General features: G+C 38.7%; 4 protein-coding genes and 4 long non-coding RNA genes across 13 annotated transcripts; 3 read left to right on the top strand and 5 right to left on the bottom strand.

Annotated features, from left to right (window-relative positions):
- Positions 1-7135: 7135 nt before the first annotated feature.
- Positions 7136-9759, bottom strand: LOC136268967 (uncharacterized). Its single transcript, XR_010707165.1, has 2 exons — positions 9561-9759; positions 7136-7324 (listed from the first exon to the last, which is right to left on the bottom strand). It is a non-coding gene; the product is annotated as an uncharacterized lncRNA (long non-coding RNA).
- A 30983-nt stretch (positions 9760-40742) lies between these two features.
- Positions 40743-44845, bottom strand: LOC136268563 (uncharacterized). 3 transcript variants are annotated; one of them, XR_010707027.1, is made up of 9 exons: positions 44469-44845; positions 44241-44381; positions 44150-44191; positions 42974-43006; positions 42561-42664; positions 42447-42508; positions 42313-42383; positions 40936-41008; positions 40743-40885 (listed from the first exon to the last, which is right to left on the bottom strand). It is a non-coding gene; the product is annotated as an uncharacterized lncRNA (long non-coding RNA). The 3 variants fall into 3 exon arrangements; XR_010707026.1 differs by having other exon boundaries at positions 44589-44844; XR_010707028.1 differs by lacking the exon at positions 44241-44381 and having other exon boundaries at positions 44589-44844.
- Positions 44846-46439: 1594 nt separating this feature from the next.
- Positions 46440-62537, bottom strand: LOC136268561 (uncharacterized). 3 transcript variants are annotated; one of them, XR_010707024.1, is made up of 5 exons: positions 56721-56816; positions 47722-47958; positions 47573-47670; positions 46690-47522; positions 46440-46638 (listed from the first exon to the last, which is right to left on the bottom strand). XR_010707024.1 is itself a non-coding variant. In XM_066063942.1 (4 exons), the coding sequence occupies exons 1-4, from the start codon at positions 62402-62404 to the stop codon at positions 47102-47104; spliced, it is 765 nt and encodes a 254-aa protein (XP_065920014.1). In that variant the 5' UTR covers positions 62405-62537; the 3' UTR covers positions 47084-47101. The 3 variants fall into 3 exon arrangements, 2 of the variants coding, with proteins under 2 accessions (XP_065920014.1, XP_065920013.1); XM_066063942.1 differs by lacking the exons at positions 46440-46638; positions 56721-56816 and adding an exon at positions 62396-62537 and having other exon boundaries at positions 47084-47522; XM_066063941.1 differs by lacking the exons at positions 46440-46638; positions 56721-56816 and adding an exon at positions 48215-49389 and having other exon boundaries at positions 47084-47522.
- Positions 48583-50546, top strand: LOC136268560 (uncharacterized). Its single transcript, XM_066063940.1, has 3 exons — positions 48583-49325; positions 49734-50047; positions 50108-50546. The coding sequence occupies exons 1-3, from the start codon at positions 48821-48823 to the stop codon at positions 50264-50266; spliced, it is 978 nt and encodes a 325-aa protein (XP_065920012.1). The 5' UTR covers positions 48583-48820; the 3' UTR covers positions 50267-50546.
- LOC136268557 (uncharacterized) lies at positions 51582-54102 on the top strand. 2 transcript variants are annotated; one of them, XM_066063936.1, is made up of 7 exons: positions 51582-52117; positions 52174-52253; positions 52299-52770; positions 52832-52903; positions 53549-53699; positions 53750-53888; positions 53936-54102. In XM_066063936.1, the coding sequence occupies exons 1-7, from the start codon at positions 51935-51937 to the stop codon at positions 53985-53987; spliced, it is 1149 nt and encodes a 382-aa protein (XP_065920008.1). In that variant the 5' UTR covers positions 51582-51934; the 3' UTR covers positions 53988-54102. The 2 variants fall into 2 exon arrangements, with proteins under 2 accessions (XP_065920008.1, XP_065920007.1); XM_066063935.1 differs by having other exon boundaries at positions 52299-52917.
- On the top strand, positions 60317-74026 carry LOC136268567 (uncharacterized). The gene is made up of 3 exons (XR_010707054.1): positions 60317-60613; positions 72648-72866; positions 73783-74026. It is a non-coding gene; the product is annotated as an uncharacterized lncRNA (long non-coding RNA).
- On the bottom strand, positions 73796-77542 carry LOC136268566 (uncharacterized). The gene is made up of 3 exons (XR_010707053.1): positions 77513-77542; positions 74720-74869; positions 73796-73948 (listed from the first exon to the last, which is right to left on the bottom strand). It is a non-coding gene; the product is annotated as an uncharacterized lncRNA (long non-coding RNA).
- Positions 77543-77629: 87 nt separating this feature from the next.
- Positions 77630-94617, bottom strand: LOC136268554 (uncharacterized). The gene is made up of 2 exons (XM_066063933.1): positions 93838-94617; positions 77630-81251 (listed from the first exon to the last, which is right to left on the bottom strand). Exons 1-2 carry the CDS (start codon positions 94210-94212, stop codon positions 77745-77747), a joined length of 3882 nt encoding a protein of 1293 aa, XP_065920005.1. The 5' UTR covers positions 94213-94617; the 3' UTR covers positions 77630-77744.
- Between the last annotated feature and the right edge of the window lie 13495 nt (positions 94618-108112).

The following is a 108112-nucleotide window of genomic DNA, read 5'->3' as shown; positions in this document are numbered from 1 at the left end:
CATATCCTAACAGAAGTACCCAGTTATTCAGTCTAACAATCTATTGAAAGCATTTAGGGTTGTACTTGGGCTTGGTTATACACCAATACTGTCAAGGTGCCAGGATGGTATTGTGAAGCTGGTGATATTTTTGGCCAGAAAAACCCAGACCTCCATGATCCCTAATATACAGTACATGATGAGCCTGTCTGATGCCTTCAGACAAGTGAGCTCGATAACGGCTAAGACTACAGGCTTGATCATTTCACTGTTCAACATCACTTCAGCCCAACAGGTGTCTTGGCATACTGCAGTATGTACAATACACACATCATGGACTTACCTTTGTCCTCCTTTGTGTCCCATTTCTTTTTGCTGACAGCACAAGGTGTTGATTTGTGGTAGCTTGATAGCTTCCCTGAGTTTGTAAACAGGAATCGTCCATATTTTCCATGGTGACTGGATCGATTGCAGAGGTGTTTCTCCTAGTGTTCTTTGTAACACTGTAAAATGGACTAAACATAACAGAAAGCGAAGTGTAATGGCCACTTCACTTTCGAGTCAGTGATTACACGTGTTCAATTGAAAGCTTTACCTCTGACACCATCCATACTTTCTGTTGTAACTTTAAACAGACTGTAGGACTTCAGCACTTTGTGTAGTAGTTTATATGTATTTGCATGGAAACACCAGATATTGAATCAGCATATGTGACCGGATTTGCAAAAAGGTACCTTTTCCACACATTTGACATACCAACGAACAAAATGATGTAACACTGGACTCCTTATACTGATTAACTTGCTCTTAGTATCAAAATGTAGCCAGATGCTTTAGCTACCTTCACTGAAAATTGCAAGCAATTATATGCCATGATCAAAAAGTTATGAAGCTTTTAAGTTCAAAAAATAGGTCAAACGTTGTGTGTGAAAAAGGTACCTTTTCGCAAATCCGGTCACATATATCTACTGAAGGGAGTGAGGAAGAAATAAAGTGAGACTACAAATCTTGAGATTGAAAGCTATACTAGCATTTTCTTAAAAATTGTTATTTAAAAATGAAGTAGGGATCTATGCAAGAAAAGTAGTGAAACGAGATGAATGATCGTATTACAGCATAGCTTAATGGGGAAGTCCCTACTTTGGCACATTAGCTTTTTGTTATAGCTAGACCAATAAGGGTTGAGGTCATCTTATTTACTGTTAAGCAAATAGTTAGATTGTTAAGAGGTGTGCATGGTCTCCATACTCTATCGCTATTAGTCCACCTAGATCTTTATTATTTGATGGGTGTGCTTGTGAACCTATCCCTAATCGCAAAGTTGGATATCTAGCTAGTATACCTCTTATAGTAGTGCCAGGACTGAAGCGCTTCTGAATGCAGTTCTGAAATAATTCTGTGGTGTCTGAAAGAACATGTTGATACAGAAATTAATGCCTTGATATGGTTTTGTTGGATGAAGAAGAAGACAAGCAGCTGATTGAAGATAAAAGAAAAGACAAGGTCCAGAGGGCCTAAATTCATCAGAACCTCAAAAGGCACATCCCACCAGTCAGTTTGTTATTGTGGTGCATAATGGTGGCCATGCGCTGCTTCGTTTGGCTTCTAGGCTTGCGAATGTGGTCAGGCAGGCAGGCAGTGAGGCAGACAAAATTTCGAGTTTTGGCGATTTAAAAAAAAATCTTTATTCGGTCACCGGTAAGTGTATTCTTGTTTTCAATGTTGTATTTCATGTTAAATGGATTAATATTGTTCCGCAAAGGTGATTTTGTCACATAATGTTTCTCTAGGATGATTTTTAAAGGCAGTAATATTGGCAGCATGCGTCACTTTGGGGTGATCCCTACTTAAACAGTAGTACCGTACTATTTGATAGTGTAATAGTTGAGAGTCGCATGCAGCTTCCTATTTTTCATGTGCATGTGTTATACAGCATGCTCAAGATACTGAAATAGAACAGTCAGCAACTCTAATTGTACATGCAGTCATTTCAATGTAATGTGTTCGAAATTGAGATTGTTACTACTTAGTAGGAGCCAATAACAGGTCTTCATCTAGGAAATGACTAAAGAGGGGAAAAATTCAGTTTTTTCAGAGTAAGAGGGCGGTAATGTAAGCATCTCTGTACTCATTTTATGTGCATGGCATTTGGCCATGCCCACTAGACTGTCGGATTATTCTCAGGTACCTGAAAATGTGTGACATGCTGTTCCAGAAATTTTTGCTCTTAGATAGCTTCTGGTTACTGGTACATTCTAAGAATAACATGCTGCTCAGCTGCATTTTGATTCTCTTAGATTGCTTTTGGTACATTCTCAGGTACCTGCCGCTCCAGAAATTTTTGCATTTTAGACTCTTGTAGATTGCTTCTGATGCCCACCCCACATCAATATCATTGTAAAATTTGAATCCTATGGACATGAATTCACTCCACTCCTGGCTGTTAGGAAGATCTTTGCCTTTGGCTGCAATAATTAGTCTGAGTGTGCCAGGGGTGGATCTAGAATTTCTCAAGAGTGGTGCTAAACTTGTAGTGCTGGCTAAGAAAAGTGGTACAACTAGTGGCTAGTGTGTGAAGCATACCCAGCATATGAATTATGGGGTCTGTAGAGTGTAGACATGTCCCAAGGAAAGTTTTGCAAATTTTGCCTTCTGAGATTGAATTTGGTACAGTGGAACTTCAGTTATCCGAACCCCTTGGGACCAGGGGTGGTCCATAAGTCTGAACAGTCCGTATTTTCTGAAACCATGTATAAATGACCTTTAAAAATTTTAAATTAAATATTAGTATTAGCAAATACCCTAATAGAACAGTCACTACTCTGATAGTGTAGTCATTTCCCTAGTTTGGTTAACTGAGAATCCAGACAAGTGGGGTCCAGATAACAAGTTCCACTGTAATAGCTTTGACTATATAAAAAAGAAGTTATATTATTCTCTACCAGTGGCAATATTAGTTGTCATAAATGTCACAGCATTATTAGTAAAGCAGAGTGCAAAATTAAATTTCAAGGGATTGATGGAGCTGTAAGATATTTAGCCTATAATACTAATAGCACTAAAAGTGAAACCATAACCAGCAATATTATGTTGCAACTGCTTCAAAGATTTTCAATTTACTTTCACTAGGAATTGAGAAGGACAATTCTTGATTCATACTGTAGTTATTGTAAAGTATCTCCTTTGGAAAGTTGGAATTTAAAGTGATGGTACATGCATGTACTTTTAATTTGTTGTTTAATAAAGGATATATACACCTGTATATACAGTGGTCATATTTTGTTTGTTCTAAAGTATTGTGGAGCATGATCAAGTAAGGAAGGACATAGCCCTTAAATGTTTATAAATTAATGTTTTGGTTGGATTTCAACCCAAGATACAACTGAAATTACCTACTATTCATTAAACCAATTATACCAAAAGAAGTTATTTGCCTTCAAAAACTTATGATTCAAAGTACATAAAAAGGTATAGATTTATAACTTTTGAACAATTGGTATGTCAGAATGTTTGGTAAAATGGTGAGATAGCAGTGTACATGCAGGTGGGGATTCAATTTTAGCTTGCATACTGGTCTTTGTTCCTTATAATTTTATCTAAACCAAAACAGCCAAGCTGTAAAAAAGAATGCGGCCCCCAAAAAGGCCATGGTGAAAAAAGATGTGAAATCCAAGGTGGCAGCCAAGAAATGGCTGTGATGGTAGGTTAATGGTAAAAAATTTAATTACAACAATTCAGGTGAATTTGTGTTGCCTTCTCCAAGTTTCGCTAGGATTCGGCACTAAATTCACCTGAATTGTCATAATTAAATTTTTAGCCATTAACTCACCATCACAGCTATTTTTTGGCTACCACCTTGGATTTCACATCTTTTTTCACCCTGGCCTTTTTGGGGGCCGTACTGTTTTCTTAACAGCTTTGATGCTCTGGTTTAGATATTACTTCTTTTTGTATTGTAAGCCACAAAGCCAGCCATAAACTGGCTTTGGTGCTTCCTTTTAACTTGGTGTTTTTCTTTTCTGCATGAATTGTGGAACAAAATAAGCAATTTGTGTATAGCTTTTTGTCTGATTAAAATATTGTATATTTAACAATGAATGATAATCACATACTGTAGGTAATAAAGCGACTTCTTATACATAACTGAACTGTAACCAGGGGCAGTGGAGCAGGCCAAAGAGTGAAGGGGCCAGGCCAGCTGTAAGTTGAAGACCCCCCCCCCCAAAAAAAGGTCACAGCCTGCTGACAATAGCTGTTCTCCACCAATTATATCTCCTTATTTATAACTACACATACGTAGCTAAGTAGTTTGCTACACTGCTTCTCTGAATATTGTGACTGCTCTATTAGAGTATCCAGATCCTGACTGTTCTGTTAGAGTATCTCAATCTTTTCTTGCAAACAGTGTCCCATAAAAGTGGGGGGGGCGTCTCCACTGCCTATGACTGTAATTGAAACCATAGATAGTATATTCTCCATACCGGTACGGAGAATATACTATCTATGCTGAAACTCTCATTGTTTGTAGCTGAACCCTTTTCAGGGTGACTTGTTTCTAGCTGAACTCTCTACATGGTGATTTGTTTCCAGCACATATTTCTACTGGGTGATTTGTTTGTAGCTGATCTCTATAGGGTAACTTATATCTAGCTGATATCTCTACAGGGTGATTTGTTTGTAGCTGATCTCTTTACAGGGTGACTTATTTCTAGCTGATCTCTCTACAGGGTGACTTGTTTCTAGCTGTACTCTCTACTGGGCGACTTATTCCTAACTGATCTCTCTACATTGTGATTTGTTCCAGCACATAAAGTACTGGGTGAAGCTGATCTCTATAGGGTAACTTGTATTTGACTGATATCTCTACAGGGTGATTTGTTTGTAGCTGATCTCAATACGGGTTACTTGTTTCTAGCTGATCTTTTTTCAAGGTGACTGTTCTATCAGGATGACTGCTCTATTAGAGTATCTCGCACTTGGTACACCAAGTTGGATTTCGTGTTGTAACTCTGTGGCTTTAAGTCTGATTCTTCTACACCATTGAAGACCCTTTCTAAGATGATTACTTCATCTGCACACCGATTTTCAAAGCATTACCCCCAAGCAGTTTTTCTGGTAGGTGTGGCAAGTAGTCGTTTTAATTATAGCCAATCTCGATTGCATAATTGTTACACACTGTTGGTTTTTTTGTTGTATCTTCCTGGTTTTTGCTCGATTTCTTTCAAACCACAAAAGGTTTAAGGTTCAATAGTTAACCTATTCACCCACCAATTTTCAGCTTCTTCTCATAAGCGGTTTACCCTGTAGGCTTGACAACTTGTTGGTGTTATTTTTTGTGAATAATTGCTAATAACTCCTTGACTGTTTATCGTATTCCAGCCAAACTTTGTACCAAGATGTGCCTTTATACTCCCTTCTGTGTGCCAAATTTCAAGGTAGCGATTCTGGAATTCCGTAAATTTTGCATAAAATTTTCTCCGTGAATCTTCCATTGGAGAGTTCAGGCGCTGATCCAGGATTATTTAGAGGGGAGTGGCTAGGAGCTTTGGCAATTCATAGCTTTGACATTCCACTAAATAATATTTGTGACTGAAGCTTTCAAAAGAAAACATCCAAGGAAAATGTGTGGTCCTTTTATTCTGTATGATTAGATTTGATTACCTTGGTTTAGTAAAAGGCTATATATACATGTGCATACAAGAATGAAAAATTACATAATGTATATGGCTATGTATGTACAAGCAAACAGTACAGAAAAGAAAAGATACAAAAAAGGATTAAAACAAAATAACAGGGTAATGGATACTAATCATTAGCCACCCTATCCGCCCCTCTGGATCAGCCCCTGGAGTTGGCACAATCAATTCGCTGCCATACAAGTGATTGATCAAACTATTGGATTGTTTCTAGGGTTTCTGGGGGCAAGGAATACGATGGTGCAGTTAGTTTTCTGTTACAAATATGTTTGTGTGGAGTTTTATGCCAATTATAAGATTATTTTGCAATATAGCCACCACAATTGTATGTTCTCTTTGCAAGAAACGACCCAGCACATGTTAGTTACACCATAGATACTAGACTTATAATAGGGATTGGCAACGGAGGCGTAAACGGAAATAATCCGCGTTTCGCTTTCCCGTAATACTGTTAGGAATTTCAAGTCACTACCAGCTAACCGCTATCATAGTGCCGCTATGCTACTGAGAATGTTTCATGTGTTTCCACGAAAATTTAGTCTTTAAAGGTACGTAGCTCCATTAGGGATTCTAGCTAGCATGCGTGATGGAATTTCAGTACGGAAGTGAAACCTGCCTTTATTATCAATTACTAGGCAGACAGCACAGCTGGTGTGCCTAGGATGTAAAATCAACAATAGTGAAGTGTGTGTTACAATCAATAAGTGTACGTATGCTACAATTAGTAGTTGTGAACAAAACGTTACAGTATGTATGTGTTAGCTACATAAAAACACTAGACGCCGGCGCAAGGCACTTTCACTGCACTGCCTTACGTCTTTATGCAGTGCAGCGAAGGTGCCTTCGTCTTTATCTCTCGCATTGCGACAGTGAGAAGACTAGACTAAGAGATGAGAGTTAAGCAGCTGAGATTAATAACTTTCTCTTGCCGTCTTTCTAATGGCGGAACAATTTTTCCTCACCCACATTGTATCTGGACAAAACTGTATGCCGAGAAGTTGTAGCTAATCTGCTAAAGCATGAATTTAACTATAGGACATCCTCACATATCTCTGGCTTACCTGTACAGAACCACAAATTATTCACACTTCAAGCACTGACTGTTCTATTAGAGTTATCGACTGCTTTATTAGAATGTACCTGAACCTTTGAAGTCAGCATTGATGATTACACTCCATCAGTTTAGACCACTCAAGTTCAAATGAGATACTGTAGCAGACTGGGTGTGCCCCTCCTTTTACAGCTCCTGAACTCTAGTAGGAGTAAGACCTATTATGTACACCAGACCATAAACTGAATTTGAAGTCAGTGAAGCATCATCCTTGATCTCAACAATGAGAGACATCCCATATCCATGAGGCAGTACTGTTACACAGGATCAAACATAGCACAGTTCATACACTCTATACAACTTTGATTCGTGTGCCATACAACTCAAGTTACACATAACAACACCTTGCCAGGCTATTATTTACATGTCATATGAAACTACATGATGTAAACATTGCAAATCCGACTAGGAGGTTGATTCTTGCTCTACTCTTGCATGGGCCTGTTGCAGCTTGTCTTGTGTTATACTTCTGACTCCATCTAGTCTGCCAGCAGGTCTGTTGGTTCTGCAACTGCTCACTCAGATGCTAACAGCTTACCTAGCATTACAATAAATCATAAATCAAAAATCAAATTAAGACTACTACATAAACACACCACAAATAATTCATTACACCAGAGTAATTTCTCCTGCCAGATATTTTATGTGGGCAGCAGGAAAGACTCCTGGTTTCTGTCGCACAAATTTTCCCAAAATACAATAAATTACGTCATCATATTTTTTGCACTAAAGATAAATTTACATATACATAGTGAACCAGATTCAACTGTATTGGGGAAGTCAAGAACCTAAGCCCACAGTACTTTCAAAGTTCAGCAAAAAAAAAAGGCTGTAATCCACATTCAACCATAATAATGTGAACTATACTGACAGTGGCGTAGCCAAACCCGGGCAAGCCAGGGCATTGCCCGGGCATCAGACTTCTTTGCCCCACCATCAGCTCCTAGAGTAATTATAAAGACGTGGGCTGGATAGCTCGAGATTTTGCTAAAGTTACTTAACTAGTCACTGTACAAGAATAAGTATAGCACAACTTATACAACCATAGATACAACACTCACCGTGCCATTTTCACCGATGGTTTCCTTCTTTTTGGCTAAACAGAGATGGGGTTATCCAAGGGATTTTCCCTACGTGTAACTTGATTGTGCACAAATAGAGGAGGCAATAAATAGAAGCAAGATCACGTGATTACAAAAAACCGCGCAGTATTATGGCAAGGAGTGAAGGACAAAGAATTGGTTTCACTATAGTGGGCTGGACGGTTTACATTTGGATTAAGTGATCACGGTAGCTATCGGTGTGGTCAAAACTCGGGAGGCAAAGTAGTCTAGAGGTATTTGTGAAATTAGCACCCATCTATCCGTGTGGATACTGCTCAGTTCAAACGGTATGGAGTACTTTGTTCAGTCAGCAATTCTTTTATACTTTTCTAGGCTAACAACTGTAGTGGCAGAGCATAGTCATCACGTGATAGAGCGCCTCGTGCTTTAATTCAAGAATCTTTGTAGTCTGGTATTAAGACACATGTAGCTAGATGTATGTAATATGTTAGAAGGCCAATAGCTAGCTAGGCGTTCGCTTGATATTAGTTATCTTGCATACAGTAGTGTAGGATGATACATAATGCATTTTAAAAATGTTATATTGATGTCCATATAAAGATGGGCATGTGTACGTGTGTTGCATGGAAATTGGCTTGCCCACCCATTGCCCGGGCATGGCGAAAAGTCTGGCTACGCCACTGACTATACAATGTGTAGAGTTAGCCCTGTCAACACTCCAGCTGTGATCATGGAATATGGAGAACAGTGACCAGGTAATTTGCTTGCAGTCCCCAAACAAAATGTCTGGCATGTAAGACTAATACCAAAGGAGATTAGATACCTTTGTGCAATATGCAATTTCATCAGATTGTTTACTGAGGTAGTTGGTAAACGTCATATTAAGTCAAGTCGTATTATTATGTGCATAATTATATTCATGAAGAGGGTAATTTATTTGAAACAAGTTCGAAAAACATTTCACCCATTGTTTTCTCATTACCACACCTATGTGTTGGTAATGCAGCACAACCACAAAAGGCAAACACAAAAACACACTTTTGTACTACAAAGTCACACACACACACACGCACACACTAAAGCAAAGCTTTTGGTAATAGTATAGCAGCCAGGCACACACACATTAAAGCAAAACTTTCAGCAATAGCATCAACGTAATTCCAAAAACCCAGTTTGAGACCATTGCTAAAGAGCACAAACTAGATCATTATCTGTAATATTCTTCCCTCTGGTTCTTAGGTGGTCTTCCAACCTTGAATTTCTTGTAATTTCTCTCCTTTCATCAAAGTTCTGATGCCAAGGCTATACATGTGAAATTTTCTGTTGCTCATTTTAAACTCTGCCTACACGAAAGTAACAGGAAGGATTCATAAACTAGATATGGAGTGACATTCTCCAAAGTTAACATTTGTACTGAACCTTGGAAACTCTTCAGAAAGTAGTTCACGAAGCTCAGTAAAACTACACAAACTTGTACAAATATCGCTCTGGAATGCCCTGTAAATAAGCATTCTCCCTCAAACAACGCCCCTATTGTTAGAAACTTTGATCCATTAACACTTCCAAGGTCAAAATAAAAGGGTGGGAAATGTTAACACCGTTTAGGAACGTTGTGTCACTTCAAGAAAACTACACAACGGTAAATAGCGTTGAACTCCACAGTAAACAACAAAATGACAGCGCGCTAAAACACACAAATAAGAAACTTACCCATCCAATGTACTTCATATAGCCATAGCTTCAGCTTTAACGCACGAAGAATACGTGCACTGCACGCCTGCTCGAGTACCTGTCACTCAAAGGCTCCACCATCTTTTACATCACCAGCGAAACAGCGAAACGCGCATTAATTTACGAAAATAATAATTTTGTAGTGCGTTGCCAATCCCTATTATAAGTCTAGTATCTATGGTTACACCAAGGTGAGCATTTTTGTCCATGTAGTTTTCAATTAGTCTCGCGCAGCCAGACTACTATTTCAGCGCTGGGGCTTATCGATGGAGATTATAAGCGCCCGCACTGAAAAGGCTATCGACACCTCAAGCTCCTACCGGGTGCTATCACAACTTGGAAGTGTACCAGACCCTTTTCAGCGCGGGCGCTTATAATCTCCAATCGATAAGCCCCAGCGCTGGAATAGTGGTCTGGCTGCGCGAGACTAGTTTTCAATATTACTATGCTAAAGCCTAAAAGTCAGCAAATTTGCACCACAAATAGCTCATCTCTTTGATACACCATTTTGGTAGCTGTCAAGGAGCTGTAGTCTCGCGTGGCCAGACCGCTTTTTTCTCTTTGTCATTGGGTAGGGAGAAAAAAGGTCTGGAACAGTTCGAATCCCACAATCGTCTTGGCACGTCACGAGGCTACGTCATAATATGCAACCCATGCGCTTAAACTCCATTGTAACAAGAATGCCATAGCACAACAATAAACAAAGACTTAACTTACCTAAACAACTAACAACAATTCCATCTATTATCGCCTCAAAGGCAACTTTAGATGCTGATCGGTTTACAAATACGCGCTTGTAATTGATTGACGCAAGCGGCTACTGTAATACTGTGATTACTATAATATTATGCACTACAGTAATGTTGTAACTAACAGATCTTTGTATAGGTATTAACAACTTGCATGCCACTAATAAACACTTGTAACTCTAGGACATCCTTTTGTACACAGAGTTAGTGTGTGACTGATTTTGTTGTTGTTGTGAGATATATCATTTACTGTACCTTCACTAGTTAGTGGACTCCGAGCGGCCTGTGCTACAACTGGCGTAGTCGACACTACTGGCTGACCAGATCAACCACTAAGCTTAAACGTTGTGGTACCGTGACAGATAGTTTGATAACGGTACCTGTTGAGGTCAGCCATTTCACCTGCTAAGTTCTACTGTTCTCGCCGTACTGTTTCTTGTAGAAAATCACTAATCAACTGTACTTGAACCACCGGAATGTCTACTGGATCTAATAGCGTCGTCACTGGCGATGGTGCCCAAGATCAAGAAGGTACTCGTAACCCTGTTAGTCGTCCACTTATAATGCCTGAAGCTTATAATGGGGATCAGAGTACCCGCTGGGACCAATGGATTGCCCACTTCGACAGCGTGGCGCAGATAAACGGGTGGAATGAAGGAACAAAGCTCCTCTGGTTACAAGTCCGGCTGACGGGAAAAGCCCAGACTGCGTGGGAACGTCTCAATCAAGACGCCAAGTCCACTTATGAAAACGCCAAAATAGCTCTCCGTGAGCGGTTTGAACCCAGCTGTAAGCAAGATCTCTATGCTGCCGAATTTCATGCCAGGAAACATCTGGACAAAGAATCGTGGGGTGACTTGGCGGACAACCTCCATAGCCTAGCAGACAGAGCTTTCCCTGATCTGGATGATAAGGCAAGGGAGCAACTGTCACTAAGCCGATTTCTCAGCCTTATTGACAAGCCAACGATCGCCTTATCAGTTCGCCAACGACGTCCAAAAAATTTGAATGAAGCCGTAACGTATACGCTGGAGGCGGAGACTCATCTCTCATTAACACCTGGCCTCAAAGTTGCAGCAGTGACGTCATCATCTGATAACGTGGACGCCAACATAGAAGACGGAAACCATGCTTCTATCGCAACGATCCAAGCAAGACAGGACGCTGTAGTGGAGTTGTTGAAATCCCTATCATTGAGGATGGAGCATCTTGAGAATACAATCGCCTCTCATGTGGAATACAAAAGTCGCGACAAAAGTTCTCTCCCGTACCTGCCACCGACCGCGAACACATCCAACAAGCAAGAAGCAACAGGTCCACGGCAGCCAATCATATGCAGGAAATGTGGAGTGGAAGGCCATTATGCTAGGGGGTGTGCTACCGGCCGTACGTCGGGAAACTAGCAGCCCTCAGTGCTAAGGGTCAGGCACACGAGGGCTCTGAATTGACCCATAAACCTGATATAGATAACTATAGCATAGATAGTAATGTAGAATTTTCACTTAGTACTGTGTGTAACAATGACGTCATTAATTTGTTGGCGGTGAACCCCGCCAAAGCGTACCATATTGTTGGTATTGTTTCGAAGGTACGTGTTAGTTTCATGTTAGATACGGGTGCTTCTGTGAGCTTGCTTAATAATGAAACGTGGAAGCAGCTATCGGTGAACAACAGTGGCGAAGCAACCGCGCTACAACCTTGGGGAGGAAGCCAGTTAGTATGCGTAGAAGGCAGCCCCATCGTAGTACAGGGAGTGGCAACCATAGACATCATACTTCCAGGCCAAGTAGTCAGCACCGACATTTTGGTGGCGCGAGGATTAAACATGCAAGCGATACTTGGGCTCGACTTTTTGGAAAAACACCAGTGCGTCATCAATACGGAGCAACGAATACTACACATGCACGGACGTGCCATACCACTGCAAAGTAAGATGAACGAGCAGCTACAACCGGACTCTGGTGTATCCACAATCACAGTTGCACTGCAAAGGACAGTAGAACTCCCGCCACTGAGCGAGCTAGAAGTGATGACAGTGACGTCCAGCCCTACTAACAGTGCGCCTACATGGCTAGTGGAAGCATTGCCAAGAGAAAGTCCTATAGTAGTAGCTTCCTCCGTAGTGACACCAGTCAGCGATGGACACCATACAACCATCCCAATGAGAATAGCAAATTTCTCAACAGAGGCTGTTACACTTTACAAGGGTAGCAAGATTGGTAAGGCTTCTCCCCTGGATGATAAAGTTAATATTTCGAGCGTGAAACCAGACTCAGATAGCCATGTCTCCTCCACAGATGAGGATGAGATCCCTCTTCACAAACAAGAGCTCCTGTGGGATTTGGTGACCAAGAGTGGAGATTCACTTACCACAGAGCAGCAGCATGAATTATATAACGCTCTTCTAGGGTATGCAGATGTCTTTACAGCTAATGAAGATGACTTGGGGAGGACTGACGTGCTAAAACATACAATCTCCGTGGGTGATGCTTCACCAATCCGCCAGCCACCAAGAAGGGCGCCACCTTACCATAAGGAAACGGTGCGAAATTTGCTGAGTAGTATGTTGTCAAAAGGTGTTATCCAACCTTCTAAAAGCCCGTGGGCGTCCCCAGTTGTATTAGTAAAGAAAAAGGATGGCACAGTGCGTTTCTGCGTGGATTATCGCAAGGTGAATGCAGTTACTACAAAGGACGCTTTTCCTCTACCCCGTATTGATGATACATTGGATACACTCAGCGGATCCCAATGGTTTAGTACCTTGGATATGTTAAGTGGCTACTGGCAAGTCGAGATGGATGAAAAGGACAGAGAAAAGACAGCTTTTACTACTCACGAAGGGCTTTTCGAATTTAAAGTAATGCCCTTCGGTCTTTGTAATGCACCTGCCACTTTCCAAAGGCTAATGAATGTGGTGTTAGCAGGAGTACAGTGGTCCAAATGCTTGGTGTATCTCGATGACATTATAATTGTGGGAAGAACATTCAACGAACATCTCAAAAACCTTGGAATAGTTCTGCAACGCTTACGAGAAGCCAACTTGCGGCTTAAGCCTAATAAATGCACCCTATGTAGAGATGAAGTTCTCTATTTAGGGCATGTGGTATCAAGACATGGAGTGGCAACTGATCCTACAAAAACAGACAAGGTATCAAAATGGCCAGCACCTAACTCAGTGAAAGAGGTGCAACAATTCTTAGGGTTGGCTTCATATTACCGCCGTTTTGTCCGCAACTTTGCAGTTATAGCAAAGCCACTCTATAGACTGACAGAAAGGGGACGTCAATTCCAATGGACTAAAGAATGCTCCGAAGCGTTTGCAGTGTTGAAACACCGATTAACTACATCACCAGTCCTGTCTTACCCAGACTTTGCCAAGCCGTTCATTCTGGACACGGACGCTAGCTATGATGGTATTGGTGCTGTGCTCTCCCAGCAGCATGAAGGGAAGGAGGTTGTAGTTGCCTATGCCAGCCGTACCTTAAGTAAGTCAGAGAGGAAGTATTGCGTCACGAGGAAAGAACTGCTGGCAGCAGTGAAATTCATCCAGCACTTCCGTCCCTACCTACTTGGTAATCCATTTGTGCTTCGAACTGACCATGGATCATTAACATGGTTGCAGAATTTCAAGGAACCAGAGGGCCAATTAGCACGCTGGATTGAGCAACTGCAAGAATATCACTTCGAAATTGTGCATCGCCCTGGAAAACGCCACTCAAATGCCGATTCTCTGTCACGTCGGCCGTGCAACCAATGCCACCGACTTGAGTCACACTGTGGCAATGAAGGAACACATCAGGTGGCAGCAACCAGTATAGCTGAGAGGGAGCGGTCAACTACAGACATCGATCTGCAAACAGCACAGTCACAAGATGACATCATTGGGCCAGTGCTACAGGCTAAAGAAGCAGGTTGTAAACCTATAGCTGACACTCTCAAGGGACATCGTAGAGAAGTAACCCAGCTCACACAACAGTGGGACCAGCTAGTGCTCCAACATGGTGTTCTATACAGAAAGTTTGAGAAGGCTGGCCAGGGTCAACTACACTTCCAATTAGTAGTCCCCAAGGACCACCAGGCCTCAGTTTTACAGGAAATACATGGAGGAAGGATGGGTGGGCACCTGGGCGAAGACAGGACATTTAAGAAACTGCAAGAACGGTTCTATTGGCCAGGTTACTTTCAAAGCTCCAAAGAATGGTGCCAGAACTGCCCACACTGCGCTGCAAAGAAAGGACCAACCCAGAAGCACAGAGGCCCACTACAAAACATCAGATGTGGATACCCCATGCAAATGGTGGCCGCAGATATTGTTGGTCCATTCCCTAGAAATAGCAATGGCAACCGGTACATCCTAGTAGTCTCCGACTATTTTACACGATGGGCTGAGGCCTATGCAATTCCCAACCAAGAGGCCAAAACAATAGCTAATAGGCTGGTTGATAACATGTTCTGTCGATTTGGGATCCCCGAACAGCTGCATACAGACAAAGGGGCACAATTTGAGTCCACCTTGGTAAAGGAAGTAAGCAAGCTGTTAAAAATCAACAAGACACACACCACCGCCTACCACCCACAGGGTGATGGCCTTGTGGAGAGGCTCAACAGAACTATTCTGGCTATGTTGGCTACAGTTACAGATGAACAGGGTGAGGACTGGGAAAGCCACTTAGCAAAGGTGTGTTTTGCATATAACACAAGCGAGCATGTTTCCACTGGGTATTCCCCTTTCTATATGATGTATGGAAGGAAAGCAAAGATACCACTTGACATCATTTATGGGAATCCCAACACTCCTCCAGTCACCCCATTAGAGTATGTGAGCACACTCCGCCAGTCATTAGAGCAAAGTTATCAACTTGCACGAAAGCACTCCCTAGGGGCTGCCTGCAGACAGAAAGAACACTATGACAAAAAGGTACACGGTGAACCATATGAAAAGGGAGATCTGGTTTGGTTATTTACCCCAGTGGTAGGAAAACATAAAGCAAAGAAACTACACTGCCCATGGACTGGCCCGTATAGAATCATAAAGAGGATCTCAGATCTGGTATACCGCATTCAGGACACGGGCAGTAGAAGACGCCAAGTAGTGAACTTTGAATGTTTGAAACCATGTCCTCAGCAAATGCGAGATAGAAGCCAGCCTGGCAGTGGAACCCAAGATAGTCAAGTGCAAAATACAATAGAAGAAGACAGCATCAACACACCTCCAGGAACTGTCCTACAACTGGTAGATGACTATGAGGAAGAGGAAGTTGAGGCACCAGAAGTACTGCTGTACCCACAAAGTGAGGACAGAAATAACTTGAGAAGATACCCGCAACGCAGAAATCGACGTAAGCCACTTCGCTATCAAGATGGGGTTCCTTGACATGGGACATGTACTTACAAGGAGGGGACATGTGTAATACTGTGATTACTATAATATTATGCACTACAGTAATGTTGTAACTAACAGATCTTTGTATAGGTATTAACAACTTGCATGCCACTAATAAACACTTGTAACTCTAGGACATCCTTTTGTACACAGAGTTAGTGTGTGACTGATTTTGTTGTTGTTGTGAGATATATCATTTACTGTACCTTCACGAGTTAGTGGACTCCGAGCGGCCTGTGCTACAGCTACTATTTGAAAACGAATCACGTTTCTTTGGTTAACATCCCAAGACGAGTGTGGGATTCGAACTGTTCCAGACCCTTTTTTCTCCCTACCCAAAGACAAAGAGAAAAAAGCGGTCTGGCCACGCGAGACTAAAGGAACTGTACATTAGGAGAAAATATAATCATATAAGTCAGCAATACAACTCCTTGTTTTGCATGCACCTTGTATTTTTGAGTGGAAGTGACTGGTACAGAGTGGTTGCACTTTACTATGTGTGTGCTGTTTTGCCATCCGCAAGATGTTAAATGCATGCAACTATTCATGGATTTCTATGGAGGTGACCTTTATTCAGAGGGTCTTACAAGTAAGGTTACACTGTGGTCCACGTATTAAGGTATTTATAACAGAAAACAGAAGTTCAAAATGTGATTGCAAAGCTCAGTTATAAGCATTTGTTCAATTGTGCCATTTTTCGGACCATTTTCAATGGAAAGATACGGAGAAAATTTTCAGGGACAACATTGCTTATAACTCCATCATATGACGGGTTTTTAAAAACTAAGTGTTTATAAGATCCTCAGGGAGTACTGCACAAGGCTATGCTAAATAAAAACAATTTCCATTAATTTTAAAATTCTCCCGGAATCACTATTCAAGGTAATCGGATATGGCGTTCTCATTTTATAGCAGTTTTTGTAAGTGTGTGAAAAGAGGAAGAAAAATAAGAAGAGAAGAAAAGCGAAGAAACTAAGCCAATTTTTGAAGTCGCATATCTCGGGAACGCTTGAAGCGATTTCACTCAGATTTGGTATGTGGAGTACTGAAGTTGGCAGGTGTGTCCACAGCAAAATTCGTCTTGTTTCGTAAAGGCAGCACAGAACTACAGAGGTGCGAAAATCGCATTTTTTTTTTCTTTCTGTCAATATACTCACGGGTGTTGCATGCTGGCTTCTTGTCCGCACGACACTACTCACTGGCAGTGATACTGTGTGTCTTGATTAGAGTGTAGTTGACTGTTCTATTAAAATAATTTTAGTAGTGCTTAAATAATTATAATTTTTACCCCTTCTTGTTGATTCCTAGAAGAGATAGCTCTACCCTTCTTGCTTTTTTCATTGCCCATGTGTGCTTAAGATGCAATTGCACCTGTACTGTAGCTTCTACTAGCTCTGTATAGTTAACACATTTTGGAGGGGGTGCTTCATGTACCCCCTTAAATTGTATACTCTCGTTTTCAGCTCCTGGATCTTTGTCCTCACTTTAATAACCATGCAACTATCAGAATGATTGCATTGATGGTGGTTGTCACCTCTGCTCTGTAAGAGCATTAAAGGGTAGAAAACTATGCACTATAATTATAATGTTTATATACTTTTTACAGAAGAAAAAATAGCTACTGTATTTCTTTTTGAATCTATCATAAAGTGCTGCAGAACTCAGGGGGTATTTAGGGGGGTTTCCAAGACCCCTTCTGAAAATTTAACTTGCAGGCTTGCAGTAGAAACATGCAGTAGCCTATCTTATAGTGTGACTGCACAGATATACCAAATAAGTGGGGACAGAGTAGGGTAGTATAGCTATATGGACAGTCTAATAGGAAACTTATGTTGAATCCTCAAAAGTGGATTAAGGGAGAGCAACTGGGTAGATGGCACATATGCCCATCTGACCCTCATCACCACTCTTATATTTGTTTAGTGTTGTAATATTTTAAAGAATATATAGTACCTGAAATGTTTATCTCAATTGGAGGATCACCATACCTGTGATTAACACTAAAATACTATCCATGAAATCATAAATTTTGAAACACTTCTCAAAATCTATCAGCATGCAGCTATATAGGGACCGTGCTCCAGACCCCTATGCCTATAGTTCACTACCAAATCTGGAATCCACCTTGGAAAGTTTTGGATGTGCCCCCTGCAGGTCATTCTTGCAGTGATAACAGAATGATTTTATTTGTGTCTATAATTTACCTTTATAAAAATAATTATAGCATATTACATGCATAGTACGTACATAGCTAATATGTTCAATTTATTAGGGCCTGATCATTAAAAATGTGAACTGATGTTCATTCATTGATTTTTGCTTGAATGATTCACATAAAGATAGTTGTTTGATTTCTATTATGTTTCTCTATACTGGGTGCCAATACAGTAGTGTATATGTGGCTTGAGCATGTTTTGATACTCCATGATCCCTAACATACCGTACAGGGACCTTGACCTGTAGTACAGTGCACTTGGAGTGATACCTAAGGCTAAAATGAGATTTGCTTATGAGTGAGTTCCCCTCTCAGTAAAAAATGTTTATCTGAAACACAATTTCCCACTATAATTATACTATTTTCAGTTATTCCTCTCCATTTTTAGGTATTAGAGCACTGTTTAATGCCTTCCTGAGAAGTTTTAAGTGAAAGTGATATATTAAATCATGCGAAAGTTTAATTTTCCAGGAATTGTTGATGCAACCATGTGCGAGATAACAATCCAATGTATGTGTCTCATGCATATGTATGTGTATAATGCATGAGAGTTGAGATGTCTGTACTGTACTGTATGATATAGTTATGTATACCATTCTGCATGAAGATGAAATAGGAACAGTCAAAATCAAGTGTCAATATTATATAGTTATCAGAACCTTCCCCTGCATCTTGGTCTGGATATGCCCCTCCCTACTATAGTAGTCACCTCTGATTTGCATTACTAATTAATTACATGAAAGAGAAATGATACAGGTAGAAAATTATCATGGTATAGCTACGTATCATAAAAGGTATACTGAAGCACTACAAAATAATGTCTAAAATCTATGTGTGTGTAATCTTATTGTTGTTGGTCCTGTAGTTGTAGTTAATGTTAAACTTCCAAGTCTTTTAAATGGAAACAAATGTTCTGTTCTTCCTCTTTCTTGTATGATAGATTCTTGTAGATCATACTTGCAACGATAGCATAATGATTTTATTTTGTCTAAGACTGATATACCTGGATTTCGTGTTATAAATTTATAGCATGTTACTTTGTTCAAGTGAAACCCCAGCTACCTTCACAATTTGATTCATTTATAATTGCTAGGCTATCAGCATTAAAATCAAACTGATGCTTTTCCATTGTATCATAACATGGTCCACATAAAGATTTTTTTTTATGTTTAGCTGATGTATTTGGTTTTCTTGTAATATAATTTGAACAACTTTCTATATACTGGGTGTAAAAACAGTGATGAACGTTGTTTAATAATACTTGTAGTAGGTCAGGTGTGTTATGTTCACAATGAATCAAGTTATGTCCATAATGATTATCAGTGTAGAACAAAGTTCCTGTTTTGTTATTTAATCCACCTGGATTATTTGATGCACAGAACACAAATCTACAACCTAACATCCTTTGCCAATTGGTTTGATGTTCTCTAGTTTTCAAATTAATATCATTATTTCCAATACCCTCTTTCCTGAATAAACGTGCAAGTGCATCAATGTAACTAGTGTTCATAGAAACTTTCATTTCATACATAGTGTATTCATAATCAGGAAAATCTGGTTGAGGAAAACATTTCATAGTACCTTCATCACGGTTAGTTCTATTAATGAATTTCTTAATGCCATAACATTGACTCCCTGTAACAGAGGATCTCAAGAAGTTATTCAAAGTTGCCATAGCAAGTTGAAAATCAAGCTGCCTGTACTGATATGCTTGACCTACACACAGTGCACTTTTAATTTCCCACTCTGGACTACTTCCATTCCACATGTTAGCGCAGCCATTCATGTCATCACAGTTATTAAACAACTCCTCCCAAGGAAGTTCTCCCTTATTAGGATATGGTCCATTGGGGGTAGGCAAGAGATTAGTTCTAATCACATATTTTGTACCACTGATATATCCCTCACTAGTTATGCAGTATATGTCATCACTAGACTCATACCACACTGATCCAGGAACAATAATATTATGACCAAAAAATTGTGTGCAAGCAATAATCTCAGTTTTGTAGTGATCTTCACCAGGTTTCACAAACCTCACAAAATTGTGTTTACAAAGTAGAGCATAGCACACACAACATAACTTGTATTTGTGTATATCTGCGTCATGTTTCAATTTTTCATCATCCATTTTATCACACTTATCCATGATTTCCATCAGGTGGAAAGTGGCCCATTCTCTGATGACAGTTAAAGTGTTCTTACCCCAGTGACCACGTAACATTGCAAGAAGAAATTGCAAATGGTCTACCTTCTTCCATGATGATGGATCACCAGTTTTGATAAGATCCAGTGACTCATTGTACAACTTTAACAACCTAAGCTCTAAGATTAATGGAACAAGCTCATGTATTCGATGTTCTCTAATCACTGTTATACAGTTTTTATCCAATTCTTCAACATTTTTTGCTTTTACAACTGATTTCATTGAAATGTTAATGGGGCACATATTAGAATTCACAACTATTTGGTGATACATTGCTAACTGCAAGGAAGACAAGGGAATTTTTCCATCTCTGTTTATTATAGCTTCATAAAAGATTTCAGTAAGGTTTTGCTCATTGCAGTCACTTATAAACACAGTTGGGTCATTTTTAAGACTGAGCTTTGCACATGCAAATGCTTGTATAGCTGCAAGTCTTTTTTTTTCATCAGTCTTTTTAGATGCTTCAGTTTCTCCTTTTACAGACTTGGTTAGTTCATACTGCAAGTACAGGTAGTTCCGCAGTCCAATTACTAAGCTGGTTTCACAAAGTTCTTCAATATATACTCTTCATTGATAAAACCCAACAAGACACTTTGATGTTAACAAGTGTGACATCTTGTAAATAGGACCATATCTTTTGTTTCCTCCACAACAACTTACAAAAGCAATGACAGTAGGGTCTAGTTTAGTAGTAAGAGCTACCAGTAGTTCTTCTGTTTCAAATGGGCCACAACTGAACACACCAGAGTGTCCAAGAATCACTATTACATCAGCAGAAGTTGTGGGACCAGTATCTGGTAGTTGTTCGACTTCTTGAACACTTGCAGGGTCACCTGAAGTTTCTGATTTAGTTAGAAGAGTAAGTTGAGATAGTTCGGCATGGAGTTTCTTCACAAAGTCTTCTGGCAGCTTTATAGCAAATTTTTTCTGATACTCTTCAGTAAGTTGTAACAGCTTGGTAGAAAATTCATTCTGACAAGCTTTATAAAGTTTATGTAGGTTGGCAATTAGTTCTATTTGACTTATTTCAGAAAGTTGATGTAGTTCAGCAGAAAGTTTCTTTTGATCCTCTTCAGAAAGTTGATGTGGCTTAGCAGCAGAAATTTTCTTTTGAGCAAGTTGAAGTTTTTTCTGATATTCTTCAGATAATTGATTTAGCTTATTGGAAAGTTCCTTCTGACACTTCCCAGAAAAATGATTTAGCTTGGCAGAAATGTCCTTCTGACACTCTTCAAGAGTAAGTTGATGTAGCTCAGTAGAGACTTCCATTTTATAATGTTGTTGTAACTTAGTGAGTTTCTTCTGGAATTCTTCAGAAAGTTGACATAGCATGGCAGAAACTTCCATCTGATATTCTCCTGAAAGTTGGGATAGCTTTACAGGTAGTTCATCTTCAAACTCTACAGCATCACTTAATTCAGGAAGTGATCGTGGCATTAATTTTACAAGGTCACTAAATGGTCTAATGCCAATGATGTCAGTAGTCATGTTAGAAACTCGACAAGGTACCTTGGAACACTGAGTATAGTGTTGATAAGCTGCTAAAACTGAGGTAGAATTATTCTGCAAAAAATATTGGTCTAGAGTGTGTGGACACATCTGTATTGTGTAGTCACTTTCCAAGAATTGTTTTATGTCTTCAGCTTCTTTTATCAGTGAATCATCCAACACATAAATTGTGACCATATCACCCTGAGGGTACTCTTTTGCAAGTTGTTCGAACTCTTCATAATTCTTACACAGGTTGAAGTACTGGTGGGTAACAATATGAGCTTTAACAGGATCTTCTCTGTAAATTCTGCGTACTGCTCGGCCCACAAAGTGAGAAAACAGTACTTGTGATGCTGGATTGATTTTACATATTACTCCCAATACACTAACAAACTTGTGATCAAAACCCTCTAAAAGCCTACGAACAACGACAAGAACTCGAATCTTTTTATGTATAAAGTCTTGATAGATTCTTTTAGGAGTGCCAGAAACAAATACTTTACACTTTTCATCTTTATGGTACTTATTATATATACCACAAAATCTATCTGCCTCTGTTTTGTTTGGTGCAAGGACCATTCCTTGATGCCTCACCTCCCCAGTCTGATACCTCACCTCCCCAGTCTGATACCTCACCTCCCCAGTCTGATGCCTCACCTCCCTAGTCTGATACCTCACCTCCCCAGTCTGATACCTCACCTCCCCAGTCTGATGCCTCACCTCCCCAGTCTGATGCCTTGCATGTCTCTCCTCATTATCATGTTCATCAAGGTATCTTTCCATTTTATCAGCAATGAGCTATGTATACAAACACAAAGTCTACATCAGTTATAATATCTACAAGATCTAGTTAGGGATCATAGCCATAAAACAAGGGAGGAGGTCACATACACTTGAAGATAATTATTACTGAAAAGCAAAGTGCCATTACGCTTCACTTTCAGCTATGTTCAGCCCGTTAAAAAATGTTACAAACAATGAAAATTACATGAAGGACCTCTGCAATCAATCCATACACAACAGAAAACTCGGGAAGCCATCACGCTGCACTACTGCGAATTGACACCTTTTGCTGTCAGTAAAGATAAATGGGATTCAAAGGAAGACAAAGGTAAGTCTATGAAGCATGTACTGTGGTCAAAAGGCACCAGTCAGGCTGAAGCGACATCTAATAGTGCAGGCCCGTAGCCTTAGTGGTTGTTGATTCAGTTATGCTTGTCTGGTGGCATCAGGCAGGCAAGCAGTTAGTTAGTCAGTCAGTAGAAAATTTTGCTAATCTAAACTCCATACCAACTTATTGGAAGAATTTTTGGCCGCTCTGTTGGGCTTGCTTATACCCAAACAATACTGCCAAGGTACCATGAAAAGGTATTGTGAGGCTAGTTTTGGGGTGATATTTTTGGCCAGAAAAGCCCAAACCTTCTAATATCAAGAGTTAATAATAGTGGAAGGGAGAGTGTCCAACACAGCATAGGGTCTCTAAAAAATGAGCCAGATTAATTCAAATGGATTCTCTCTGCAATACTCTGTAAAAACACTCGAGATTTGGGGTGAAATTAATAAATTGCAATTTGATGCATACAACTTCACCAGACTTGTCATGTACATTTTCTATAATGAAATAATGACCCTTCACTGCATTACGCTGAGATCGCTGTATTACCCTCTTCAAGATTTTGCATAATTCATTTTATTGGTGTTTTAAACTCTGGCTTTGTTACCAGCCAAATCAGCAGGGTGCACTGGGGTTCACCATGCCGTTATATTTAGAAATACATAAACTTTCAAATGCACTGTAGTTTTAATAAAATTGTGCTTTAAAATGAAGATTTTCCAATAAAAATGTACAGCTCACGTGAATGCGTCCAACCTCCTCTGGTATAATTTGTAGTATTCTCTATAGGTGAACATTGTTTCAATCGTCACATTTCTTTGATCTGTTGGTGCAGCATCATTATAATTTCCTTGTTATACCAGTGTGAACATTTCGCATGTCTGATAGAATCCCTTGAATTACTCAGGCTCATAATTAGAGACCCTATACTGTGTTGGACACTCTCCTCCACTCTTGCTAACATACAGTACTACATACAGTACTACTGTACTGTATGATAACATTAAAAAATTAATATGAATAATCATTTTTATGCTTACATGCATAACAAAAACATTATATCAGTGCAAATGACACAACACTACATGTGTATGGCAGTGTAGCATACAAGTACAATGGGTAACTCATGCATGTTTTATCAGCTGCCAGTGTTAAAGCATTGACGTGAGTACTATACGGATAATAAAACACAAGGGTCATTCCATACCAAATCAACAAAAAAAACTCCGCACCCCTTTTGATTTTCATGAAATTTGGCACAAACATGGACCCCACCAAGACACTTTCTCACACCAAAATTTGGCTCATTTTATTGGTCTCCCTTTACGTTATGACCACTCAAAGTTTCTGTTGAAAATTTCATTTTGCTTACGTGTCTTCAATAAAATGGCCATAACTTTGCGTGTGATTGACGTAGACACTTCTGGTTTAGAGTTTTGAAATGCTTATTAAATTCTCTTTTAGGTGATATATAATGGTTTATAATTGCTCAAAGGAAAAGGTCAAACCACAAAAATGTAGCTTTTTCCTTTGATCTTAATTTTCAAAAATATATATTCTTTAATTAAATTTATTTTTGGTATACATGTTGCTCTAATACCCATCATTCACCACTGTGAGTTTAAAGTTGGAACCAATAGTAGATCATGAGTTATAAGTGTTAATGTGTAGCCTTGTAATTACTACTGTTTGTATGGTTCAAGTATGCAAAGATGCAATACCAAATGCAAGTAACTTTATGTCACAATCATTTTATACATATATTGTTGGTTTGTAAGTAAGGTTAATTATTTTATGCTTCAGTAAAAGCTTATAAGTACATATACTCAAGTAATTTACCCCTTATCAAGTTTGTACATGTTGTTTCTGATTATGATGCCAAGTCTATTATATTATGTAGTAGTGGAATATTGAACTTGATGACATTCTCACTAGCTACAGTAACTGCTACTGCTACTGTTAGCATTCATGTTGATTTTTGATATGCAAGTACATAATTATTTTGATACATAAATGTAGCTATAGTGGAAACTGTCTAAGCCAGTCAGGGCCAAAGTTTTTTGGCCTTAATATGCAGGTGGCTATTTACATGTATATAGTTCAATGTGCATAAATATCTTACTAGAACAATTTAAATTGGCCCTTAATAGAAAGGTGGCCTTTCATTACAGGTGGCTGCTAAGACAAGTTCCACTGTAATTTGGAACACTTGTAAATAAAACATGATGCTATGTACAGTGTAGCTGCATTATTTGTTCTTTACACATGCAGGCATGAATACTACTTCAAATATTGTAATCTACTATAATATAGCTTTTTAAACGAGTAGTAATGAATGACTGATGCAGTAGAATGGCTTTAAAATCTTTCCAACTTACACCTTCAAATATTTAATTTGTGTACTGATATCAATGCATCAGATTTCGTTACATGTCAAAGTTATATGTGAATGATTGTAGAGACCATCATGCAATATGCACCACTTTCAGTCTCATCTTTTACTATATCTGTATTTCATGATTTAACTTTGAAGTTAATTTCCTTGACCCTTTCTTTAATCAATCATTGATGTATTTTACTTAAAGCTATATATAGATATGCATAAGTGTGCAATTGTTGTAGTGGAACTTTTGTACAGTGTAACACAAATTTCTATGGAACATTTCTATGATTGTACGATTCTCAATTATAGAATCAAAGTATGAGCTATATTGCCACATCTAAGTAGTTTCATCATGATACAGTTGATGTATGGAATTTAAGCCGGTTGCCTTAGGGCCAAAATTTCTGGGCTTTAATGTGCAGGTAGCTGCTTAATACATTTGCATAAGTGTATAGGCAATCATTGGCCCTTATGGAGTGGTGGCCTTTCTATACAGGTGGCCACTAAGACAGGTCATGGATTCCACTCTATTCTATCAAATGTTTGACAAGTAAGACAATGTATAGTGGTTTTAGAAGTGTACATTTTTCCAGCAAAGACATTGTTTTTAGGTACAAACATATAAAGATGGCCTTACAGTGGTCAGTATAGGTATGCCCTTTCAAGTATGATTCAAAAGGGAACATATATTAGCGGCCACTTTAAAGGCCACCTCTTTATAAGGGCCAACTTTAAATAGGACATTTCTGCTCTAATGCAACTATATGAAACAACCACCTAGGTATTAAGACCAAGAAGTTTCTGATACCACTAAGACATGGCATTTCGATTCAACAATTCCACATTATGTGTACATACGTATAACTGTGTTGTTTGCATCCTGCAGGTACTATAATGTATTATACACACACAAGATTGGAAACTATCATTGTAATCTGTTATTATTATCTACTTTACCACGTAGGCACTGGAGGATGTACACAGAAGACAGAGCCTGTTCGAGGTGTTTACCCATAGCCTAGGAGCCTAAGCGAAAATTTTTGTGCTAGATATCCTAAAGTGAAACGGGACAAATACCTAGAAGGACTGAAAAAAAGCCAACCCCATCATGACTTGGTCCACAGGCCACCCAGATTCTGGCCAAGCACCACACTTGGAGCCAACTTTTGGGAGGCCACCTAAGTACGTAGGTAAATGTTGTAGCAGCATTATTATTATTATTATTATTATTATTACTAGGACCGCGTCACATACAACCAAGTACATACACCAACATGACAGCCCCCCGCTATTAGGTGGTGAATGCATTATCCCCAAATCAACTCAATATGTCACAGTAGTGACAGATATAACACAATAGTGGCATCGTAACTAAAGGCCACCAGTAGCTAAGTGCCAGTACATCATTGGTGTGGTATAAATGGCACTGACAGTGATGTGTACAAAGTATATGTATACAAAACATACAGGAGAGAACTATATACATTATTGCAGTATTGTATGCAGCAATACATTATAGGCAACATCACCATGCAGATAAAAATTATTAGCCAATATACAGCAATGCATATCAACATCAACTAGAACTAAGTAAGGTTCATCAGTGATGTAGCAATGGCACAGTGATGGGTGACACACTATAGTTATGCATACACAACTTTCAGGAGATAGCTACACAATACTGTAGGCGTATGCAAGCCAGATGAACCAGATAAAGGAAGACAGCCAAGCCACTAGAGCCTAGTAGCTACGCCAGGTGAAGGCAAAAAAGATTAAGCACGTATTGAATTGCCTGACACCAACACAAAGAAAGTTCGCCATGCCAGCTGCACAAGACAAAATTGTTTACTTGTATTTTATATGTAACTGTAAGCTTATTGTAAAGAACGTGGCATATGTCAGTTTAATGTTTTCTTGTATTGTTTATTTACGTGAATGAATCCACTGGCAGCTGGCATGGAGACTTGAGATGTTACAAACATAAAAACTTACTTGTAATCTTCTTGTTTACACAAGTGGCTTCTGGCTCTCCTGCACGGGCATCACTAATCTTCTTCGCGTAATATGTAAGTAATTAAGCAAGGGTGTGGTACTGGGCGTTATATAGAATTACACGTATGGTCAAGTCATCAGCACAAACAGGAGCGACGATTATACGTTTGTGCCTTCATTCACAGGCGAATCTATCCCCGGTTAGTTCATGTCTCTAGGCCTCGTAGTTTTCTCAAACATTAATTATTAATTATTTAATTATTTATTTATGACGTAATTTTAACCACGTTTCGTATTATTCTTAGTACTTGGTTGTATAATTATATACAGTAAGATTGAAATATCATTAGTTGTACAATAAATCCCCTATAAATATAGATACCTCTATAATAAGGCCACCTTGTTATAGTGGCCACCTCTATTATATAGGACACTGAACTTACAGCAAAAGTATAATCAGTGATTCCTTCATTAGGCAGCCTTATTATTGCTCCAACTTTTAAAAGTGGCTCTGTTAGTATGGTTCCACTGTAGTGAACCCTTGTCAACAACAACCCTAACTATTTTAATGCATAAAATGATTTGTGACATACTAATATAAGGCTACTTGCAATTGGTATTGGAAATTACTATCTACACTTAATTATTTATACCATACAAACAGTAGTGATTACAAGGCTGCACATTAACACTTATAACTCATGATCTACTATTGGCTCCAACTTTAAACTCACAGTGATGAATTATGGGTATTAGCAAGAGTTCATAATATATAATATTTATTATGAACTCTTGGTATTAGAGGAACAAGTAAACAAAAAATAAATTTAATTATAGAATATATATTTTTGAAAATTAAGATCAAAGGAAAAAGTTACATTTTTGTGGTTTGACCTTCTCCTTTGAGTAATTATAAAGAATTATATATCATCTAAACAAGAATTTAATCAGCATTTCAGAAATCTAAACCAGAAGTATCTACGGGTCATTCCATGTCAAATCAACAAGGAATTTAGGGTCACCTCTCAGATTTTGACAAAATTTGGTGTGTTTGTAGTACCTGAGGTGCTTATCACTCATGCAAATTTTTAGCTCCATACTTTCCATAGTTTCTGATTTATGACCACAAATATTTTGAATATTTCATGAAAATTTGGTCCATCTCTGGTTACAAAATCAACTGCAACTTTGTACTGTGTAAATATTTTTAAACATAGTTTTCACTGATGGAAAACTGTTGATTGACCTTTCCAGTGATCCCTAAATTATGGGATATCTACTTAATTATGGTTCAAAAGTACTTCATTGAAAACTTTAATCCTTTATATTTTGAAAAATGCGGCTTGAAATTTTTCAAATTCTTTTGTGAATAATGATTGGGTCATAGTCTATGTTTGATAAAATTTTTGTGGTGGGACCACAATGGGCTCAAGAGATATAATGAATTATGTTGTGGTATGCGGTGGAATTTGCAGGCTATTATTGATGTATTGGAGTGTACAACTCCAATAACCATGCACTCACAACAAGGCTTTGCCAAGTTTGTCTTACAAAGTGAAGGTGTCTAGGTACATTGGAACCTGTATTAATGACCACCTGTATTGAAAGACCATCTATAAGCTGCAGCTAATTTATACTTTAATTGGATCTTAATGTATAGCACCAAAGCATCAATTTTTCTAGCAAATCCAAAAATGGCCCTTATTAGACAGGTTGACTATAAATGAGATCATCATGCGTCCATAAACACATTAATGTTGTACCATCCCTTCAGTTATACCTTATTTATTAAGTAAAATCTTGCCGTAGTGCACTTACATGCATATCCCCACTCTACACTATTCAAGTTACGTACATGGCTGCATAGGTACAACAGACCTCCTCAATAAGGATATCTGGGTACCTTGATAGCCTCATGATCTCACTTTATAATTGTACGTACATTTTGGATCCAAGACAAGTCTGTGGTTTCTCAAAAATGAACACTTTATCAATGGTCCAGGGAATAGAAGAGTTACACTGTATATAGTAGATGCATTACTTGTACCAAGAGTTTTTATATTATTAACACTTGCTTGCACCTCAATGTGTGATTTATAGTACTGTAATTACTAAAATTAATGGTTTATCAAAGTATTTTGTGTTCACGTTTTTGAAGATCAGTACAGGTAAATGGTAAATATGTGGTCAACATATTTACTTCCTATGTGAGTATGTGTATGAATTTATGATTTGATCTTCAAAGTGGTTGTGAATGTAATGTAGTAATTAATTTCACACATTGAGGTACAATCAATGCATGTACGTATATGGTAAAACCCCTCCATTCTTAGGACCATAATAAAGTGCTCATATTACAGAAGCCACAGAAGTATCTTGGTCCAAATGTATGTGCACCGCTAGAGTGGGAGTACAGTGTATAAACAGGTGTCCTGGTTATCAAGGTATCCAGGTATCCCTTCTGAGGAGTCCTGTTGTATGTATCTATGCAGCCACATACGGAACTTAAATATGGCTAAATCCACTACAGTGGGATTCAACTTAATAAAGAAGGTACTTGTGAAGAGATGGTACAACATTTACATGATGTTTAGGGACACATGGTGGTCAGATCTATAATTTATAGTCAACCTGTCTAATAAGGACCATTTTTGGATTTGCTAGAAAGGGTTGATGCTTTTGTGCTATACATTAAAGAAGTATAATTTAACTGCAGCATATAGGTGGCCTTTCAATACAGGTGGCCTTTCAATACAGGTGGTCACTAATAAAGGTTGCAATGTACCTAGACACCTTCACTCTGTAAGACAAACTTGGCATGGCCTTGTTGTGAGTGGTTATTGGAGGTGTACACTCCAATACAGCAATAATAGCCTGCAAATTCCATTGCATACCACAACATAATTCATTATATCTCTTGAGCCCATTGTGGTCCCACCACAAAAATTTTATCAAACATAGACTATGACCCAAGCATTATTCACAAAAGAATTTGAAAAATTTCAAGCAGCATTTTTCAAAATACAAAGGATTACAGTTTTCAATGAAGTACTTTTGAACCATAATTAAGTAGATATCCCATAATTTAGGGATCACTGGAAAGGTCAATCAACAGTTTTCCATCAGTGATTATTGTGTTTAAAAATATTTACACAGATTAAAGTTGCATTCAATTTTATAACTAGAGATGGACCAAATTTTCATGAAATATTCAAAATATTTGTGGTCATAAATCAGAAACTATGGAATGTATGGAGCTAAAAATTTGCATGAGTGATAAGCACCACAGGTACTACAAACACACCAAGTTTTGTCAAAATCCAAGAGGTGATCCTAAATTCCTTGTTGATTTGACATGGAATGACCCCTATGTCAATTACAAGCAAAGTTATGGCCATTTTATTGAAGACATGTAAGCAAACTAAAATTTTCAACAGAAACTTAGAGTGGTCATAACTTAAAGGGAGACCAATGAAATGAGCCAAAGTTTGGTGTGAGAAAGTTTCTTGAAAGGGTCCATGTCTGTGCCAAATTTCATGAAAATTGAAAGGGGTGCGGATTTTTTTTGTTGATTTGGGATGGAATGACCCACAAGGCAAAGCTGGGTGCTTTATATTTGCTTAGCATAAGCAAAGCAATGCTTATGTGTAACACTGTAACTACTGTATCTGTTGCATCAGGAGCTCATGCAAGTCACACCTCAAGGCCGGCTCTGGAGGGGGGGCCGAGTAGACCATGGCCCACCCAACATTTTCCCAACTATACAGTTATCTTGACTAGTATGTTGTAGATCAACACAGACTAACAGTACGAGAATCCATACAATTATGCGTGCAAGTCTGCTGCTTTTTTAAGTAAACCTTACACTCGAACTTACCAAAATTTCTTGTAAACTATACTAAGCACCAGTTGTAAACTATACTGCATGAAGTAGGTTAGAGGACTTAGATACTGTGCTACAAGTCTACCAGTCTCTCAAACACAGAGTATTATGGAAAAGTCTTGGCAGAGCATGCATCAAAATATCTCTGTGGGTGCCTTATTGTCTATGTGATGCAATTTAGGCCACACCACTATTACAGTAGCTAACAGTACTGTGGTTATTATTCATCTAACAACTGGCCAGTATGCATAGATTGAATGCTTATACATGCAGTGTAGTTATTGATTGTAATATTGGATAACTATATATGCCCAACTGACATTAGGCTAAATATGCTTCTAGATGGCATTTCCGAGGTGATAATTTTAAAAATTTTCCTGGGAGGCATGCCTTCAGACCCCCCTAGCAGGAGCGTGCTATGCATGCTGAGTGTGCTTCACACAACATAGATGGCCCACCCAACCCAATTTGGCCAGAGCTGGCCCTGCACCTTCAGTACTTATAAGCTCCTGGTTATATATAATATTTGCGCATGTGTGTGTGGGTTTGAGTGGTCATTAATCAGAGTAATTCCATAAGGTCACCTTTAACATTACATTGGAGGTCCAACAAGATAGCAACAAGGATCGAGGCTGAAGAATGGCCAGTGAAGGTTTCCCCAATGCTACCAGTGTGCAGTAGGCACCGGCCTATTATGCCCAAAAATTTACCTTTTATGCTTTTGAGCATTGCTCAAAAATTAAGCCTATTATGCTCTAAATTATGCTTTCAAAATCAAGATTATGCTCTAGAACTGAATGTTTTATTAGAGTATATCAGCCTTTCCTGACTGCTCTATTAGAGTATCTCGATCTTATTTCTGCAAAGTGTGAATAGCCAACAAAGAAACGATTTAATAAGTTATATTACGTGTTTTTAAATATTAAATGCACTAATAATACTATTGGGAGTGAATATTTGCTTTCTTTCAGGCGCGCGTACTGCGCATTTAATTAATTTTTCACAAACATCGTCCCTATTATGCTGGCATTATGCTTGATGCTTTTGGTCACCTACAATGCTTTAAATTATGCTGGCATAATCGGCCGGTGCCTAGTGTGCAGGGAAGGTCACCCCTTGACCAACATCGACTAAGAAGATGAGGACTTATGGATGAAAGGAATAGTTCACTTGCTTAATTCTAAGAAAATTGTCGTGGAGCAACTAAGAAGGCTAGTGAGAACACTTTTGAAATATCTTCAGATGGGTCTTCGGACACTTTGAGACAACTTATTGAAGTAAAACTAACATGACTAGATCGCAAGCCTTGAAACACACAGGTAGTTGTTCCTGTGAAGTTGAGAAGCTGTGTGGCTGTGGTATTATTTGTGAGCACATGAGTCAATTTAACACACATCGCTTATGAGACTTCACATGAGACATGCACACCCACACATGAATTGATTAATGAACCCACTGATGTTGAAGTGCCATGCACAGCATTACAGGGATATGCCTTGAAATCAAATGCTTATGAACAGAGCATGATGTGATGTTGACTGGATTGTGTGCCAACCTTGAGTATGTAGATTTTTCAACTTTAGACTTAGTAGCCGGATACCGGCAGGTACAGATGCACCCAGACTCCAGATAAAAGTCTGGGTAAGCAAGTACAGGTGAATTGATTAAAGTGTCCTTGAGATGTTGAAATGACTGTTGGCATTCTGATGACCAGTTAAAGTGTGCATCTTTTTGAGTGAGCCAATGGAGAGGCTGTGCTATTCTAGTTTAGCAAATCCATTTATGAAATGACGTCCACTTTCTGGATTAAGTCCCATGAGAACTTTATTCATCAAACGTTAGGGGCATTTTTGAGGCCAAAGGGCATTACGGTGAACTCATAAATCCCTGTTGAGTCACAAATGTAGTCTTCTATCTGGAGTCTGGGTACATCTGTACCTGACGGTATCCGGCTGCTAAGTCTAAAGTTCTCATGGGACTCAATCCAGAAAGTGGACGTCATTTCATAAATGGATTTGCTAAACCAGAATAGCACAGCTTCTCCATCAGCTTACTCAAAAAGATGCACACTTTAACTGGTCATCAGAAAGCCAACAGTCATTCCAACATCTCAAGGATACTTTAACCAATTCACCAGTACTTGCTTACCCAGACTTCTCAAAAAGTTTCACACTAGAAACTGATGTGTAGATTACGAGCCTTGGTGCAGTACTGTCTCAAGCACAAGAGGACAATCAGTTGCATCCAGTTGCATATGCTAGTAGGTCCTTGTCAGCACTTGAGAAGACATATGCCATCACAGAACTGGAAACCTTGGCAGTTGTTTTTGCCATTAGCCACTTTCATGTGTACCTGTATGGTCACAATGTTACAGTCTACACAGATCACTCTTCTGCTGTAAAAGCAGTTTTAGAAACACCTAGTCCAAGCGCAAAATATGCCCGTTGGTGGAGCAAAGTATATGCAAGTGGGGTCTGGTCCATGCAAATCATATACTGTCCTGGAAAAGAGAATTCCAGTGCAGATGCATTGTCATGCAATCCTCAAGGAGAACTACCCTCATCCTCCCTGCATTGTGATGTACAAGTGGCAATGGTGGACAACAACACCTCTCTTCGGTAGATTCGGAGATCTCTTATTTGCTTCAACAAGAAGGTTATGGGTGCCAAAAATTTGCAGACACAGATCTTGGCACAGCACAGCAAGAGGATCCAGAACTTCAGGAAATCATCCAATTTTTATGTAATGACATTTTATAGATGGCCACATTAGGGCAAAGAAAATCACTGAATTAACAAGCACAGTCGTTTGCCATAATTGATGGAGTGTTATATTTTATTGACCAGAAAAAAAACCACTGTTGTAGGTGTGTTGTTCCTACACAGTTACGAAGCCAACTGATAGAGGATAACCACAGTGGCCCCATGGCTGGGCACGTTTCTGGTGAGAAGCTCTATAAGTCCTTAGTGAGACATTGGTGGTGGTCAGGTATGTACAGCAATGTCACAAAGCACTGTGCTTCTTGTCCACAGTGTGCAATAGTCAATGGAAGCAAATGTATTAAAAGACCTCCTCTTTCCCCTATCCCAGTCCAATGTTCATTTCAAATTGTTGGGGGACCTACCTGTTACTGATTCAGGGAACCATCATGTGGCAGTCTTCCAAGACTGTTTGATTAATTATAAGTGGCCCTTAGTATTTCCTGTGCCAGACCAGAAAGCAGTTAGACTATATTATCAAGTTGCTGACAGAAGAGGTCATTCCACTTTTTGGTGTTCCAGAAGCCCTCCTCTCAGATAGAGGTACCAACTTGATGTCCACCTTAATGCTCAACGTTTGCAAGAAGCTGGGAACTTGTAAATTAAACACCACAACCTACCATCCAGAGTGTGATGAGATGGTAAAATGTTTCAACTGGACTTTAAAAACAGCTCTACGGAAACATGCTTCCACCTATAGATCTCAATGGGATAAATACTTGAGTGGCACACTGTTTGCTTACAGAAATGTTCCACATGACTCCACAGGTGAAAAGCCTTCATCATATCGCACAATCGCATACATTTTTTCGCAATCTGCCAACTAGTCGTGCGTTCTATTAGGGATAAAGTGAACAAAGGACAAATGACACGATACTAAGACTATACGATTCTAATAATTGTAGTTAAAAGTTTACTTCGCTTTTTAATGTGAAATTGTTTGTTAAAGGTGACTTTTTGGATAAGGCAGTAGTACGCATGCGTAAAAATGCACGATCACTGCTACTGGACACTAAGCGCATATAATCGACAACGAAGAATTACTTTTGTGAAGCGCATCTAGCTATACCTCGTCTGGTCTGAGCATAGAGCCATAGTCGGTTGAGCGAGTGCTGAGTAATGCAGGAGAATAAAACAGGAGGCAAACTACTGTTCATTGTGAGGCGGTGTTTGTGTGGTAAGCTTGTGAAGTTACTTTCCCTAGTGGTGCCATCTCTCGTGATCGCACTACAAAACATGTCTCAGTTTAGTCTCTACTCATAGTACGTTATGTTTCATCGTATTTGAATATGTTGGTGAGTGAATAAAATAGAGTCATATTATTAATACAGTATAATAACTAATGTTTGTGTGAGTAGTGTTTAACAGTTGGTATACCTGTTCAAGCGAGCTTATTTAATTCATTTTAATAGGAGGGGTAGAGTTCTCGTCACAGTCAGCTTTATGTAATTTAGGTTAGAACTTAGAGTACAATTTCTAAATGTGAAAAGTGGTAATGGGATTTCGTTACTCCCAAAACATTCGGTCTGGTGTATATCAGGCCGATACTTAATGATTTCCACAACCTTAGCAGCTACTTTAGAAAACCTTAGGACATTCTGTTAGAAATTCCAACCCTGTGTAGTGGTTTGAGCTCTTGAGATATGTTCGAGAGCTTAACTTTATTCTCCTTGAGGGTGGAAAGATGTAGCATGTATGTTTTTTTTTTTAAATTTATTAATGCTTTACAGCACAAGTGCTGAAGGTCTATAGGACACCTGGTCCTACAGCCTGCTCAAAGACTTTAGCTACTTATGTAGGCCTGTTATAGAGGGTTTGCACCTGAAAAGTATTGTGGCGCGAATTATAAAAATGCTTAACAACCGTTGCTAGTCTGACATTTGTGAGGTTTACTTTTCAATGGCACGCAATGGGGCGAATACACTTATTTCGTCACCATGTTTTACCAAATAAGAGAATCTCTGTGAAAAGCTAGGATAAGGTTAGAAACAAACATTAAATACTAGCACTAAGTTGGACAAGCGTAATATCAATTTTTTGTCGATTAGTCGTGAACCCTAACACTTTGTACAAGTTTGACGACGGCTATCCTAAGTGACTAACCTAGTGAACGTGTTCCATTCTACACTGAACCATTGAGACTGGCTGTAGCCTTCACTCGCGTACCTCACAAATGTCTGACAAGCAACGGCTGTTAAGCATTTTATGAAAATACGTCATAATGCATCACGCGTGCAATCCCACTATTTGTAGGTTTTATATAGGTTGATACTCTAATTTTTTGGTAGATAAAAAGTCAGGACCTTTGTATATTTAATGCTGTAGTGGCTGTACTCATAGGTAAATTTAATTGTGGGGTGGAACAAGTTTAGGTTTGAAATAAAATTCTTAAGCTCATTTTCCGTATGCTCCCAAAGGACTATCAGGTCATCAGTGTAATGCTTGTAGTACAACGGCTTAAAGGTGGCTTGGGTTAGAAATTCTCTTTCAAGCTTACACATAAAAATATTGGCATAAGCTGGCGATAACTTAGACCATTGCTCTTCCTTATAATTGTTGATAACAAGTGTTATTAAACTCGAACGTATTCATTGTCAGATTAATTTGGCTAACATTTCTGGATCTGGTAGAGATGGCACAACTTTTTGTTTTGTTAATGCTTCTAGACATGCTTTAATTCCATCTGAGTGTGGAATGCATGTGTAGAGCGATTTAACATCTATTGTTATTTATCGTTACTAAGATAGTGTTTGGTTTTACATTAAGTTCTTTAAGCTCATTGATTAATTGGCTGGAATTCTCAAGATATGAGGTTAGTGCCTTTGTTTATATTGGTTGTAACCAGTAGTCGACAAATGGTGATAAGTTTTACGTAGGACTGTCACAACAACTAACTCCTTTGTGGTCCCTACTATACAGTACTATTCTATTGTATGATTAATGAATCTGATAAATCTACCAATGTCGTGATTCAAAATAGATCTACTACTTACTTTAAAGAAAGAGGGTCTTGAGCATCTCAATGAAAGTGAAACATACCTTAAGCTTAATGGTAACCCTTGAAAACTCCAAATTGTTTCGTGTACTTGTTATAATATATATAGATCTGTGTTATTCTTAAGCTCTTTAAGGGCTTGTCGCTCCTTATAAGTGAGGTTACCCTTAATGTTATCAGTGAGAGATAATTCTGAAAGTAACTTCTTGTTTTATAGCCCAAAGAGTCCTTCCAAGTCTGCAAATGATGTATGCCTTATTAAAGTCAAACCTTGTCTTTCTAAGTTTACATCTAGGGAATTTCAATACCATAGTGTGTCGGTATGTTTGTTGTTTAGGCCATGACAGTGTCCGGATTTTAATCAAAGTCTCTTAGTAGTTCAAAGTGGATAGAATTTTTGCTGTTGGAACAAAACTAAACCCTTAGAAAAATTTGGGTGTCTGAAAGTGTATGACAAGTTGGTAACATACTGTTTTGCACAATTGGTGTCGATGCATGTATTAGAGTTATGTAATTTGTGATTGTATGATTTGTTACAATACATATGTTTAATCTTTTTTGTTGCTATGGTGTCAGTCTCCTTTCTCTTTAGAGTTTTGAAAATAACTTTTTTGGCTTTATTTTCTTTAAAGGCTTATTATGTACTGACATTGCTTTTTGAATTTTTTTGTTTCTTTTCAGGTTTCTCTGAAGCAGATCCATCCAAAGGTTCGCTTACATAGAAGTCTTTTGGTAGTAATCGCACTATCAAGTTTCACCTCCTTAATTATGCCGTACAGGATATCATTGATGTTCGTGAACTTAGTGATGAACCAAGGTATCAGTTCCATCGATGCATCATGGATGACCTGAGCTGCTGGTGTGCGTGTGTGTGTGTGTGTGTGTGTGTGTGTGTGTGTGTGTGTGTGTGTGTGTGTGTGTGTGTGTGTGTGTGTGTGTGTGTGTGTGTGTGTGTGTGTGTGTGCTTTGCTTTGTTTTTGCTTTGCTTGTGTGTGTTGTGTGGTGTGTGTGCATGTGTTATCTGTGTGTGTGTGTGTCTGTGTGTGATCTTCGCTGATAAACGTGTCTCTGCTTTGATGAGGTGGTCTTAATAAGGCCACGAGTATGCCTTAAGCTACCTACTTGACGAGCTACTGTAATGAGGTGGTCTTATCAATGAGGGTATGAATTATACCCTAGCTATGTTTGGGACCTACTATATATATTGTATATGGGTAAGGACATACATACATACATCATCCCAGGAAACCCCAGTGTCATTTATAGAGAGATTAAATGTAAAGTGTCCTTTGTAGTGAGGTTAAATGTATAGTGTCCTTTGTAGTGAGGTTAAATGTATAGTGTCCTTTGTAGTGAGGTTAAATGTATAGTGTCCTTTGTAGTGAGGTTAAATGTAAAGTGTCCTTTGTAGTGAGGTTAAATGTATAGTGTCCTTTGTAGTGAGGTTAAATGTATAGTGTCCTTTGTAGTGAGGTTAAATGTATAGTGTCCTTTATAGAGAAGTTAAATGTACGATGGCCTTTATAGAGGGTTAAATGACAGTATAACCGTGCTATGCAATCACATAGGCTATGGTATATTTTATACCCACATGTATACAATTAGTATGTTGCTTTCTTCTTTATTAAAAATACACATATTCTCTTAGGGTTGACTATTGCGAACATGTTATTTTGGAATTGTGGGAGGTACGTATGTTGTGTACCATTGACACGTTAAAAATTGTAAACACTGTAGTGTTTGTTGATAACTAGTGTTGTATCTTTCTGGCTAGATCAGGTGTGCAAGAGTTGAGTAAGATTGGTGAGGAAGATCTGATCTTGGAGTCTTGAAAGGTGAGGGAAGTTGGTGTGTACACACACACATGTATACAATACAGAGACACATACAATTTATATCTATTCTGTTTTTCTTTAGATTGGAGTTTCTACAACGCATCTATATGGGTAATCCACCTGATTTATGTCCACCATAATATTGGGTATGAGTGCATACATATTGTGTTTCATTTCATGCTGTTTTAATTAATAGAATTCCATTGGATTCCATGGATGGATTATCATGCAGCTGTTGGAGTTCTAATCGTCACGGGAACTGTGACAATATTCTGGATGTTTATAATTATGTAGTATATACAAATGATTTAATTGATTTTATCAAATAATAAATTAATAATATAGAAAAAAACAACACAGCGATGTAGTTGGGTGGTTTAGTTGCATGGCTTCATATAAGGCAGTAGACGTAAGCTTTAATAGTAAATGGTGTGAATGATTCATTAAATTATGCACATCTAACATTTGTTTGTGGTGTTTACCCATCACTTTTATAAAGTAAGAGAATAGCCTGTTGGTTCATGTGGCCTCCCGAAGTATCTGGACAGTTCGTGGCTAAGTGACACTTTAATAGAGCATCACTGCTTGGAAACACGCACAATTGGCATGGTTGAATAATATGACTGCATGCCCACACATGGTAAACATATATTTGGTAAGTGTGTGGCATACATTATTTCAAGTGTTATATAGGAGATTACTACCGTTGAAAATTAAAGCCACTAATAGAGTAGAAATATGTGACGACTATGTAATTATTGACATCCCATAAAGGAATTATTTGTTGACCACAATTCTTATTTGCGTGCATGGATAGCTACACAGTACCATTACTAGAGTTTCACCCTTCAAATTGACTCATCCAGAGAATAATGATTTGTAATTTGCTCCCTATTCCAAGTTTATAATATAACCACAGGATGCGCCCAAATATACTTGTTATGGATTAAAAAGTCTGTTTATGGGCTCAATGACACTTAAAACATCTTCAGGTGCCTATAGTTTGCAAATTTACAGTCTCGTTTTTAGTTTTAAGCTTAATAATCATAACTATAATAATATTTTAAGGAAACTCCCACTAGGGTTAAAATTTTTATAAAAGGTGTTAATTAAGAATTGCAATATTTTTTTGGAGAAAGGACCCTTGTACATCACAATCTGCTTGATATAGGGAGCTATTAGTGATAAAACCCTAATAGTACACTCAAAAAGTACACTCTTGCTACACTCTTGAAAGTCAAGGTATACCTACAGTACTTATACCTTGATTTTCAAGAGTGTACTTTTTGAGTGTACTATTAGGGTTTTATCACTAATAGCTCCCTATATCAAGCAGATTGTGATGTACAAGGGTCCTTTCTCCAAAAAAATATTGCAATTCTTAATTAACACCTTTTATAAAAATTTTAACCCTAGTGGGAGTTTCCTTAAAATATTATTATAGTTATGATTATTAAGCTTAAAATTAAAAACGAGACTGTAAATTTGCGAACTATAGGCACCTGAAGATGTTTTAAGTGTCATTGAGCCCATAAACAGACTTTTTAATCCATAACAAGTATATTTGGGTGTGTCCTGTGGTTATATTATAAACTTGGAATAGGGAGCAAATTACAAATCAGTATTCTCTGGATGAGTCAATTTGAAGGGTGAAACTCTAGTAATGGTACTGTGTAGCTACCCATGCACGCAAATAAGAATTGTGGTCAACAAATAATTCCTTTATGGGATGTCAATAATTACATAAAGTCGTCACATATTTCTACTCTACCTAGTGGCTTTAATTTTCAATGGTAGTACTCTCCTATATAACACTTGAAATAATGTATGCCGCACACTTACCAAATAGTTTACCATGTGTGGGCATGCAGTCATATTATTCAACCATGCCAATTGTGCGTGTTTCCAAGCAGTGATGCTCTATTAGAGTGTCACTTAGCCACGAACTGTCCAGATACTTTGGGAAGCCACATGAGCCAACAGGCTGTTCTCTTACTTTATAAAAGTGATGGGTAAACACCACAAACAAATGTTAGATGTGCATAATTTAATGAATCATTCACACCATTTATTATTAAAGCTGTACATAATTATGTGTACTGCCTTATATGAAGCCATGCAACTAAACCACCCAACTACATCGCTATGACGTTTTTTTATATTATTATTTGATAAAATTAAAATCAATTAAATCATTTGTATATACTACATATAAACATCCAGAATATTGTCACAGTTCCCGTGACGATTAGATCTCCAACAGCTGCATGATAATCCACCCATGGAATCCAATGGAATTCTATTAATTAAAAGAGCATGAAATGAAACACAATATGTATGCACTCATACCCAATATTATGGTGACATAAATCAAGTCGATTACCCAATTAGATGTGTTGTAGAAGCGAGTGAAGACTCCCATCTAAAGAAAAAAGGATATGTATGTGTATATGTATTGTATGTGTGTGTACGTGTGCATGGATGTGTGTGCATGTGCGTACAAACAACAGTACACAGCAATTAAATTTACTATTCACTAACAGCTACCCACAGCTACCATCACCTCTCAAGATTCCAATACTACAACTATGTGAAATAAATGTAGCTAACTTTTACAGCTAGCCCTAAATCAAGAGTTAATTGGGGGAGTGCAGTGGTATGTAGGATACAAACATATGTGACCATCTCAGCGAAAACCCGTATAGTTCACACAGCCCAGAATTTTTTATATTTTTATTTCTCAGCATTGGTTCACCAAAGTTTCAGCCTTCTGTGGTGAGTAGTTTTGGAATTACAGAAATAGAAAGTAGGGAGAGCAAGGAAATTGATTTATACAGTGACTATACTAAAAATAAACTACGGGCACTTGCATTCGCAGCAATAACTTCCGTTTGGATTAGTCTACAAAGTTGGAATTTGGCTTACAATGTTCACCATGGATTAGCAGATCAACCAAAGTATAGCTTTAGCCCTGCAGTCACTTGCGCATAGGCGTATGAAGGCAGTTTTGTTGAAGAAACGGCAACAAATTTAAACAAATGCACCTGTCACGCAAACCATTAGATCTGCAGAAATGAAACAAAGATTTTCGAACTCTCCATGAGTAGGCGAATAAGATGGTTTATAGTTTTAATCGATCTGAGTCTTCCTTCTTCAAGTACTTGCCTGATAAAAACTTGCTTATTTTTTCTTGTAGCATGAACAATTTTATGAATTATTTTTACATTTTGATTTTCTCAATACGCATGCTTGTGTGAATTAGATGGGTTTTCGCTGAGACGGTCACATATGTGACCACATCTGTGAAAGAGGTCTAATAGCTTTTCCAATGGTATGTACTTGGCAGTCCATAACTTAACTTGTGTGTGTAAGGTATCAGCCTGAAATTTGGTCACCTTACACTCCTAACATAGCAACTCCTAACATAGCACTATTGCTGGATGTAATTTTAAGACAATAGGTTAAACACACGATGGGTTATGACTTGTCAAACTTGGAAATTTGGAAAGGCTATAAGACCCTTTTCACAGATCTGGTCACACTTAGTATTAACAATCTACTTTGACCTCTATGATGATCCTGAATCTAAAAAAGGGCTACTCTGAATGTGTACTTACATATTGCCAATTAAGTTAGACTTTTATACCGTTCTGTGATGTACGACAACACACACAACACACACACGAACTACACATACTGTACAAACACAAATTAGTCAAATCTCACCTTACACTGTATGTGGTCCCAGTCAATTTATTTTCTAAGACCTAATTAACATCGTTGACATTGAAGGCATTCTAATGGAATAACCATGACAAGTGACAGTCATATATGTATGGGATTGAGGGGTATGTCCATACCTATAGTACATATTGTTGTCCACTGTATGGAAAGGTTTATGTACCTCTGGCAGAAAACCTGTCTGAAGAATGAGATATTTACCAAAGATTACATCATTACTCCCACCCACTCACCTATAAATATTTCATACATGATCACTCCAATTGACCAGTATCCAGTATGCCTGTACGAATGTGTTAGAATATAGTCATTCTGCCTTGCCCAGAGGAACATTTTACTACACGTAAACAAAACAAAACAAAATGAATAAAAATATAGTTAGCTACAACACAATTATGAAACAATGAATGAAGTCACAAGAGCATCCACATATTCACTATAACTAAGCCACATTTTTTTAACACAAGTGACCTCAAAGTTTGGTAATGCCAATTATGGGTACACTATGGTATGCATTGAAATATCAATCAAAAACATGTTTGCTAAAAAGTCACTGTCATATTTACACAGCACCTTCGAATTGCTGTGTCTGACAGGTTGTGCTGGGCCAAACACTCACCGTCTATCCTACACACAACCTACTCACTTTATGGTGTCCACTTGCACCAACTTCTTCACTCTGTAAGAAAAATGTTAATGTGATTGTGGTATTTGATTACTGATAATTAACAAGCTATATTCATTACCATGCCACAGTGATCAAATACTTAAAATGACATTTAATTGTAAGCCACACAGTGCATCCATTTGTATACCTTATGGCCTCATATATGCACAAATTGGGATTGTCCATACTTTATTTAAGTATGTAACGGACCAGGAGCCCATAAGTGCCAGCAGACTATGAACATCTAAGTAATCTGAATTTGTCCCTGGCATACTGCATGTGTGTGGTGTAGTATGTACATACGTGTGTGTGTGTGTGTGTGTGTGTGTGTGTGTGTGTGTGTGTGTGTGTGTGTGTGTGTGTGTGTGTGTGTGTATGCAAGTGTGCCAACCCCCTCTCTGCTATCTTTATGCCACCATTTTATGGCGGCTATAAAAAAAAAAAAAAAAAATTAAAACTAGACTTGGTCAGCAAGCAGTAAGTGATATTGTTGCTGCCAAACATTTGCCTGAACTAAGTGATCAGTGTTGCCTGAAACAGGGACCTTACCATTACTTTTAGAGCAAACCTTGTGATATGTGATTGTGGTATTTAATTACTCATAATTAATAAGCCTCTTAATTATATTCATTGCCATGACATTACTATTCATGCAATAGAGGTTTGCACATTCTCACAAAAATATTGATCAGAAACCAACCAGCTTCGCAATGCAGTGGAACCTTTCTCATACAGACATTTTGGGACCCAGAAGTTTTGGCTAATTTTTGCTGTAATATAGAGGTATTCCTCTTTCAGTGGTCAAAAATGTATTAACCAGACCTGTTGGGACCAAAATTGTTGTCCTTATTATGAGGTGTTTCCTATTGTGTTCTTAATTTGGGGAGTTTGTTAAGAGAAGTTTCACTGTACCTTCACAGTGCATACATCATATTCTAGCACCATAACACTGTTGGGTTAAGCCAGGCTTGACTGGTTTCCAAGCTGTACCGTAGCCCATGGCCAGGTTATAGTGTATGAAGTGATAGTCCTTACATGAGGACTGTATGACCATGAGAACTGTACATACTATGAAAAACATTTTCTACTCACAAAACATCCTCCAATAATAACAGTTTACACACTTTGGATGACACATAAAACAATTATACTCACTCAGGTACCAGGAGTTGTTGGTAGTTGTTGTCTACGATCAGCCTAAGGGAGAAAATCAACAACACCTCTGACTAATGACCTTAGTATATACCTTCTCGTCAAGGACTACATGCTATTGAGCATGCATGGCAACTGGTTGTTAGGTGACTAAGAAGGAGCTTGTTACATGACATAGTCCCCCCTTACAAATAAGACCACCTCTTTACCACAGTGATCCACACAGATCAGTCCACTAAGGAGGTAACACAGATGGTTGTTACGACATCAGAGTAACAGAATAAATATTGTCATAATCAGACAAGAGGTGTCAGTTATCTACCTTAGTATTTGACCAAACGGCCATAGGCCAAATAATAGCATTTTTGAAAAAGGCAATCTATCCACCATAGTACTCCAGTGATTATACCTGTAGGGGAAGTACCCTTAGCACTTGACTCACCTCAGTAGCTAGGTCATAGCCAGCAATACGAGCAGTTCCACTAATACACAATCACAGAGAATGATTTAACAAATAAAAGCTTAGTACTGACACCGATTGCAGATAGACTCATGCCATTGATTGCCAATAGATATAGAAGAACTTTGTTCACTGCCTAATGGTATTAAACGCCTCACTATAATAAAGTTTTAACTCTAAACTAATGCCCACCAGCGAACTTAAAAATAGGTCCACCCATCGCCAAACCTAATGCACACTACGCGCCGCGAGTATTGTGGTAAGAGGTTACTTATTGTTACCACTATTTTAGACTGACAATTAACAATATAAGATTATTAGAAAATCTAATAACTATTGCAATTCCAAAATAGTTAATTGTCTACAAATGATGGAGATGGAGATATATAGTCACATATACACAGTACAGTGACTATAACACAGTAGTTACATGTAACATATAATAGCCGGTGTAACTCATGTTTGACATGCTATCAAACTTAGCATACTAGCACCTCTTTATGGCTTTATATTTTAGTTGTGAAACCTACATAGTTCAAACTACTCTATGTATATGTAGCTATATATTGGAAATGCATCATTGTGTTTTTTTTTTCAGAACCAACTGCAAAGAGAAGCTGAAAATCCATTTTTGGGTATATATTAGACTGAGCCGCAGTGTGAAATAAATAATACATGGTTCATTGTTATATGGAAGTATAATAGCCGTGATGCCATTAATATACTACAGCATGCATGTTATTTGCTTTCATATTAATCTGTTACTTGAGTATCACAAGCCAAGCTACTACATGCATGAATGCTGTTCAGGGTGAAATAGCATTTTTGTGGTGGCTTTCACATGATCACATAAGGGTTTGGCAGGGTGTAGTATTTGTAAATCTGTTGATGATGGGTTAACTGGCTATAGTTTTAATGCAATTATTTGCACATGCTCAATGAATATAATTAATATTATTGATGCAAGTCCTGTGGAATTTACAATAAAGTATAGTGCATCAGGATCTCACTTGGTATAATTGCATATGTTACAGATGTTTGTGTAACTTCATAAATAAAGGAGACTTGGAACTGTCCAGTCTCAATTGTACCTATTTTTATTAAAACTGGATATCCTTAAATCCACATGCATGCAAGCACAACTTTTGAGTATCAGTGTGTCGATGAAGTAAACAGATTGCTCTGATGATCATCCTCATCTCTGTTTGATACATCCCAAGGCCATTTACACATGACTAATAATTAGTGGTTAATATGACGGGTCCATAGTAACTTAATTAAAGTGAAGGAATACAATAAAACTCTTAGCATCACAAGTGAATTCATGATCTTTATGATATTAGAGTGTGCAGGATGTGGAATATGATCACACAGTATTGGCTAGACCTTTGTTCCATTGTTATTTTCCTAAGTACTAAGGCATACTTGAGACCTTCCAGATGTTGCAGGTTCTTATTTTAGGTACTGCACATTAAGAGAAGTGCAGTTTTATGAATCTGTGAAAGCCTATAAGTACATACACATACACGTGAGAACTAATCATATCACCAAGGCCATCACCAAGGCCAACAACACACTGACAGGAATAATGTCATCATTGTCCACCAATGTGATAACTACTAATTTTTTTTTGGTAGTGGTTCATTATAATAGTTGTGTCCATGGTAAATAATTAAATAAAGTACTTCACATGCAATCACTTCATACAAAATATGGCTTGAACCACAAGAATGCCTGCCAACTGTCACATGCTGGTGAAGGATGAAGACCATTATTGACTTGTTACTTTACAGGAAGACTTGTGATGAACTGAAATCTCTACAGGATTACTTGTACAAGTACTTGCTATGCTGATGTTTTAAGTGTAGAATTCCATCATCAGCTCCCATTATGTTAATTCAGTAAACACCTTTGGACCAAGAATTTTATATATGTCAAAGGTATTTAGGGCTATCCAGATGATGCAGGTTCATATTAATGTTGATTTCATCTCATGAAGCTTGGCTCAGTCTCAATCTTAGCTTCATGTGAACTAGGTATGAGGTATATTATAAAGAGAGCTAGGGCATACACAGATTGTTACCTCATGCACTCCTGTTCGATACAGTCAATAAATGCCAAGCATGGCTATAGCAAAAACAACAAAAATATTGACAGGATATGTAGTTGCCGGAATAAGAGGTCATGATCAGGACAATGGTAGATATATATGCTAACTTTAATATTTATTAAAAGTGGCAAGTGACTAAAGTGTAGGCAGTACTGGAGCAGCACAATGTTGGTCACCGCAATTAAATTATGGTCAATTATTACAGGATAAAGCAATATACTACAGGTACACATCTGTATGTCAGACCACAGAATTGTCACATGTCAGACCACAGAGTGGTCACAAGCTGTCAAACTGTCACTTATGTAATTAAATTTAATATGTATTCACAGGCTTTAGCCTTTCACAAGTCCCTAGTGGGATAGCATTTAATAAATGGCATTGTTTATTTACAATCTTTCTTATTTACAAATATACGTAACATATCATTATAGGCTACAGATTTTTTACTATATGTACAAGTATGTACATCCCTACAAAAACGACCATCCTTACTACTAGTATGATAAAGGTACATTACAATAGGATATATAACCTTACTACCACTATAAATTGTTCTATTTCTACCTACTGCCCTATCAAAAGATTGGTCCCACCCTCTTTCAAAGTATGTACAATTAAAATCCCTAGCCCTAAGATGTGTCCTATTCCCGAATAATTTATAATAAACTGAATGCATGAATGGTATCCTAATGTATTTGTCACAGCTCTCCTTTGTACTATTTAGCTTCTTATTTACTTCTATAATTAACCTATTTACATGGTCCATCACTACTGCCTCAGGAATGTCCTCTATGTAAAATTGTCTGTAAGATAATACCATTAACAAAACTGGGGATGAAATAACATGCTATACCTTAACACTTCCTGTGTACAATCCTTTTCAGATACCCACCCAGCCTGGTCAGTGGGATAATTCCTCCACTTGACCAGGAATTGTCTCGGTTGGTTCTTCTGATGAATAAATCACAAATATAAGGGTATATAGCATAAACATATGCATACCTTCTTGTTAGTGGCTAAAACCCTTTCTACTTCATAGTAGACCGAGTGGGTATCTGAAAAATTAGTTACAGCAACAGTAGCAGTGGTGCGTGTACCAACAGTGGTGGTATCGGTTTCTGTAGCAACGGCAGCAGTGGTGGAGGTAGTGGTATCTGTAGCAACAGCTGTGGTAGTGGTATCTGTAGCAATAGCAGCAGTGGCGATGGTGGTGGTATCTCTTGACTCAGCTACATCATTCTGTACAACAATTACATACATGCATGATTTAAAATACAACATTGAATTAGCTATAGCTATTTGACCAATGACCATGCATAGTCCTGAGTATAGCTAATCTATATAGCCAGAGAGAGAACCATCATTATTATAAATGAGAAAACACAATAAGTAGAGTTAGCTTATAGTATGTGCGACCTCGGTCTCGTGCGACCACAATCAGATCGTAGTAAAAGATCTGTGTGGGCACGGCAAGGTAAATACAAGTAGAGCTTACCTTTGACCTTACATCCACCTTTCCTTGCAGCAAAGCTACTGCGTCCACTCTCTTTCTCCTTGTTTCCATTATAGTCAGTTAGTACGTATAATTATATCGCCTTCAAGTATATAGACCGGGTCGATATAGACAATTCTCTACCTTGTGCAGATGCATAGCCTTCAACTTTTAAAGTATTGCAGGGCGTGCACCTTTTGTAAAGCTATTGATCACCGCGATCTTACTAATGGTTGCTTGATATATTATAAAAATGAAACAAAGGACGCCCGGGTCTTGATTACCGTTTGGATAATGCTGCTTGATTTGATTTTCAATTTGACTTAGATAGTAGCTTATAGATAGCTAGTCTATGTATGTTGCACCAGCGCCTTAAGTTGGCCAGGACTGTATTCGATGGTAAGCACATGCTGCGTATACCTGGTACTAGGCATGTATAGCTGCAATGCATGGGTATGCACCAAATAAGGGGCAAACGATAGAGGGTACAACATTTACAGAGAATTGAGCTACAGAGAATAAAGCTAAATTTGGCGGGATTAGCTGACTGGCGGGATTTAAAACACTATAAAAGACCGGAATATAGGCTATTTAGGTTATATTTTGTGAATGCTTGTTATAGTGCTCAGCAGGTTAATTTGTAGTTATAATATGACTTCTCCGTTAGGAAGCCCGAGCTCCGAGTCGCCTCAGCAAGAACTTAAGAAAGGCATGGAATGTATTGACAACAAGATCAAGGGAAAAATTATTCCCACTGACCCGAGAGACCACCGTCAGTACAAGGCTTGCTTGCAAAATAACCCAATTGCAAAGATAGTGATACCTAATTCTTTGTACTACGACTGGGAGGCTAAAATTAAATTACAGAGAAAATTACACTGCCGTGTTTCAACTTACGCTGATCTCCTAAATTTTAGTCTTGCCAGGACAGGCATTTTCTCATCGGTGAACAGCAATATAGAGTGCAGGCTGAAGAGGGAATTCTGTAAAATCAGATCAAGATATACCGAGTTAATGGGGACAAAAAAAACTGTCTTCAAGGAATCTGGTTCTCGTAAATTTTTACTATTTGAAAAAGAGGTGTGCTTTCACAGTCAACACATAGAAATTCCAGGTAGGTTGGCACTGATAACTTAGCTTATAATCTACTGATGATTCATTGTAGCTGTGTACTAGCTATATATATTAGGCCACACAAACTTAATTATTAGTTCTCATCCCCGCCCACATCACCGTTTTTCTTACCTCATCAAGGATTTTTTGCACCACTGGTGGCTTAGTGCAGCCATCCAGCACCTTTTAAAGTTGGTGCCTTGCTAGAGCAGTCTAAGAAAAAGTGCATTCTGAGCCATTTTAACTAGCTAATTCATTCAATAATGATGGTTTATCTCAGCTATCCAGTTAGTAAAAAAATATATAAAAAAACATAATCCGCCCTCCAGCAATGCTATTTTTAGTGCAGGAGGATGAGAAACTAATAATGAAGTTTATGTGGCCTTATATACCTTGATTTTACTTGCAGGAATGCCATATACTGAAGTACGGCCAAGTACCCAACAACGAAAACTGGCCTTGATAAAAGCTAAGACAACCGAATACTTAAAAGGGTTAGGGGCAATAGGGCTAAAAGCAACAATGCTGACTGTGGAGACTGGAGGAGAAGACATAAACATTAAGTTGGGGAAATCAGGCCGCAGATCTAGAATCGTCAAGCAAAGAACTGCTACCAAAGACACACAGAAAGCTCTATTGCACACCCTCATGGTAAATAATGTATCATTCAAAGTTTATCATGAGATAGCCTCACTGTTTCCATCCCTGCCAAGAGCATATGAGGTAAAGTAATTATTTTATGCACCCATACAAATGTAATGGTTACGTGTCATCTGTATATAGATAAAGAAACTTAAAAAGGAAATAAAAACAACACCAATAACCAGCACAAAAAACAATGAGATAGAAGGGGCTGAATGCGACTTCGTTGCGCTTCTAACTGAAGCTGCTACAGACTTGGTTAGTCTACATAATGCCGATAGTTTAACATACGTGACATAGTATGATATATACCAAGTGCATATAATAGCATATACGCAGTGTGAGCAGCCTGCATGTCCTAACTGTAAACTCCCTACACATCATTGTAACTGTGTGATGATAAACATTCTCAACCTTCTAGTCTCATACACAAATACTCTGAGTGCCAACTGTGTTACTCCATTGCCTTGCAAATACAACATATTATGCAGGCTAGGAATCTACATAAATGACAATGTAATATCACAAGTGAAATTTGTGCAGGTCATCTACTGACTATACATAGTACAGAATCCAGAAAATATAGAAAATACAGAAAATATTATCATGCTATCAAGAAGTGATATCATTTACAAAAATTATGCTATTGCAACCATGCAAAAGACTACGTATTGTAAATATATTACTGACCTTATCATGCCTTAAAATTATTAACTTGTACATGTAGCAGAACAATAGCTATTATATAGCTTGTGTTGCTTACACAATTACAACCCCATGTATGAGTGTTTACAAGAATTTCAGGTGGTTGATCTGGATCAGAGTTTACTGCTTGCTGTTCTTACATCAAACAGATCAACAGAGATCCTACAAAGTTCGACAGTAACAAAATAAGAGTAAAGGTATCATTGGATGGAGCGAAATATAGCAGGACATCAAATTTTTGCATTCTCACATTTACGATACTTTGTGGGGAAGAGTTCATCCAATCAAGTATGCCTGTGTATAAAGTACAGATAAAAATTAATGTATATATATAGTATTAAACTAACAAACTCGTAAAGATACAAGCATGCATATGTGCTTTTAACACATACATATATACAAAGCAAAGCCTCCAGCAGCCGCATGCAAAACATAGCCATTGCCACCCAGTGAACCAGCACCGGGATGCATGTACACCACTCAGGTATTCAAGTCTTGTGCAGGGTAATACTCTTGGGGTAGTATTACCTACTTAGGACATACAAAGAGAGGTCGCAAAACCCAAAGTTTCTCAATGACCTCAATACTGCTAAATGACAGTGGCCATTTGCTTCTTTTGATAAATAGCAAACATATATACCAGGCACCCAGTGATATTATAGCTTTGTCAGCTGGTTTCTGGAGCAATTCTTCTTGCTCAAGAAAACAACAGCAACGGCAAAACTACAAATAGAACTTCATTATATTGCCAGACTGATGCTCTAGCCACTTGGCTATGCTTCCTCATACACACACACACTGACACACACACACACACACACACACACACACACACACACACACACACACACACACACACACACACACACACATGCATGTACGTATGTACATAATATCAATACGCATGCTGTATTTCCATTTCCTGGTATAAAAGCCCAGTCTTATAATCCATTTGTAAGCCAGCTGAAAAATCTTGTTTGCTCCTAGTAGCACACATATCATAAGTAAACTTGAGAATTATGCAAGTACAATCACTGGGAACAACCTTTCTAACCTCCAAGATCCTTGATTGTCAATATGACTTAAATGAGATTGATTAGGCACATTAGTTATAGGCACAAGTCATGCACACATCTCCAGAATTTGTGTGTTAAATATATTGAAATCCTACCAAAAAGTACTTTTGAAAGTATCTATGCATACTGTACATTGAAAATAATCTGCTATACAATTTGATTAGAATAATTACTGACATTACAATGGATGTATTTAATGTGTATAGATGTACATGTATTGTCAGTGATCAAGGCATCCGAAGAGTACGAAACTATTGCAGAAGGGATGAAAGGATCACTAGACAAAATCAATTCGCTACTGAAAGATCCACACATTACAATAAATGATGAAATTTATGACGTTGAATTGTTTCTCTGTAGTGACTATAAGGTATACACTTATTAGTAAACTTTGGTATTAGTAAATTACAAGTGTTCAAATTTCAGATGATTTTACTGTTGATGGGACTGAAAAAAGCATCATCACAGTATGCTTGTGTTTGGTGCAAGGTTGACCAAAAAGACAGGTATATACAAAAACACTGTATAAAACTTGAAAGATAATTCTGCAGATGGGATACAGGCATAGAAGACACCGAATATTTAGTCACAAATAGAAGAACGTTAGAATCTCTATATGAGGACTACAGAGAAAAACAATACAGCTGCAAACACTTACCACTTGTACACATTGAGACTGACCACATAATCCCTGACGAACTACACCTGCTACTAAGAATTACTGACATATTATTGAAGAACTTTATTGCTACAGCTGTTGCCCACGATAAAAGATTAATGAAAACTAGATGGAAACTGAAACAAGGGCCAATGGTGAGATCAGTTATTTTAAATATTAGACGCTGTGGAATCCCATTTGACATCTGGATGAAAAAAAATGATGATGAGAGCTCCGACAAAAGTAATTATTCATATACATCATTAGTAGGCTACAGGAAAAAAAACCTGCTCAAATTTTTTCCATCAAAGATCCCATTATGTCATCCTTCCACAGAAGTAAAAAGAGTAGCTCAGTTGTGGATTGTAAGTAGTAAAACTATTAAACTATGTGTTAAGGGATGCAATGTTTGCATTATTGTTGAAGGATTTCAAAGACCTTTACGATTTGATATCGCAAAGGAATCTGCTCACTCAGTACGACCTACTACACCAAAAGGTAACAGACTGCTTGTAAGTTTGTAGCTACAAAAGTTCACATGCATAACGATGTATGCATACTATGGATGCAGTTGTAAAGTACTATATAGGGCTATCGTGGTGTTAAAAATAAATACTCAGTTTTTAAAAATGTGATATTGACTGCTCTATTAGAGTGTCACCAGACTTGTTCTACCACCCCAGCATTGTACTGTACAGTGCTAGGAAGCAAAGCCCCTCTCCTCCAGTTTAATTAGACTCTGATATGCAAAAAAATGGTAAGAGGGGGAAGTGGTGGATGATTTTGGCAATAAAGTTACTATGAAGCTTACACAGTGAGGTTTAACAGTTATGAATGTAAATTGTTTTGGTGTCTGGATACAGTACATGTCTCAATATAATAATTTTAGAAGTTTGTGGTGGCATTAGAAGTTTTATATTATATCGCTAAAAATAAATACTCGGGGTTTTAAACATGACTGTTCTATTAGAGTGATTGACTATGCTATTAGAATATCTTTATGTTTTGGTACATAACGGTGTCCAATTAAAAAGGGGAGGGGCTTTGCTTCCTTTGTCTTTAATTAGTATATTATACTTTAGTATGCATATGAAACAATTCATATTATGTACAATGAATTTAAAGAACAAAACAAATTTGCAGGCAAAGGACTGGGTCGATGATTATACAGATTTACGAGATGTGCATTGCAGCTACCGCCCACAATATGTGACTCCGTACATACACATTTTGACCTACCATGTACCACACCTGATTCGCATGTATGGCAACATAAAGCAGTTTTCGTGCCAAGGTAAGGAATACTTAATGATCATAACGGAATATGTAAACTTAAATTCATAGCTGTGGAGAAGAAAAATGACATTTGCAAATCTATATATTTTAAATCTTCGAACAAGTGGGATGCCCCCAAAGACATCGTGGACCATGAGCAGAGGGTAAAGAAATTAAAGGCTTTTGCCCGAAGAAAAAGAGGCTACACGTATGTAATAGTATGAAGATATTACATGTCAATATTACTTTATGCAGCTGGCATAAGAAAACGGCATCCCCTGAGAGTAGACAATATCAAAATCTATGATCTATTGTAAATTTGTCAGTAACTTACACATGCATTCATACATACATACATAATTGTGAATGCACTATTGTACCTCCACTGCAATGTTTTAATACATCAACAATTAAATAAACAAGCTATGGGAATTAAGCTGAGGGCTGGATGAATGTATAAATATACTCGCTGAAACTTCTTGCAGAAGTGTTCCAGAATGCTATAGCTCTTACACAGTGCTATATGTTCAAATTATAAAAATACATAAATTGCAGCTGCTGAAAGGAGTAACAATACTTGGGTGATATGTTGGTATCCATGGTAACAAAGCACACTGATGTGGTAAAGTAGCAACAGTACTCTCAGTATAGAGTTACTGATCCATGAGAAGTGTAAGTGTGCAAATCGGTATACAAAACAGTACTTTACCTTAGACGATGCATTCTACATGTATTGAGCCTAACAATGGTAATCATCTTATGGCAATTGTCACTGATTATGAATTTATTTTTTGTGATTCTCATATAGCAGACACCCAACTAGAAAAATGTTATAAGTGTACTCCATGTATGGCGTAATGTATTTCATGGACCCATGGACTGAACTGGAAACAGCTTTTTACTAATAATCCAGGCATTATTTATCCCTTTTAATGCTGAAGACAAAATTACCAATCTACAACTGCTGGTACTGCTCTTCTAAACAAATCACACAGTTCATGCCCACACCAATTTATTAGAATATTTACAAAACACATGTACTTGTGTGTACTTGCAGCGATAGGTGCTACTACTCTAGCATAGATTCATTCCTTTGCTCCTCAAGTACTTAGCACAGGTATTTAGGTTTCAGTAATGAGCCAGTACGTATTCTTAGTTACATAGTCAAGTAGTCTCATGCCCACCCACCTCAGTACTCTCTTACTGATTGACTAGTAAGTTTGTACTAATATACATTCACTATAGCTTATTGTTAGCCTGTATAGGAATAGCCATGCCACCCTATAAAGCTATAAATTGAATACTGTCATGCATTGCAAAGTTTCTAAAAAAAATAGTGCATGCACGACCTTCATTAGTGACTTGTAAGGAAGAGCAGTGCCAGCAGATCACAGTGTAGATCGGTAGTGGTGTCTTTAACCCCACAAGAGAGATGGATTATTGTTAAAGAGCTGTTTTCAGCCCAATCCATGAGTCCAGTCCACAAGTCCAGTTGGCAAAATACATTACACCTGGCTATCATGTAAAAGGATACCTCCCATGCCCTATATATATATATATACCTTTTCTAATGAGATGCAAAAGCAAACTTCCCAGATGCTAAGAAATGATTCTCTATTGCTGCAGTTCATTACATCCTATTAGTGTTTTATTTGTTTTAATTCATAATTATTACCACCTTTAGTTGAATTGTTAGGCATACAAATGTGAATGATAATAAAATGCAACGGACAAAATAAAGCTTTTAGATCACGTAAAATCTCTAGTGCATTACAGCAGGTATTATCTTCGCTGAATTGCCAGACAAGTCTACCAAGTTAATAAGCAGTGTGTCTGACTGTCTGTGTGAACAAACAGCCTACAACCAGTAGTCCAGTCCAGTACTTGACTCATATCTAGCTAGTTGATGGTGGCAAAGAGGGGTGTGACACCTTCGCAAATCTGTACGTGATTTGAAGCTTCACGCGTGATTGCCGTAGTGTGATTTGTGATGTTATTACTGTGTTCTGAAGGACAGTAGTTTGTGATTAAAACTAGTATTGTATCAATGTGAACTTAGAAATGTGTTTTAGAGAGTAGTTTTCAAACAATTTTAATTATTTGCGTGGGCGAAACTGCTCGAGATTTGTTGTTTTGTGATTTGATAGTTGAAGACCATACGTGAGTTGGAGAGGTGTCATAGCTACTCCCGGGGCGGCAAACTCACTGTATAGCCAGAAAAAAAGCAGGATTAACTTTAGTAGCACAGGTTCGTAAACATTATGCACCTATCAATGGTAAGCCCCACTACCCCCCTCCCGGGCTTACTAGGGGATTAGTGGGGGATTTTGACCTGATTTGATCTGAAACTCTGCCCCACTAGTGGGGCATTTGACCGCTCGAAATTTTAGGCATTTATTTTAACTTGCAAGCTAAAGGAATTGACCTGTTTCCTAAAGTACCTAACAGCCATACTACATGGAGATTTGACCACTAGTCGTTCCCCCATGGGTGGAGAATTTGATTTTTCAAAAAGTCAAATCCCCACCATTCCCCCCACTACGCCCGGGAGGGGGTAGGTATGGGATAACATTGATAGGTGCATTACCAAACAGGCTCGTAAACATTTGTTACAACTTTCAGTTTCTTTATGGACGAACAATGCCTGTATGATTTTACGGTACTGGGCTTTGCAGTGTGAGGACTCTGATTTTCCTTTCCCCAAACCCCGGTTGTGTTTGTAGTTTAGTTGTAGAGTAATTTGTATTGTAACTGTATTATAAAAGAATTTACGGATTTTTCGTTTTCGTACTTTAGTAGCACTGTACTGATATATAAAAGTCAGACATCAAAGTGCACATTTGTCTCAAAACAAAGCGTTTTATACTGAGGGTTGGCCACACAGAATACTGAGAGCATAGATTTATAAACCCCAGGCACCTGGGATATTTAACAGGGTGCGATATGCTCAGAGGCTGGCCAGACTGGGGTCCGATACAACCATAGTTTATAAATAGATATAGCAAGACCAAAAAATCATACTAGTACAAAAAAAACTAACCTGCAGAGGTGTAAACGACTCGTGAAGATAGGAGGCTATTGACTGTGATGGTGAGCCCTAGGGTGCGCCTAGGCTTGCTGTGCCGTAACAATTATGACATAGGCGCTTCTGTATATACTTCGCTTCTGTTCGTAATCTATCGTAGTTTATGAAGGAGACACATGACAACATATTTTTTAAAATTATTTGTACTATGAAAACCGTTGGTTATGAAGTTAACTAGTGGTGAGGCGTTGAAACAAAGAACTGTTCTACCATATGACAACCGGTAAACTGAGAAAAAGTGACGTCTGGATTGTCAGTGTGAGCACATTGTGTTGTCTCCATTGGTTATGTGTATTAATTCTTATCGCGTGTTTTGTACTATGAAAACCGCCGTGTCTAGCTTTCACCTTTTAATGCAAGATAGATTTCATGTTGCTTAATGCTGCTAGAACCGGTAAAGTGACATAAGATTAAAGGACACTGCATGCCAAAGCGTTAAAGGCTTGCTCCTGATATAAGCGCGTAAATGTGTGAATCGCAAAAATAAAAATAATAAGTACGCTCAATTGTGCCATATGTACCTTCACATTCAGCATAGACTGTAGAACCCCCCACTGATGCTGCTTTATTAAAGTCTTCTTCTCTACAACCAGGAAACACTCAGGACTATAAAGAAGAGTTGTCTGTTCATCAAGGGAAATTTCAGCAAAGGCCATACAGAAAGCCCAGCAACATTATAAGACATCAAATGATTGGAAGCTGAAGCCTATCACTTATCATGTCAGTGACTGGGTTATGGTAAAATTTCCAGCAGAAGAAACAGGGTGACTCTGCAAACTATCCCGACCATGGCATGGTCCTTATCAAGTTACTGAAGTTAACAGGCCAGATGTTAGTGTATCAAAGGTATACTACCCACAAGACAGAGAAATTCAAGTGCAAGGCCAAGGCAAGGCCAATTCAAGTATAAAGCCATGCCCACCTAACATTTTTTTTGGTACGGTGGGAAGAGGAGAGGACCAAGCCGCCCCCCTAAATGAGTTGAACAATTTCTGACTGATAACCAGCCAGAGATGATCATAGCAGGATTCCAGTGCAGCAAGGAAGTAACACTGGTCAAGATGATGTATCTAATGAAACTGCAAGAACCGTTCAGGAGAAGAGGACAAGTAGCAAGTATGATCTGTATCAGAACTGTCATTGTCCTCTGAAGTGGTCTGATTGACAGGCTTGAGGTCAAGCCTTACCTGTAGAGGGAGTGATGTAACACTGTACTTAGCAGACTGTAATTGTATTTATGTAATTACTTGTGCACGTGTGTGTGAGCTATTAAACATGAAATAGAATTGTTACTAGTGCCATGCGGTGAGGTGTCATGATTACATATGGAAAATATAGCGTATAGTCAATAACAAGTACTTGTGACCCGATAACTACTACTGGTGGTCGATAATACCTACTTTCAGTTGTGTTAAAAGTGAATTGGTCTACAAAAGTGGGACAACTATACTTATAGCTAAAGGATACTGCTTACAAAATATGTGACAATTTCATTCCTTGAAAATTTCTGGTCATAGCTAGCTACATGCAGTAATCAATCAACCAAACAATTAATCATTCGATCATTCCATTAATCAACTCCCCTGAATTATTTTACACAATAGTAGCTTAAAGCTATGGCGGGCCTATATGGCTATATAAGTTGCATGTGCTTACCTTATAAATATCTAAAAAATGTTTCTCATCATATGTTTCGTCATATGTATGAAGAGGGATTTCATCAAATTCAACGTCTCTAATTATTCCATCTTTGACAGCTTTTTGGCGTTCAAGAGAATAACATGGCTTGACATGTGCAAAAATTGGTTCCGTTTTATTGTCATGTGGTGTGGATGTTAAGAAGAGACACCTGCTTTTTTGAAAATGATCAACAAATGTTCTCCAACTTTCCTTTGGGTAATGATGAGCTTCATCTACTATCACTAGATCATACTTGCTTGCATCAATTTCATCAACTGCAACATTAGCACACCCACCCACTTTATGAATATTGGTGATTACGACATGTGATTGTAAAGTTTCAGCGTCATGTAGTTGAGTTGATCTTGAAATCATTGTTATTGATGGTAGAAAATCATCTACTTCTTCCTTTGTTATGATTCCACGGTCCAGCAGGAAGGTTTTGTAATGATTGTGGACTTGTTGTGAGACAATGGGGTCGGGTGTTATTACTAGAACACGAGAAGCACACAGAACATAACTGGCCAGCACCGCCACACCAGTTTTACCACATCCAGAAGGCAATACTACTAGTGCTGTATTGGGGGAGTTGCTCGGGGAGTTGGGATCAAAATAATTTTGTAATGTTAACGCAGCTTTAACTTGGTGAAGCCAAACTGGTTCAGCGGATGGGGCATGCCCCACAGTTTGAAGAAAGTCGGCCAAAATTATCGCCGAGGAAATTATCCGGCTTTTGTTTTGGAATGGCGTTTTTCTAGACTCCTTTTTACTAGCCTGCATTGACATTGCCATGATCAATATGGTCCAGGTGGCACAAATGACAGTAGCTGGCTACCTCCGATTGTTGCGAGGGATATTGAATAGCTACGTAGCTAGCGGCTATCCTAGCTGACCCAGCTTCAAATACTAGAGAAGGTATTCATTCAGAGACCTTCGTGAAAACTGACTGACTACGTAGCTAGCAGCAACGTTTATATGTGCATTGCTCGGCATTGCACGCTGCACACTGACAGCTGCATGCATGTAGTCTGGCGTTGTCGCCCTTCAATTCTAATCGAAGGGGCGGCCGCGCCAGATTGCTAACATACATACGTGTCCGGCACTGATACAGATTTTGAACCTAAATTTTTAATAAACAAAAACAATTATTACTGACAAAAGACAAAAGATGAATATAAATGTCCACGGAGATGCCCTTGGCATGAACAGCCAGGTTGAGGGAAGAACAGAATCCACGTAATCAAAAAACAGCCTTAGGAAGGGCCAATATGGCATCGGAGCCAACAAAGCATGTGAGATGATGTGTGGCAATGGAACCTTTAGTAAAGACGACATCAGCAGTTGGACCAGAGCCACCTGCAGCTGAAGGCAAGAAGCATCCCATCTCCACATCACTACACACCCTCTGGTCATATTCCCTCCTCTTCTGCTGCTCATTATGACGATAATAAGTCGATACTGGTAAGGATTGATAAGATGGGGCATATAGGGATTGGAAACCAATACATTAGAGCATACGCATGTTGATGGAAAACATCCCAAAAGCTATATAATATTATGAGCAGCAATATATTAAAGTGAACATCATCTACAACACCACAATAAGAACAGTCAATGGCTGAAGACTAAGCTCAACACAAACATCATGACAGATCTCCTTTAACAAATGAGCACTTATTCCATTCTGGCAGACAAATAAGAATCCCCCAGGGACAACTTAAGGCATACTCAACAGAAAGGCAGACACCACACACAAGGGAAGCTGAGCAGGAAGTTGGCAGTAGAGCAGGCATCCAGCCATATTACAAAGCAGAGAGTGTCTTGAAAATCACCCTCATGCATGCAGATAAAACTCAGATGACCACCAAGCAGTATCAGTTGAGCAGCTCAAGGCTGAAGGAGCAGATTCAGTAAGATGGTCAAGCCGCTGTTGATGGTTATAAGCTTAGCCTTTGCAGAGTGTTATGAATCCATAACCTTGCAGGTACGTATAACGATTATTACTGAAAATCAGAGGATTAGTTACAATATCTGAAGTTCTGCACTGAACATCGTTGACTAACTGGGATTAACTATTCCTAACACTCCTAAATGTAATGGAAAGGCCAGAAGAAAGTGTCCTTGATTAATGACCAGTACCAACAGGCTCTCTTTAAAGGGATCAACAGGTCAGTCTCAGTGTCACAATTTGAATTGGATTGGGGGTACAGTATATACATTTGTAAAATATGGTGTGTCACAGTAGAGTTGCATGGCTACCCTGTTTGGCCCTCATGAAATTGTCTAGTAAAATAGTTCATTTCATGTACAGTTGCTATAAATTTTTTTTGGAAACTAACTGTATAAAGATCTGCACATACGGCTTCAAGGATTGGTAGATCACTTTTCATCTGAAATGCATGTTAGCTATGAACAATGCTGTAAATTTACTGACTATATATAGAGTCTACCAGCTGTAAATGTTGTGAACTCTTGGCAAGGCCACTTTCATAAATACAGGTCAAAGTTTTATATATTTAATATGCTTTATAATACACACACACAGAGGTAATCTATACAGTAATTCAAAGATGCAGACCATTGAACATGCCCAATTTATTGACACCTTCTGTAAAGGTCAACAGTAACCTGTTTTGCTGTAATTGTATGTTATGTATGTACCATCTTGTTAGCATGGGGCTTATTCAGGCCCGTTTCAAGTAGTATTGATTTGAGGTGTCAATATTGATCATTTGTGATCATAAGAGGAATGACCATGCACATGACCTATTACATCCAAATGTTTCCTAAAATGGTCATAATATCTACTGAACAACACCTAGTCACCACTGTTATGGTTGTGATAAACTGACCACTGTGGTGAGAAGCTAGACTTCACACCTTGGGTGTTGTGATGGTATACTCTGCATACATAGGAAACATGAAGTTATGAACCATATAGACCTTCAGTGCTGGTCACTGTAAAGCACTAATAATAATATATGGTCATGATTTGCATGATCACAATCAGTTAAGTGGTTGTATAAACAACCTCAATAATATCACACTGTTGAGAGGAAGTGTATGTAAGACAGGGAGCACACAGAAGTTAGCAGATCTATTAATGGTAGCTATATGGGAACTTTGTTCTGTCCACAGGCACATTACAAGACTCTTAAGACCCAGCGAAACATACAGCACTTCCTGTTCAGTCATACAGGCAATCATGTCAAATGGACTTCCCTGTTGTTAAACATGATCAACCAATAATTTGTGATACACCTTAATGAATTCAACTTGAATGAGAGCAGAGGCATAGCCAGACTTTTGGTGATGCCAGGGCCTAGCTGTAAGCTCAAGACCAAAAGTCAAGTAGAATGTTCTTGGGGGAAGTCCTGGGTGCTTCCCCTAGATCCGTCTAAACGAAAATGATGTATACACAAAATGTGCCCTTAGGCAGTAACATTAAAGGTGCTGTTTGTGCATCTACCTAGCTAAAACCTACACACTGTTGTTTATGCAGCTTATAGAAACTATCAATCTATTGTAGCTAATACTAACTTAATCTTCACTTCTAGACCGTGACAGCCAACTTCAAATTTTCTAGCACACGGGAACCCTCCACACTCCCGAGTCGCTTAGTTGGCAATACTTCCTTCCGAGTATACATTACTCTCGGTCGGCCCTCCTGTTGATGGTCAGTAACTTTAGACTTGGCTTGTACTCCAATGTATTCGAGACATCACGTGCCCGCAACATGTGACATAAATAAACCATTCATCAGATAAATACACAGCTTGCGCGACAACAAAAACAAGCGAAATCACGTGCATAGGATTTCGACCAATCAAATCGATTCATTTTTGAACTTCAAACTATAATTACCACACGTGACTTCCGCTTTAAATTTGTCGACTCGCAGGAACTATTAGAACCTGTGTATACATCAACTATTCACAGTTTGTGCTCACCTGACACATGTATAACACGACCACTCAAGTTTATCGCAGCTGCTGCCTTGTAATATGTCTGCATCAACCAATCAACACTCCTTTCGCCATTTCCACCACGCATCACATGCGCTACTGATCATGTGATGCAACAGATCTAGATGATTTGTTCAGCATTAATGCAATGCGACCCTCAAGAGTAGTACAGAGGAGCGCTAGTGTGCAAGTAGCTATCGGACAGTTCCAGGGCTGTAAGATTTGGTGTGATTTTTAATTGTAAAAGATTCTGCCAAAGGGGGGTGGCGACTAGTCTGGCGTAGCCGACCCGTACGCGTAGCGCGAGGGTCTGGTGACAGCCGCATTCAGTACCTGTGCAGATGGAATGCAATTAAATTTGAAAATATGCGCGAAACACTTGTACAATTTCCGGTAACAGAGCGCGACAGCTACTGTACTTGCACTTGAATGACGTCTATTTCCTCTACAAACCCTTACATTTGTGCTGGTTGTGGAAAAGACATAAGAAGCTCGCCATAGAGGACTTGCAGCGTGACGTAAATCGTCGTAATTGCTAAGCAACCGTAGCTGTCGGCCATGTTTCGGGACAGCGTTTTGGCTGAAAGGCGCTTTCTCAGGATTTGGTACAGGCTGTAATGAAGCGAATAAGTGTTGAGTTGTGTTGTAAATACCACCAAGCTCGTTAAAAAAGGCGAAGAAGTTAGAATCGGTGAGTAATGTATCGAAATTTAATTAGCCACCTATTTCACGAAGCTAATGATAAGATCTTCTATTTCGAAACCAGCCCCGCTTCCCAGTGCCACTATACCCAGGGTTTAGTGAATAAATCTCGTTACCTTCATTCTGACCCAATATGCGCCATACAAAGTTGTCCCGAAACATGTCCGCCTAGCAACCGTTGCTTCACGCTTGCAAGTCCTCTATAATCAGTGGCCAAATCGGAATAACGTCATAGAATGTTGTTAATTGGTCACTAAGCGATCTGATTGGAAGCACCAGTTTTTCGTAAGGCTGGCACAAGTACTGAATGCGGCTGTCACCAGACCCTCGCGTTACGCGCGCGGGTCGGCTACGCCAGACTAGGTGGCGACCTGACCCCCCCTTCCCCCTTCCTGGCTACGCCCTTGATCTTGTCCCCTAGCTCCACCAACCTCACTTCCTTATTTATAACTACATTCGTAGTTTGCTACACTGCGATTTATCTCGATCTGACTGCTCTATTAGAGTATCTCGAATTATTGATGCGCGTAGCCAGGCCCTTTTCTTTCTTTTGTGTGGGGGCGGGGAAAGAAAAGGGTCTGGTGAACATAGTATAGCTTCGTCGTTGGGCTATCCCGAGATTGTGGGGATTCTACTGCGCAGCTTCCGGATTGTTGTTTGGTACGAATGACGTGATTTGTTAATATATATATATATTTTTTATATTTAATCAGGCAAAATAGCATCAGCCAAAAAGGCTGTTTTTCAGCTATGCCCTGAGAACACAAATACAATATGAGTAACTTACAGTACATACATACATACACAAAACGAAGTTACAACATGCAATACAATTTCTTAAATTCTGACACAGTTTTAGCACCATAAAGTGCTGGTGGTAATCTGTTCCAGATGGCTGTGCCCCTGTATAGGCCAATGACCGTTTGCGTTTGCCAAAATTAGTTCGAACACTGGGAACATATAACCTGTGTACGTTTCTACTAGAGCGACCAGTGACATCTACAGCAAATGAAAAAACTCCATGTAAATAAGGAGGAGAAATCCTGTTAACAATCTTAAAAACTTGAAGAGCGGTATGAAAAGTACGTCTTTCAGTTAGAGACAATCGCAAATTAAAGTTACCAGAAAATGGTAGTGATGATGTAAATTTAGAATGAAGTCTCTCTAAACGACGAGTACCAGCAGAATGCGTCATTTGCATCCTGTTACCATAGCTACTACTGAAATATCTATGGTAACAGGACGCAAATGCAGCAGATCACGTGGGTTATTGCATAAAGCGGCCTTGTGGCCTATGGCTTTATGGCCTTGTGGCCTTTTTTTTTTTTTTTTTTTTTACAATAGGTGTAATAATTTTTTAAGATAAAACAGTACATAATAAACAAAAACAATTATCTTACATATGGGCCTCAGTGACCTGCACAGCAATCGGTGCCTCAGCAATGGGACAGTGCAAACTGGACCTGGCACCGCGAATGCACATAATTGCAGACCTCAACAAAGAGAAGCTCAATTTACATCTCAGCCATCCCATCACTATTCCATAGGAAAGACTGTGCTTTGCACTCAAAAGGTTGGCCAATCTCTTATAAAACTGAGTAGCAGCATCACCCATTCCACCAGTAGTAGTAAAAATTAAGGAAGTAAATGAGGCATTCTCTACTTCATGAACCCGGTTGTTGGTATTCACGTCTCTTTTCCTTGTCATGACGTCGGTATGCAGAGTGTAGGGGTTGATTTGAGGGTGCACTAGGGTTAAAAATTCTGACATCAAAGTATGACCTCTCAAATCGTCCTCCCCAAAAACCATTAGCTGCAATGTCAAGCCTTGCGTTATCATCACGATTAGCTGTTTTGTATTGAAGGGTCTCACCAGAAAGAGGCTGAAGGTGGGGTTCAGTGACAACATTGTTACAGACCTCGGAAAGTAAATTGGCAGTTAGATCACGCGCTTCATTATGTCTCAGAGAAGGAAACCCGCCCTTTGGGCAAGACAGAGCATGTTCTGTGGTAAAAGAGTGACCATGCACAAGCACAGGAAGTAGGGCAGGCAGATGGTAGCCAATGATAGCGAAGCGCAATTGCATCACGAAAAGCAGTTTTATGAAGCACAAAATTATGCAACTTCAATGGAAGACAAGAGAGCCAATTCGATGCACCCTTCTCCTGAGCCAACATGACTGAGGAACGCATGCTAGGAGGAAGTTCATCGAACAAATGATTGGCAGATTGAAGTTGCTCTTGATGGCTCCTAGAGCAAAACTTGGATCGCAACTGAACCTGTGCATCAAGACAGTCACCTAGTTGATGTACCTGAGAGATAATCAAGCCAACGAGACCAGCATTGATCATGAGAACATTAGTAGAGTGTGACACAGCTGCTATGCACTATTGTTGCCTCGCATAGGCTTGTGTTAGACTCCATGCCAGCATAGAACCATAAGGGAGATCGATACTCTCTAATACAACAGTCACCTACATGTTTTTATAATAAATACTCAATAGAGCATTCGCAAATTAAGTATGACATACAGACTATGTGATATTTCTAATGTAGAATCTCGCATAGAATCCTAGCTATATACTCATGCCGTAGAGTCAATTTTTTTCTTGTTCATATTGCAGCCTGCTTGTTTCATGGATCATCTGGTAGCTATATAGCTACAGAGCATGGTATGTAAATTGTAGAGCTTTTCTGAGGTTCAGTATAAGGTAGTCCACAGATTATATAATCTATGGGTAGTCACAGTAGCAGTATTCAACTGAGTAAACAAGCCAGGCTGTTATTTCTTGCCATATATTAATGCAGCCATACAACTTAACTTGTGAATGCTCTATTAGAGTATTTTATTTTTTATTAAAACCATGTAGGTCAGGGGCGGATCCAGGAGCTAGCAAGGGGAGGGGCACCGACAGGCTAAGTTGGTAGGTGGTTGGGGAGAGTAAATTCTCTTGTTAGTTGCTGCATTTTTGAATCAGCAAATAATTACCTCTTAGTAGTGTTTCATTGTTCATTTTTGCCATTTTGGCCTTTGCAGATGGTTGTGAAGTCTTAAAAAGGCTCTGAATGTCTTAAATAACAGCAACACGATAATTATTTTTAGAGGTGAATTTGTAATAAAATGCTAGTAAAATATGCATATTTTCATGAGTTTTATAAACTGATCTTGTCCTTAGTATTTAGTCTACTAGAAGTATGGCTGGCTCCTCCAAAAGGTCAGTGGGGGAGGGGGGGCATTTGCCCCAAATGCCCCATCCTGGATCCGCCATTGTAGGTGACTGTTGTATTAGAGAGTATCGATCTCTCTTATGGTTCTATGCTGGCATGGAGTCTAACACAAACCTACATGAGGCAACAATAATGCATAGTAGCTGTATCACACTCTGCTAATGTTCTCGTGATCACCAAGATCTAAGGCCACAAGGCCGTAAAGCCACTAGGCTGCTTTTTGCAATAACCCAGATCACGTCATTTGTACCAAACAACAATCCGGAAGCTGCGCAGTAGAATCCCCACAATCTCGGGATAGCCCAACGACGATGCTATACTATGTTCACCAGACCCTTTTCTTTCCCGCCCCCACAAAAGAAAGAAAAGGGTCTGGCTACGCGAGCCTGAGACTATGATGCCCGGGCCTGGGCCCGGGTTCTGGCTATGCCCCTGGATGAGAGTGTGGCTTGAGACAAATTCCCTCACCATCCAATTAAGCTGGTGATTTGTGTGTGTATATTGATGTATGACTGACTGGATGTTACAGTGACACACCAGCTCATCCTGTTAATTGCTAAAAGTATCTTGAAAGTGATGACGATGATATCAGAATCAAAGGCTGCTTTGATTTCCTTCTCCAGTGAAGAAAACTGATGGGACTGTGGAATGTGATGACAATTCACAATAGGCTAGCAATGTATTGAAGATTGAAGCCTTATGAATGGAGAATATAATTGGGCATCATGTGGATACATGTTTCTGCATACCATGTGTTAGTCATTGAGCAGACCATGCATGCTGGAACAAGATTGTCATATTGAGAAAAGGGTCAACATAACAAGATCCCTTGTTTCCTATCACCTAGCTTATTAAGAGCAATTAGGCGGTAAGCCTTCAAGATAACAATAAACCATCAACCAGCTAACTTTAGTTTCAAATAAGAGAACATGTAACAGGTGACAAAGAAACATTTCCGGCTCACATTTTAGATGAGCTTGAATCTATAAAAATGCCTCCCAGTTAATGAACAGTTTAATCTTAAACACAGAAATATGTTTGTATTTCTAAATAATTCATAGTTACCCAAGTGGTAGGGAAAAATGGTATGTTGGGAAACAAGTAATTAAAAATTGTTGGCCTCCGTACCTTATAGTTATTACAGTCTGTTCCAGTAGCAAAGTTAGTAGTGAGGTTTAATATGGTACAAAATTAAACTTAAAATTTGATCCCACAATCATATGTGTACTAACATCATGTGTCTGAATTTTTGTAACACAAATGGTACAACTAAACAAAACTAATAGCTAACTATAAATAAATTACTCTGCATACTAACTAATGGTGGGCGATGTAAGTAATAAAATATCGATATTAAAAACATGAACAGGACATGGCTACTATCAGTGAGAGAAATGAAATTAGCACAAATGTGCAGATACTAATGCTGGAATGCCTGATACTTTGGTATCAAGTACTTTTTATAAAGAATTTTGAAATTTTGATTCTTGCATGCAGTGCATGGTAATCTTACTGCTAAACTTGCAATGACCACTTGCAAAAAAAATGGTAATAAACTATTGCTAATGACAGGCAATCCACCACTCTTAATTTCTTAATGGGAGCCTCACTAATTGGACTAACAAGCATAATAATACCATGACAGAAGTACTTGAAATTGTAATATTTCTTGCCTCTAGATGAACATTGTGTATTGAAAAATATGTTAATGTATGAATAATGTTTTGAGGGCCATCAAGTGCAAGTGTACATAAAAAACAAGGTGAAGACTCTTTAGTTCTTTGAACTTCTTTCATCTATTAGGTGAACATGTCCAGAGGGGTATACATCACTGATACTACGACTGCTTGGAATTTGCTGATAGTGATGGATACAGGGAGTTGCAATGGTTTCTGACTATAGTGCGTGCACCCAAAACTAGTTATATAGCGGGCGGGCAGCTACTGTATACGTATGTTTGCCAAGTGTATAATGACATAGTTAACTTTTAATGTTGTAGTGTTTGTTTGGTAGGCAGACGTGGTGGCACTGTCATTATAATAGCTATATGACTGTATGTACACAATCATCAGAAGAAGGATGGCCAGCTAGCTGGACTACACCATCTCCACCTTTATTTAGAACAATTCACTTTACAAGATCAAGATATTCCTATAGACTAGCCAGTTACTCTAATACTGCAGTCACATACTCAGTCAGATGCACTTGAGAGTTTTAGAGTTATTTATAAACATAAGCAACTACTGTATTATGCACCATGTGGTCACTCATGGAAAACTTCAGACAATTAAATGCAAAAGTTGTACAGTTTCAAAGTTTTTGATAGTAAAATCTGGACATGTATGTAACAGTATGCTTATGTATTGTAAGCAAGAGTGAATAATAAAAGAGAGAGTGTCTAACTTCAGTATGGTCTATCAAAAATGAGGGCTTCATGTCTTTCTGGTTATTACAGTAAATCCACGCTTATGATTAAGTGTTGATGGAGCAAGTTAACAGTAGTGAAACTCAAAATACGTAACTACTTTGACACCCTATATCAATACATTATTCATTGTATGATAAGCACTAACATTGCGTGAACCTTGATAATAATTTCATCACTCACTCATACAAACTGAAGCGTACATAAAACTTTACAGGTTCTGTACATTTATTGAATGTTCAATCTATTGATATAGTCAAGGGTACACAATGAATTATGTCAATTACTTGTGATCAACCACACTTAAGCAGTTGTGATGTGGAGCTATTATAATAAATATGACATGATAAGTTATGACGCTACATCACCTACTATTACTGCTTCTTTGTTGATCATGTGGGTGTGGGTGTGGCTGGATGATCATTTAACTGCACACCTGTACATGAAAATAGCGTTAGGGCATAAGGCGGTTTTGTTGCCTTAGCTCTTAGTGATCACCATCATAAGAATGTTAGCAGAGTGTGATCCACCTACTAAGAATTTATGGCTTGGGTTTTGGTTTTGTAGGTGCAAGCATAGAAGCACAACTGAATAGATCATATCAATTGTCAGCTGCATGTTTGCATATCGTGAAGTACTCCAATAGAACATCCAATGGTAACAGTATGGTTTGTATTTAAGTTCACATTCAGGTTGAACTCTATGGTCTATATAATGAAACATTTGTAATACTTGCAACTAGATAGTGTGTTTCCTGGTATACTCACTTTAAAGACTTCTCACTTCTGCACAGTCATATAACCTCAACAAAGCCCTACGTGCACCTCATACCCATTAACGTATGACCCCAAGAGAAAACAGGCACACCATAATATCCAGCAAACTATCCAGCAGCAGTATAATGGACATAAAGCTTTGAGTGATCACGAGAATGCTAGCAGCAGCAACTGTAGTGGATTGTTAAGGCAAGTACACAAAAACACCAATAAACTGATACTCTCTAATACAACAGTCATTCTGTGTACTTGCACGCACATTGTAAACTACTTACTCTATAAAGCAACCAACAATAGTTTTTTATATTATGATATGGTTAACAAATATTCATGATCAGATATTATAGTTACGTAAATGCTAACGCAAAACAAAATCTTACTGGAAGACGTGTAGCTAAACAATGCTTACACTATAGTACTTTTAGTTACAGCAGCCCTTGAGTTGAGCAAGCCAAATGTCTAGTCAGTGTGGATACTGCAATACAATTGTTTCATAAATGTACTATCTATAGACCATACATTTGTGGAATTTTAACATGCAAAAAACCATGGGTGATCCTTCTTATGAACCACTATCGTCACAGTATTGTGGTTCAAATATAAACACCTCAGGTCATGTGAGACATATGAGAGACACACATAATGTATGAGATACACATGCATTTTGGTAGTTATCTCATGAGTAGTTTCCATCTTGTGCATGACAAAAAAAAGCTTCTCACTTGATTATAACCAATGTGAAAGACAACAGCACCTTGATAGCTCAAAACATGGAGAGAAATGACCATTTATCCTAAAACTGCATGTGCCAAATTTATAAAATATTGCAAAGTGTACAAGAAAATTTTGTACTCTTCTGTTATCAAATCTCACTTGTTTTAGCCTCAAATTTTCTTTAAGGTTGAGGTGTCTGAAAGTATGCACAAAATCTGAATCCAGAGCAGAGTTTAACAATGAAAAATAGTAACAATGAAGTAATTGGCACTACCTATAGAGCTTAAAGTGCTAAAAAACTAGTTCCTGCATGACATATATACACACTCAACTTTATAATTGGCTAGATTGTAGACAATTATTGGCCTCGCTGGAGTAATACTTGTTTTTTAGTTAATGTGAACCTTTTCAGGTAGGCATGCCAATAGCATTCTAGAATAATTGGTCTAGGAATAATTATAAGTTTTGGTTGCATAGTATTGCAAAAATTTTGGTGATGCATTACTGAAACGAAAGATTGAAGTACTCTAATAGAGCAGTCACCACCAACTCCCATAATTCTAATTAATTTATTTGTTTGGCACAAAGTTAGGTGGGATCATGAAGGTTCACTTACAAAAAAAATATTGACCAGAAACCAGCCTCACAATACTTTCATGCTGCCTGGCTAGGGAGACAAGCCCTTTGAAGTTGTTATGGTTTATAATTTCTTTTCAGAATTTTCTACTGACTGCATGACTAACTGCCTGCCTGGTATAACTTGATAATGGCTTAAGCAATTAGCTTGATTTTTTTTTCACTGTTAGACATTATTACAGGTGCCTTTTGGCATAATCACAGCACATAACTACACATTATGGACTTTGTCCTCCTTTGTGTTTCGTTCTTTTCACTGACAATGAAAGGTGTTAATTCATGGTAGCATGTGACGGCTTCCTTACATTTGTAGCGAAAATCATCATTCTGACTGATTGCAGAGGCACTTTGTAATGCTGTGTATTTAGCTGAAAATGAAACAGAATGGTCATTTCACTATTTCAGTAATTGCTAGTAGGGGCTCTCAAAAGATTAAGTCTGGTGTTGATGCGGTGTCCACGGGTTCACTTACTCATACTGAATTGTGTTATACAAATAGCAAACAAACAAGTACAAAGAAAAGTTTTTTAATTGTTTGGGCTGGATTTTACAAAAGTTTGCTAAGGTTTCGATTTTGCTGTTTAATAATTTCATCGCAGTTATTGTTATCAAAAGTTAGAAACTTTTGCATAATATTTTCTGTGATGTATGAGGTTAAGGTATATGCTGGTATTTTGGGTCAGGATCGCATAGCTTAAAATATGCTCAGAGGGTTAAATGTTACAGATTTAGAAAGAAATGGATGATACTACTTCAGATCAAGAATATTGTGACTCATAATACCCCCATATGAATAGTAGGAGCACTTATAGTGCTTTAGAGAAAAGATCATACAGCCCACCACATGGTAGGATAATTTTTGAAATTTTAGGATAGTGTAGTATACGGTTACACCTTTTCCTACAAGAATTGGGGTCACATTATTAGGTGATAAGAATGCTTTTAACTTAAGTGACTCATAATACCCACATATACCTTACTAAACCTGTGGTGGGGTTACTAAATAGTTAGTAACCTGTAGTGATTGTTTACTGCATTCATCAAATAACAAAAGGCAAAGCCAAAAACAAAATGTCCTTACTGTTAGCTGGACAAGACAAGCATCATTAGCATTCAGGTAGGTGTTCAATAGACCAATGTCTGGCACGGTGTGACGCTGACACAATAAACTCGAAGGATAAATCTTGATGCTAACACTTACAGTTTGCTTCTTAATAGCTTACTTTCTGGACAAGACAAGCGTCATTCTAGCCTTGCATAGTAACTACTTGATACTGGCACTATTGTCCCGTTATGTTATGAATGTCACGCCAGTGTAGTGGCACTGACATCAACTTGACAATCCCAATACTAGCATGTAGTTTGCCACTTTCACTCTTTCTTTACCTACTTTGTTCAGGGAAATTTCTAAATTCAGCCGACATCAGTTTCTATGCCATTTTAGAGCCCTTCAGATGATGTGGGTCTGCCTTGGTAATTAAGTTTGTGGGTAGACACATCGTCCTCGGGTCTCTAAACAACATAGAAACCTTGTCAGCCCATTATAATGCACGCAACATAGTTGAGCTCCTTGTAGATATGAGTAGTTGTGTGTGTGAAACAATTCACTGAGAATTTGGTGGTTAATGAATGAAGTAGGAAATACCAACAACACACTAATTACAATCATATTATTTTCTTGCTCCTGCATATTGTGTATGTGTATAATAACTATAATTATGTTTCATTAAATTAAATTTTATGTATGCATTGCAGTTGATTTCTGATGGAATAAAACAACATCTTGATCTACATGATGCAGAGGATACACACATCCAAGCAATGGTCCTTGCACAGACAACAGAAAAGTTTTCTAATGATAGCAGTCAATACAAGTGTGAGGTATACATTGGAAAAAGTCCTAAAGATATTCACAAACGTTTTGCTAGTGGAAAAGTCCATACACTGTACTAATTGTTATTGGTAGATTACAAGGTCAGTGTGGTGGGGATAATACATAAAATAGCTAATTCTGTTTTTTCAGTTTATTGGTAGAGCAGTACGCAAGGTTAATCCTGATGATTGTGTTAAGGCCCAGATTGTTACCCACTGATACTTCAGCCAGCAGGTTAACTATGGCATATTTGAACAGCTTGCTAAAGTTGATCCTTGTGACCCAGATGATCTAGTAGAGCCTATGGACGAGAAGAAACACCAACCACTGTAGCTATTTAACTCTCATAGATGTTATTTTTGTATAGTAGATCTTAACACTAGTTTATGTAAGGTTTTAAATTAACTCTGTTGTTTGTAAAAGGTGTATTGAAAAAATGTTCAATTCATAGGAGCATGTATATGTTTGCAGAATCAGTTGTAAACTTACAACAAAGTGCTATATAGTGGAACTAATAATTCAAAATGTAATCAGATTCAGCATCAGCACCTCAAAACTTGCCTTGTTTGAAAGAAGTAAAGTATCTTTTGAAATAATTTCTCAGTTGTAATGATACTGGCTAGTTACAAACTGTGAAGACAACAATAAGCTGCAAATCCTTTTTTCAAATTTTAATTTACATATCATTTTGACAGAAGGTGGTTTCACTTCTTACCCTACAATAGCTACTTGTGTTAACTATTTTCACGTAGCTAAGTGTATTCAATTCTCAACAAATTATTTATAGCTCTACAGCCAGATGTAGTGAGAGTGCCACTATCATAGGTGACTGCTCTATTAGAGTATTTGTCACCATCCAATAAAAGTAGTAGGGGGTACCCCATTCCTACTACCTATGTATAGAGCTGTTAACAACACACTGCAAAACTGATGATTGGTTTAAAAATTTAACAAATATACATATACATTAATCAGGTGAGATTTGTATATATCCATTTTGATAATGTTTTGTTCTAGACCAGATGCTCTTCAATCCATAAGCCAACACAATGAGGAACAGCACTACCAGTAGTGTTAATGTGAGCAATCCTATCACCATCATTGTGTCTGAGTAGGGACGATTCTTCAGTGGATTAGCAGCAATGTTACGTGACTTCTCCACTATCAAACCCATCGGCCATGGCTGGAGTGGAAAGAAAATGACAACTAATCCTTACAGCTTGACTGTTACTATACTTGCCACACATACAAGAAACAACAGAAACACTTAGCTGTTGTATTTATGTTACTGCTTACCCAGTCACATCTTTTTAAACAGTAGTGTCTTACAATGAGGATGGGGGACCATATTATTGATGGGTTGGTATAAACACTGAAGCCAGAGAATAAAGGCCCACAGGGACCCAACATATACTATAAAATTACTAACAAACTCTGCAGGTCATGATTGTTCACACCTTTTTGGCAGTGTTAGTCTTCGGCCAACTCACAGTCTAAATTTTGCTATCTCTGCTGCATACCACCTAGAACATTTACTTCACAGAAAGAGGCTTTTCCTCTAGAATCATTGCTTAAATGATGTAATGAACAACTTGCTTAGCAGGCAAACTTATGGACTAGTAAGCTCAACATGAGAATGATTGACTTGTGCTAGCCAACACACACCTTCTTTGGTAGAGGCACTTAAGCGTGATGGTAGAGAAAAGTACAATTGTGGCCTGTAAATTAGCTGGTACAAGGTAATGAATGTATAAATGTTATAAGTATATAAACATCAGAGAAATTAGGGTTGGTCTCCTGCTTATACCAAGGACAATGTGTAGGCAGCCACCAAAGTCCACCCATCTGGATATTAAACTATTTGTTTTTAACACCAAAATTAATCACCATTAATAAAGATGGATGGACTGGAGTAAAATTTAACAACAGCTACACATACACACTATATACCTACCACTTCACTCTGTTGAGAGTAGATACTCCATACTCCAGTTTGACTGGTTGGTACAAACCCACTAGCTTGTAGTAGCGTATACACTAATGTACCATCATAACATTGTCTGTATAGGATCCTCTCCTTCACACTGGGGTAGGTGCTGCGTATCTGATCAAGTGGACAAGTGTGATAACATGAACAACTCTTTACAACAGACACTACTTAACTACTTTAGAGTGGAACATGATAAACCAGAATACCTGACACAATTTGCTATGTTAATAAGTTATATCCCACACAACACCACTGATATTGTAAACTGGTTATTAGGCCAAACACACTTATAAATGACTGCTATGAACTTTTGATAGGAAAGCATTAAATTATGCCCACCGCAACAGTACTTTTCAGTCAAGGAAATGGCAATCCTGAGAAGTCATCACTATTGCAGATGTCAGTGCTTGCCAATAGACAACACCTGGTGGGGAATCAAGCGTATTAGTGTACTGAGACACTTAAAATAGATGCTCAAACGATTCTTTGCTTCCATTCTACATAGCAGCAGCAATCAGGACACACAATAGTGTGTCATGTGGCCAAGTACAGCTAGTGTGGACATGCAACAGACAAGTGTGTATTGTATGGTAACCAAGCGGAAAATGCTGTTTTCACGCATTTGTAGCTCAATAGTGCCTGAACGGAAATTAACCAGTTTTGCCGCAGAAGCTCCCTCGGGGTAGGGCACCTCCTAATCCAAATTTGAGTTGAATCCCCCCAGCCATTACTGAGATATGTACCTTCAAAGTTCGTCTTACTGTATTTTTCTTCTTAATCTTCTTACGTAAATTTACACTTTAGAAAAATTGCAATAACTTGTGCGCGCCTTAGTTGATTGACTTCAAATTTGGAGGGCAGTAATAGCATAATGCAACACATTTACAGCCAAATTTTCGTATAGATCGAATTAAGGGTGCTGTGTACAGTTCGTACAAGGCTTCCCAAGACATAGTCTGTTTTGCACTAAAATAAATATTATGGTCACTTAATTAGTCTGTGACATGTTGACGCATTTTAGTACCTGTAAATTAGGTATCCCATAGCAACAAGCATACGCATCTTGCTATTCTACACCCTCTCACTTAAATTAGAACTACTTCGACATTTTTAATCCAATAGACATGAAATTTTCACACAAGTTACTTTAGTAATTTTGTCAAAGAAGAGTGTTTGCCATTTTTAAATAGCAAGTCCAGATGATGAATAACGTGGAAGTAAAGAAAAGGATTTCTGGGAGTGTCAACCCGAAAGATAAATATGTGATGATTGAGAAGCTAAAAGACAAAAATAAAAACGCACAATGGTTTCTGCTGTTTAGCATGGTGTATCATAAAAGTATCAAGGCTCTTGTGCATAAACTGTAGGACTAGTTCTAGTATAAAGGGAAAAACTGTAACTCATGTTCTAAAGCAAATTTAGCAGTTGGGTTTGGACTAAACTGTGTACTAGTGTTAGCTTATACCCAGTAAAAAAGTACAGAACATTTGTTTAAACCATTTGTAAGTTATAGAACAATTAAATTTTATGGGAAGCCATATAAGCGGACTGTACAGAGCACCCTTAAGAACAACAGAACTTTGCATGATTTTGAAAATTGCTAAAGCAATTTGCTGTCATGCCTACAGGATAATCCGCTTGACAGAATAACTTGAAAATTTGTCTGTAGATAAATTAAGTTACTATTGTAGTGCATACCTTTAGTGGTTTGAAAGTGCTGAGAGTATTAGCTAAGGAGAAAGAACGTGATCAAGATACTCTAATAGAACAGTCACTGAGAAGTAAAAAGTATGCACAAAAATAAACGTCAGTAAATTTTTTCTCTATGTTTCAAACCAGGGACCTCCACACCTACTACCAACCCTTTACTACTCTGCCACTACTGTCAGTTGCTCAATTTCTACCTTAGAAATGAAAGTTCTGGTTTAGTACACTAGAATGATAACTCGTAGATCTCAGTGGAAATTCTAGAACATTCTATATGCGTTGTATTGAAGTGCTCATAAAATTTTATGTCATGTGGCCAAGTACAGCTGGTGCGGGTGGGTGACATAGTCATTTTATGGAATCAGAAAATGCCATTTTCATGTACCCATAGCTCCATAGTGCTTGAACCTTGGCTTGAATGGTATAATTAACCATTTCTGCTGTGAAAAAAGTTGTAAAATCGAAGGTGGCAGCCAACAAATGGCTGCAATGATGTTGATGTTAGCTGTTTTGGTGCAGATATAAACTACATGACCTTAATAAACAAGTGTCCATAGTATGAGTGTACCACGTGTGCTTAACAGGCAATATGTGTCATGTGACCTAACAACCTGAGTCTACAGTAATCCAATATCTGTACAACAGCTTGGTACCCATGAGTGTTGAGGGTCAGTGTACTATGCTGCATGTAAATTGTGTTCTGCAACTTAAATTTTGATGTGTACTATGTAATACAAATCTTGCTGAGGATAAGATTAACAGACAAGAGTGTAATAAATCAAAAATTTGTGTGTCAAAATTTTATACAAGCTAAAATCAAACATCACCAACTGTAGATACTAATTGTATCATGTTATTCTTCAAGAAGTCATGTTGTAGACCACTCACTACAGAGGTACACTTTGTTACAGATTATTACAACTTTTCCTGCTCAGAAATTATGTCACTACTTTTGCTGAGATGTTATGTTGTTACTATATAACCCATCAATATTACAGAAGACATTTTGCAGTCAGTAAAAAGTTAAGTCAGTTGTTGCTATTGGCTCACCTGATCCCAGGAAAGTTCACAATATGACATTATAGTTAGCTATACAGAACCTTCTCGTGCATCCTGGTCTGGGTATGCCCCTCCCTATAGTCAGTCACCTCTGATCTATAAGTGCATTACTAATTAATTACATGAAAGAGAAATGATACGGGTAGAAAATTATCATGGTATAGCTACGTATCATAAAAGATATACTGAAACACTACAAAATAATGTCTACAATCTATACTTTTTAAATTGTGAGTAATCTTATCGTTGTTGGTCCTCCAGTTGTGATTAATGTTAGACTTCCAAGTCTTTTAAATGGAAACAAATGTCCTGCTCTTTCTCTTATCATAAATTTTTGCAGATCATACTTGCAGTGATAGCATAATGATTTTATTTTGACTAAGACTGATATATCTTGATAGCATTTTATAAAATTATAGCATGTTACATATTGCAAACCGTTGCTGTTGTTACAATGAGATCCATTTATATCTGTTAGGGCTTGATGATCAAAAACAAAGTTCCGTTTCTTCATTTTGTCATGACATGGTATACATAAAGACCTTTTTTTTTGTTCAACTGATTTCTTTGGATTTCTTTCAATATAACGTGAACATCTTTCTTTATACTGGGTGTAAGAGCAGTCTTGAATGCGTTTTAATACTTGTAGTAGGTCATGTGTGTAATGCCCAAAATTAATCAAGTTATGTCCATAATGATTATCAGTGTAGAACAAAGTTCCTGTTTTGTTATTTAATCCACCTGGATTATTTAATGCACAGAACACAAATCTACAACCTAACATCCTTACCCAATTGGCTCTATGTTCTCTAGCTTTCGAATCAATATCATTACTTCCAATACCCTCATTCTTGAATAATCGTATAAGTGCATCATTAATGAAATCAGTATTCATAAAAACTCTCATTTCATACATGGTGTATTCATTGTCAGGAAAATGTTGTTGAGGAAAACATTTCATAGTACCTCTATACCGGTTAGTTCTATTAATGAATTCCATAATGCCATAACATTGTCTCACTGTAACAGAGGGTTTCAAAAATTCATTCAAAGTTGCCATAGCAAGTTGAAAATCAAGCTGTCTGTACTTATATGCTCGACCTACACGCAGTGCACTTATAATTTCCCACTGTGTACTACGTCCATTCCACATGTCAGCACAGTCATTCATATCTCTACAGTTATCAAACAACTCCTCCCAAAGAAGTTCTCCCTTATTAGGATATGGTCCATTGGGGGTAGGCAAGATATTAGTTCTAATTACACATTTTGTACCACTGATATATCCATCACTAGTTATCCTGTACATGTCATCACCGGACTCATACCACACTGATCCAGGAACAATAATATTAGGACCAAAGAACCGTGTATAAGCAATAATCCCACAACGATCTTTACCAGGTTCCACAAACCTCACAAAGTTGTGTTCACAAAGTAGAGCATAGCATGCACAACATAACTTATATTTGTGTATATCTGCACCATGTTTCAATTTGTCATCATCCATTTTATTACACTCACCCATCATTTCCATCAGGTGGAAAGTGGCCCATTCTCTGATGACAGTTAAAGTGTTCTTGCCCCAGTAACCACATAACATTGCAAGAAGAAATTGCAAGTGATCTACCTCCTTCCATGATGATGGATTACCGGTTTTGATAAGATCCAGTGGCTTATTGTACAACTTCAACAACCTAAGCTCTAAGATTAATGGAACAAGCTCATGTATTCGATGTTTTCTGATTTCTGATATACAGTTTTTATCCAATTCTTCAACATCAACTGATTTCATTGAAATGTTAATGGGACACATATTAGAATCCACAACTATTCGGTGATACATTGCCAATTGCAAGGTAGACAAGGGAATTTTTCCATCTATAGCTTCACAAAAGATTTCAGTAAGGTTTTGCTCATTGCAGTCACTTATAAACACAGTTGGGTCATTTTTAAGACTGAGCTTTGCACATGCAAAGGCTTGTATAGCTGCAAGTCTTCTCTTTTCATCAGTTTCTCCTTTTACAGACTTGGTTAGTTCACACTGCAAGTACAGGTAGTTCCGCAGTCCAATTACTAAGCTGGTTTCACAAAGTTCTTCAATATACACTCTTCGTTGATAAAACCCAACAAGACACTTTGATGTTAACAAGTGTGACATCTTGTAAATAGGACCATATCTTTTGTTTCCTCCACAACAACTTATAAACGCAATGACAGTAGGGTCTAGTTTAGTAGTAAGAGCTACCAGTAGTTCTTCTGTTTCAAATGGACCACAACTGAACACACCAGAGTGTCCGAGAATCACTATTACATCAGCAGAAGTTGTGGGACCAGTATCTGGTAGTTGTTCGACTTCTTGAACACTTGCAGGGTCACTTGAAGTTTCTGATTTAGTTAGAGTAGTAAGTTGAGATAGTTCAGCATGGAGTTCCTCCACAGAGTCTTCTGGCAGCTTTATAGTAAATTTTCTCTGATATTCTTCAGTAAGTTGTAACAACTTGGTAGAAAATTCATTCTGACAATCTTTAGAAAGTTTATGTAGGTTGGCAATAAGTTCTTTTTGACTTATTTCAGAAAGTTGTTGTAGTTCAGCAGAAATTTTCTTTTGATCCTCTTCAGAAAGTTGATGTGGCTTAGCAGCAGAAAATTTCTTTTGAGCAGGTTGAAGTTTTTCCTGATATTGTTCAGATAATTGATTTAGCTTATCGGAAAGTTCCTTCTGACACTTCCCAGAAAAATGATTTAGCTTGGCAGAAATGTCCTTCTGACACTCTTCAAGAGAAAGTTGATGTAGCTCAGTAGATACTTCCATTTTATAATGTTGTTGTAGCTTAGTGAGTTTCTTCTGGAATTCTTCAGAAAGTTGACATAGCATGGCAGAAACTTCCATCTGATATTCTCCTGAAAGTTGGGATAGCTTTACAGGTAGTTCATCTTCAAACTCTACAGCATCACTTAATTCAGGAAGTGATCGTGGCATTAATTTTACAAGGTCACTAAATGGTCTAATGCCAATGATGTCAGTAGTCATGTTAGAAACTCGACAAGGTACCTTGGAACACTGAGTATAGTGTTGATAAGCTGCTAAAACTGAGGTAGAATTATTCTGCAAAAAATATTGGTCTAGAGTATGTGGACACATCTGTATTGTGTAGTCACTTTCCAAGAATTGTTTTATGTCTTCAGCTTCTTTTATCAGTGAATCATCCAACACATAAATTGTGACCATATCACCCTGAGGGTCCTCTTTTGCAAGTTGTTCAAACTCTTCATAATTCTTACGCAGGTTGAAGTACTGGTGGGTAACAATATGAGCTTTAACAGGATCTTTTCTGTAAATTCTGCGTACTGCCCGGCCCACAAAGTGAGAAAACAGTACTTGTGATGCTGGATTGATTTTACATATTACTCCCAATACACTAACAAACTTGTGATCAAAACCCTCTAAAAGCCTACGAACAATGACAAGAACTCGAATCTTTTTATGTATAAAGTCTTGATAGATTCTTTTAGGAGTGCCAGAAACAAATACTTTACACTTTTCATCTTTATGGTACTTATTATATATACCACAAAATTTATCTGCCTCTGTTTTGTTTGGTGCAAGGACCATTCCTTGATGCCTCACCTCCTCAGTCTGATGCCTCACCTCCTCAGTCTGATGCCTTGCACGTCTCTCCTCATTATCATGTTCATCAAGGTATCTTTCCATTTTATCAGCAATGAGCTATGTATACAAACACAAAGTCTACATCAATTATAATATCTACAAGGTCTAATTAGGGTCATAGCCATAAAACAAAGGAAGAGGTCACATATACCTGAAGATAATTATTACTGAAAAGCAAAGTGCCATTACGCTTCACTTTCAGCTATGTTCAGCCCGTTAAAAAACGTTACAAACAATGAAAATTACATGAAGGACCTCTGCAATCAATCCATACACAACAGAAAACTCGGGAAGCCATCACGCTGCACTACTGCGAATTGACACCTTTTGCTGTCAGTAAAGATAAATGGGATTCAAAGGAAGACAAAGGTAAGTCTATGAAGCATGTACTGTGGTATGTCAAAAGGCACCAGTCAGGCTGAAGTGACATCTAATAGTGCAGGCCCGTAGCCTTAGTGGTTGTTGATTCAGTTATGCTTGTCTGGTGGCATCAGGCAGGCAAGCAGTTAGTTAGTCAGTCAGTAGAAAATTTTGCTAATTTAAACTCCATACCAACTTATTGGAAGAATTTTTGGCCGCTCTGTTGGGCTTGCTTATACCCAAACAATACTGCCAAGGTACCATGAAAAGGTATTGTGAGGCTAGTTTTGGGGTGATATTTTTGGCCAGAAAAGCCCAAACCTTCTAATATCAAGAGTTAATAATAGTGGAAGGGAGAGTGTCCAACACAGCATAGGGTCTCTAAAAAATGAGCCAGATTAATTCAAATGGATTCTCTCTGCAATACTCTGTAAAAGCACTCGAGATTTGGGGTGAAATTAATAAATTGCAATTTGATGCATACAACTTCACCAGACTTGTCATGTACATTTTCTATAATGAAATAATGACCCTTCACTGCATTACGCTGAGATCGCTGTATTACCCTCTTCAAGATTTTGCATAATTTATTTTATTGGTGTTTTAAACTCTGGCTTTGTTACCAGCCAAATCAGTGGGGTGCACTGGGGTTCACCATGCCGTTATATTTAGAAATACATAAACTTTCAAATGCACTATAGTTTTAATAAAATTGTTTTGAAATGAAGATTTTCCAATAAAAATGTACAGCTCACGTGAATGCGTCCAACCTCCTCTGGTATAATTTGTAGTATTCTCTATAGGTGAACATTGTTTCAATCGTCACATTTCTTTGATCTGTTGGTACAGAATCATTATAATTTCCTTGTTATACCAGTGTGAACATTTCGCATGTCTGATAGAATCCCTTGAATTACTCAGGCTCATGTTTAGAGACCCTATACTGTGTTGGACACTCTCCTCCACTCTTGCTAACATACAGTACTACTGTACTGTATGATAACATTAAATAATTAATATGAATAATCATTAGTACATTAATTTATGCTTACATGCATAACAAAAACATTATATCAGTGCAAATGACACAACACTACATGTGTATGGCAGCATAACATACAAGTATAATGGGTAACTCATGCATGTTTTATCAGCTGCCAGTGTTAAAGCATTGACGTGAGTACTATATGGATAATAAAACACAAGGCAAAGCTGGGTGCTTTATATTTGCTTAGCATAAGTAAAGCAATGCTTATGTGTAACACTGTAACTACTGTATCTGTTGCATCAGGAGCTCATGCAAGTCACACCTCAAGGCCGGCTCTGGAGGGGGGGCCGAGTAGGCCATGGCCCACCCAACATTTTCCCAACTATACAGTTATCTTGACTAGTATGTTGTAGATCAACACAGACTAACAGTACGAGAATCCATACAATTACGCATGCAAGTCTGCTGCTTTTTTTAGTAAACCTTACACTCGAACTTACCAAAACTTCTTGTAAACTATACTAAGCACCAGTTGTAAACTATACTGCATGAAGTAGGTTAGAGGACTTAGATACTGTGTTACAAGTCTACCAGTCTCTCAAACACGGAGTATTATGGAAAAGTCTTGGCAGAGCATGCATCAAAATATCTCTGTGGGTGCCTTATTGTCTATGTGATGCAATTTAGGTCACACCACTATTACAGTAGCTAACAGTACTGTGGTTATTATTCATCTAACAACTGGCCAGTATGCATAGATTGAATGCTTATACATGCAGCTGTTAATGAACAAATTCAGTGTAGTTATTGATTGTAATATTGGATAACTATATATGCCCAACTGACATTAGGCTAAATATGCTTCTAGATGGCATTTCCGAGGTGATAATTTTAAAAATTTTCCTGGGAGGCATGCCTCCAGACCCCCCTAGCAGGAGCATGCTATGCATGCTGAGTGTGCTTCACACAACATAGATGGCCCACCCAACCCAATTTGGCCAGAGCTGGCCCTGTACCTCCAGTACTTATAAGCTCCTGGTTATATATAATATTTGCGCATATGTGTGTGGGTTTGAGTGGTCATTAATCAGAGTAATGCCATAAGGTCACCTTTAACGTTACATTGGAGGTCCAACAAGATAGCAACAAGGATCGAGGCTGAAGAATGGCCAGTGAAGGTTTCCCCAATGCTACCAGTGTGCAGGGAAGGTCACCCCTTGACCAACATTGACTAAGAAGATGAGGACTTATGGATGAAAGGAATAGTTCACTTGCTTAATTCTAAGAAAATTGTCGTGGAGCAACTAAGAAGGCTAGTGAGAACACTTTTGAAATATCTTCAGATGGGTCTTTGGACACTTTGAGACAACTTATTGACGTAAAACTAACATGACTAGATCGCAAGCCTTGAAACACACAGGTAGTTGTTCCTGTGAAGTTGAGAAGCTGTGTGGCTGTGGTATTATTTGTGAGCACATGAGTCAATTTGACACACATTGCTTATGAGACTTCACATGAGACATGCACACCCACACATGAATTGATTAATGAACCCACTGATGTTGAAGTGCCAAGCACAGCATTACAGGGGACATGCCTTGAAATCAAATGCTTTTGAACAGCAATGAATGAGCATGATGTGATGTTGACTGGATTGTGTGCCAAGCTTGAGTATGTTGATATTTTTCAACTTTAGACTTAGCAGCCGGATACTGGCAGGTACAGATGCACCCAGACTCCAGATAGAAGACTACATTTGTGACTCAACAGGGATTTATGAGTTCACCGTAATGCCCTTTGGCCTCAAAAACGCTCCTAATGTTTGATGAATAAAGTTCTCATGGGACTTAATCCAGAAAGTGGATGTCATTTCATGAATGGATTCGCTAAACTAGAATAGCACAGCCTCTCCATCAGCTCACTCAAAAAGATGTACACTTTAACTGGTCATCAGAATGCCAACAGTCATTCCAACATCTCAAGGATACTTTAATCAATTCACCCATACTTGCTTACCCAGACCTCTCAAAAAGTTTCACACTAGAAACTGATGTGTAGATTACGAGCCTTGGTATACAGTACTATCTCAAGCACAAGAGGACAATCAGTTGCATCCAGTTGTATATGCTAGTAGGTCCTTGTCAGCACTTGAGAAGACATATGCCATCACAGAACTGGAACCTTGGCAGTTGTTTGGGCCATTAGCCACTTTCATGTGTACCTGTATGGTCACGATGTTACAGTCTACACAGATCACTCTTCTGCTGTAAAAGCAGTTTTAGAAACACCTAGTCCAAGCGTAAAACATGCCCGTTGGTGGAGCAAAGTATATGCAAGTAGGGTCTGGTCCATGCAAATCATATAAGGTCATGAAAAAGAGAATTTCAGTGTGGATGCATTGTCACGCAATCCTCAAGGTGAACTACCCTCATCCTCCCTGCATTGTGATGTACAAGTGACAATGGTGGACAACAACACCTCTCTTCGATGGATTCGGAGATCTCTCAGTTGCTTCAACAAGAAGGTTATGGGTGCCAAAAAGTTGCAGACAGAGATCTTGGCACAGCACAGCAACAGGATCCAAAACTTCAGAAAATCATCCAATTTTTATGCAATGACATTTTACCACGTGACCACATTAGGGCAAAGAAAATCACTGAATTAACAAGAACAGTCATTTGCCATAATTGATGGAGTGTTATATTTTATTGACCAGAAAAAAACCACTGTTGTAGGTGTGTTGTTCCTAAACAGTTATGAAGCCGACTGATAGAGGATAACCACAGTGGCCCCATGGCTGGGCACTTTTCTGGTGAGAAGCTCTAGAAGTCCTTAGTGAGACATTGGTGGTGGTCAGGTATGTACAGTGATGTCACAAAGCACTGTGCTTCTTGTCCACAGTGTGCAATAATCAATGGAAGCAAATGTATTTAAAACCTCCTCTTTCCCCTATCCCAGTCCAATGTCCATATCAAATTGTTGGGGTAGATGTATTGGACCTGCTCGTCACTGATTCAGGGAACCATCATGTGGCAGTCTTCCAAGGCTATATAACTAAGCGGCCCTTAGTATTTCCTGTACCAGACCAGAAAGCAGTTAGACTATATTATCAAGTTGCTGACAGAAGAGGTCATCCACATTTTGGTGTTCCAGAAGCCCTCCTCCCAGATAGAGGTACCAACTTGATGTCCACCTTAATGCTCAATGTTTGAGTTGGGAATTTGTAAATTAAGCATCACAACCTACCATCCAGAGTGTGATGAGATGGTAAAATGTTTCAAATGGAGTTTAAAAACAGCTCTACAGAAACATGCTTCCACCTATGGATCTCAATGGGAGCCTGTATTCCGCGGAATAGCGGAATAACGGAATAGCAGAATAACGGAATAAGCGAAAATCACATTCTAAATATTTTGTTATTGTTAATAGCCTCTATAACGTTTTAATATACATTCCTCACCTCGTAGAGAACACAATCACGATGGCACCGATCCTCGGGGCGATCTTTAAATAGGATATGTACAAAGATATTCACTCTAGAACATTTTAACTAAGCTAAACTACTATTAAATACACTTCACTACATAATCGCTAGAAAACTAGAAGTTCTTTGTGCTATACTTGCTCATACCAGCTGTCACACACGAGCAGCTAGCTAGCTAGCTAACTGGCCGAATAGTTTAGGACAAAACAATCCACCCCCTAGGTAGCTACCCTGCATGCATGGAATATATAACTCTGTTACCATTTCCTAAAGTGTTTCAAATAAATTCGGAGGATGATACTGCTTTCAGCTCCCAACATCAGAGCTCCAACCTCGGCTCTAACACTTCGTATATAGCTCTAATAAATTCGGGCAGTTACTCGTGTGTGACAGCTGGTATGAGCAAGTATAGCACAAAGAACTTCTAGTTTTGTAGCGATTGTGTAGTGAAGTGTATTTGATGGTAGATTAGCTTAGTTAGATTGTTCTAGAGTGAATATCTTTGTACATATCCTATTTAAAGATCGCCCCGAGGATCAGTGCCATCGTGATTGTGCTCTCTACGAGGTGAGAAATGTATATTAAAACGCTCTTACCTCCGTGGTGGGTAAATTGTTCCACAAGATCATTAGTCAGCGACTGGAGCATTATCTTATTACTAACAATGTTATTGATACATCTGTACAAAAGGGCTTTATCTCCAGGTTTCCTGGAATTTTTGAACACATTTATTCTGTTTCTAACATCATAGAAAAGGCTATCTCCTCTAAATCACCGTTGATGATGACATTTATTGACCTTCAGAATGCTTTTGGGTCTGTCCCTCACCAGTACATATTTGACATGTTGGAAGGAGTTCAGGTCCCAGCTCCATATGTTTCATACATTAAATCTGTTTACTCACATTTGTCTGCTACTATTCAATGCCATCAGTGGACGACTCCACCAATTTCTATTCGCCGTGGAGTGTTTCAAGGAGACACTATGTCTCCCATAATATTTATTCTCACGTTTAGGCCCCTATTTGGTGATTATTAGTTTCTCATCCACCGCCCGCATCCTTCTTAAGCTACCGCATGGTAAGCCATTATTTACTCTGCGCATGCTCAGAAGAACACGTGATACCAAACTGTTATAATTTTTGTTGATGAACGCTACAATGCGCTATATATCACCAGGAGAACTGTTGTTTTCCTTAGCAAATTGCTGCAGTGCCAGTTGCAATCGTGCTCTATCGACTTCGTCAAAGCAGGCTTTCAACTGACTGTCGAAAACAGTTGGCGATCACGAAAAGTAGAATCAGCTGGTGAAGGAAATGTTTGTAGTAAGAAAGAAAGACAATTTGGACAAGGTCTGTACATCAGTGTGTTAATATTATAAAATAATGGCATAATGGTAATACCCTCCCGCCCGCATCATAATAATTAGAAAGGCTGGATGAGAAACTAATAATCACCGAATAGGGGCCTTAATCCTCTACTGAAGTTAGCAGAAGATTTGAACAAAGGCCATGGTTTCCTTTTTCAGTTGTCGATCCCTAACTCTTCCGACCTCCCTCCAGTTGGAGCATATGTTTACATTAAATGGTTGGAACCAGGTGATGAACTCCCGGGGTGGTACAAGGCACAAGTTAGTGAATACAACCTGGATGGTTCATGTAAAGTAGTCTATGATGATACTTCTTCAGTGATTGTTTCTGAAATTGTCTTGCTTGAAGAAGTTGAATGGCTACCCTGTAACAAGCGTTCAGCTCGGTTTGTTTCACTGTCAACAGGACCTAAACAGTTGAAGCCTCGATGGAAATCAGAGCTTAAGATCGCTACATCTTCAGAACATTCTACCAAGGCATATGCCGATGATGCAACTTTAATCTCTACATCTAAAGAAGTTCACACTAAAGTGCTAACTGAAATAGACTCGAAAGCTGGTGATGTTGGCTTAAAACTGAAGCCATCTAAATGTGTTTCCTTATTGTTTGATGGCACAAAATTTTGTTCTTGTGGAATAACTCTATCTGGTGGTACTACTAAAACTATCCTAGATGGCCCGACCAAATTTTTGGGGAAGTTGATTAGAGTTTCTGCTCATGCTACCAAAAGTGCTTCTGGCAAAGCTATGTTTGCTAGGTTCTCTGACCTTATACAGAAAGTTGATAGTTTGCCATTAAGACCTGAGTACCAAGTATGGATTTATAGGAATTATGTTCTCTCAATCATCAGATTCCATCTCACTGTTGATAGTGTTGGACCATCCACTATCAATAAAATGGAAAATCTAGCTACTAAATACCTGAAACGTTGGCTCTGTTTACCTCGCAGTGCCACTCGTGTGATCTTGAACTATCCAGGTGTTTGCTGTCCTAGTGTGCGTTCAATTTCAAAGCAGTGTAAACTTAGTTTACTTGCCAACATCTCCTCCTCATCAGATCCGATGATTAAGGAGTTGGCCTTACAAGTGGATCTTTCCTCCAATTTCCTCCAGATTAACAGTTCTCATCAGGAGTTACTCAATGAAGCCAGAGCTCAACTGGGCTCTATTCCTACGGCTCGCAAGCTCTACACAGCTAGCAAACACTTTGCCATTTCTAGAGAACTGACACTATGCAAAGAGAAGCTGGACACTCTCTCTGTTCAATGTAAATTTGAATCAAATGCTGTTCTGGAAGCTGACTCTAAGCTGTGGAATCGACTCCTGTTGGGTTTTCATCCAGGCCAGCTTTCGTTTGTGCTGCGAGCTTCATCAGATACATTACCAACTCCGTTAAATTTACGTCGCTGGCATATACAAACTGGTGCAACTTGTTCACTTTGTTTGTCACCTCGTCCAACTTGTCACCATGTGCTAAATGGGTGTCCTGTGGCTTTGCAGCAAGGCAGGTTTACTTTTCGTCATGATGCTGTTTTATTATGTTTGATGTCTGAGTTGCAAGCTTGTTTGGATAATGTAGAAATATTTGCTGATTTGGATGGCAAACGTGCGTCTGACTCTCCTGCCACCATTCCCCCTGCTGTACTAGTGTGTTCTCACCGACCTGACATTGTTATATATAATGCAGAAATGAAATCTGTTGTACTTCTGGAACTTACCTGCCCATTTAATTCTCGTGCTGACCTTTCTGCTGCACGAGAACGTAAGCAGGAGAAACCAGAATATCTGCAAATTATTGCTGAGCTTGACCGCTTGGGTTTTGTTAGTCATTACCACACAGTTGAAATTGGTTGCCTTAGCTATTACCTTACGATGTAACAAAATATTTGGTCCGGGTGCATAAACGGTCCGGCCGGACCAAATATGTTCGACATAAATGGTCCGGCCGGACCATCTATGACGACATAAATGGTCCTACCCGAACATAAATGGTCCGGGTTACCAAACTAAACTGCAACGACTATTTGCCACCGTACAGTCGACAAGAATAGCTATATACACCAAATATAGGTTAGCCTCATCTCTTTGAAGCGGTGCCTTCAAAGAAATCTCGCAAAATCTCTCAGCATGCTGACATAAACTAAATCCAATAGATATCTCAGTACTGCTTAGTTAGCTCAAATAGCAGACAGAGTTGGAGTGTATAGACTGTATAACTGGTTGTTGCGGCCGTATCTTGTTGGTATAGGGAGTCTGGTAGTTAGCTTATACAGCATATCCGGCTAAGGAGCAAGATTCGATACGACGCAGTCGCGTGCCGGCGTTCAATTTACTGACTGAGGATCCGCGGCTATACTGCAGCTACAGCAGGACTATATACTAGCTCTAACGAACACGAAAGGCTCAGAGATCAAGTTTAGAGTGAATAATCTGCAACTTGAAGTGGCGCAAGTTGCTTGCTTCCAGTGATGGCTCATAATACTGATAAGGAGGATAACCATTTCGAGGACGAATTGGAAACTGACACACTAGAAGATGTTTATGTTTATGTGACAAGGAAGCAGTATAGAGAAGGCCTTACTCAAAATCAGAAGCGAATTGTAAGAAGAAAGGCAGCAAACTTTTGTGTGGTTGATGGAGAATTGGTGTTTAGAAAAAAACATAAAGGAAAGGATGAGGTGTGGCTATAGTGCACATACATGCATGTATATGTAGCCATATCATTTCTTAATTTGCATGTTCAGGTGCAACAAGTTCGATACATTAGAGAAAGAAAGGAACAGCTTAGGATTGTACAAGCTTGTCATGGAGATCAGACCTCTGGCCATCTTGGATACAGGAAGACACTGGCAAGAATTACTGAGAGGTTTATGTGGAAAGGGGTATCTAAGGATGCTAAAGAAATTGTAAGATGCACTCTGCATGAGCATGTAATACAAATGTGATGCCATATCTTGTACGGAATGTATAGGTGCAACGATGTGATATTTGCCAGCATGTGAACAGAAAGTTAGAAACTATTGCCCCTGCACTGAATCCTGTACCAGTCAAGGCTCCCTGGTATCATCTAGGCGTAGATTTTGTTGGCCCAATTGCATATCAGTCTCCAGCAGGTATGTATACAGTAAAAGCATGCAATGGCTCTGTAAAGATTAATGGTGAGATCTGTGGCAAACATATTATATTAATATAGTGACCATCACTAAAATATAATATAGCTATTGGCATTCACTTGTCACAGGTATCACCATGCACTTACTTTTCACAGTGCATGCATGAATCAGCATCAATTATTATTATTTATTCTGTAAAAATTGCACACATTTTTTGCAGGAAATCGCTATATTTTAACAGTTATTGACTACTTCACAAAGTGGGCAGAGGCCATAGCTACCCCGGACAAAAGTGCATTTCAAGTAGCTAATTCTCTATTTAAGGTATCTATATACGTAGCTTTATGTAAATGATATCTATTTATAGATCTGTGTTTTATTATAGATTTTCATGAGGATGGGAATTCCTAGAGTCATCACAACAGATCAGGGAACAGAATTTAACAACCACCTTGATAAACGAATGATGTCATTGCTCCAGATTGATCACATGCCATGTATCTTTATAGCTACAGTGCTTTAGCATTATAATCTTATTTTAATAGCAAAATTCACCTGTGGAAAATTGTAACAGAATTAGCTACGTAGCAAGATATGAGTAACTATACCTAACATAGCTACAGTTAATTATTATTAGCTGTGCCAGAATATAGCTACACTGCATGTTAATTCGAAAATATGAACTTCATACACTGTAGATAACACCTGTGGCAACTTGTATGAATCTCATACATGTAGCTATGATTTGTATGATCTTCATGCAAGTTGGCACAGGAGTCATCCACTCGAATTAACAGTGTAATTATTCTAATCACGAATTGTTCTGGAATAGAAACTACAGTATAGTACACCATAGTTGTTTATGCTAGCAAAGAGACGTTCTACTATAGGGTCGGCTATATTATGCTCAGTCCAGGTACTGGTATTGATATAGCTTTCTTGTAGCAAAGCCACGGCATCAGGCATGCGTTTGTGGACGCTTAGTTACGGTGGCAGAGGGATCCCTGGTGGCACAGTGGCGGAATACTTGAGGTAGGGAGTGCCGTTATGGCCGGCTAATGAAAGACTGGAGGCGGACCATTTATGTTCAGGCCGGACCATTTTTGCACAGACATGTATGGTCCGGGGGGACCAGTTATGCATGCACAAATGGTCCGGCCGGACCATTTATGACAGCATAAATGGTCCGGCCGGACCGTTTTTGCCCGGACCATCGGTGCGTTGACAGACAGTAACATCTATGAAAAGAGTTTCAAATCTGAGTTTTTCCAAGACGAAAGCATTGCTTGATAGAGCAGCTGCTGTGGCTATAACTTCCTCTCAGAGAATCTTTTATGCACGTAGTAATCCAACCTGGACACTTTAAGTTAAGTTTTGTAGTTAATTATTTTTGTATGTATCCTTGCCATGCCTACGCGGATCTTATCTTTGTAGTCGCATGTGTCCGAGGCTCTGTATGTAATTTTGTCATTTCATCATTATTCTGATGGTTAAAAAAAAAAAAAAAAAAAATTATAGAGGCTATAAACAATAACAAAATATTTATAATGTGATTTTCGCTTATTCCGTTATTCTGCTATTCCGTATTCCGTGGAATACATGCTCCCGATCTCTTTGAGTAATACGAATACCACCAGAGGTCACCACCGTAAACTCTTTAAATTTCGATCTCGGCTGCTAGTGAGGCATAATTTTTTCACCAACAGAGTAGTTAATTTGTGGAATTCTCTTCCAGCAGATGTTATTTCTGCACCAACCGTGGCATTGTTTAAGAAGAATCTTGATGATTTATGGAGAACAACAAGATATGGGCACTCTCAAAGGCTTGCGGCCTAGCTTGACAGTCTTGTACTGCCAAGCAATTTTAGTCCATTAATAATAATAATAATAATAATGGGATAAATACTTGAGTGGCACACTGTTTGCTTACAGAAATGTTCCACATGACTCCACAGGTAAAAAGCCTTCATACCTTCACATTCAGTATAGACTGTAGAACCCCCCACTGATGCTGCTTTATTGAAGTCTTCTTCTCTACAACCACTGGCAGGAAACACTCAGGACTATATTAAAAGAAGAGTTGTCTGTTCATCAAGAGAAATTTCAGCAAAGGCCATACAGAAAGCCCAACAACATTATAAGACGTCAAATGATCGGAAGCTGAAGCCTATCACTTATCATGTCAGTGACTGGGTTATGGTAAAATTTCCAGCAGAGGAAACAGGGCAACTCTGCAAACTATCCTGACCATGGCATGGTCCTTATCAAGTTACTGAAGTTAACAGGCCAGATGTTAGTGTATCAAAGGTATACTACCCACAAGACAGAGGAATTCAAGTGCAAGGCCAAGGCAAGGCCAAGGCAAGGCCAAGGCAAGGCCAAGGCAAGGCCAAGGCAAGGCCAAGGCAAGGCCAAGGCAAGGCCAAGGCAAGGCCAAGGCAAGGCCAAGGCAAGGCCAAGGCAAGGCCAAGGCAAGGCCAAGGCAAGGCCAAGGCAAGGCCAAGGCAAGGCCAAGGCAAGGCCAAGGCAAGGCCAATTCAAGTATAAAGCCATGCCCACCTAACATTTTTATTTGGTACGGTGGAAAGAGGAGAGAACCAAGCCGCCCTCCTAAATGGGTTGAGCATTTTCTAACTGATAACCAGCCTGCCAATGGTGAGATGATCATAGTAGGATTCCAGTGCAGCAAGGAAGTAACACTGGTCGAGATGATGTATCTAATGAAACTGCAAGAACCAGCACATACTTCAGACCATCACCAGATTCAGTTCAGGAGAAGAGGACAAGTAGCAAGTATGATCTGCATCAGAACTGTCATTGTCCTCTGAAGTGGTCTGATTGACAGGCTTGAGGGCAAGCCTTACCTGTAGAGGGAGTGATGTAACACTGTACTTAGCAGACTGTAATCGTATTTATGAAATTACTTGTGCACGTGTGTGTGAGCTATTAAACATGAAATAGAATTGTTACTAGTACCATGCTGCGAGGTGTCATGATTACATGCATATGGAAAATATACAAGTATAGTCAATAACAAGTACTTGTGACCCGATAACTACTACTGGTGGTCGATAATACCTACTTTCAGTTGTGTTAAAAGTGAATTGGTCTACAAAAGTGGGACAACTATACTTATAGCTAAAGGATACTGCTTACAAAATATGTGACAATTTCATCCCTTGAAAATTTCTAGTCATAGCTAGCTACATGCAGTAATCTATCAACCAAACAATTAATCATTCGATCATTCCATTAATCAACTTCTCTGAATTATTTTACATAATGGTAGCTTAAAGCTATGGCAGGCCTATATAAGTTGCATGCGCTTACCTTATAAATATCTTTCTCATCATATGCTTCGTCATCTGTATGAAGAGGGATTTCATCAAATTCAACGTCTCTAATTATTCCATCTTTGATAGCTTTTTGGCGTTCAAGAGAATAACATAGCTTGACATGTGCCGGTTCGTCATGTGGTGTGGATGTTAAGAAGAGACACCTGCTTTTTTGAAAATGATTAACGAATATTCTCCATCTTTCCTTTGGGTAATGATGAGCTTCATCTACTATCACTAGATCATACTTGCTTGCATCAATTTCACCAACTACAACATTAGCACACCCACCCACTTTATGAATATTGGTGATTACGACATGTGATTGTAAAGTTTCAGCGTCACGTAGTTGAGTTGATCTTGAAATCATTGTTATTGATGGTAGAAAATCATCTACTTTTTCCTTTGTTGTGATTCCACAGTCCAGCAGGAAGGTTTTGTAATGATCGTGGACTTGTTGTGAGACAATGGGGTCGGGTGTTATTACTAGAACACGAGAAGCACACAGAACGTAACTGGCCAGCACTGCCACACCAGTTTTACCACATCCAGAAGGTAATACTACTAGTGCCGGGTCGACTAGTGTATTGGGGGAGTTATGTTCAAAATAATTTTGTAACTTTAACGCAGCGTCGACTTGGTGAGGCCAAGGTGGTTCAGCCTTGGGTTTGGCGGCATCATGTGATGGGGCATATCCATGCCCCACAGTTTGAAGAAAGTCCAAAATTATCTGGCTTTTATTTTGGAACGGCGTTTTCCTAGACTCCTTTTTTTTTTTTTTTTTTTTTTATTTTTATTTTTTTTACTAGCCTGCATTGACATTGCCATGATCAATATGGTCCAGGTGGCACAAATTACAGTAGCTGGCTACCTCTTGATTGTTGCGAGGGATATTGAGTGGTTACATAGCTAGCGGCTATCCTAGCTGACCCAACTTCAAATACTATTTATAATAATGATGGTTCTCCATTCAGAGACCTTTGTGAAAACTGACTGACTACGTAGCTAGCAGCACCGTTTATATGTGCATTGCACGCTGCACACTGACAGCTGCATGCATGTAGCCTGGCGCGCCGCCCTTCAATTCTAATCGAAGGGGCGGCCGCACCAGATTGCTATAATATGCATGCGTGTCCGGCACTGATACCGATTTTGAACCTAAATTAATTATTACTGACAAAAAAAAGACAAAAGATGAATATAAAATTAATGTCCACAGAGATGCCCTTGGCACGAACAGCCAGGTTGAGGGAAGAACACAGCCTTAGGAAGGGCCAATATGGCTGAGATGATGTGTGGCAATGGAACCTTTAGTAAAGACGACATCAACAGTTGGACCAGGGCCACCTGCAGCTGAAGGCAAGAAGCATCCCATCTCCACATCACACACCCTGTGGTCATTTTCCCTTCTCTTCTGCTGCTCATTATGACGATAACAAGTCGATACTGGTAAGGATCGATAAGGTGGGGCATATAGGGATTGGAAACTAATACATTAGAGTGTAAGCATGTTAATAGAAAATGTCCCAAAACCTATATATGATGGAGTAGTAATATTAAAGTGAACATCATCTACAACAACAACACCACAATAAGAACAGTCAATGGCTGAAGACCAAGTTCAACACAAACATCATGACGGGTCTCCTTTAACAAATGAGCACTTATTCCATTCTGGCAGACAAATAAGAATCCCCCAGGACAACTTAAGGCATACTCAACAGAAAAGCAGACACCACACACAGAGGAAGCCAAGCAGGAAGCTGGTAGTAGAGCAGGCATCCAGCCATATCACAAAGCAGAGAGTGTCTTGAAAATCAACCTCATGCATGCAGATAAAACTCATGGTCTCTCAGCGGTAAAGCAGACAACCACCAAGGCTGAAGGAGCAGATTCAGTAAGGTGGTCAAGCTGCTGTTGATGGATATAAGCTTAGCCTTTGCAGAGTGTTGTTAATCCATAACCTTACAGGTACGTATAATGATTATTAAGAGGATTAGTTACAACATCTGAAGTTTTGCACTGAACATTGTTGACTAACAGGGGATTAATTATTCCTAACACTCCTAAATGTAATGGAAAGGCTGGAAGAAAATGTCCTTGAAAAATGACCAGTACCGACAGGCTCTCTACAGGGATCAACAGGTCGATTTCAGTGTCATTATAGTAAGCTATTATAGTACAATTTGAATTGGACTGGGGGTACAGTGTATACATTTGTAAAAATATGCTTTGTCACAGTAGAGCTGCATGGCTACCCTGTTTGGCCCTCATGACATTGTTTAGTAAAATAGTTCATTTCATGTACAGTTGCTATAATTTTTGTTTGGAAACTAACTATATAAAGATTTGCACATATGGCTTCAAGGGTTGGTAGATCACTTTTCATCTGAAATGCATGTTAGCTAGCTAGCTATGAACAATGCTGTAAATTTACTGATTATATATAGAGTCTTCCAGCTGTAAATGTTGTGAACTCTTGGCAAAACCACTTTCATAAATACAGGTCAAGGTTTTATCTGTATATTTAATATGCTTTATAATACATCACATACACACACACACACACACACACACACACACACACACACACACACACACACACACACACACACACACACACACACACACACACACACACACAGAGGTAATCTATACAGTAATTCAAGGATGCATACATACAGACCATTGAACATGCCCTTGTCAACTGCCTAGTTTGTTGATACCTTCTGTAAAGGTCAACAGTAACCTGTGTTTTGCTGTAATTGTTCAATGTTATGTATGTACCATCTTGCTAGCATGGGGCTTATTCAGGCTCGTTTCAAGTAGTATTGAATTGAGGTGTCAATATTGATAATTTTTGATCATAATGACCACATGTGCATGACCTATAAACATCCAAATGTTTCCAAAAATGGTTAAAATATCTACCAAACAACACCTAGTCACCTGACTACATCACACCTCTGTTATGGCTGTGATAAACTGACCACTGCAGTGAGAAGCTAGACTTTACACCTTTGTGTTGTGACTGCATACTCTGCATACATAGGAAACATGAAGTTATGAACCATATATGGTCATGATTTGATCACAATCAGTTAAGTGGTTGTACAAAAACCTCCAATAATATCACACTGAGAGGAAGTGCATGTAAGATAGGGAGCACACAGAAGTCGACAGATCTATTAATGGTAGCTATATGGGAACTTTGTTCCGTCCATAGGCATGTTACAACAGCTCACCAGCTCATTCTGTTAATTGCTAAAGGTATCTTGAAAGTGATGACGATGATATCAGAATCAAAAGCTGCTTTGATTTCCTTCTCCAGTGAAGAAAACTGATGGGACTGTGGAATGTGATGACAATTCACAATAGGCTAGCAATGTATTGAAGATTGAAGCCTTATGAATGGAGAATATAATTGGGCATTACGTGGATACATATTTCTGCGTACCACGTGTTAGTCATTGAGCAGACCATGCATGCTGGAACAAGATTGTCATATTGAGAAAAGGGTCAACATAACAAGATCCCTTGTTTCCTATCGCCTAGCTTATTAAGAACAGTTAGGTCGTAAAAGCGGTAAGCCTTCAAGGTAACAGTACACTGTCAATCAGCTAACTTTAGTTTCAAACAAGAGAACAGGTAACAGGTGACAAAGAAACATTTCCGGCTCACATTTTAGATGAGCTTAAATCTATAAAAATGCCTCCCAGTTAATGAACAGTTTAATTCTTAAACACAGAAATATGTTTGTATTTCTAAATAATTCATAGTTACCCAAGTGGTAGGGAAAAATGGTATGTTGGGAAACAAGTAATTAAAAATTGTTGGCCTTCGTACCTTATAGTTATTACAGTCTGTTCCAGTAGCAAAGTTAGTAGGCTTAAACTTAAAATTTGATCCCACAATCATATGTGTACTAACATTATATGTCTGAATTTTGGCAAAACAAATGGTACAACTAAACAAAACTAATAGCTCACTATATAAATTAAAAATTATTCTGCATACTAACTAATGGTGGGTGATGCAAGTAATAAAGTATCAATGAACAGGACATGGTTACTATGAGTAAGAGAAATGAAAACAGATACATTTTATAAAGAATTTTAAAATTTCAATTCCTGTATGCAGCGCATGCTTGGACGGTAATTGTTAGATTCTCCACCTGAATGTGTTTACTGCTAAACTTGCAATGACCAGTTGCAAAAAAATGGTAATACAACTATTGCTAATGACAGGCATTATTTCAATCCACCACTTTCAATTTCTTAATGGGAGCCTCACTAATTGAACTAACAAGCATCAAGACACATGATAGTATGTCGTGCGGCCCAAGAAGCCGGCGCACCAAACCGTGGGTATATTAACAGGAAGAAAGAAAACGTCATTTTCACACCTTTGTAACTCGGTGATTCCGTATTCGATTGGAGCCAAATTTGCTACAGAGTTGCCCGCCAGCTAGGGAAGTCTACATTCCAAATTTGAAGGAAGTCGCTCCAGCCATGTCCAAGATACGAGCTGCCAAAGTTCTGATTTTTTTTCTTCTTTTTTTTCCTTTGTGTTTTCGCACACTTGCAAAAATTGCTATACAACGCAAATGCGTACTCCGATTGCCTTGAAATTTAGCACACAGAAAGGGAGTCCAAAGGCGAATTCCAGTATCAAATTTGGTGCAAATCCAATGAATGGTTCAGGATTTATGACCAATTATTCGTGTAAAACAAGACAGATTTGTTGTCACGCCTACAGGGTAAACTGCTTCATGGAATGAGTTGAAAATTGCTATGTAGATGGAGTAACCATCGTAGGAGTGCCTTTTGGTGGTTTGAAAGGAATCGAGATAAAGACCATGGAGATATAACACAAAACCCAACCTGTGTCACAATTACACGATCGATTTTTATGAATAAAAAGTATTAGTTTTCACGCCTACTAGGCAAACCGCTTAGAGCAATGATTGATTGGTCAAGGTTTTATCTGTATATTTAATATGCTTTATGATACATCACATACACACACACATGCACACTTGCACACACACACACACACACACACACACACACACACACACACACACACACACACACACACACACACACACACACACACACACACACACACACACACACACACACACACACACACACAAGCACACACATACACACACACACAGAGGTAATCTATACAGTAATTCAAGGATGCATGCAGACCATTGAATATGCCCTTGTCAACTGCCCAGTTTGTTGACACCTTCTGTAAAGGTCGACAGTAACCTGTGTTTATGTACCATCTTTCTAGCATGGGGCTTATTCAGGCTCGTTTCAAGTAGTATTGAATTGAGGTGTCAATATTGATAATTTGTGATCATAAGAGCCACATGTACATGACCTATTACATCCAAATGTTTCCAAAAATGGTTATAATATCTACCAAACAACACCTATAGTCACCTGACTACAGCACACCTCTGTTATGGTTGTGATAAACTGACCACCATGGTGAGAAGCTAGACTTCACACCTTGGTGTTGTGACTGCATACTCTGCATACATAGGAAACATGAAGTTATGAACCATATATGGTCATGATTTGATCACAATCAGTTAAGTGATTGTACAAAAAACCTATCACACTGTTGAGAGGAAGTGCATGTAAGACAGGGAGCACACAGAGGTTGACAGATCTATTAATGGTAGCTATATGGGAACTTTGTTTTGTCCACAGGCATGTTACAACAGCTCACCAGCTCATTCTGTTAATTGCTAAAGGTATCTTGAAAGTGATGACAATGATATCAGAAGCAAAGGCTGCTTTGATTTCCTTCTCCAGTGAAGAAAACTGATGGGACTGTGGAATGTGATGACAATTCACAATAGACTAGCAATGTATTGAATATTGAAGCCTTATGAATGGAGAATATAATTGGGCATTATGTGGATACATATTTCTGCGTACCACGTGTTAGTCATTGAGCAGACCATGCATGCTGGAACAAGATTGTCATATTGAGAAAAGGGTCAACATAACAAGATCCCTTGTTTCCTATCGCCTAGCTTATTAAGAACAGTTAGGTCATAAAAGTGGTAAGCCTTCAAGGTAACAGTACACTGTCAATCAGCTAACTTTAGTTTCAAACAAGAGAACAGGTAACAGGTGACAAAGAAACATTTCCGGCTCACATTTTGGATCAGCTTAAATCTATAAAAATGCCTCCCAGTTAATGAACAGTTTAATCTTAAACACAGAAGATATGTTTGTAAATAATTTGGATCATAGTTACCCAAGTGGTAGAGAAAAATGGTATGCTGGGAAGCAAGTTATTAAAAATTATTGGCCTTCATACCTTATAGTTATTACAGTAACTTACTGCTCCAGTAGCAAAGTTAGTAGGCTTAAACTTAAAATTTGATCCCACAATCATATGTGTACTAACATTATGTGTCTGAATTTTGGTAAAACAAATGGTACAACTAAACAAAACTAATAGCTCACTATATAAATAAAAAGTTACTCCGCATAGCTACTAACTAATGGTGGGTGATGCAAGTAATACAATATCAATATTAAAAACATGAATAGGACATGGCTACTATGAGTAAGAGAAATGAAATTATCACACAACATGCAGATACCCACACAATGACACATCACCAATCGTGTGACATGGCTCTGCATTTTCATGTATTCTACATTTTTATATAGTAAAGCATGGTTTTGTCGTGGATAATATTCCATATAGGTACCAATGCTGGAATGCCTGACACTTTGGTATCAAGTACATTTTATAAAGAATTTTGAAATTTCGATTCCTGAATGCAGTGCATGGTAATTGTTATAGATATCGTGCTTGCATTCTCCACATCAATGCATGCATGTGTTTACTGAAACTTGCAATGACCAGTTGCAAAAAAATGGTAATACAACTATTGCTAATGACAGGCATTATTTCAATCCACCACTTTTTAATTTCTTAATGGAAGCCTCACTAATTGAACTAACAAGCATCAAGCATAGATATTATAGTATCTATGCATCAAGACACACGATAGTGTGTCGTGCGGCCTGTCAACGCACAAATGGTCCGGGCATATAAGGTCCGGGCGGACCATTTATGCTGTCACAAATGGTCCGGCCGGACTTGTGCTTACATAACTGGTCCCCCCCGGACCACCCATGCCAGTCCGGGCTGAACATAAACGGTCCGCCTCGGGAGTGTCTATCAGTTTACGGACCGGACCGGACCGTCGGACCGGAAGTTCCTGTTTAGCAAGCCAAGTGCTTAATACGTTTATTAAGTCTATTTTACGGACCAGATCTAGGCTAGAAATAGTCTGTGTACCAGCCCACGAGCATTTTGCCAGCTCTGTCGTGCCCGGATGATTGTAGCCTCGCATTGGTCTTTTTTATTTATTTTTTATTCCCGGGGTAACCAGCACCCCTTGCCACCATGCACCCCTAGCACTAGATGTTGAAGTGCTAGACAAAAATTCGCATTGGTCTGGTCACTCTCGTGCTGGGTGTACGTATCTAGCTAGCTAGCTATAGTCCTGCAAAAGCCATTTTAACTACAGTAACTGTAGCTTACAGTAAATAGCAACCTCGATAGCAACTGTTCACGGGTGAAGCTTGCTCGTTCATATCAGAGACGACGGTTATCTTAGCAATCTTGCTAGCTAATGCCCTTAGCTACCTGGCAGCAGCAAACGTTTTGCTGATTATGATTATGATTATATACTGGGTCGAGACAGCATAGCTGATAATTGACCCAGGTGATTACAAACAAAAGAAAACATTTAACACATACATGCATACATAAAATTATTTATTGTGTGATGACAAGGTGGTTGGTAAAAATTTCTGTGGATTGCTCTTCAACAAAGTTGTTAGGTAAGTGTTCCATTCTCTTAAAGTATTCGGAAAGAAACTTTTCTGATACGATACAGTGGAACTGACTGGGATGATAAATCGATGTTGATGAAGCTGTCTAGTTGGATACTGAGTTGGTAAGAAATAAGATGGTAGCTGTATGGAAGGAGTAAGCTGATGAACAATTTTGTGAAATTGGCTTAACCTATTAATGTGTCCATAGGCGGATCTAGGAGACACTGTCAGGGGGGGCCAAGGGGGGGCAAGAAGTTTTAGTGCACAACAGTGTTTATTCTACTATGAGCTATGGGGAAATTCTAGAACACAAGTTATATTCATTTGCATAACCTTATTCAGCATATAGCTGGATGAACGATGGACATACAGTTTGTAAAACTGTAGTTGGAGAAAATTTTAAAAATCAGACCTCCCAGGTTTGAATTTCAGAGCATTTTTGATAATGCTTAGCTTAAAAGTGTATGATTTGCAATGCGTACAAAGATTGGTTAGCCTATCTGAGATAACTTGTTTGATGGTAAAGTGTATACCAAATCAAAATAAGGAGTAGCTAGCATTGTTACGATTTGTAAAATTTGTAAATTGATGACATCAGAATTGCGACTATTCTATTAGAGTAGTGACTGCTCTATTAGAGTATCTCGATCCTTGCACAAAATTCAAATTTATTTGCCTCACTTTCTTTACAGTGTACAGTTTAACTATAAATGTTAGGCACATTTATAAGCGTTGTCTTCTATTTGCCAATTGGCTTTCTATACTTCTAAATGCAGTGTGAATGCATGATTCTAGTTTCTGGTATACATATGGTACTGTAGGTCCAAGGGGGGCCAGAGAAGGGCCAGGGGGGGCACAGCACCCCTTGGCCCCCCCTCAGATCCGCCTATGAATGTGTCTTCTCTCTTGTATAGGGTTGGCCATTCAAGGAAGTTCAACATATCTGTCACACTACTGTACCAACTAAAATCAGAAAGTACCCATCTTGCAGCACGTCATTGGATTTTTTCTATGTCATGTCATATATTAAGTATTCATGATAAGGGTCCCAGACACAAGCTGCATACTCTATAACAATGGCCTTATAATGGTAATGTAGGCATTTGCATACTTTAATGAAAAATAAGTCCCAGGTATCGATGTTGTTCTGTTACTTGAAGAGTTTCATCATTTAAATTATAGTCATAATTAATGGGAGATGTTGATCTTGTACACCTTAATACTACACATTTGTCAATGTTCAATTGCATCTGCCACTTTTTAGTCCAGTTAAGAATGGTACTGAGGTCTCTTTGAAGGCACAGTGAATCTTCTAAGGAATCAATTATCCTATACATAACACAATCATCAGCAAATAGCCGAACAGTTGAGGAAATATTTTCATCAATGTCATTAATGTACAACAAAAACATGAGAGGTCCCAATACAGTTCCTTGTGGAACTCCAGACTTTACGGGTAGTTTACTTGACACATGATTTTCAAGAGTTACTTGTTGGTTTCTTTTAGTCAGCCATTGCTCTATCCATTTAACAAGGTTACCAGTAATTCCATAGTGCTTTAGTTTATTTAATAGCCACACTTTATCAAAGGCTTTGCAAAAATCTAAAAAGATCAGATCTACTTGTTTCTTTTTGTCCATAGCTTTAAGAATGTCATCGGTTAGTAGCAGTAGCTGACTTTGACAGGAATGAGAAGGCCTGAAACCGTGGTGATGCTTATCAATGATGTTATATGTATGTACACTGTGGTATTGTGCATGAATCATGACTTAGGTAATATTTAACAAGTCAAACATTTAAAAGATTTGCACACATGTCCTTTCCATCTGGTGTTACACACACATTGTGAACCATCTTGAGCTCTGCCAGAAAGTTCTTTTGTTTCATTTTGATATACCAGTATGCAATGCTGCATGGTCAGATTTCCAGTCCTCTGTGTAGAATTATACAAATCAATGTCACATAAAAATGTTACAGTATAGGTTACTGTGTAATATTATAGCAGTGTTTTATAGGCTAGCATGCTATAGCTACGTACGTAAAACACAATTGCAAGTATTATAAAAAAGGCCATAGCTATTATTTTTGACTGACCAATTTTCCTTGATCTGTATCAGAAGAAAAAGTGTTAATCAATGCTGGATCAGCCTGCCGTTGGTTACACACTGCAACAATGTTTTGGCTTGTAGCATACGTCGTGTACAATCACGTGACTAATCTTATTCTAACTAACGCACAACATACAGTAACTATTATTACAAGCGCGCATACACTACTACATACATAATAACAAATCCATTTATAGCTCATGTCACATCTCCCTTCTTCAGTTCTTTAATATCGTAAACGTTCAGGGGGGTGAATGGCAGTACCTGTTTGTGAGCGTGTAACAGGTCTTGAAGTGGTGGCTGCTGGAGTAGGTTCTCTAGGCTCTTCTGTTAAAGGTTGCGAATTAGTTCGAACATGTAAGTGTGCTCTGTTTCTTCGGAACTCTCCTGATGGTGTTTCAACAATATATGAACATGGTGTGCCAGCTATGCGTGACACTTGTCCTGAAGTTTGCTGTCCTCTAGTATCTACCCAAACTGGCTGATCTGCTGGTAGAATGGGGAGAGTTCTGACTCGATGATGTTGATCATAATTGGTCTTTTGTGCCTGTTTGTACTTTTATCTAATGTTCTAAAGTTCTCAAGGTGTCTCCAATTTGGTACAAAACTACTATTAACTTGGGGAACATCTGTCCTTATCTTCCTCCCCATCAGCAGCTCGGCTGGGCTAAGTCCACACCAAGGTAGAGGTGTTGCCCTGTAACTGAGTAAAGCTTTGTAGGCATCTGCTGAATATTCCAATAACTTCTTCACAGTTTTTACCATCCTTTCTGCAAGACCATTGGCCTGAGGGTAGTAAGGACTTGTTGTTACATGGTAAAAGTCATATGCTTGAGTAAAATCTTTCATTTCTTTTGAATCAAACTGGGGACCATTATCTGTGACTAAAGTAGCCGGTATTCCAAATCTTGCAAAAATGGCTTTCAAGTGTGTCACAATGTTGCAGGAAGTAGTGGTGGTTAATTTTTGCACTTCAACGAATCTATAGAGTAGTAATCTGCAACAAGCAAATAGTTGGAACCCTTTAACTCAAAAAGGTCTGCAGCAACCTGTTCCCATGGATGACTTGGCAAAGGTGTGGTCAGTAAGGGCTCTTTAGGTGGTATTGTCAGTTTCTGGCAGATAGGGCATGACTGTACAAATTGTTCTATTGCACTTGTGATTCCTGGCCACCAAACAGAAGAAGCAACTCTCAGTCTACATCGTTGTATGCCCTGATGGCCATGGTGGATTTTCTCAAGGGTCTCCTGTCTCATGCTGGTAGGTACAACAATACGTGCTTGGTACAACAGCAGAGAGTTGCAAAGAGTAAAGTTGCCTCGAAATCTCCAATAATCTTTAAGTTCTCTGCTAAGTTGGTTTCTAGTAGGCCATCCAGATTTACAGAATTCAATTAATTTTGAACAAATTCTATCACTTGTTTGGACTTGTGCATATCTTTCTAAACGCTCTGCACTTGATGGTAACACTGCTCTGATGGTTTCCACAAACTGCTCTGTTTCCATGGAGCTAACACTATCCGACTGTGAGTGTTCTTGGAGGGGTGCTCTGGACAGAGTATCTGCTGTATACAAAGACTTCCCTGGAACGTGACGAATTGTGTAGTGAAATCTCATTAGACGAAGTCTAAATCATAGCACCCGAGGGGGTAGGAGATCCAGGCTCTTTTGGCCTAAAAGTGGTATGAGTGGTTTGTGGTCGCTTTCTAATTGAATATGTTTGCCAAGAGTATACCCTGAGAATTTCTCCAAGGCCCACGTCAGTGCTAAAGCCTCCTTCTCAATTTGGGCATACCGAAGTTCTGTTTCACTTAGGGCACGTGAGGCAAAAGCAATAGGACGCCATTGGTCTTGTGACTCTTGTTGTTGCTGGAGGAGAACAGCTCCCAGGCCATACGCAGATGCATCTGCACTAACTTTAGTTTTTGCTGCAGGATCATAAAGTGCTAGCACTCTAGGTGAGGATATTTCTTCTTTGAGTTTCTTGAATGACTCTGCTTGAGAGGCTTCCCATGTCCAGGAATTCTTGGTACTTAATAGCTCTCTCAATGGTTTGGAAAAGTGGGCTATGGTAGGTGAGAATTTAGACATTTGGTTTACCATTCCCATAAATCTCCGTAGTTCTGTTACTGACGATGGTGATTTCATTGCTAGAATGGCTGATGTCTTCTGTGGGTCTGGTGAAATACCATGGTGATCAATGACATGACCCAGAAAGGTGATCTGTGTTTGGGAAAATTGACACTTATCAGGATTTAGAGTAATTCCAGCAGATTTTATTCGTTCCAACACTGCCTGAAGCCTACTGTCGTGTTCTGCTGGGGTAGTTCCGAACACCAGGATATCATCTATGTGGCATAGTACACCAGGGAGACCAGATAGGATATCATTCATCTGACGCTGAAAAACTTCGGGTGCACTTGATATACCAAATGGTAATTTGTTGAAGCAAAATCGTCCATATGGTGTGACAAATGTGGTCAATAGTCTAGATTCTTCAGCTAATGGGATTTGCCAAAATCCACTATTTGCATCCAGCTTACTAAACATTGCTGCACCTGTTAGCTGGGCAAGAGTGGTATCAACTTTTGACATTGGGTGTACCTCTCGTAGGACATTCTCATTCATTGGTTTCACGTCTACACAAATTCGCACAGCCCCTGAAGCCTTTGGCACGACCACCATTGCTGCACACCATGGTGTGGGTTCTGTCACCCGAGATATTACTCCAAGGTTCTCCATGTGCTTCAATTCTGTCTGTACTTTTGGTCTTAAAGCAAGAGGAATGTTTCTAGGGGTACATAAAGCAAATGGTTGTGCATCTTGTTTCAGTTGGATTTTGTATTCCAGTGTAAATGTGCCCAAACCTGAGAATAATGATGGGTACTCTGAAAGGTTGTTTTTATCAACAGATTCTATGTGGGACAATAACTTCAATGCCTTTATAGCTGGAAACCCTAGCAAATTGTTCTTCAAGTTCTTCACAATGTAAACTGGTTGAGTAGTATAAACTTCCTTGTATGCAATAGTGAGGGGTAACATACCCATGACTTTCAACTGAGAGTGGTCTGGGCCGCAGAGTGACACCTTTGGGTGTTGTAAAGGCTCACTTTGATCCAGGCTGTTCCCTGTTGCTTCTGATATCACAGTAACTTCGGCTCCAGTGTCGACTTTAAATGTTGTCACTTTGTCACCAATGGCTACTTGCATTACCCAGCTATTGCCCATGTTCTGCACTGTGTCAACAAACTCCACTGTGTTAAGAAATTTTATTTCTTGTTGTACCTGTGCATCTGTTCCACATCCCCAGTAGTTATCATGTGGTAACTTATCCGGAGCTTGTGGTATTACCGGCAGTTTTCGTCTAGGGAGCCGGTTAGCGCGAACGCTCTCTTTCGCTTTGATATATCGATCAAACTCGTCAATAACCTTGTGGTATTTCACTCTATCTTGTGGAGAGATACGGGTGGTGTCTAAGATCTCTTCAGCCTCTTCTCCTAGGCAGTACAACAGAGTGCTAACTTGTTGCCGTTCATCGTTTTCCACTAGCCCAGACGCCTGATGGTATTGTTCAAACCGCCGTTTCCACTTCGGCCATTCTTCACTTTTTGAGAACGAAAGCGGCGCTGGGGGCTGTAAATTCAACACTTCTGACACCATGTAGCATACGTCGTGTACAATCACGTGACTAATCTTATTCTAACTAACGCACAACATACAGTAACTATTATTACAAGCGCGCATACACTACTACATACATAATAACAAATCCATTTATAACTCATGTCACAGGCTCCGGCATGCAGCAATAACTAACTGCCCTTCTGAAAAATATCTTGCTCAGCAGCTCAGTGACACCTAGCTATAGCTAGGCAACAACTAGCAACAAATAACTACAGTGGGAGTTTACTTTCGTGGATTACACTCTTATAAGCTTAAAAATATGCCTCCCCAGAGAAGTCACACATGGCCTTGCACATTTACTTAATCTTAATTATTAGCAGTTTAATAGAATGTACAGTATGCATGTGATTGTACCTTTTGGGGATTTTCACCCCCTGGGAAAACCAGCTGAGCTGACTTTCCAGTAGCTATCTGATCTTAAATCTACATGGCTAATCTGCAATCTCTGTCCCCGAATCACCTGCACTCGCCTGCACTAAAGCTTTAAATTAACCAGTCTTACGACTTCGTGTGCGGCTAAATCTTCACTCTTGTCCACTTCGAAACAATGACACACTACATTATGCTGAGATAGCTACTGAACTCCACTA

This window comes from Dysidea avara, chromosome 10 (assembly GCF_963678975.1).
Source record: "Dysidea avara chromosome 10, odDysAvar1.4, whole genome shotgun sequence".
Lineage (NCBI taxonomy): Eukaryota > Metazoa > Porifera > Demospongiae > Dictyoceratida > Dysideidae > Dysidea > Dysidea avara.
The sequence above is the reverse complement of the archived record's forward strand: the minus strand, read 5'-3'. Positions and strand labels throughout refer to the sequence as shown.

Bases quoted from the DNA above. Each gene is read 5' to 3' on its own strand.
- LOC136268561 (XM_066063941.1), bottom strand. From the start codon at position 48,283: ATGGAAACAAGGAGAAAGAGAGTGGACGCAGTAGCTTTGCTGCAAGGA. The intron at 47,671-47,721 runs GTATGCATATGT...TTTATTCATCAG, and splicing joins TTTTAGCCACTAACAAGAAG to AAGAACCAACCGAGACAATT. The intron at 47,523-47,572 runs GTATAGCATGTT...ATTATCTTACAG, and splicing joins TGTACACAGGAAGTGTTAAG to ACAATTTTACATAGAGGACA.
- LOC136268560 (XM_066063940.1), top strand. From the start codon at position 48,821: ATGCTTGTTATAGTGCTCAGCAGGTTAATTTGTAGTTATAATATGACT. The intron at 49,326-49,733 runs GTAGGTTGGCAC...TTTTACTTGCAG, and splicing joins TCAACACATAGAAATTCCAG to GAATGCCATATACTGAAGTA. The intron at 50,048-50,107 runs GTAAAGTAATTA...ATCTGTATATAG, and splicing joins CCCTGCCAAGAGCATATGAG to ATAAAGAAACTTAAAAAGGA.
- LOC136268557 (XM_066063935.1), top strand. From the start codon at position 51,935: ATGTATTTAATGTGTATAGATGTACATGTATTGTCAGTGATCAAGGCA. The intron at 52,918-53,548 runs GTAAGTTTGTAG...ACAAATTTGCAG, and splicing joins CAAAAGGTAACAGACTGCTT to GCAAAGGACTGGGTCGATGA. The intron at 53,889-53,935 runs GTATGTAATAGT...TACTTTATGCAG, and splicing joins CGAAGAAAAAGAGGCTACAC to CTGGCATAAGAAAACGGCAT.
- LOC136268554 (XM_066063933.1), bottom strand. From the start codon at position 94,212: ATGATTTCAAGATCAACTCAACTACGTGACGCTGAAACTTTACAATCA. The intron at 81,252-93,837 runs GTAAGCGCATGC...TTGTATACATAG, and splicing joins ATGAGAAAGATATTTATAAG to CTCATTGCTGATAAAATGGA.